This window comes from Papilio machaon, chromosome 6 (assembly GCF_912999745.1).
Source record: "Papilio machaon chromosome 6, ilPapMach1.1, whole genome shotgun sequence".
Taxonomy (NCBI): Eukaryota; Metazoa; Arthropoda; class Insecta; order Lepidoptera; family Papilionidae; genus Papilio; species Papilio machaon.
In genome coordinates, this window is record NC_059991.1 from 5,049,618 (window position 1) to 5,179,806 (window position 130,189).

The 130,189-nt window shown below is 32.2% G+C and overlaps 13 protein-coding genes across 16 annotated transcripts in view; 12 read left to right on the plus strand and 1 right to left on the minus strand.

The window, feature by feature from the left end:
• Window positions 1–5,716: 5,716 nt before the first annotated feature.
• Window positions 5,717–12,581, plus strand: LOC106714828 (origin recognition complex subunit 3). Its single transcript, XM_014507944.2, has 12 exons — window positions 5,717–5,971; window positions 6,044–6,187; window positions 6,511–6,689; window positions 7,417–7,525; window positions 7,681–7,910; window positions 8,092–8,239; window positions 8,421–8,546; window positions 8,892–9,206; window positions 9,356–9,736; window positions 10,111–10,344; window positions 10,964–11,145; window positions 12,479–12,581. The coding sequence occupies exons 1-12, from the start codon at window positions 5,939–5,941 to the stop codon at window positions 12,573–12,575; spliced, it is 2,178 nt and encodes a 725-aa protein (XP_014363430.2). The 5' UTR covers window positions 5,717–5,938; the 3' UTR covers window positions 12,576–12,581.
• Window positions 12,582–24,288: 11,707 nt separating this feature from the next.
• Window positions 24,289–25,838, plus strand: LOC106715067 (larval cuticle protein 1-like). Its single transcript, XM_014508276.2, has 3 exons — window positions 24,289–24,387; window positions 24,466–24,584; window positions 25,385–25,838. The coding sequence occupies exons 1-3, from the start codon at window positions 24,379–24,381 to the stop codon at window positions 25,596–25,598; spliced, it is 342 nt and encodes a 113-aa protein (XP_014363762.1). The 5' UTR covers window positions 24,289–24,378; the 3' UTR covers window positions 25,599–25,838.
• Window positions 25,839–34,226: 8,388 nt separating this feature from the next.
• Window positions 34,227–42,686, plus strand: LOC106714766. Its single transcript, XM_045678413.1, has 8 exons — window positions 34,227–34,289; window positions 34,564–34,802; window positions 35,182–35,272; window positions 35,405–35,480; window positions 35,909–36,156; window positions 40,896–41,059; window positions 41,976–42,096; window positions 42,375–42,686. The coding sequence occupies exons 2-8, from the start codon at window positions 34,564–34,566 to the stop codon at window positions 42,534–42,536; spliced, it is 1,101 nt and encodes a 366-aa protein (XP_045534369.1). The 5' UTR covers window positions 34,227–34,289; the 3' UTR covers window positions 42,537–42,686.
• Window positions 42,687–47,271: 4,585 nt separating this feature from the next.
• Window positions 47,272–48,088, plus strand: LOC106714875 (endocuticle structural glycoprotein ABD-4). Its single transcript, XM_014507994.2, has 2 exons — window positions 47,272–47,370; window positions 47,527–48,088. The coding sequence occupies exons 1-2, from the start codon at window positions 47,287–47,289 to the stop codon at window positions 47,899–47,901; spliced, it is 459 nt and encodes a 152-aa protein (XP_014363480.1). The 5' UTR covers window positions 47,272–47,286; the 3' UTR covers window positions 47,902–48,088.
• Window positions 48,089–53,495: 5,407 nt separating this feature from the next.
• LOC106714877 (endocuticle structural glycoprotein SgAbd-8) lies at window positions 53,496–54,531 on the plus strand. Its single transcript, XM_014507996.2, has 2 exons — window positions 53,496–53,584; window positions 54,079–54,531. The coding sequence occupies exons 1-2, from the start codon at window positions 53,573–53,575 to the stop codon at window positions 54,451–54,453; spliced, it is 387 nt and encodes a 128-aa protein (XP_014363482.1). The 5' UTR covers window positions 53,496–53,572; the 3' UTR covers window positions 54,454–54,531.
• An 8,444-nt stretch (window positions 54,532–62,975) lies between these two features.
• LOC106715073 (larval cuticle protein LCP-30) lies at window positions 62,976–68,554 on the plus strand. Of its 2 annotated transcripts, XM_014508284.2 has the most exons (6): window positions 62,976–63,039; window positions 63,233–63,279; window positions 63,600–63,836; window positions 64,318–64,413; window positions 64,772–64,905; window positions 68,187–68,551. In XM_014508284.2, the coding sequence occupies exons 1-6, from the start codon at window positions 63,025–63,027 to the stop codon at window positions 68,513–68,515; spliced, it is 858 nt and encodes a 285-aa protein (XP_014363770.1). In that variant the 5' UTR covers window positions 62,976–63,024; the 3' UTR covers window positions 68,516–68,551. The 2 variants fall into 2 exon arrangements, with proteins under 2 accessions (XP_014363770.1, XP_045534185.1); XM_045678229.1 differs by lacking the exons at window positions 62,976–63,039; window positions 63,233–63,279; window positions 63,600–63,836; window positions 64,318–64,413; window positions 64,772–64,905 and adding exons at window positions 66,213–66,276; window positions 66,652–66,698; window positions 67,114–67,338; window positions 67,462–67,710 and having other exon boundaries at window positions 68,074–68,554.
• Window positions 68,555–74,406: 5,852 nt separating this feature from the next.
• Window positions 74,407–76,919, plus strand: LOC106714830 (larval cuticle protein LCP-30). Its single transcript, XM_014507946.2, has 5 exons — window positions 74,407–74,491; window positions 74,704–74,756; window positions 74,938–75,159; window positions 75,656–75,754; window positions 76,036–76,919. The coding sequence occupies exons 1-5, from the start codon at window positions 74,477–74,479 to the stop codon at window positions 76,826–76,828; spliced, it is 1,182 nt and encodes a 393-aa protein (XP_014363432.2). The 5' UTR covers window positions 74,407–74,476; the 3' UTR covers window positions 76,829–76,919.
• A 1,274-nt stretch (window positions 76,920–78,193) lies between these two features.
• LOC106714846 lies at window positions 78,194–89,766 on the plus strand. Of its 3 annotated transcripts, none has more exons than XM_014507964.2 (4): window positions 78,194–78,270; window positions 81,174–81,326; window positions 82,052–82,488; window positions 88,900–89,766. In XM_014507964.2, exons 2-4 carry the CDS (start codon window positions 81,306–81,308, stop codon window positions 89,696–89,698), a joined length of 1,257 nt encoding a protein of 418 aa, XP_014363450.2. In that variant the 5' UTR covers window positions 78,194–78,270; window positions 81,174–81,305; the 3' UTR covers window positions 89,699–89,766. The 3 variants fall into 3 exon arrangements, with proteins under 3 accessions (XP_014363450.2, XP_014363448.2, XP_014363451.2); XM_014507962.2 differs by lacking the exon at window positions 78,194–78,270 and adding an exon at window positions 80,314–80,449; XM_014507965.2 differs by lacking the exon at window positions 78,194–78,270 and adding an exon at window positions 80,879–81,043.
• Window positions 89,767–90,507: 741 nt separating this feature from the next.
• LOC106715027 (larval cuticle protein LCP-30) lies at window positions 90,508–91,969 on the plus strand. Its single transcript, XM_014508214.2, has 3 exons — window positions 90,508–90,587; window positions 90,978–91,192; window positions 91,539–91,969. The coding sequence occupies exons 1-3, from the start codon at window positions 90,573–90,575 to the stop codon at window positions 91,915–91,917; spliced, it is 609 nt and encodes a 202-aa protein (XP_014363700.2). The 5' UTR covers window positions 90,508–90,572; the 3' UTR covers window positions 91,918–91,969.
• Window positions 91,970–100,489: 8,520 nt separating this feature from the next.
• Window positions 100,490–101,989, plus strand: LOC106715025 (larval cuticle protein LCP-22). The gene is made up of 4 exons (XM_014508212.2): window positions 100,490–100,588; window positions 100,705–101,174; window positions 101,255–101,426; window positions 101,710–101,989. The coding sequence occupies exons 1-4, from the start codon at window positions 100,577–100,579 to the stop codon at window positions 101,800–101,802; spliced, it is 747 nt and encodes a 248-aa protein (XP_014363698.1). The 5' UTR covers window positions 100,490–100,576; the 3' UTR covers window positions 101,803–101,989.
• A 15,743-nt stretch (window positions 101,990–117,732) lies between these two features.
• On the plus strand, window positions 117,733–123,202 carry LOC106715026 (endocuticle structural glycoprotein ABD-4). Its single transcript, XM_014508213.2, has 4 exons — window positions 117,733–117,843; window positions 120,726–120,847; window positions 122,012–122,186; window positions 122,777–123,202. The coding sequence occupies exons 1-4, from the start codon at window positions 117,841–117,843 to the stop codon at window positions 122,873–122,875; spliced, it is 399 nt and encodes a 132-aa protein (XP_014363699.2). The 5' UTR covers window positions 117,733–117,840; the 3' UTR covers window positions 122,876–123,202.
• Window positions 123,203–125,099: 1,897 nt separating this feature from the next.
• Window positions 125,100–126,563, minus strand: LOC106714870. Its single transcript, XM_014507990.2, has 3 exons — window positions 125,751–126,563; window positions 125,577–125,676; window positions 125,100–125,386 (listed from the first exon to the last, which is right to left on the minus strand). Exons 1-3 carry the CDS (start codon window positions 126,467–126,469, stop codon window positions 125,207–125,209), a joined length of 999 nt encoding a protein of 332 aa, XP_014363476.2. The 5' UTR covers window positions 126,470–126,563; the 3' UTR covers window positions 125,100–125,206.
• Window positions 126,564–127,342: 779 nt separating this feature from the next.
• The window catches only part of LOC106714764 (cell wall protein IFF6), a 2,898-nt gene continuing 51 nt past the window's right edge, over window positions 127,343–130,189 (plus strand). Inside the window, exons 1-3 of the mRNA XM_045678226.1 lie at window positions 127,343–127,559; window positions 128,399–128,590; window positions 128,677–130,189. The exon at window positions 128,677–130,189 is cut by the window's right edge and continues 51 nt beyond it. Coding sequence (XP_045534182.1) covers window positions 127,399–127,559; window positions 128,399–128,590; window positions 128,677–130,111 — 1,788 coding nt within the window. The 5' untranslated portion in view covers window positions 127,343–127,398 and the 3' untranslated portion in view covers window positions 130,112–130,189. The remainder of the gene's footprint in view (window positions 127,560–128,398; window positions 128,591–128,676) is intronic.

Below are 130,189 nucleotides of genomic sequence, written 5' to 3' on the forward strand. Positions count from 1 at the left end.
CATTTAAGTAAACAAGTAAAGATTTTAAAACGGCTGACGAAATTGCAGGCTGGTCCCACAAGGATATCCATGTGCAAATCTGTAAACTGGTTCAAAAGTTTAACTCACATAGACTTGAACCGTTGAGCTTCAGTTCAACGACTAAATTGATAGCTCACAGCTGCCTGATGATTAGCAGACAAAACTGTGCTGAGTTGCGAGCCGGTTTACGGATGTGTTTCAGACATGCGAGTCGTGAGCTGAACTGCACGTCATAAATTTTAGTTGAGTTACCCATGAATTCACAAGGATCTTATGGTTGTTTTTTTATGTAGAGAAGGGGGTGCCTACAAGTTTCAAGGGTTACTAATGAGCAAAAATTTTTTAAGTCGGCCATGTTGCAATTCCAAGCAGTTGATTTGCAACTTACGACCTGAGCTCTCATGGTAATTCCTTACTTTTTAAATTCATACCGTTACCAAACACATTATCAAATTAATCTATATGTCATAAAATCGTGCGTGATGTTTTCTTGGAATTTTGAATGATTTACGAAAAAAATCCACTAAAATGCCTTAAAAACAAAAAAATAATGTTATATAACTTGGATTGCAGTATATTTTAAATATATCCCTTTTCTTAGCTTTCCAAAAATGCATTACAACTAGGAATTAATTTAATAGAAACTGAAAAAATAATGATTACAAGGGAAGCAGGTAGCATTTGTAAAATTATTTTGTGCCAAATATAATTAACTTGGCACAGGTATAAAACATAGTCTCAAATATGTGTTTTATTTCTTTGCGGACAAAGTCGAGGGCGAAAGCTATGTATAATATTTTTAATAATAATACATTAAAAGATGTAATATTTTTAAATATTTATTTATTTAATATTAATTTACAAATCATGACAAGATAGAAAGCTTCGCGCGCTCTCTAAAAGCAACGCTTTTTGTTTGTTTATATATTACTAGCTTTTACCCGCGACTCCGTCCGCGCGGAATAAAAAAAAATAGAAAACGGGGTAAAAATTATCCTATGTCCTATTCCTGGTTCTAAGCTACCTGCCCATCAAATTTCAGTCAAATCGATTCAGCCGTTCTTGAGTTATAAATAGTGTAACTAACACGACTTTCTTTTATATATATAGATTACTAGCTGTCGCCCGCGACTCCGTCCGCGCGCAGTTAAAAAAAAAACTAAATGGGGGGGGGGGGTTATGAAAAATAGATGTTGGCCGATTCTCAGACCTACTGAATATGCTCACAAAATTTCATGAGAATCGGTCAAGCCGTTTCGGAGGAGTTCTAGTTCGAACCCCATGACACGAGAATTTTTTATATTATATTAGAGATTACATATGTTTTTAATGTGTATGTATCAATTGGGTTAAGCATGGTAAGATTCATGTTCGCAAAAATAGTACTTGCAAAACATTTGTCATTGTTAACTCGAGTAATTTAAACAAAATTGTATAAAAAATTGCCAAAATGTATTAGGAGATTTTTCAGTTCACTATTTTTAAACTTATTTTTGTACTTATCTAAATCAGTCATTTGTTCTTGTTTTGTAAAAGGTTTTGCACGCCTGCCTCGTTAACTAATAGGACACCTTTCTTTTGTTCTCGCATAATACACTTTTGTATTCGATATCGCGCTGTTAACGCAACAACATTAACTAACAAAAATATAGTTTTTTCACTTGCACTTGCGCATACAGCGTTCTATTGCTTACCTCTTCGCGCTATTGTTTTTAACTATTAGTTTTTAATTGCCCTCAACCGGACCTTCTACCTTCATTTTATGATGTCTATTAAATATAATAAATAGTGCACGTTAATTTCGAATTGAATTTGTTTACCTTAATCATATCTGTTACATATACAAATGTTGTATAACATAACTTACATTGTTAAATATTATTTTAGTTTAATAGTTGCGGCATTTGTTTGTTCATCTCAGATATAAAATTGCTATAAGTGAAAACTTGTTATTGGCTTTCAGTCATCCATTTTAGAGTTATTTAGATTTATATAGCTGTAAGTTTTCCATATCATAAATAAATAAATAAATAAATAAATCATTATTTCATGAATAAATGAAAATAAACCGTAAAAATAGCTTAATCATCAAAGTTCATTAAATCAGATTTTGCCTATACCCCCCAACTTGATAAGAAAATAATAAATAAATAAAAAGCAAGTTTAACGAAACAACAATGAATTATGTAATTCGGAACGAAAACAAAAATAACACATGCGTATGGAAATTGGTATGAGCCAAAGAGTACAATAATATATGTAGATATGGGCTGAGTTACCTGGCGGTGCTTACCAGACCTGTGGAAGTGAGAGGGGTAAATCATCGATAAACCTGCGCGCGACGCCCGACCCGGCTATTATTGATCTATCCGCTAGGAGGCTGTGTTCTGTACTTATCACTTCTTCGTTTTTGATTTACGTCGTTGTATTCAGCAATTAAGGTGAGTTATAGACTTAATTAATAAAAACCTTAATTAGTAGCCTATATGTTCTTTCAAACTATGTTCTACATCTATGCCAAATTGTATTAAGATCCGTTTAGCCATTCTAGAAATACCTTCAAATAAACATTCATCCATCCAAACATTTGCATTTATTATATTAGTAAGAAGTAAGATAGGCGTCGCCTGCTGATGACCCGGACCAGGTTTGGGCAGCTACCATTAATATGGTCTTATTCGAAGTAGTTTTCACATCTATTTAATTTTTTTCAATTATTTAGGGGGGGGGGGAGAGGTGAGCAGCTGCAATTTCCTACTCTGCTGGCGACGCCCAAGTATAAAATAGTGTATTACATAAAAGGTTTTGCTATGCGAATATTCTGCATGTCTTTTTTTTTTTAATTTCCTTTATTTATTATATGTTAAAATGAACAGAAATAATTAGTGTATTCTGATATATTATTTTGTGGTCATAATGTTTTGAATAGGTTTATTTATTTCTATTTCAGCTGCTGTTGCAAAAGAACTAGTCTGTGCTATTATAACAACTGTTTTTTAAAATGCGTGAAGACAGAAAACAAATACTCGATCATATTGCGCAAATGCTACAACATGCATGTTCTTGCCATAAAATTAATTGCCTAGACGACTGTCGCAAGATTAGAATAATAATAACCCATACAAAACGCTGCAAGAGGCGTGTTATTGGGAACTGCCCCATTTGCAAAGAGTTCATGACTTACTGCTATTATCATGCTACTCAATGTAAAACAAATGATTGCAAGGTGTTTTTTTGTCTTAAAATAAAAGAAAAATTAATTCGAAACCGGGCTGCTGTACAATAAATGTACCATATTTATTACCCATAATTGAAAAAATATATTTGAAAATACGCTCTCATTATGGTTTAAAATTTATTATTAATCATTATATTATTTTGCTCTCTACCTTGTTTCCAGTTACAGAAAAACCTGCAAGAAACTTTACAAATATACAAAAGGATACCATTTATATTTTGATCAAATAAAAAATCAATGTGGAATAACTGCTCTGTGCTCGCTATTTTTTAACTTAAATGCTTTAAAATTTGGGAAACTTATGAATCTCTATCAACAAAAAGGATTTAAAAATTTACTCAAGTTGCGAGGGCTTATTTATGTGTTTCCTGTTGGTTAATCGGTCCACAGTTCAGTCAGCCTAATGGGATTTTTTTCCAATTAGGCATATTAGTCCTATGGATTCAATCAATGTATAATTGACTTGCCTCAAGAGGTCACTCTAAAATGAAAAGTTATGGTGGTACTGGTACTTAATTTGTCAAAGAATACCTGTGCAGAATTCCTTAAAATATATGTTAATAAATATCAAAAATATGTCAGTATGTGCTGAATATCTATAATTAGACAAACCCCTTCGCTTTGTGGTAGTCATTCATCAATGGTTATTGTGAATAAAATGTTAGATTGCTTGTTCTCTGTCACATATTTGGATCTCTGTTTGGTGTAAAGAATTTAAAATCTTATGTCTGTAATGAATAAATACAACTTTGAATTATATTGTAGTCTAGTAAAAAACATTTGAAATGTAATTACAATGTATCAGAAATTTTATGCTATTCAATTAATCATGTAATAAATGTTGTTAAAATAAAAAAAAAATATTTTATTCAAACATTTCGAATTCAAATAAAAGTATTCACCTTGTTTACTATTAAGATAATGAGTTAATGAAATCTGAAATCGCCTTAAAATTAATCCAAAAATAAATAAATATTGTTTTAATAATTATACTTTTGCTTACTAAAAGTAGGTAATTAAAATATACCAAAAATAAAAATAAACATAATGACAGCTGACACTGACAGATATGGTGATGTGACGTATTCACAACATAAGCATTCATAAGTTTAGAAGAATTATAACGAAGTGGGTTGGGGCAATATCGCTTCAAGCACCTTAGTTTAAACTGAATAGTCGAACTGCTCAGTTAAAACTCACGTGTGTAGAAAAATCTGAGAACTACAACCGTGCAATTTGACTGACGATCTAATCAAAATTTCATTAGATCTGAATGATAAAACTAACGTGTAAAGAGAAAAACTGCTCAGTTGCCAGTTTTTTCATTGTTACGGTGAGTTTTCAATAACTATAATTAGACCTTTTTTAACGTGGGCCTTACGCTTACGCATAATGTAAATCCTTATACGTCGGGGTTGCACCGACTAAAATCCCACGGTGGTCGCCCACAGCGCTAACGAGCCCCTCTGTTGGTGCTTAGAGCTCCTACCCTAAGCACCAGAGACCCTAATAGTCAATCATGGTAGCATCACGTCAGCTCGGATCATTTCGACGTCGTCTGTGACGTCCCCGAGCGGGATTTGCCCTCTCTCGAGCTCGTTCAGACGTTTCTTTTATCTGCAAAACGGCCTCGCAAAAGGAAGCCACTCTCCACGCTGCAGTCCTGCTTAGCATTGCTGTAAGAGCAGGCAGAGACAGATCCGACCCAACATGCTCTTCTAAACCCCGCCGTTATAGTTGTCAAGCCAAGCATAGCGCCGGAGTTTGTGACGCAGTCCTCGTTTCCACCACAATGGAAGCGGCAAGCCGATTAATTAAACCTATTGATTAGAACTTTAATTAGATCTATTCATCGACAAGGATATCTGACCCGGTGGGCATATGTTAAACCAAAATTATAACAGCTCACTGGCGCCTTCCTGTAAATGATAAAAAGTGTCACAAGATCATGAAGGTTTTACATATTTTTTTTAATCTTTAATTTAAACTCAATAAACTTTAATATTATGTTGAAACAATTTATTATTTTAGAATAAAATCTCAATCACAGAAAAAAAGATTTAGCCTGCCTTTGATCCCGGTGTGACCATAACCCCCGACGACCGTTAAAAAATTGAAAACTTGTAGTGTCAATGTCAAATAGGAATGATCTGGTTTTGATTTTCATGGAAACGGTTAATTTGTTTTTTTCAACTAGTCAAAAACTAGTTTTGTACCCTTGTTAATCATACATTCAATAAACCCGAACTCTGGCGAAGAAAAGAAAGAAACTAGTGATTTTCATACAAATGAACGTTTAATTCAACTTGTTATTTTTTTTTAAAAAATGAATGGGTGAATGGGTGAAACTTTGAAGGATGATCAACAGCTATTCAACTAGTTGGTGAATCAACGCCCATCCCTATGTTAAATCCATTGCCAATAGAGTATTAAAGTATGAGTGTTGAGTACTAAATAGAGTAAATTCAGAATTCGAACTTTAAAATTGTTTTTGAATTGCCTTAAAACGTTGAAATATAATACAATATTTTTTAACTTCTTTACTTAACGTCGTATGTGAACTCTGAACCATCGGGCTTAAAGATTTTTTTAACGAAATTGTGTACTTATTAAATCTATCTTGACTACATGCGCCAAAAAAATCAATTTTTTGAATTGACCACATAGTTTTATTTAAATATGGATAAAGATGAAACGATATCTGTATCAAAGGTATAACTTTTTATAATGCTGAATAATTTATAAATTTATACAGTTAAGTCTCAAATTTCAAAGCATTTTCAGGGTGTATTTTTATTTAAAAATGGATTCAAGAAAAGTTTAAAAGCTAAACACAAACCTAAAGTGTGGGTTCAATCTCGGTTTAGAAAAGAGCCCTGGTACAACTGTTTCCAACAGACCTGGAATTTGTTCGAAGTTAATATAAAGGTAAAATAATCCATTTTAACACAAAAAAAAAATGATCCAGAATTGATATTGAATGCAAATTAACTCTGCAAGTAATTTGATGTCATTAAATATATTAAAGCAGTTATCGGTTTTTGCAAATATCTTGGTAGCCCAAGGTCATCGGTGCACTGCACAGTTTCATCCCGATACATTGCTACACCTAAAATTGCGTTTTGCAAAGTGAGTTTCACACAGTAATGGATTGCAAGATTTTTGAAAACATTTGTACAGTAGAGTTAATCCTCCATTATTTTTTATATATATTTGTTATTACTTATAAATTTTCATATTCCTTGTTCCAGGAACTGCATCATCAAACCTATAGTACATTACTGAATGATATTGTTGATTACATAGAGTTTCATCATATGAATAATTATTTTGGATCAATAGAAGGAGTTATACCCACTGCAACACTAATAACTGGAGTCAATCAACCAGACCATGTCTCCCAGTTTAATGCTCTCATTAATTTAATAAGGTATTTTTTTAAAGGTTTTTATGTTTATTGCAACCAATTGCAACCATAATTGACTAAGGTTTAGTCACCCTTACCTTAGGGTAGGCTGGAATCCCTAGCTGTGGGTGTATTGAGTAGACAACATACTAGGCTTTCAATGTGGTGTAGGTGGGAAATGTGTAATGACAAGTATCCAATTAAAAACTATAGTGTTTCATGTTATGATCTGAGTCACCATAAAGTTTGTGTGGCACTGCATCCAGTGAGAAATTGCTTGTACTGAATTTATTTGTGTATAACTAATTTACTGAAATAGATAGATAGATAGATAAGCCTTTATTCACTGACCAGAACATTTTTTTTTACTTAAATTATTATCTTATATAAAACTAAAACAAAACAATTATAAGTACATAACAAAATTTTCAGCATCCAGTTTCCTTGTCAGGTTGTCCTTCGTAGGCCTTGCATAGGCCTCCCCGAGATTCTTCCACACTTCCCTGTCCCGGGCTAATCTTCTCCACCCCTTCGGTAGATCATCTTCCCATCTCTTTACTTGACATCCTCTTTGTCTTTTCCCATTTCTGGGGTACCATTCCATTACTTCTCTGGTCCATTTATCTTTATTTGTCCTCATTATGTGTCCTGTCCAATTTCATTTAAGTTTTTTGATTTTTTTAGACATCGCTTACTTTTCTTTTCTTCCTGATTTTTTGAAATTTACTGAAATACTAAATATTAATTTTAGACAAAATGTAACACCACACATTGCTATGACTCATTCACAAGATGGATCAACAACCAAGTTACTTGTGGAAAATGTTGTTTGGCAATTGATAAATGGACAAGGCATGTTGGTTAGTTATAGTATTTATTTACAATGTTTTATTAATTTCATTGCACTTTTAATACTGAATAATAAAAAAAAGAAATATTGTAGAAATTTAACTTGAAGTGTTTGTCAAATGCTTTGAATTTGAAGTATTAAAAGAATATTGGTTTGTGATTTTAGGATCATTCAGAGAATGAGAATATTGACGACAGTATGGAATTTAAATTGCCAAAGTTGAAGAAAAATCAGTGTACAATGAAGTCTTTGCACAATTGGTATCAAAATGCATGTGTTAATAATTCACCAAATAAGAAAAAAAAAGTTAACACAAAAAAGCCCCTTATTATCATTATACCTGACTTTGAGAGTTTTCATTGTAATGTTTTGCAAGATTTTGTTATGATTGTTAGGTAAGTTGATATCTTTATTTGCATTTAGGTTTTTTTTAGCATAGATGGGATGATATGCTTTAGTTGTTGTTTTACTTTTTTTTGTGTAGTTTAACTATTTATTTATCAATTATTTTATTCAACCTTTTGTTGTTTTTTTTAGTAATTTAATTACTTTTAATTTTTTTTTGTTTAATTTTAGTTCGTATATATCTAAACTGCCTATAGTCCTAGTTTTTGGAGTAGCAACATCTGTTTCCGCATTACATAAGTCGTTTCCATACCATGTATCTTCAAAATTACTCATGAAGGTTTTCCACTCTCATTCATCACCAGTTTATATGAATCAAGTAAGTATTTTAGGCAAATTAAAATATTTTTAATAATCTAATCCCCTCTATTGTTAATAATCTTATTTTAATTGATAATTGCTCTTAATTTTTAATAAGTATTCCTCAGCGCAGTACATCTAGTCACTTCATGCAGTATAATTTATGTTTTTGTTGACTTGCTATGTTAAATAATTTTCAGGTATTAGAAAATATCTTCCTAACACACACAAGTCCTTTCCATCTTTCGGGAAAAGCATTTGAATTGTTGACTGATGTGTTTCTATTCTATGATTTCTCAGTTGCTGGACTTTTACAAAGTATAAAGGTTAGTATTTAATTTAATTAATATACAATGTATAGGTTTCGAGTTGGACTGAGTCGACTCACAACTTAACATTTTTTAATTACAGTCAAAATCTGTTATAACGACATCGAAGGGACTACTCATATTGAGTCGTAAAAACCGATAGTTGTAACAACCGGTGACAGGTATTAATAGGAAAGATATGTATATAACATTCAGCCAGGACCTTTTATTTTGGTCAATTTAACCGGTATGTTGTTCTAAACGATGTCGCTATAAACGGTTTTGACTGTATCCATCATATCAAACTTAGTAACTAGAAGTATTTCATAGCCAAAGTATTGAGGTTATTTTCTTATATTTCAGTACTGTATGATGGATCACTTCTATGGAGACAATATTAAGATACTTTGTTGTGCCCGACAAGACATAGATAGCGCTGTTGCGGCTTTGTCTTCGCACGACTTGGAAAGTGTCAGACAATTGTTGTCTTTTAGACCGTATCTAGAGGAACAGAATTGCAAAATAAAAATTAAACTTTTCGAAGATGATAATTTCTTCAGAGAAATATTGTGCAAAAAAATGCACGAACTTCACGACTACTTGTTTAGTTTTTATTCATGTATTAGATTATTGTTTGTCTTTATAAAAGATTTACCAAAGAATATTTTAGGAAAATCGGTAAGTACTTTTCAATTATATTGATTTTAGCATTATGTTTTTCGTAGTGACCTTTTGGCTTTTTAATTCAGTCTTATTAGTAAGGTAACGCCTAATAATAAAACACCGTGATTTTTCAAATCATTTACTTTGCTAATATTTTGTTTCAGGTTCGTGAAATATATTCAAAGTGTGCTGTCGAAAACATAACCGGTACTCAAGCTTTTCGCGAATGTATGCAATTAATAAATTTTCAATCACAATATAAATTAGTAGATACCATAAAAGATGCTTTGAAATCAGTAAATACTTGTTTACAAATTACCTCTCCGATGAAAGCACTTCGTTCTACACCAGTTAAGAACAATCAGAATGATATATCTGTAAATACTATCGGTGAATCATTAATGAAAACAATAAGGATACATTTATTGATGTTTTTAAGACAAATAGAAAGTGCTAACAACCAAGCTACATTGTTAACCGATGGAGATGAAGACACAGAAATTAAAACAGAGGCCGTACCCGGGGATAGATATAAATTAAAGGAGGTATGTAATGTACATTACTGATAAGTAATTTCTGTAGTTAAAAAAGTGAATTTCAATAGCCATTTGATTTAGTATCATGTTTTACTAGCGGTCGCCTGCAATTCGTCAGCGTAGGATAAATAATAAAACTATAATATGCTCGCATGCATCAGCTATTTTCCTTTCAAAATTGGTCCAGCCGTTCCGGAGATTATCCTCAGCAAACGAGACCTTGCGAATAGATATACAAAAATGTTAAAATTTGTTTTTTCGTAATCAGGAACGCAAATACATCACATGTACGAAGCATAACTTTTTTTCTCTATATTACATACAGACACTTCACTTTACTTCTACCTTATAGTAGATTTATGAATTTTCTGATGTTCCTTTAGAAGCTACTTCGGGCAACAAGAGTGGAGCGTGTGCAGTCAGAGTATGAAATGATAAGATCTAGGTTTGTGAGTTACTTGGAGGAGGTGTTCGCTAAAGCCCTGCAGCCGCCGCACGCGCAGACATTCCACGAGGTTTTGTTCTTCAGCGATGTCGCCAATGTTAAAAAGCAGATTGTTGGCTCTCCAAGAGGTGCCATACACACCGCATTAAGCAACCCCGTTTATTATTTACAGGTAAAAAAGAACAATGTTTTTCTTTTACATACCTTATCTTTTATAGTAATAGTTTTTTTTTACGTATATATTGGAATCGAATGAATTTTTTTCTAATTATCATAATCTGTATTGATATTTATTTCTCCATGTACTTAGCGTAGTTTAAATAGGATAGATCCTTAATGTAGGATTTGAATACCAAATCTAACGCCTATCATCTAACGTCTGTGAGTCAGTTAGTTTTTTTTATAACAAGGTGGCAAACAAGCAAGCGCACACATGAATACGCCGTAAATGGACCGGCCGCTCCCCATAGACATCCGCAATTACAGATGCGATGTCTACTTTTAATCGACGGAGGAGAGGACATACAGAAAGAGAATAATTCCCTTTCCTATATGTCCTCTCCTCCGTTAAATCCAGTTCCCCTTTCCAATCTTTCCTTATAAGTGTGGGAAGGGAAAGGAGACTAAAATGAGGCCGGCACCAATACGACACGCATGTTCATCAAACGATATACATAATTGCTTCCACTTGACGCCTGTCTTCTGTGTGGTCTTTGTATTTCACCGGTCATACAACAGATGTTGTCGTAGCTTGCGTCTACCAATGTTAAAAGTGAAAGTTAACATCGTAGTGTAAATGCTGTATCCTGCCGTCACCGGAGAGCGTGTCTGACACGTTACCCGACGTCTCTCTGACGTACAAGCTTCATAGAGAGTGCGGGAAACACATCAACCTGTACGACTGGCTGCAGGCCTTCGCCGCTATAGTTAACCCCACTGAAGATGACCAAGCGCATCAAGACCCTACTGTACAGTGAGTATTTAACAATAGAGACTTTTTAATGTTTGCAGAAGACTGATGTCGGTACTTTGCCTGTACGGTTCCTTATATAAACATAAATAAGTTGGATTTATTGGTAGGGATATAGAGGGGCTGAGATGCCATAGAGATAGAATGAGAAATATAGATAGAGGGGGATAGGGATGATAATCAAATCAAACCTAATAGTATTGTCTAAAATATATAGGTTTCTCTCAAACCTGAGTTTCCGTTTATGGAAGTCGTCTGTCGGGTACGGACAATGACTCACTTATAGTGGTTTCAGCATTATCCAGATTCGATTGTAAAAGTATTTGATACTATTAATCAGAGCAAAATATTCGCTTTTCTTCCGTCACACCAGAAAGGAGAAAGAAAAAAGATGTTGACATCTTTTCTCCTTTCTGGTGTGACGTCATATTACTGTCGTTTACAATTATCGTATCTCCTGTGGAAGTTGCGCTTGAAATTTCCTGCTAGTTCTCTATTGTATAATATTAAGGACTTGTTGTCTATCTTTATTTTCAATAGTCGGTTGAATCTAAAATATGTTTTTATTATTTTGATACCTCAAGTACTTTTTGCATTTCAAAGTGTTATAGGTCGACTGACCGAGAATGTGAAATCGGCCAAGTATTTAGGCTAACAAAAAATTGCAAGCAAATTTCAGAATTGTATTTGTGCTATTTTTTACTGCATTATTTTTTTTAAATGTCCTTGTTCCGGGTTCGAATCTCTGTTGGAAGCAATATTTGATTTGCGACATGAGCGATTGCTAAGTGGACAGCGGCCATGACACTTCGCGCGTCTGCTTTGTGTACTACTTTTTATTTGCTAATTGTTACATGCTTTATTCGCAAGGATAAGTGAATGCAAATTTCTTATAATTTATTTTATAACTAGCCGCTGCCCGCGACTTTATCAGCGTAGAATTAAAAAAAATAGCCCTAAAAAAATTAGTAGTAATATGGCGTCGTGCATCACTTGTCTGGTACAAACACGGTCTGGCGAACATAAAGACAAAAATTTAAAAATTGATATTTCTTATCAGAAACACAAATACATCACGTGCACAAAATATGATTTTTTTTCTCGATATAATAGACGCTCAAATCTTATTAATATGTATTGATTTATAAGAATTCATGATGGATGTAACTACCATTGCCTAACAGACTTCGTATATTTGAAAAGATATCGCTGAAGCTGAATCCCTACTTACAATATACGATATTTTGTAGCCGTCAGTTTCCTCTGCCTAAACACTTTAATGAAGTACATTAAGCAATGACTTATTAAATAGGTTTGTAATTTTTTTTTATTCCAGAGCTCGATTTAGTCGCGCCGTAGCAGAGCTTCAATTCCTAGGATTCATAAAGTCGTCTAAAAGAAAGACTGATCACGTAATGCGTTTGACTTGGTAACTTAGTACAACAAAATTGTTTAAATATGTGTTTATAATGTGTTTAAAATAAATGAATAAATGTATTTGTTTTTTTTTATTGCTTTATACTCTTAATGATAATATTAACCCTATTACTCGTACGATTTGTGTATCAACACAAATAGGTGCAATGGTAAGATTTATTTAAAAGCATAGTTTAAAAATGAACATCTTATTTGGTATGCGGCCAATTTGATTTAGCGTTATTAGGTTTCATTACGCATAATAGATTATGATAATAATGGCAGATAGGCTCGCCCAATATTTAATTTCTGACTGCTTCTACGTTCTAGGGTTGTATCCATTTTTAAGGAATCGTGACATGATTTTTTTTAAATGTAGTAATTTTTTGGTGTTGTTTTATCGACTAGCTGTTGGTGCCAGATGTCGCTTGGTTGCATTTTAAGGAAGCAAGAAATTAAATAGATAATGATAAATCTAGGATTTTCTGTCTTTTATTTTAAAAGAAAAAAAACTTGTAGCCGGCTAATATTTCAAAATCATAGTTTTACATGGTAGGTTCTTACTAGGTAGACAACATCTGGACGTAATGTATATTTAAAAAAAAAAATGGATAAATTCAAGAAGTGTTATTGTTTATCTGGTTAATGGCTCTCTCGTTTAAGCCAACCCATCTGTGGTTTTGCCGATGTTCGTGGGCATCGGTAACTTTTTTCATTAACGGTCCATTGCTTTTTTGCCACCTATTTATATAAAAAGCATTATTTCTTGGTAAAGAATTTACCATAAATTAAAAAAAAACGTATTTGTCTTAGTTGTTGGTACAAATGTTGCGGCCAAGTCAAAACTATGTCCTTGTGTTTCTTGTGATGAAAAAAAAAATATATATCGATACCAGTGTTTGTTTAAGAATTTGCATAATACAACATTACTATTACGAAGAAGGACAAGTGTAAAACTTGTATCCGTATGAAAAATAAACCAAATTAATACCGAGGTAGACGTCGTAATAATAAAAGGTCATATTGACTTCAAATGACCGTTGACCGTTGAAAAAACCAATGAAGGAGAATCGCCGTTTTAGAATAAGAAGTAATACAAGTAATAAAGTGTACATTTTATCGTAAATTAAATTTTTGGATTAAATGAGTTTATTATTATTATTATTAAAATATTGCACTTTTAGTAGGTTTTAAACTAAGTGGGAAAATAACCTGTCTGATTATTATTAAATTAATCCTAAATTCAATATAACTCTTGAAACTTTTAGAGCTTAACACTAGCCGAACAGCCAGCTAGAAAAATATTAAGTACTAATTCGAGTTTGTACAACTCAACTATTATTCTAGACAACTGTCAATATAAGATAATGTAAATTCTCAAAATATAAATAGTAAAGATATATATTTAGAGCACAAATTAGGGATGTTAACATTGAGTTAAAAATCGATTTTTCGAATATCGATTTTTACAGTTGATGATAAAAATCGATTTGTCGATTAATCGATTTTCAAATAAAAAATAATCGATTTTAGTCGATTTTTATAAAAAAAAATTAAAATACAGGGAAAATATAGAAATACAATATATTATTTCCTTGGCACTTATTGCAATAAAAAATTTTATAAAATAAAATAAAAATTAAGTAAATGTAGTAAAACAAAACAACAAACTTATGATTTTAAAAACGAAAATATGAAACAAATAATTTCTTAAACATTCATTTAAACACTAAAAAAAATATTAATAATCACAAATAAGATAAACTAGCTGTGCTAATGACTTCTTCCGCGTGAAATACTTTTTTCGGGTAGCATTTTAATTATTTAGGCTAATTATTTTACTTAACATTAAAAAAAATTACATCAAAACATATTAAACATACAAAACATTCTCATAAACCTTATATTTTTCCATACAAACTTTTAAGTCCTATTCCCTATTGTTATTTTGCTCCCTAGAGGGTAACTTTTACAAATTTAAAATGTCATATTTATTTATATCAAATTAACAGACTAAAAATAAGTTTCAAGCTTCTAATTTTTTCAAAATTAAAAATTCTCTTTCAATCACATGAAAATCCTTTTTTTATTATTTCATTGAATTCTATTCTATTTCTATTTAATAAGTAGCCCATGTCCTTTCTTCAGGCTCTAGATCTAGACTATCTTTGTACCAAATTTAATTTAAATCGGTTCAGTAGTTTTAGCATAAAAGCGAGACAGACAGAGTTGTTTTCTTATTTAATTTAATATTAGAAGGCATAAGTATTAGAATATAAAAATATATTAAACTGACTCGTTCATTTACAACAATTTGCAATGAACTTGTTTATCGTATCATATGTCGCAGGGCGTGAAATATCTCATCGATAGCGCTTTTAGAAAAATCGAATAAATTATATAATCGATTTTTAAAAAATCGATTTTTGTAAAAAAAATAATCGTTCCATAAAAATCGTAAAAAATCTTATAATAATCGATTTTTTCATAATCGATTATTATTTTAACATCCCTAGCACAAATTAATTAGCAAAATAGGTGTATTCCATACCATTTTGTTTCGGTTATACGATATGAAAATAAGTAATTAGTATAAATTCTCGTCCAAGATTAAATGGCGGTGTCGTTTTTCATTTCTCATTACTTTTCCCTTGACCATACACCTGATGATATTTTTATTGATCACAATGATGTTTAAGGTCAGTAAGGTGAACTGGATTTTACAAGTATCGAAGACTTGTAAAAAATTCACGATGATTTTAATGCAAACGAAGGTTTAAGTGAAACATTCGACTAAGGTTATTTAAAGTAGCGTGGATTTTTTTATGTTGATTAACTCTCAAACTCATTGAATATTTTTTTGTATTGACTCATAATATAAACATAGGTGGGCCCATTTAATAAGCCACATTAATTGACGGCTATCAATATTAGCTTCATAGTAAGATGAGCTGCTTAAAACATCGATTACAGTGAATGATTTGATTCGTACTTTAAACATAATATGCTACTTTTTATGCGAAAAAAGGGTTGAAAGGGGGCATGAAAACTTGTATGGAAGTATCGTCATTTTTACAGCTTATTGAAACTTATTTTTAGGCCGTTAATATGACATTTAAAGTTTATCAAAGTTTTCCCTTAAGGGTGTAAACCTACAATAAGAAATAGGTGATGAAAGTTTACATGGAATACGTAAAGTTATTGTGAATGTTTTATAAGTTTAATATGTTTTGGTGTATTATTTTATAAGGTTGAGTAAAATAATTGGCCTGAACAATTAAAATGCTACCCGGAGACAGTCTTTCACGCTACGCGTTATTTATAAATTATTTATTTTAATAGTATTTGCTGTATAAAGGTACCAAATGTGTTATATTGAGTTATTGATCAAACCTTCACGTCTTATTAGTAATGGACCCTCAAATTACACAGGGTGTGGCATAAAGGCGAACCGACCTTGAATTATAATTTCTCGAAATAAAGAATGGGCCGACCTATGGAAAGGTTAAGAGCACATCGCTTTTATTTGCATCTACCGTATCGACGCTAGACAAGTTTTTTCTAACGTCTTTAATTAACATATAGTTGCTTACTGATAATTACCTACATTTTTTCTATAATAGATATTATTTTTACGTATTTGACCTTTGCAAGTTAATTAATTTTTTCATGCTATTTCGGCTGTCATTTTTTTTATTATAGATATCTGTCTTGTGACATTAAATTAGCAATAATTGGAAAACATAGCCATGTATTTATACAACAAAGATACATCAAGTGCTCACCCTAAATGAATGAAATATCTATTCTTACAAAATTGTAAAAAAAAAGAAACTATGTATATTCTATTCCTAAGGTGTATTTAAAACAATCAACTATCGTGACGTGTTTAACAATTGTAATTTAATACACACGTATTTTAATATTAAACTAAAAAAACTCGTTATTTTTATTGCAGCTCATTACTTTTTTATTTTTTTAAATAACTTCACTTACCATCTATTACCTCAGCCTTGAGGTTACTTTAGTAGATATTTTTAAATCTATCGACTCCAAATTTGTCTAGCGTCATTGTAGATATAAAAATTCTTTACCAAATGTACAGATATTAGTTGCTAAATCTGCTCACTCCCATCGGATTTAAAAAAAACTTGAGAGGTGTTAAGGGACACCCGGATGGAACGAAGTTCCTTTCGATTAATTAGCGAAGGAACCAATGTTTATTCTATGAATAAAAAACTTAAGTCTTCACAAGAAGTACATTTTATTTCTATGAATTTTCGTTATATATTGTCACGTCGTTGCCATGGTGAAGTAGCGCTCATTCGTCGTTAACATACTTACTATAGCAAAAAGTGTCGTGACAACTTTTCGTAAGAATTTTTTCCATCTAGCCCCCTTTCACAACGCGCGATAAGGAACTTCGTTCCAATTACAGTCAGGAATGGTTATTTCCTACCCTTACTTAGGTAAAATATCATTTGACGCTCACAAATCTCACAATGCAATTATTATAAAAGCAGCAATTCTCATAGTAATCAATACACATATAGACTGACAAGGCTATATGAACCGGTTTGTTTAACACAAACTAAATTATGACTCCTCACTAGCGTCCCCCTGTCAACCTCTATAAATGTCACAAGATCCTCTTTGTACTCTAGCCGTCATGTAATTTTTTTCTTTCATGTAATTTTCTATGTTTTAACATCAGCTCACTATTCGTCCCCATTGAGGGGCTCGGAGCCTACCCTAAGTTAGGGGTACCTAGGCCCTTCTATGTTTAAGTAGGTTGTATATATATTCTGACAGAATCAACCGTGACAGCAGTGCTTCTATCACCGGTTCAGATATCCTTGCTTGCTAATGCGTGCTAAATTGTAGGTCTTATGGTGACAGTTTTCTGTGCGACATTTGATCCTTGGGAAGTTAATCCTTTGACTGTACCTATATGTATCAAAATTATTCTGAACATGTAATGTATTGAATAATTTTCATATAAATTCACTACGATCAATTATAACATAAAAATATTAATTTTTGTTGTCGCGGCTTGTAAAGTTCATTTTAAATATTTATCCTTTGTCTGAGTTTTGTATACAACGAATCTATTTGTAAGATTCATTAAATTTGTATGCGCTATTTGAAACAATGACAGAAACTTAATGTATTCAAATTTATGTACCTGTTGTAAAGTCAAGCGCATCTGCACATATTTATAAATATTTGTTAGTACTTAATTTAAAATAAGATGAGCATTACGCATTTTAATGCGAGATACAGCATATATTAATACAAAATAGGTTCTTATTGCGTAGAATGGCTACATAGCTAATGGCTTATGGAAAAATATTTTACGAACATGATTCATTAGCGTCGCCTGAAATAAAATTAGATTTTCCTCGTCTGTCTGTCTGTCCACCAGGACGCGTTTGTTGCGGATAATCTCAGGAACAGCCGGGTGATTTTAACAGGGCTTTTACTGGAAGTTACCTTAGGTGTGCGGGAGTAACTTAGGTTACTTTTTTATTATTCTGTGCTGACGAAGTCGTAGGCGACCGCTAGTAATTTAATAAATTCATTAAATTCAATCTTGTTCATAAATGAGTGAAGTGTCTAGTAACGACTTGGTGTTCCGCCATCAAATCTTGTCTTGTAAATCGAATCTATAATCGGTCATTGATTGCTAATCGAGTACGATGACACAGGAGAATAATTCGATAACGTCATATTGGTGTTCTTGAACATGATACAACGTTTACATCGTAATTAGTAAGATCAAGAAAAGTAAATACATGTAATACTTCGACACGTATAAGTGAGCGAGTGCATTACGATGCACGCACGATGATTACGATTCTCGCGCAAGTAGCTTGTTATTGTGTGTGTACAGATGTGTATGTTATATGCAATACAATATTAACACTAAGATGTGGAGCTTGGATAAAAATTTTCTTAGTTATTAACATCTGTAGACATTTTAATTAGCTTCCCCACCTCTTCGAGCAGTGCATGTCGAACCTTGAGATATTTATTATTTTAAGTAAGAGCAATAATCTTCGACCGATCATAAAACGATATAGAAGTTGTTTATCCAATTAAGTATCACTGACGAGGCATTATTATGTCCACTATTGGTATAGTTCATGAGTTTAACAACTATTTAGACGGTTTTTTACTGTTAAATCAACAACAACTTTAATCTCGCTATTGTTAATTCTCCAATGTCTGATCATAAACAAATATACTTTCAAGTAAATAAAAGTAAATAAATTTAAACCACCCAGAAAAGTACGCACAAGCTACGAAGTAATCAACTACGATAAATTATATAAATCGGTAAAATCGGATAGATGCATAGATGCTACTAATAATTACACCATTTTAGAAGAAAAAATAAAGCAATATATTAAGGATAACAAAGAAACTAAAACTAAGGTACTTAATCCACCCCAGAAAGATTGGATAAATAAAAACATTTTGGATGGAATTAAAGAAAGGAACAATTTATGGATAATGCATAAGAAAGACCCTAACAATAAATCTCTAGAAGAAAAGTACAAACTGAAAAAATATACTTTATCAAAAGAAATTAGAGATACGAAAAATTCTTACTATCTAAACCTTTTCAAAAATTGCTTAAAGAAGCCAAAGAAAATGTGGACCCTTATAAATAATGTAACTAATAATAAAATTAAACAAAGTTGTGCTCCTTCGAAACTTCTTCTTGGTTCTGAATTAATTACCAATACAAATGAAATCTGTGAGATCTTTAACCAATACTTTTCTACAATAGGCTCAAAACTAGCACAACAAATACCGGATCATTACCATAACATATCAACACATCTCATAACTAAAACAGACAAACTTATTCCTGAACTATCAAAACTAGAACCATGCAACTCACACGAGGTAAGTAAAATCATTGAAGATTTAGACATAAACTCAAGCACTGGCTTAGATAAAATTAACACCAAAGCTATCAAATGTTTAAAACACATTATAAGTGACCCTTTGGCTAAATGTTTCAATATATTGATGCTCAACGGTGAATTCCCAGACTCGTTGAAAGTTGCTAAGGTGACACCAATTTATAAATCTGGATCCAAAACAGACCCCGGTAACTATCGCCCAGTATCAGTGCTGCCAGTACTCTCTAAAATTTTTGAAAAAATTATCTACACTCGATTGGTTAAATATTTAAATTCTTTTAACTTTATATCAGATAAGCAATATGGCTTTAGAAGTAAGAGCAATACAACTGCTGCTGTAATTGATCTTACATCAAAAATAAAAATCAACATTGATAAAAAGCAAATTGCTCTAGGGGTTTTTATCGACCTTAAAAAAGCATTCGACACAGTAAGTCATAAGATATTATTGCACAAGCTAGAAAATATCGGTATTAAAGGCAACGTACTTAATTTACTTAAATCATATCTAAATAACAGATCACAAGTAGTCAAAATAGAAAATTATGAAAGCAAGGCAGCATCAGTCTCTTTCGGCGTACCACAAGGGTCTGTGTTGGGTCCGCTACTATTTCTTATTTATATTAACAACATTACAGAGATAGGCCTGCATGGTCATTTAACATTATATGCAGACGATACATGTTTATTCTACTTTGGGTCCAATATACATGATATTATCATACAGGCACAGGAAGATCTAGATAAATTATTTGAATGGTTCCAATACAATTTACTTACAATAAATACAACTAAAACATGTTATATAATATTTAAACCTAAAAATAAAGCTATACCAATACACAATTTACTAACAATCAATAACATACCTTTAGAACACAAGACCAACGAAAAGTACCTTGGACTGAGAATGAACAATTATTTGACTTGGAGTGAACAAATAGACTATTTAAAAAATAAGCTTACTTCACTAATTGGTTCACTGCACAACATAAACAGATGTTTACCTCAACAAATACGGTATACGATTTATAATTCTTTAATCAAATCACATCTACTATATCTGATTGAGGTCTGGGGCAGTGCTTCGAAAACTAAACTTAATGAGCTACAGATCAAGCAAAATAAAGTAGTAAAAGCTTTATTCAATTATCCATATTTAACGAGTACTGACAAGATCTACAGTGAAACTAAAATAATGACTATTAATCAACTATATACCTACAGTACATGCATTATAATTAGAAAAATCATCAACAAACAAATCAACACTAACATATCGTTTCTAAAGTTATCACAGATTAATAAGCGTAACACTCGACGAGCAAGTCTACTTGTTCTGCCGAAAGTGCGAACTAACTACGGTGTAAAAAATATAACATACGAAGGAGTACAACTTTATAACTCGTTACCTTCATCAATTAAAAATATAAGTTCATGTAATCAATTTAAATCAAAGCTAACTCAATACATTTTGGATTGTTGTAAAAAGGTAAATTGATAACTAAAACGGCGACCATATTGTAATTATGTATAGTGTACGATATTGTTCTCATGTAAGTGACTTTTGTTTGTCTTTTTGAGAATAAATTCTTTAAACCTAAACCTAAATTATTCTCCTTACTTTTTTTATTCCCCGTCAGTTTCTAATTTATATTACAATACTCATCTAAAAGGCACACTTTGTTATTGTCATACAGGTTACGCTTAAGCATTAATTATTAACTACGTTTAAAATTATTGACAATATTTATTAATTAGAATATGGCCAGTGTTGGTAAAATTTACATAATTTAAATTTTATATCAATAAATTACTTCATATTTTTGAATGATTAAAAAAGTGCAATCATATATTTTATCAAGTTTTGTACTCCGATGGGCTTGATTAATTTATAAAATTTGCATAAACCAGTTTTAGAACACGTGAATTGTTTAAAAACTACGGAGAGGGAATATTTCATTTTATGGGACATTTCGTGTGCTCTTGACATTGAACATTTATTACTCACAGCAATTTACAGGTGGATTTGAGTATGTATCTATATTTATATGTTTTTAACTTATATTCAAACCTTTACAAGTGTAGCAATGGAGGTTTTGTAGTAGGTACAATCTGTGTTGTTGATCTTGATCTTGAGTGTTGATCTTTTTATAAGATAGTACAGGAATTGTGTTAAATTATAAATTATTTTGCCTAAGGTCAAAATCGTGCAAGATATCGTCATTTATTATGAAAAAATATTATTAGTCAATAATTGTCAAGTATGTGGATTATGCGGAACAAGAGATGCGCAATACGCAATGTGGTCTGTATTTGTTATGTGCAGTCAAGTGCGAATATTGAGCATTACATTGAACTTGTTTTTGTTTGACACTTTTCAGTTATGCCGTGTTAGGTCGGGGATATTTATGAGTCATTTTAGAAGATATAAAAAAAAAAAAACAACTCGAAAAACATGTCAATAAAATATAAAACGCTAAGAAAAAGACTAAGCTTGGTAATAAAAAAAAAAACAATCAAATGCATTAGAAAATTTGTAAAATAGTTGATGTTCATGTTTTGGTGCCAACCAAAAGGTCAGATGTATTTAAGTTAAAAGGTAAAATTCACTATTCACATCACAGGCATATTATAAAACTAGAAACAAATCACGTAAAAAGTAAATCTTAATATAGGGATAGGCTAAATTGTGGACCAACGTATCTGAGAAGCATTCAAATACTAGTTTAAATGGGTACGCAAATATTGTTATGATGATATAAGGATACTTAATTTTCAAAATCATCGTCAGGTACCACAAGTCGAGGCCGACCAGATGCCCAGCCAGACGGCTAGCTTGACTGCTTGAACTTTACTCCGACGTAAGGGGTCATTTTTTTATCTAAACCTAGTAATCATAACAAATCGTGTTCGAATGTGTTTTTTCGGTATTAGAAATCTATCAAATCTAAATCTGTGTGTATGTCGTTTGAAATTATCTATTTATCTATACAATGAATATAATCATATAGTTATTGTATGTAATAAAAAATATATTTCGTGTACATTTTATTTGATTTACTTATAAAGAAAACCTTTTTGTCGGTCTGTTCGCAAATCCGCGTTTGTTTCGGGTAATCGCCGGAATTGCTGTACTGTCTTTTACTGTAAGGCAGCTTATGTTGGCAGAAGTTACATAGACTACTTTAAACAAGTATATAAAGTTAAACAAGTCCGACGTAGAGATATTCACTGGACCAGGCCAAGACACACCCGCGGCTGTAGTACCTCTGATGATTATCGTCTAGTTTTATTAATTTATTTACTACTGAAAGCTGGAATAATTCTACTTAAGGAACAATTCTATTAAAATTTAAAAGATAATCTATGACAAATACTGAATAAAGATAATGAATGATGTTACACCTGTGTTACACTCATTCCTGTACCGTGGGGAAAGGCTTAGAGCCTTAGTAATATTCAGTTATGCACCGAAAAACTTATATGACCCGGTGGGCATAAGTGAAACTGAATTACAACAGCTGATTAGCACCCTCTTGTCGGTGTGAAAAAAGTGCCACAACATCCTTGTTGCATTGCACATGCTATGTCTTGTCTTATGTGTCCCTTTATACGCCTAATCAGGCTTTACATATTTTCCAACAGAACTCTCTCACTGGGCCACATAAGTTTACCGCACTATACTGTTGTTGTTGTTCATGGCCGTGGTATGTCAGTCGCATCTTCCTCGTTCATGAACGGACATACATGTTTATTGGTAATGTGTTTGTATCTATCATTGTGTCATCGAGTTGGCACGATAAATTGCCTTGCAATTCTATGACTGACTCTTTACCTAGTCACAAATAGGATCTTTTATATGACAAATAAATAAAAACATAGTAAGATGTTCCCATGATCATACGTCTACGAGAAATCATCACTTTAGTATGTCAGAAATATTTAAAATTATTGGATTTTATGACGTTATAAAATACTTAGTTATGATTGATAAATCTCCAATTAAGCAATCAGTAATAATTCAATAATCAAAACAGATTTACTCAATTACTTTATATAACCTTATATAATAAAATAAAATCTTGTTTTATAAAGCGTAAAATTTACCTTCCGCTTTTAACATGAGGTTTTCAACAAGGCGGGAACGAAAATGTAATAAGTGTGAAAGTCAATGAAAATGTCTCGAACGTACTGCGCTTTTAGATCGCAACCAGAGGGACCGTGAGATTACCTCTCGTTACTTCACATTATCATAAACCAATGTATTCTAGAAACTAGTTCATCTATTCATTTATACACTTATTTGTCTTATACGTACTAAATATGGAAATAATACTAACTTCAGCGCTCTTTGTTCAAAATTTTGGCATGCACTTGCGTAAAAAAAAGTTATATCAAAACTATAATTTGTATGGCTAAATGTCATTTTGTTTTTAATATTTATTTTAAAAATTGTACATACAGATTGACATATGGAAAAGAAATTAACTCACGTTAATTCAAAAGCTACAAATGTTAAAACTATTGCCCATCCAATTTATATTTTTGTGTAACAATGAGCACATTGTGTGGAGAAGTTTTTCATGTTGTGCGACAAATTATTAAGTAAATAGCTAAGAATAAAACCTTCAAATAACTACGAGGCGCACACATCGACGCGTGTGGTCATCACAAAGGTTTACCCGCGAGCACACACGCATACATCGTCTGTGATCACCGATGACCGAATCCGGGGAGCCGGAATATCGACATCGAATGTTTGCCGCCGTTTGACATTACGTTAGATCGCTAGCCGGGAGAAATGTATAAAAGAATAAGCTCCGAACGGTAAGGCATCAGTCGTTCATTTGCTAGCAACGAAACCAAACCAAACTCCTCAACCATGAAAGTGGTACGTTATGGATTCTCATCAACTGAAAGAAAAGCTGTCGCTCTATTGTTCTATAGCTAACTAAGGTTGTATTTACAGATGATTGTATTCGCCCTCGCGCTTGTGGCCCTCGCCGCCGCCGCCCCAGTGGAGCCTGAACCACCAAAGATCGTGCGCTCCGAATTCAACCAGGAACCCGATGGCGCATACAACTTCGGGTAAATTAATGTTTTTTTTTCCTTTATTAACTATTTCCATTTAATTCAATATTTTTTTTTAATTTCATCTTATTTTCAATTTTAATCTTGGAAATAAATAAAGAAATAATAAAATGAACCGTAAAGAGTTTTAAGAGACTCGTATTTTGATCAAGAACCATCCTGTATAAAAATCCATAAATAACACAGGAAACGGCTTATTCGCGTTTTAATTAATCGGTCATGGTTAATTGAGCAGTTACTACAAATACTACAGTAGCACACGGTGTCTATTAAAAATCGATATAAATTATAACTTTTGTAAATTATAGTGAACTCTCATCTTCATCTGTTACTGTAGTTAAAATTAGCTGTTTTGAAAAACTTTGTCAGAATCACTTCCCATTCTGTTGCAAAAATCACCAGAGCTTAGAGCATAAAAGTTATATTTTTATATATCCTTACACCTTCGTAATGAATTACTACCACAATCTCATGCAAACTATATAGTTAGTTTTATATATGAAGTTTCATAATAAAAAGAACTTTTCATAACATTAAAATCTTAAATACTTGATATTAGGCGAATGAAATCAATGGGAAAAGATGATATTTAACTACAGGTCTTCTATAACTATATCTCGGATCTCTTATTATATTCAATGTTCGTAATGATGGTCAGATTACTTCTTAGGTTTTAGAAAAACTAATTTTATTCGGTTTGTTCAATATTCAAATATATTGTATATTAAAATTCATGAAATATAATCCGACCACTTAGTTAACGTTACCAAATAATTGACAACTTTTTAATGGTGTAGTTTCGAGACTGAGAACGGTATCAACCGCCAAGAGAACGGACAACTGAAAGAAGCCCTCGACGAGGAGAACAAGCCGCACACTGTGGTAGTCGTCCGCGGCTCATACTTCTACACTGACAAGGAGGGCAAGGTCGAGACCGTCAACTACTACGCCGACGAGACCGGCTTCCACGCCGAGGGTGACTCCATCCCCAAGGGCCCCGCCAGGAGATAAGCAACAACTCACATATTCCTATGAGTAATCGATTACAACGTTCACTAATCGATTATCCATGGAACCCGCAAAGGGAAATGTAATTCTGCCATAGTGAAGATGTAAGGCGTGGCATCCGTCTCACATCTTTTCCTTGTTTCGTTATTAACCGATGCACACTGCCATATTTTTTTACGTTTTTTATATTGTTTGTTGAGTTGATATGCGATCCGTATAGTGAATAAACTTCATTTGAAACTACTTCGTGTTTTTTTGTTTGATAAATTCCTAACAGACGACCTTGGCACGGAGACGGGCTTTAATGACCAGTATGACATGGCAAAGTTAAAGCAAAGATGGTACCGTTCATGCATCTTCATACGCATTAATATTACTTATGATTCGACGCGCAATAGTTTTTTTTCTGAGTAGTCGATAAGACTGCGTGACACATCATAATATTCGACATTGAAGCATTGAAGAGAGAAAGTTCGTGCGAGTAATCTTCAAGTAATTTGACATTTGGCAGTGACAAATATACATAGATTCACATGTCGAAACCTCGTTCAATACTACTTACATTGTATTTTTATTTCTCAACATTAAGAGATCATAAAAAAAATTAAGAGTTGTTTACATTTGAAATAAGTAAAAAATTTGAGGTCAACCATAAATAAATATTTTAGTTGTTGCCTAATGGCAATAACATGAGATCATTATCCAGTATTCTCATCTAGTGAGTGTCGGATTACAAATTTGTAGTATTATTATATGAATCCATAATAGGATGTGCAATAAGATGTTACAAGAGAAGATTTTGATTTCTCTTAAAACAAAATTAAAAACCTGTTTATTATGATCATATGATAGATCGAAATATCATAGTAATCAGCATGCATCCTGGAATGAAAATCTTTGCCATAAATCAAATTAAAGCAAAAAGATAATGGCCATGCTTAACAACCTTCATTAAAGTTGTCACTTAAAAAATAAAAGTAAATATTAATTTTATACAGTAATAAAATTGTAGCCGTGCACAGCCTAAATTCAGAGGTACTTTACTAGCACATTGTATTTTGTTACTTGAAGCGGCGTCAACCTGCCAAGAACAATTCGACGTAGTGTGGGCAGGCCTCCTGCAAGATTGACCCATGATCTGGTTAAGGTTGCGAGAGTATTGTGGATGCGGGTAGCACAGGACCGATCATCGTGGCGATTTTTGAGGGAGGCCTATTCTCAGCACTGTGCGTCACATAACTGAGAAGAAGCAGTACAAGTGTTTATTAATTAAAAATATATTCAATTCTGGAATGTATATCTAGCATTAAGCTTCAAGATATATTATATGTTTGCATAAACTCAATATAATATTTAACGTACAGCCGTAATAATTAAATGTAGAAGATGAAAGCTCAAGGTGAATTGTAATTACAGGAGGCAGAGCCATAATCAAGAAACTGAACTTGTAATTACAGATTTTCGAGGATGACGTAAAGGTACCATAATTATGTAAAGCGTTCGTAAATGTTTATAAAGTGCCTATGAGTCGTCGTAGTTCGAATTGCTTTAAGCAGCTGTAATCGGTCGGCATGGGGTCGGCGGCATTCTTAGCGCCGATCTGCGATCTGTGTATATTGGGTTCTTACTGTAACGTAGCAAAGTTGTATAAGATAATTTTAGTTTATTTCAATAACACTAGTTCATTTTTTTGGGAATATCATTTAGAATTTAAAATCGGTAAAATAGAATCATTGTAATATACAGTAGTGTGGAAACAATATAATAATTATCAACTAATCGCTGTGGTAAATGACGCTGACAGATTAAAAAAAAACATGGCGTCCTTTTACCTCAATAAAATAATACCTAGACAAAGTTTCAAATTAAAAAACCACATATCTGTAAGAGTTGTTTTGTCTTCTAACAATTCCTCGTACGTAATTTCCAAAAAGTCATCTACGTCTGTCGTTGCCGTACAGCTCATACAACGTGACAGCAATGCTAATTTCGTCGGTTAATAATGATGTCCACGGTTGGACAAATTTTAATGAAACTAAAAGTAGAATATACAGTTGGCTCGGTGCTGTACTTGATGCTAGTACGTTAAATTGGAGATGTGTACTATGCGTATCTTGTACAAGTATGTTATCATTTATCTCATTCCATTTGAAAATGTATGTACATATTTCGGCAGTCTAAGCCAATTGTTACGTATTAACATAAATTACTCCCTTCATTGGAAGGGAGTAATTGTCCAATCCAATTAATTGTAATGATTTTAATAAATCACTTGTACTTTAACCTGCGTATCAATTTTACAATTAATGAATAGAAATAGTCCATTCTAAAAATTTTACAAATGCAAATACATTTTATCCACATTCCTAATAGCTTTTTCCCGCTACTTGGAACGCGGGGAGTTGAAAAAGAACTTTTTAAGTAGACTATGTTGTTCTTCAAGACAGTGTTTTACATCTATACCAAATTTAACCCAGATTCATAAAGCTGTTCAGGAGGTACCTTCTTGCAAACTTCTATCCATCCATCCGTACATCCGTATCTATATACCTATATATAAAAGAAAGTCGTGTTAGTTACACTATTTATAACTCAAGAACGACTGAATCGATTTGACTGAAAATTGGTGGGCAGGTAGCTTAGAACCAGGAAACGGACATAGGATAATTTTTACCCCGTTTTCTATTTTTTATTCCACGCGGACGGAGTCGCGGAATTAAAAAAAATAACAAATAGTCTATGTGTTCTTCCAGACTGTGTTCTACATCTATACTAAATTTCATCGAGAATCAAGCATTTTGCAAGCGTTCTGGAGATACCTTCTAACAAACATCCATCCATTGAAACATCTAAACATTCGCATTTATAGGTATAATATTAGTACCATGATTACTTAGATTTATTATTGGATTGGATAGATTCTTTTAAGGGTTAATAAGACTAAGAATTACTAAGACTAATCGTTGGTTTCTGAGACCCTTCCTTCAATAAAAATATTGTTATCTCAAAGATAATGAGAGGGATGAAGATTTGTTTTAAACAAGGATTTTTGTCTTATGAACCAACGCTAATAATAAATGTAAAAGTAGGAGTTAATTACACATTCTAAAGGTCATTAAAATATCAAAGTTTATTTTACTGCGAGTATTATTTTTTTTCTTTTATTGCGTATTAAAAATTCTTCTGACAATTTGCAACTAATAAAAATATAAACATAAGAAGGTCATATTAAGTTTTAATGAAGAAAATATCTAAATAAGTTTTAAATGACGCTTGATGCGTTACGACTGTAATTATCGCAGCTTGAATATGTTATTAGCCTCCGTGAACTTCGCATAATATTTTCGTGTTAACTATATGATAATATCATTGCCAAACTTGTAAGTTACTTCGAATACCGTAACAGGTACTTGTAAATTCCAAATTTATAACAGGTGAGTGAAAGGTTAAAGGATTCGTATTCTTCCCCGGAATGCATATGGACATTTTTGTAATTAATTGCTAGTCTATTTTGTTCTAGAAAAATTATAAGACATCTATATATATAAAAGAAAGTCGTGTTAGTTACACTATTTATAACTCAAGAACGGCTGAATCGATTTGACTGAAAATTGGTGGGCAGGTAGATTAGAACCAGGAAACGGACATAGGATAATTTTTACCTCGTTTTCTATTTTTTAATCCCCGAGGACGGAGTCGCGGGTAAAAGCTAGTTTAAAATGAAAGACATATATAATAAGCGATATAAATAAATACTTCAACATGTTCCATAAATCTCCGGAATAAGCGTGATTCGTACGTGTTTCCCATACATTGCACTGCATGTCTCAGTGCAGTGCAATGGCGATTTCGATAATTTATCTTGATACGGCGCCCTTCAAACCGGAAAATAGTAAAGTTAGCGCATCATTAAGGCGCCACTATGACATGTAAATAAACAGTTAAATGCAATACTCGTATAAGTTACAGCTGATTTACTACTAGTGTAAATAAATTATATTACAAATTTAAATTAGAATACGTGATGTGACAAGAGTGACGCCGATGATCAACGGGGCTACTAGTAATTATTTTTATGTTTATTAGCATGTGGTCCAATTTTTAAAGAAATACTGACAAGTAGTTTTGAGCTGTCTACGTGGATCTATAGACATCTTACTATTTTGAAGTAGTTTATACATGTACTTTACATTTCTTCGATTCCTAAGTGGAGTTGAGGGGGCACCAATATAATTAGTCCTTAATTCGCGATCTCGTAAAATATAAGCTTCAGCGATGTGTATCAATTCCTTCCATATATTGCTGTATAATATGTAGTACTAAATGATTGCTGCAATTAATATTAGAGGCGTTACGTAAAGATCTTTTAAACTAAAAAACCGGTACAATACAATGAAGGCACAGGACTACTCATCACGAGCAGTTTAATTTTATCGCGCCTGCTACCATGTACATAGCAAACTTCAAAATAGTGTTTAAAACGAAATGTGAAATCGGAATTATTTAGGGACCAAATGTATTTAGCCTGCTAAATTCTTTCTATCTGATTTATGTACCCAAGTTCTTTCGAGATATTATCACTACTTACTGAACATTTGATATACTTAAATATGTTTTCAGATTGTGGAGTGTTTAAAATGGTGTGATAAACAAATGTCAAGTCGTAGAGTTTGTTAAAATTCACCATAAAATATGTATGTCATAACCAAAATGACCATAATTTTTCTTGGAATTTAAAAGAATATTACAATATTATAGATGATCAAGAGGTTTTAAATTTTTGAAGGTCTCTATTAGAAAATCCTCGAAAGAAGTGCATCAATTTGATTCCTTTAATCGTGATGACTTACCACGTTTATGTTGTGAAACACGTAGTTGAACGTTTTTACGTGTAATTTTTGCATTAATGTATGTGTCATTTTCAGTAATTCTGACTATGTGTTTTTAATTATGTCGCATTAAAAATAATATTTTCTTCAAAAGAATAACTTTATAAATTCATAATATTTCAGGGACACCGAGTCTTTGCTCAGTGTCACGTGTGAGCATAAATCAAACGCGCCGGCATGCGTCGGCGATTATCAAGGGACACGACCTGTCGCATCTCTCAAGGTGACAGCTTTTTGTTACAGCGAAATGTGTATGAATAATAACAAAAAAGTAATAAATTTTATTTTTAATATATTCCCTGTTTCATTTAATTTATATTGCTGTGTTCGTTACTTGAAACGACATGGAAGTCCAATAACCACATATTTAGGATTTCTAGTGATCGCTTATTGGTCTTAATTGTGTTTAAACACGTAGTACATAGTTTGGAAGAACACATAGACTATTAATTAAGATTTATTTTTAAGTCCGCGCGGAGGGACTAGCGATAAGTAATACATATAAGAAAAAATATAGCTTTATGCGCTTCTCATTATCTTTGACTGTTTCAAACACGTTCATCCGTTTGCGCAATTTCCTTAATAATAATATTAAAAATAATAATTATTTATTTATTTCAGATAAACATCCATTAATTTTTAGTACAGTATTTAACTTAAAAACTATGATAGTAATAGCTTATATCTAAATTTAAAACAATAACTTATGCATACAATATATTTTATTACAGCACATGGGCATTAACCCAGTGCTTCCACAATGGGCTATCCACGCAACTCGCAAATACCTCCAGGATAATGTTCCGGCTGCCCCGCACCCGCTTCATTAGGGAGGCAATGTGCTTTAAAAAGGAGTATAAAGGTTATGCTTCACGTATTAATTTTATGAATTCGTTGACGTTTATTTATAAATGCATTGTAATATGTTTTTGTAATTGGATAATTTACAATAAATGTCTGGTGACATTTTTTCTTAATCGCGTAAGATGTATTCTTCTTTAGTAGAAAAATATTTTTTTAAGGACATCTACATTAATAAGAATAAGGAAGTGTAGTAACCAAATGTACTTTAATTTGTTCTATGTTCAAGTCAGTGAACATATCTTACTACTATTTAATTAAAAAAAATGTCAAACGTCTTGGAAACTATGGTTTCAGTTATTTGTGTAGTTATAAGTTAAAACTTTGACAACGACAAAGAAAATCACGACAAAAGATAATATTTTCTTATCCAATTGCAAAATCTCGTAATATTACAAGGAGGTGAACAAAGGTAATGTTTATTTTGTGTCCACATCTCTTACGTTGTTCTCCATTTTCCTTATCACCAGATAAGAGTCACGGTTCTCACGTAACTACTTATTGTTATTCGAAAACTGTTTAACAAAATATTTCTGAAATTATTTGACTAATTATTATAAATTTTTTTATAGACATAACCAAGTTTAAAATTTTTCTAATATGTATAAAAAAATTAAGAAATCTTACACTCACTAAGTTGTTTTCAACTACTCGATACATTTATCACAATGTGATATTTAAGCTCACAAAATTGAGCTGCTGTTTAAGTGAAGAATTTCCATAAATATGATTAATTCTCTCACACATGAAAGATAATCCACTGTTAAAAATACCTTGAATTTATTTCGAAATGAACTGCTTCGGGCATGGTGCGTACTAAATAATGAGACACCTTATAATTTAAAATAAATTGACATTAATAGTCGATATATCGACAGATGCGTAAATAATTAATAACCTATAGGTATATTTTAAGTAATATCGAGGTATTTCTGTTGACCATAAACTTTTTGTGCGAAAGCACTAATATCCAACTGTTGACTGCAATTACTGTAAAGCATGGTCGAACAGAAGTTACACAAGTTTTTTATTTAGAGGCATTTTTAATTTAGATTTAAAAAGGTTCATTTTGTTTGATTTTATTAATTTATATCAGATTTATAAAATGTTTTCGTATTGATATAAGTTTCAGCTTTTATTAGTTTAGTGTTAAAATGTTAACACATTAATTCGAAAGTAATAAACCATTCATTCTGTAGTGAATCTGGATTTTAATAAATTTAGCGACACACATGCGTGAAAGTACGGCGCTGATACTTCTGCGACTAATTATTGATCGAAGTACTTGAATGTTAGCATCACAAACCGAATGCGCTAAATAGTTGCGCGTAGAGAGTAGCTTGCTATATAAAATACATTGAATGTTTTTGCTGAAATAATCGTTAATATTATACGTTCCGCAAGCGTGTCGCGACACTAACGACACTTTACTTAAATAATTAAAAACTACCCACATTCATCGTATAATACAGTAACATTTCAACTGAACCGCAGCTAACCTTTGTGAACTTGTGATCTTTTTGTGGCGTACAGTTATTCAAGAAATTATCTTATTTAAAACTTAATTGTGATGGCGATCTTCGGTGTTACTTCACGTTATGTATATTTCTCTATTCCTTTAGTCGGGTTTTTCATTGGCAAGTTCCTGGACGATCAAGAAACTCTTAGAATGAGCAATTTCAGAGACAAATCTTCTCTTTTTGGTGGAGATGTGACAGGTGATACACCATCATGGCCTTAAAACATTTGTGGTTACATACAAATTCATATAACTTTATGAAATGCATATTAAATCTTTTGGCAAGGTAAGCTTATATTACTTGTAATATTAATTATATTGATGAAAGATTCCGCAATGATGGTTAATATTGAGTTAAAACTTAAATTTTTATTATATAGAAACATAAATTAAAAGAACATGTGTAGGAATTAAATGCTCATTATAAAATGTATTTTTATTTTAAGAATCCTTAACATCGCTTTTAATGAGATGGGAGATAATTAAAAAAATAACAATGCTTAGTTGTGTATAATTAAACAATTTGAAGTTATTACAAAGCTTTATTACCAATTAGATTCATATCAGTATTGTTGATTATATGTTTAATAACACATTTTAACCTTCATTTTAACCCGGAAATGTAGTAATTTCATAGATCATCATCATCAGCTCACTATGCGTCCCCGCTGAGGGGCTCGGCGCCTACTCTAAGTTAGGGGGCCAAGTGCGGGTTGGTTAACATCACGCATATCTTTGAATTTCTTCGCAGATATATGCAGGTTGCATCACGATTCTTTTACCGTAAGTTCGTCGGATAAATACACATATTATGTAAATCGAAAATCGAAAAACACATTGGAACATAGTAGGATTTGAACCCATGACCTGTGGATTATAGGCTTGACCTTTAACCTCTGAGCCACGGACGATACATAGATATTTTAGTGTTATATATGGAACTGAAAAATTTTGATTATAATAACATAAAATTATTACGAAGACAAAGCTTTCTTTGTGGAGTAAAAAATGATTTAGTTACAAATAAAGTATTCATATAAAACTAGATGTTGGTGCTAGAGGGTCTGCAATTCTTCTTTGTTCGCAATAAGCAAAAGAAAGAAAAAGCTACAAAGCTACTAAGAAAAAAAAATCTTTTTTGTAATTGAGTTTTGTTGAGACATGTAAAGAGGTCCTGATGGAATTTGTTCAAAGTCCATAAAAGCGTTTTTCTATAATAAGTGTAATTCATAATCATAATAATATTCAAGGCAATTGATGTTTTAAGAAGATAATTTTTTTATTAATGTTTCCATGATGGTTTAACAAAAAATTATAAATTTTACGTAAATCTTGCTATCTATAAATTGAATAATCAGGTACAACACAAATAGTAGTGGAGTTAATTAGAACAAGTTCGTATTGTCGGTGTGAAGCAAAATAAAGGTGCAGTTTATAATTTGTTTTGTATATTTTGTTATAAGAAAACATTTTAAAATTGCTCATAATATTTAGTACCGTGATTAAAAAATATAAATAATAAAGTTTACAACTTTAAATGTTCTGTGTGGCGTTCCTGAACGTTAGTAGGCCTGATATGTGTTTTGTTCTTAAAAATTGGATTTGAAAATATTAATTTTCGATACTATCAGGTGTTAAAAGAGCGGTATTTTAATTTGAACGATTATTACCTATTGTACATTTTTTCACATCTTTTCAGATGATTTTTTTACTTACTTCACTTCTATTTTATACTCCGGCCAATGGTCAGGTTTTACCCAATGGAGCTGTAACTCAAGCACCTGGAGTTGTTAATGTCCTCCCAACATCTGTGTACCCTGGATTTAATAGAAATCCTTGGCAAACTGGATACAACCCATATTACAGTTCACCAGGAGCCGCAGTACCCATCGTGTCTTACACTGATAACCGTGGTATAGATGGGAGTTACTCGTACAGGTATTTTATCTATCTTAATTTTTTAGCTCTTTCTGGCTAATTTATACGATGATTTGGGCACTTATATTCACCATAACTGTTTGTCGTGTATTTTTACGGTCTAAACATCTGTATGAAAACATATTGTTATGTCTTTTTCTTTTAAAAATGAGTGAGAGCGACGAGAATATATTTTCGTACATGGGTTCCGGCTTACTTTAACGCATAGCAAGTTAATATCAAAATATTTCGGCGATTCATAGTTTTATCTTTCGCAACAATTAATAAGCGCATACTGTGGTTTCAAAAGATAAAGGTGGAGTGAAATATGAAAAGGTATAAAAATATTTGTTCAAATTATAGTAAATTGTTATGCTTTAATATTATATAAATGTTTTAGCTACGCATCAGCAGACGGTAAGGAGGTTCAGGAAACTGGTTTTGTAAAAGATGCTTATATTGATAATGCGGGAAATCCACAGGGCACTCAGGTATTTAATTCATGTTTTTTTTTTTAAACTAAAAGTAAAGAATTAAAGTTATTTTAAAATAATAATATTAATTTAATAAAAATATATTCATTTTAATAAGAATAATAACATAACATGAAAATAAAATTGAAGGTCAAAGAAGGTGGTTTTGCGTACACATCGCCCGAAGGGATACCAATAAAAGTAAACTATGTTGCCGATGAGTATGGTAAGTATATTTACCATTATAATTATAATTTTATTGATTGACAACCGTGAAATTTAAATAATTTAAAGCTAGTTTGCCTTTCACGAAGTCGGTCACGATTTTACCTTAATACCGACTAAAGCTAATTTGATGATAATGTGATGCTCATCGTGTGTTTTAAATTGAAACTTCCTGAGATATTATCGAAGTTCGATCAGTTCGATCTTTTAACTTCCTAAAAAAATTCCTCTAAGTCTTAAAAGAGAGCAAGGGTTGACGATAAAATATTTTTTTTTAACGTGGCCTATAAGCTCTTTAAAAGCGCAGCGATTATTGGCCACTCCAGAAATTGCCTTACGCTGTTAAATAAAAATAAATGAATTTAGATAATTTTTAAATGTTTAAACTAATAAAACTAATATTTTAATAATCTATGAATAAATTTGCAGGATTCAGACCGGCAGGAATTAAAATTCCAGCCGATGGAAGCGTTGTACCATCTTTAATTAACGGAACAAAAGATGCCATTCCGTTTTACAACAAATACAGTCCTTTCAACAATAGGTACAACAATAATTATGGACCTTATAACAATTATAGACCTTACGACCCCAGATATCCAAACGCACCTGGAAATTATCCCGTTTACAATCCTTACCGGCAGGTTGGATATCAAAAGAGAACAACCCAAGAAATCGCTTAAAAAGATACAGCGTAGATGTCACATTGCTTATAACTTGTAAATATGCTTATGTTTTTGAAAATATGTTTTGTTTAAATAAATTTATTACACAGCTTTTTTTGTAGATTCCAAATGTATTAACTTCATAAATAAAAAAAAATCTTATCAACCTTAATAATGTTTTATTTCCTTTTGTAAATAAAATGAAATGAAAACCCTGAAAACCCAAAAATGTTATGTTACTCATTATGATTTTCTAATGTGCTATGTTAGTGGGCAAGCTAAATCATTCGACTCAGTTAGTGACAGTGAAAGGGCGAAAAATATTCAGCGGATCTGTATTAGAATTGAAAGGGGGGGGGGGTTAATATATTAGATATTACAACTTGAATGCGGGGAAGTAGATGAAACAGGTTGAGAACAGATCACTAAAAAATTCAAATGCGTATGAAAACTGTTTTCCACCAAACAGTTTTCATTATTGCAACTTTAAAGTGTTTATAATTAACATATGATTAAGCCAAAAAGCCACAAAAGCAAGGATCACCATTAATTGAAGGGCAGATATCAATCATAAGGAATATACAGCAGATTAATGCAGATCGCTATCTTTGTTATCTGCGCAGTCTGTATATGAAACGTGTTCCAAGCTATAAAGCAAAATAACATTGAACATGAAAGATATACTGATGGCATTTTTATTTATATATGCACACCTTTGTTGTTCATCTTAAATATAAAAAATGATTTTTTTCATGGAATTTTAGTCATTTTTTAATTTTAGTTTTCGTTTTGTGGCTTTAGTAATGGTGTCGTATCTAAATAGCTCTTTGTCAAACGCATCTATCTATCAGCAAAAAGTAAATATTGCTTGAATGCTTTTAAGGATTTTTTAAGTCAAACTTCAATACGTTTTAACACGTTAACTGCGGATTGAGGCAGGACAGGCCCAAAGCGTGACTTCTCGCTGGTGCGGCAGTCAAAATCGGGTTGTTTCGCTCTGTGCGGGAGGCTACTAGATCAGTATTTCTATGAGTACGACAGAATCAAATATATAGAAATGTTTCTCTTGCGATATCTAGCCTAATGGCGTAATTAGATAAAAATGAGGTCCCACAGGCCCCAAACGCACTGAAAAGAAATTAATTACGCCTAGTGCGGATTGAGGTCAAATCTATCTCAAAATTTTTAGGCCTCATGGCCGCACTGCACGAAGCGCGGGCGGCGCGGGCGCCGCGCATCCTAGCTTAGTGTTGTGGAAAGTTTCGATAACGTTTCGAGTTTCGAGGACGTTTTGGCAGGATTTGTTAAATATTGAGCGTAGAACTTTATTTTAAAATCCTTAACGTTTTAAACCAATAATGGTACTTCATCTGACTTATTTGAAAATGTTTATTGGAGTTATGAGAAACTATGTTGACCTCGGTAAAAATTTTACTTATACCATACAAAACCTAAATTACTGCAACTTTGAATTTTAAGGGGGTGGCCTGTGTCAATGACGAACCAAAAGTGCATAAATCGGACACAATACTCAATTATCATCATTATTTTGTTTTGCACAGGGGTGTTGCCTTAAAATGTGTGCTCAGTTGCGGATTATTCTTCACTGTTATTTTAAGCAAGTCACAGTTCCATTCGAAGTTTAGTCCATAGTGGCAATTTTTACCATTGTGTGCTGATCATCGTTTTTGTACAGAGAACGTTGAATGTTTTTGCTGATTATTCGCAACAGCTTTTGCTCTCGTCACACCATGACTAAAATCCAATATTTCAATAACAAAAATCCTCTTTGCAATTTTGCCCTTTTTTAAGTGTGGATTGTTTTGCTAATGCTGCAGCATGGAACTTGATGTACCTATTACTCATATATTTTAATGTTATATTTATATTTCTGGTTTACAATTCCAGATTCCTTAATAGTAGGAAGTCTTATCTTCTTTTGGAAAGTTCGAGTTGTTTCTTCGGTGGTCACGGCTGCTATACTGAAATTAGTAAGACTAGGTACATACATACATACACACAAACAGACACACACTCACATATGTACTACGCGGTAACGTAAACGCAAACAAGACATATATTAGTATGTTATGCTACTAGGTAGCAAAGTTGATTATTGCGTGCGAGGTGGCATTGTTCAAAGGCGACCTCTACAAGAAAACCGAGCGACCAACAATCATCATGCTCCCTCATACGATGTTTTTCAACACACTTGTGAGTAAAAAAAAGAAGTAAACGCAAAAACACTTACGAAATCCAAAATAAACAACAAAACTCAAATTCAAAAAAAACGAAATTTCCTTTCCTTTCAGGTATAGTAAAATAACTACGCGCTAGGGCATAATTTGTACCATATATGCCTAAAATCGATGAACGGATAAGTACACGCACAGACAAAGCCACGCACACACACACACACACACACACACACACACACACACACACACACACACACACACACACACACGCACACACACACACGCACGCACACACACACAAGAGATCTAAAATATATATTTTATTTCAAGATTTCCTATCGGCAGATGTGCTGATCATTTGTTCCAAAGAGGTGGTCAAAGAAAGCGCTGCGTAGGTTGCTACGAAAAATTAAGATTGACATTGAATGGCACGCAAGCTGCTAAGAAAACTAAAAAAATTGTGACTTTTTGTGTCCAGTGTGACAAATCTTTTTGTTTACCATGTTTTAATGAAAAACATTTTCAGTGATTAATACTCAATAAACATTTATCGTAACTACAACTCTCTTTTAATCCCATCACTAGTCGAGGCATTAATTGACCTTCCTTTCAGTGCGATTTGAGGCAGAACAGATGACAAATTTTTAATTTTACTTTATTCATTAAGGAAAGGTCCTAACTCCAGGCGAAGCTAGATTCATATTATGCACATATTTAAGTTCATAAGAGTGAAGTTTCAAGCAAATATCGTCTAATTTGGACTTTTTAAAAATGTTTTTCGAAAACATAATTTTGTGAGGCAGGAGAGGCCTCAATAGCACTGGAAAAAAGTTCAACTTTGCCACGAACAGACCTCAAACGCACTGGCTGAAAGTTCCGCCAAAATGGCCTCGCAGTTAACGTGTTAATCAAAGGAAACAAAAGAAAACTTGCAGGCAAAATTACGACAAGCCAATCAGAAATAAATAAAATCAAGACGTCGAAACCGAGTGTATCAAAAAGTACTTAATAATAATTAAAGAGATTTTATGTGATTCGACTATAATATCTTCCCACTAACTACTTGTATTGAGGCAAAAATTTCGATATTTTGCGTTTTGCACAGACTTTTGAACGTGACTGATGTGTCATAATGCCTCAATAAAGTACGTAAGAATGGTATAAAAGTCAACGAAAAATATTTTGGTATTATGTATGACGCCCTGATGTGGCAAGATCAATAAATTTTTCTTGAAAAAAGCCTTGTTGAAGTGTGTCACATACGAATTCCCGCGACTGGTTTGTAGAGATCTGTCCGTGGTGATGCCTTTATATACTACACGAGGCTACCTTTGCAGAATTTTTATTACATAATATTTGACACGACATCTTTAAATTTTAGGATACCGAAAACATCTTCTTGGAAATACTTTAATGATTTTATCTTTCGGTAAATTAAAATAACATTGGCAACATGACGAATAAGATGACGTCGTACTTTCGGACGAATTACCCATCGAATGAAAATTAAGAGATTGGAATTCACCTACTACTACTACTAATTACGTACTAATTTGAAGAACTACGGTCTTGAAGTTATTGTAAGTTAGTTATTAGTTGGGATATTTTTTTTAATTTAGCTAGAAGTTTCTATGTCAAATTGGTTCAATGAAATGTTAATTTGATTTTATAAAAAATTGCCACAAAATTACAGGTATTAGTATGTTTTATTTACATGTTTCTGGTTTTATGAAAATAAGTTAATATTTTTTTTTGAAACTCGAATTAAATAAATATTTAATTAAATCCGATTTTACCTATATTATCGTTTGATTGTTAAATCAGAAAATACTCAGTTCTTTTCGATCAAGATTTCTGGCAATTAACGTCGCGTCATGTTATTGAATTTAATAATTATGCACCATTAAAAGAAAATGCATGTTCATTATTGGTCATAAAATTTAAATTGCCTATTATTGATCGCTCTCGAAGTTGTAATGGTATTCCTGTATCAATTAAAAGCACATTGCATTTTGTTCAAAACATCACCGTGATATCTCTATAAGGGATCGAGAGCTATCCTTTTGTCAAGCCGACGTAAGGAGATGCATCGGATCTGCAACAGTATGTAATTGCTCCAAAGTTTCACGTATAAATACCGGGGGTTCATCCGGACTGCATCATTCTGTCGGCTCTTCGTTTGCATTCAACTTGTTCCTCCAGTGTTGACTCAACATGCATTATTTCGTAAGTATAAAAATCATTTTTCCAATTTAAAGCTCAAGGGATAGTTTACCATATTTGAAACGCTTGGTGTCGTTCGTGACTTGCAACATTTAAAGATATGAATATGGTGGGATCTACTCTATCAGTGAAATTTATTCTATCTTCGATTTTTTGTAAAAGAAATGAAGTTCTTGTACTCAATACTAAAGCACGAATATGTGGGAAACTTATGGGACTTAATAACAGTTGGATAACAACATTACTACGACTACTCCAATTATTTTAAAGGATATGTGAGATATAATTATATTTGAATCAATAACATGTATTGAATGTTTTCATCACTAGGTGGCGTTGCTTGTTATTATGGGCACCGTGTCCGCCGACGTGGGCATCATTCAGCCCTTCCCTCCGCAGCCTGTGTACCAACAGCAACAACTTTATACGACAGAACCCATCCCTATCATAAGACAAGAGCATGTGCAGAATCCAGATGGATCTTACAAATGGAGGTATTATTACGGCACAAGACATTTAAGCAATACTATAATCTTTCAAAATTGTTGACTTATTTTATGAAAAACAGAAATAGGGCGAAAGTTATAAATATATATTGAAAGAGGAGAGATGGTGAGGGAGTAGCTAATGAAAAATCTCCACAAACCTGATGGAGTATCTGATGATAAGATCATGTTGAAGTGACAGTTTATTGACATTAAAAAAAGAAAGGAAAGATATACTTAGCTATGTGAATCATAATTTTTTATATGAGCACCGTATTTTCCTAGGATTTCTACGTGGGAAATTACTACTTTTTATCACAACAATAACAAGGACACGTTTTAGTGCTAGAAATGATAAAATTTCAAGCTGGTATTTTTGTAAAATTGTGTTAGTTCTTGATTCAAGTCGTTATTGTTGAGCAAAAGTTGCTGATATCGGCTTTTATAAAAGTGTTTATAAAAGCTGTTTATTTTACAATATATTTTTAAATACATCATGCAAATTGAAGAGGCCTTATTGTGGCCCTATACTTATTCTTATATAACATGGTCACATTTTAACCAGTAACATTGTATGAAATCGTCTTTTAAACACGAGGGCAAAGGTTATGGTATCTCGTTATTGAAAACGTGAGATTCTATCCGATGCAACTTTCTCTTAGTACAGTTATGGCAATATAGATCCGACTTCATGCAATTTCAGTTCCCATGTTTATTTAAGTTGATTGCAAGACCTCTTACAGTAATCTTAAATCTTACTTCTTACTAGTATTATAAACGCGAAAGTTTGGATATATGCAAGGACAGAACTGGTCTGGACAGAGATAAGTTACACTCTGTAATAGTGTATTAGGCATTAATTTAGATTTTTGTTTTAATTTTGCGCAGACGAAGTTGAGCACATTTGAATAAAATATATTTTCAGCTACGAGACTGGTAACGGAATATCAGCTGAGGAGCTGGGCTATATCAAGAACCTCGGCGTGCCCGAGCAGGAGGCGCAAACCGCGCAGGGACAATACCAGTACACTGCACCTGATGGACAGGTTAGCAAATTACGTAATTGTAAACGAGTTAGGTCTAAGAAGACATCAATGGATAGATTAAAAACTGACTTCATCCCTATCCTAAATGAAAAAGAAATAAGAAAGGAAGGGGATACACAATAATCGAATAAGGTATTTCAACATATCCTACAGAACCGACTATTGGTTTTTACAGATAAAAATACAATATTTTTGAAATGTGAACTCCGTGACTTTAAATCGCTTATTTTATTTATTTTATTACTGTGGCCGTTTCTGAAAATACTTTTCTATTTCAGGTCATACAACTCAAATACATAGCCGACGAAAATGGCTTCCAACCCCAAGGAGCCCATATTCCCACTCCACCGCCAATACCACAAGACATTCAAAAGGCTCTCGATTATCTCGCTACTCTACCCCCACAGAATCCTGATACAAGAAATTTCGGACGCCAATAAACTTAATAAATAATAAAACAAACATTGAGGCTTGATTGTAAACTATTAATTATAAGTTAATATTCATTAGTAACTTTTGTGATATTTAACACAAGATTAATGTGAAATGAAAAAAAAAAAATGTTTTTAATTATTATTTTAGGTGTATCGCAAGCGTGTGTATTTTGTTAAAATAAAATTTATGAGTTATTGATTGGGTGTTTATATTTTGAACTTTTTGTTAAAATTTTAGGTTCTAAACGAGAAGTGTCAGGAGTTGCAAGTTTATTAACACAAGCTATTTGCTATTTATTTTGCCCGAATAAATTTTAATTGTTACTTATGATTAGTGAATCCTTATGCTAAAAGGGTTTTTAAAATTAATTAATCATTTTAATTACAAATTATAAACTTTACTTACCAAATGAGTTATCGTGAAAAAGTCCAAAAAGATCTAAATTTAGAAAAATAGTAAGAAAGTTGCATAGTTTTTGAACTTATCTCAAGTCTTTGACGTCTTTTCATAAGCATGTTTCATATTTTAATGGTATTTTATTATACACTAGCCACCAACCTTGGTTGAGCGGATTTAAAAAAATCTAATAATAAATGTAGTTTATATCACCCGGGGTTAGTTTAGTTTCCCAACTGTGAAATAATTTTTCAAAGCGGTTCAGTAGTCTTGGAGCCTATTCGAAGAAAACAATGTTCTTCCAGACTATGTTCTGCATCTGTGCCAAATTTCATCAAGATCCGTCGAGCCGTCCGGAAATACCTTCAAACAAACATCCATCCATCCATCTAAAATTTATAATATTAGTAAGATACATTTTCCACCTGCATACCTATAATTTAAAGAAGTACTATGCTGGCCTTCCTTTTAATAGGATAGGGTAAAATTGCGGTTTATCAAAGAATGGAACAATGCCGGCCGCATGCAAATTAAACTTAGTCATCTTATGCTATCTTAACTTCCTTAAAAACAATATTGTACCATTTTTTTGTTATATTCATATATACCTATGTTGATTGTACAATATGCTAATTTTAAAGATAATAGTGTTATAATTATGTTATTGTTGAATAGATAATAAATAAATTTATATATAACTTTAAAATGTGTTTGTACACATTCATAATTTAACTAAATTTCAACCCAAAAAAGACACGATCATATAATTAAATAAAAATATCCATACAATTTTACTTATTTTCAAGCAATGGTGCTGTCCACGGTATCTCTATTTTGTAGATTATGTCAGAAATATTGTAAAGAACTGTGCTTTATTTCCAGATAAAGCAATACGAATAGAGATGGATTTGGCGATAAAGGACTTCATTCCTACGAGTAGTTTATATCTTTGATAAGCATAGCTTTTGTAAGTTCAACGACCTGGCGGTTCGGTGCGGCTATAGAAAAAGACGAACTTCTGGGAATCTGAGAGGGGATATGTATTAAGTTGAAAATTGCGTGCCATGAGCTCTAGTGGCATTAGAGCTGAAGTGCATCCTGATAAATTCAATTGTATATCAAAGAGCCAACTACGAAATCTAGCCCGATATGAACAAAAAACTAATCACAATAATGACTGTATTTTAGTATGTTATTTATAATTACTATGTAATGACTGAAAATATTTTACTATGACTAGAAATTAGACATTTACATTCTAGAATTCAAATGTTTAATATTTAAAAAGATATAATTCCTTTTCTTTTACTCAAAAGTTTTTCAAATTTCAGGAGTCAAAGTGATAACCTATTTCATGGTAACTATAATTTCCAAGCTATCAAACGTTTTAAGGAAGGCGTGATAGTGTGAGCGTTAAGATGTCATCTGTCACTGAGCAGTGAGCAGTGAGTTGAGCAGATGTCTCCGGTGTTCGCAGACCAGCCGGCCCCCGCTCACTCGACCGGTCCGTTCACTTTCCCCGCGTGCCATGTCAAGGTCGTAACGACGCATCACCATAAACCACTCGTACTGACACCTTGATGCTTGCATGACGAAAACTCAAGCTTTTGACCACGAGATAATATCAAGGTTATGTTGCACTCAATATTCTGTAAGTTACTGACATTTACTAATGTAACTTGAAGTTACCGAAATTATATATAACCTTTGCCGGAAAATATGACGGGAAAGTGGAGTATATTCTTGCATGATGATATAAATCTATAAATTTTTCGAGAAAAACACGAGGAAAATGTGTGCAATTTTGGATATAGGTTGATAGAATTTAAAACGTCTCATTTTCGGCCATGGAATCCTTAGTTCATTCGCGGTACGTCTTTCCTGGACACCTCTATAGCATATAATGCATTAACTGCTGAAGATTTATTCGGATTACCATCTCAGTCATTGGAAATTAAATAGATTTGAACCACCGATATAGAAAATAAAAAAATGAAGGTAAAAACCATCTAATGTCCATCAATCAATAAAAAACTTAGCAATAAACCATGTCAATAGATTTTTTTTAATAGCGATGATTGCGTACTTGTGTAAATTATTGCCGTTGACTTGTACACATAACTTCTACAAGAGTGATATAGAGTGTAAAATGTCAAATGACTTCACCACATTATCATACCTATACACACAAGTCCCAACAAATACATGTTAATGCAGCAACCAAAATTCGCCCGAAGTCATTCTATTGAATAAAACTGCCTACAATACGATTTACATAACAGACATGAGTGAAATCTTTTGTTGTCTGATCATCTATTCATAAGGATGATTATTATATTGCATAACATCGATGTCGACTGTGTATCATTGTACTATCATATTTTACAGGTTGCAGTCGCGTGAATTAAAACCTCTGTATGGGATTGTCCTTTCTCAATATTATTTCTTGCAAGATCAATATTTCAATATTCACGTTTTCACAACCAAATCACTCACAAAAAGGCATATAGTCATCTCTTTCGTTCATTTTGAAAAAAATAAGATATATATATGTTTTTGAACGGGTGTAATGTGTAGTGGAAACCCACATCAAAAGTTAACAAAAGAAGCATCGAAATTTTCTTGAGGAAGCATCAAGTTATTCTTAATTACTTTGTCTAGTAAATATATACTTATTTTAATAATTACATTGATGGCTCCTACGAATAAGGGCCAATGTGCAAATTGACAATTTTACAGGAGAGGTTCTCAAAGTTTCAATCACAAAGGAAAATAGGTCGCATATGCCCTTTTACTTCAGCAAAAAAATAATATTTACACCTGTAAATGATTGTTTTGTTTAGTGCATGTTGTTAATTGAACTAAAAGTTAGCTTTTAATACAAAGAAGTAAAAATCACCAATTTGTTACTTTGGCCCTGATACATAGCACCCATCGATATATATGCTTTCTAAAATTATATGTAATAAGGAAACATACATAAAATTGAATAATTTTTTGATGCAGGCAGTTGTGTACGGTTGTGGAATTCCAATTCGTAATTATATAGCACATTTTAAAGTTCCATTGTGAACTTTTTATTAATTTGTTTTTTTTCCTATTGGAAATTAGAAAAACGAAGGAGTTTTTAGCCGCATCTCAAAATGATCACATCAACAGTCTCCCTTACTGACAATCTAACTGGATGTAAGTGCCTAACTACAATTTCATCTGATGGTAAGTGAAGTGGTTATGTGTTCATAAGATAGTATGTCGAGAATAAATCGTGACTTTACATTCCGAGGATTTCTCTTTCAGTATCCAAAAATATCACGAAACCAAAAGGCAGTTTTTATAAAAATACTTTTACATAATGCCGCCTGTGCGTTACATTTTATCACTTGTATGCTAATTTATATGCTAGATTATAATTTTCTGTTGGTTGGAATTTTATTCGTTGAAATATAAATCTTGCATAAAAAATCATAATTTAAAAATATGAAGATAGCACAATGTATCTGTACGAGAAAATATATCTATCTAGAAAAGAAGGCTCACTTAAAGTAAGATAATTAAATTTTATTTATACGCTGAAGTTAATATTGTAAAGGGTACAGATTGTGAAATTGTTGAATTGACTTCATACATTATAATGTAAAATATTAAGAAATAACGTGAAGGTTTTTATTTTTAAAATATAGCCGAGAAACGCTGGATTACAACTTAAGCCCGGAAGTAAAAACTCCTGTATATCCTATACTTTTTCACTATTAATTTATATTCAATTCATAATAAATGAATGATATCTCTCTCTTAGATTACAATGAAGTGCACGAGATGAACGCGTGCTGTGGCGGGCGGCGTCTTGGGTGTAAACAAGGGTTGTCAATTGTATGAGCAATTAAAGTACATTTTAGTGATTAAAGATTTAAAAAGTGTAATGTAATTTAGAATTAAGAAGTATTTCTAGTCTTAATGATTCATTTTCTTTCATTGTTGATAAGAAATAGAACGATTTTTTATCTTTAGATTTTACTAAAATATATTTGGAAAGAGGAAATTAAAAATGTATCTGTTAAAAAAATCAATTTTTTTCTACCTAATTCCCTGGCAATAGAGATTTCAAAGTATGTGGCACGGGTGGCAACCCTAGCGTAACACCGGTGCTCGGTGCTTGCGTTAAGGTCAATACTGAACAAATTGAGAATCCGTTAGCTTTGTTGACAACGGTTACGTCGCCGCACCGAGTTGACATATACGAGTCGAGGTAATGCATTTACTATTTACTTATTTCATAGATTTCGAAGTCGCAATGAATTGCGAAATACAAATTGCAGGGAGGTGGGCAAATCGGACCGGTATAAATACGTAATTGTAAGGATGCAGCGTTATCAGTTACTCGATACCACTTCAGCTACTTCAGTTTGTCAACCAACAACAAATCCGACAACGATGAAGTCCATTGTAAGTGCAATAACAGTGATATTTTCATATTAAACAAGTGATGGATGATCAGTGAAACAACCGTGAAAATTACAAATAGTTTTGTGAAAACCAACAAATAAATTGAGTGCATTAAACGGATATTTAAAACTAATTATGTGTTTTATCCTTTTCCAGGCTTTGGTTGCCCTTTTCGTCGCTGTGGCGTTCGCCGCTCCTCAAGCACCAACAGAACCGATCCCGATTCTTCGTCAGGACAGCCAAATAAACGGCGATGGTTCATACCAATACTCCTTCGAAACTGGTAATGGTATCAGTGCGGACCAGAAGGGTGATCTCAAGAAGGTTGGAGATGTCGAAGCTTTGGAGGTGCAAGGACAATTCCAGTACCCGGGAGAGGACGGCCAGAACATCCAGCTGACTTACACCGCTGATGAAAACGGGTTCCAGCCGCAGGGCGCTCACCTGCCCACCGCTCCCCCAGTACCGGAGGCCATCCAGCGCGCCCTTGCACACCTCGCAACCGCCGCGCCACAGGCCCAGGAGCAATGAGAGACTGATCAACAAACCATAATTCATATCCTCAAAATGTAGTTCAATAGTAGTACAATATCTATACTACTTTTAATAGGATATGATTCCATGTTTGTTTATGCGATAAGTATTAATTTTATATATTTGTAACAGTAGTACAACTTAGTACTAGATACAGCTGACCGAGTTTTTTTATTTTTGTAGTGTGAATATATTTTATTATTATTTTATACATTGTTTTTTACTAATATACCATTTCATTTTGTTATTTCTCCTTCTCAATACATTGAAATGTTTTAATATACGCGCAAATATTCCTGGTTACTAAAATGATGCCATTTAGTGATTGTAATAACTTGTAGTTCTGCACAGATGTTATTATTTCAAATATTATTATGTCATCAGAATTTACTACTGAACGCTTCAAACTAACCTAAGTATATCATAAAAACAACGAAGCTACAAATATGCTACTACAAAAGGATAAGATAACACAATTTACTACGACATAATAGGCTTAATAAAAACGAACTATCTACACTGAACCATTTTTGAGCAGTAGACGTATATCATCTTAAATTGAATTTAATGCTAATCTCAGTAGTACAGGTAAACTGAGTTACTCTGTGGTGTATTTTTAATTATTATTAAAACTCCTTAACAGTACTGCTATTGATTTTACCGTAGAATTCCATTGCTGTATTATTACAATTTGCCATCCTTTTAGCTCTCTTTGACAAAACTAGGACAAAACATTAATATATGTCACAGCAGTAAGATTCTATAGTTGCAGTGTTACATCTACCTCTAATAAATAGCGGTGACCGGTACAATTTTATTGTCTATCGACATGGCTATGCGGTTAAAGTAACGATGTTCAAGTGTTACCAATAGCAGATGCATCATTTGATAGCTTTTGCAAAAACTGGGCATTAGAAAATGTATTTGAATATTAAAGAATAAAGAGGTCACAAAGGTCATTGTAAACGATGCGGTGGTTAAAACGTGGATAACGTTGTCTATTTGTTAAGTTGTCTATTTTAATAAAATAATTGTAAATCTTAACAATACAAATTTCAATATTAAAAGCATTGCGTAAGGATTGGTCATTCGTACACGAATTGGTTATAAAGGTTATTTATAGCTAAGTTTATAAATAACATTCGTAATTATCGTTTATCTTTGTCATAAATATATGAATATGATATTTATACTTAGAATTGACTATCTTCTATAGTATGAATAAGCTAGTTTTAAGCTTGAAGTAGTATCACAGATTCATAATTTGTGTTTAGAACATTATAAGTGCTGAGTTTTTTTTAACAGCTCACTATTCGTCCCCACCGAGGGGCTCGGAACCTACCCCAAGTTAGGGGTGATTAGGCCATAGTCAACCACGCTGGCCAGTGCGGGTTGGTTAACTTCACACATATCTTTGAATTTCTTCTCAGATATGTGCAGGTTGCATCACGATGTTTTCCTCCACCGTAAGAACGTCGAATTAATGTACAATATGTAAATCGAAAATCGAAAAAACACATTGGTACATGGCGGGATTCGAACCCAAGACCTGCAGATTGCAAGTCGAGTGCTTAACCCCTGAGCCACCGGCGCTCTCCGAAGATATATAGCCTAAATGTATTTGTACTATAAATATATGTTTAAATTAGCTATGGTCAGTTTCAGTAACTACAATAATTTTGTAATAATTTTATTATAATATTTTTGTGCCACTTGATGAAACCGATCAATTAGACCCACTTTTTCTAGGAACTATCACAGTTAAATTATGAAAGAACAATAGGTTAACTTGGTAAATGGTTATTGTACTCGTAACATTACTTTGTATATAATTAATGCATAAATAGTCTTGTTACATGTCATTTTGAGGACAAGACCAATGTAAGTTGGAACATATATTCGCTTGTAGATCGACTTTCACATAAATCATCATACAATTGGCCCAACCCACCATCTAATGGACACCATCGAAAGAGTTTCGATGATATAGAGATTATAATATTTATGTAAGTACATTTGATTCGCAATGAGGGGTCTAGGCAACATGGAATTGCATTTATACTGGGGTATCGTCCAATATGAGTCTGTGGGACATCAGACTTATTTGTTTACTGCTATAAAGGACTGAACACAATCAAAAACATTAAACCTGTCTTAGACGTTTTCGATTGAAAAGATAGAAACAAAATCCATAAAAGAAGCATTCTGCAATAAAATTAGGAACTTTGAAATGACAACTGCATATCAAAGAGCCGCTATTTCGTCGAATTTAATTCATAAATATTCATTTAAATTAAGCAAACAACGATTTGTTACAGTGGCTTTTAAGCTGTAATAAAAACTATTGATTAAAAGAATCCGAAAATTAAGTCTTTACCAACTTATGTAAGAAGTATAAATTTTACCATATATAGATACATAGTTTAATATTTTAATTTGCAGATTTAAGTTTACATATCTATGGGTTTCGACTGCAGTGACACATATTGTCATGTCTCTTCGACGAAATAGAAATAACAATATGTGTAAACACAAGTGTACCTCAGTCGAAACCCATAGTTAGAAATCCAGTCGAACTTGGACAAGCGAGAATCCAAGGGAACTCAATAATTTTCTTGCTTATAGAGGTTTCTCTCTAATCCAGGGTCGACTATAATTGTATCTTATAATCGAATTATCGACAGTTTCATTTTAACCTCCGTTTTAATGGATCCAAATAAACTTGAATTAATGAAAATGTGTAATCCGAAGATGATTATAGTTTGTTTACTGACAAATTGTAACAAAAACTTAGACACATAAATAACTATAATTAAAAATCAACGTTTAGTTAATTTGTGTGAAGGTTAAATCCCACCGTTACGATTCTATGAACAAATTTATCTTTATTTACTGACTAGCACTCGGCCGCCGGTTAACTGGTTATTGGACGATCGATTTAATGAAGAATAAGTATTTTGCCCTGCCTATCTTAAGATAGGAGCAGTCGTTTTAGTAATCATCTCCACTCATAAATCCACGTTATGGTAAACTATACGTATTTGTAGTATTCTGAAAACATACATTTCTTTGTACGCAAAAGTTCTAAAAATAGAAGCTTATTTAAACGGTTGACTTCTAACACATTGGACATCAAACAATGCGTGTATTGCATAAGTATATGGCAGTTAGTTGGTCCCAGTGCCAACTTCACAAAAAACTTAGAGATTATTGTGCCCAATTATCAAGGTTATATTTGTTATCACAAAACATGTGTGTTTTTGCGTATTAATTTTGTAATCGTGTTTAAAAGGCACTTTCTACAGCCTTCACCGTTCAATTAGCGCCGTGAAATTTCATTAGACGAGCATGTGTGTTTCGTTATTTGCAAATGTTTGCACGGTCACCGTGGTTACATGCAAAAATGTTAACCTTTACTTTGTTATTTTGGTTGAACTTTGACTATATTATAAATGGAATATATGTGTTCTCTAAAAAAAAATCAAATTCAAATTTAGATTTTCCTCTCTGTGTCGTAAAGCTTCCTCTACAATAACTATAAAGTATATTAAATACACACATATTGATTTCCAATAAAAAAACGCGAGCGAAGCTGCAGCAACGTCTTTTGTTCTCTAATAACTAAGTGAACTTATTCTTACTTGAAATTTCCTTAGATTTGTCATTAGTTAAAGATTTGTATTCCGTAATACACAACTTGTTATAACTCTTTTCAAATATCTTGGCGGCCCTAGGTAACACCTAAATTTGTGTTCTACGCAGCTACTCGCGCGAAGTTGAGAGCCGCCAAGATATCTGAAAACATGTATACCACTAGGTATCAAGTCTGGTTTGACGCGCCTCCATGCAAAGTGGAATTTGTTTTCTACGGACATTTACGCTATTGTTGATTATTTCTTCTCTATTATTTAGTTATTTTTCTATCTCTTAGAAAGTAACAGACTTAATTTAAGTAAACGGAATTTTTACACATTATTAATAAATCGCTAAAAAATAAACTCAGTATCGATCAGCTTTACTAGAAAATGCATTGTTAAATGTTGCACAATAATTAAGTCAATATACAAAGATGCATGCGTCATAATAAATGTGATTTTTCCTTATACATGTGTTAGTGTTTCAAAGAACTTTCAGTATGACCTAACCTACTACAAGATTACTTTCTTGAGGTTAGGCAACACAGCAGGGTGGCACTGTTTTTTATATTATACAGGGTCATATAATGTTATGTTGGGCTAAAACAAATTCATTATTTTAAACATTTTTTTATATTAAATGGTGGCAAACGAGCAAGTGGCCATCTGAAGTCACGAAAATGGCAAAGTGACCGCTGTCCATAGACATCCGCAATTGCAGATGCATTGCCTACCTTTCATCGACTGAGGTGGAGATACACAGCAAGACATTATTTACCCATTCTATCCGACCCCTCCGCCATCGAATCAATTTTCTCTTCCTATTTTTTCCTTATAAGAAAAGGGTGGGAAGGGAAAGACGACAAAAGTTAGGCCTCTGGAACGCAGAATGCAAGCCAGGCAGCTGAAATTGTGAATGGTGTTTATAGTCCCCATACTGCAACTGTTGATTACGAGAAATTTTGGTTTCGTTCATTTCATTAATTTTCGATGTGAAAAATTCAGCTCGCGAAGGCTGGGGGATAATCGACACAAACGTCGATAAAATCATCGTGTAATACTATGTGATTTTTTTATTTTAATTAAAACATATTTATTATACAAAACATTTTATATAAAATAAATTATCCTTGTAAATGATTATGACAAATAATCGACATCTAAATCTCCAATAGCTTTGTGTAAAATATCATGAAGATATTTTATCAACTTCATAATCACATAAATATAATAAAACGAGTTACTACAAGGTCTACAATAAAGTCTGCGAAATTTACTAACATAAATATATAATTATCAATTATTTGTTAACGTGGGTACAGGGGGTTATAATCTAATTACGGTTAAGTTAAATTTAATACTAACGATCAAATAACTGTGCTAAACTAAGTTACTAAAAAAGATTTTAAATACAATGGTTAACTATAGCTATCTTCTAAATGCTAATTTTCCCATTAATTTTAACTTAAGCAAAAAACAATCAACAATAATTTAATAAATTCTTGGCGTCGCATCATACGACGCATTTTAGTGCACAATATTTTTGCATTATAAACAAGTACGTCCAAAGGCTTAAGCATAATTTCAAAGTAGAGATTTTGCTTAAACAAGTACCAATGTTTGTTATGATAATTTTAAAAACTTTGCACCAATCAGATAAAAAAATTACCTTGCATATCGTTTATATGGTAAGAGTTGTTATTATTTTTTATGAAAATAAATGTTCCTATTATGTACAAAATAAAGTTGATCTCTAAAAATATATAAATAATACGTAATAATATTAATATAAAAACACTATATAATTTTACACATATTGGTTTTCATCATAGGCTTATAAGCAATAAATATTAAATATGACATAACACTGAATATACGCACGCACATATCTTAGTCGAATGTGTTTTATCTCGTCATGTGGTGCAATACCACCCAGTGGTGGTAGAGGCTCAGTAACCAGCCCGTATATATACACCGATATGGCTCTAAGACCAACATTGTCTAGTGCCTCCACCGACATTCTATAACCAACCATGAAAACCATCGTAAGTGTCTGTGCTTGTGTTTAGTGACTTAAGTAAACATTTGACAAGATTGCATACAAGTGAATTTGTGATTAATAAAAAAGCTTTTCCCTTTAATTTTTACGTACAAATAACGAAACAAAGTTTACGTAATCCTTTTATACGGATAATGAATAAACTTGTGCTTGATCACCTTTTGATGTTAAGTGGCGATGTGTATGAAAGATGCAATGCAAATGATAAGCATTGAATATTTCAATCTTCCCTTAGAGATACATCGTAATCGAAAACCAATACTGACGCCAATTTTGTTCTGGCATATGAACCAGTGTTTGTGCTGATTCCAACATATACAAATCGAACAATTTGGAATATCAAACTCACAACCTAACAACCTAACAATACTCTTAGATCTAAAATGGAAATGCCCTTCTCGTAAAATAAAATAAGTGCAAAGAACGATTTTACAAGTTTGCTTCTTATCATAAATTTTAATTCTAGATATATGTTTACAGATTGCTTTGTCCCTTCTGGCTGTCGCCCTCGCCGCTCCCCAGGCACCAACGGAACCGATCCCAATCGTCCGCCAAGACAGTCAAATCAACCCTGATGGCTCCTACCAATATTCCTATGAAACTGGAAATGGTATTTCAGCCGATGAGAAGGGAGCTTTGAAAAACATCGGTGCTGAAGAGCCTGCGTTGGAAGTACAAGGTCAATTCCAATACCCAAGCGAAGACGGTGGAAACATTCAGTTGACTTACATCGCCAACGAGAACGGATTCCAACCCCAGGGTGCTCATCTTCCAACCCCACACCCCATCCCCCAGGACATCCAGCGAGCGCTCGACTTTCTGGCAACCGCTTCGCCACAACCTGACAGTCAATAAATTTAAGATATTGAATTTTTAATAAGCGGTGTTCACTGTGTGAATTTGAGTTAAAATGAATTTTTATACTTTTTTACCTATTATTTTCATATTGTGTTATTAGGATACAGTTAAATATAAATGTAAATACTTTACCGAAACTATGCCTTTTTTTACATTCATTTTTTTAATTTCTTTTCTTTTCGAAACAAATGCGATTTTTTAAAATTGAACAAACTAAACTAAATACATATTATGCATATTGATAACCATTTCTTCAAATTCTAATTCGGTTTTACTTTTATTAATTTTACTATAATTTATAAACGCTCCATCTATTGATAGCAATTGGATACGTCAAGCAACTGGTGACTAAGTATTACGATCAAGTTTTTAAAATTTAATGCTTGTTTTATCAGATTTTTAATATTTTAAGTCAGATGGTGTTGTCAATAATGAGTTTTACCTTAAAAATAAAGTAAAAAGAAATAATCTGTTTTAATTAGATAAAATTATTATGACAGTATTAGTTGTTTTTACTAATATATAAGTAAGAAGTGTGGGCTAATAAGTATACGAAGTTATTGGATTATGTCACATCGTGACATAACTTGGTTCACTTGTTTGTTTGCAAACTAATCCTTTACCACGCGTGTTAAGTGACATAGTAATCTAAACACGACATGCAATAGCTAACGATTAGTTTCCACTAACGAAACATGTGTACAAAACATAATATTATCCCGTTCATTCTTTTACTACTGGTTTTTTAATCATGCTTGAAATATTTTTTTCTTAAACAAAAAGCTGTACTAACGTCATAAAATATGTTTATAAGTTTTTTTAATATTAAATGATATTTGCAATCACTGTTAAATATTGTAGCAATATCTGTGTTGTACCACTTTATTTTTGGCAGTATTTTTTAATTTGTTAATTCATTTACATTTATTTCGTCGTTTCTATACTATTTTACAATATGGCATCACCGTTATCGCATAACAAAAAAAAAACTAAGACGTAATGGTTTACGAGGCATTCAAGAATCTATGCGAGTTTTAAATAGGGTTCCCAAACGTCATTTTGTTTCATAGCATTTAACAAAATGGAATAACGGTACTAAAATATTACATACATTATTTTTGACGAAATGTCTATAAATATCTATGATATTAGTGTTTATTTAAAATTGACAAATACGGCATAAGATGCAAGGAAACAAAAAAAAAATGCCATTAATTCGAAAAAAAAAATGCGTTAACATTATTTACAAATGGAGATGTAGAAAATAACTGTATGCCAACAAAATAAAGTATTAGAAAATATGATTGGGGAGAGTTTTAATTTTGTGATTGAAGTTAAAGTTTATCGACTAAACTCAGTGTTGACAACCCTATTTATGGCCGCAGATGGTACTCTGACGACCAGTCTGACCTATTAGTGGTGGTGGTAATAATAGACTCTGACATTTAGAATAGCGAAACCTGTTCCAAAGACCTTTAGCTATGACCATCTTTTATAACATTTAATAAACATCAATTATTGTTTTTTTAACACGTCTATTTTATATTTCCGCAAAAGGTAGGAGATGCAACATCAGTGTAGTATAACTTGCTTGCTTGCAGGTTGTGTGTATAATTTTTTTTTTATAAATTTTGTATATTTTAACAAAAGTCAAAATAACACATCACGTTGAAATAAATGATAATGATATAAGAAATATGTTGTTTCTTTTAAACTAAAATACGATAAAATTGCTGCATTTGTGTTTTTTCATCACAGCACTGACGTATCAATTTCCTAGGCTTGAAACCATGATATTATTGAAGTCAAATGTGTATAAACAAATGTATTAGAACAAACGAAGTTAAATGAACTATTTTTTTTATTGTAATATAAATTTATGTCATATGAAATTTTCGCGAATTCGGTTAATGCTGTGTCAGTAACCGTTTTCTAAATCGTCCAAATTAATAGCTGTGATCTCTGCCGCCTTTTGATGTAAGGACTATTTAAGTTTAAGGAAAACGTATATATTTTTAAATACGTATATATGTGACATTTTTAATTAGTGTTAAATATGTCACAAGTTTTAATGGGCTTTATTAAAATATAAATGAACATTTTACAAACTTGTTTGAAGACTAAATGTATAAAATTATTAAACATTTTTTTAAGATCACACTAAATCTGATATGAATTTCAAAGAAACTGAAAAATAAAAATAATTTCTTGCGGTTTGTACCGCGTCTTTTGAAGTAGCTTCTGGATATTTCCGTGATAACAAATAGTATCTCAAATGCAAAAAGAATTTTGCAAAGTGGAATTACGCTTCAACATAATACTCGTACCAGAGAGTAGGGTACAAGTTTATGAAAAACGAAGAATACATTTTTAGTAAGATTTCATTGGCCTAAATGGTCCCGAATACCCGATCACTTTTATCGTAATACAATCAAGTATAGGAATGCACCGAGGACAACTATACATTCATTAACTTTTATTACAAAAACGTAGATAATAACTCCCAACTGCATCTGTCTCAAATATCACAGGTTTCAAGCATCAGGAATCATCTAGCATTCGAAATTCCTTACACCTTTTAGCCCAGTAAAAAGAGAGATCATTGTAAACCCCATGGAAAGAGAGTTTAGTTAAAGATAAATATTTTGATTGTTTTCTAGACCTTAAAATACGAATAGACAATGATAGAAATTGGGGCATTAGTGTCTGTACTATTTATAATTATACGGATTAAAGAGACACTCGTTTCATATAGAGACAATTCATTAGGTGTACCAGTATAGTGCCTTAGTCCAATACTATAAGACACTTCGTTATAAAATTGATCTACATTTATTTTTAAATATGCAAAACATATCCGCTTCCTGACATTTTGTAAAGACGCATCGTTGACCTTGAAATTACATCATTCGTATAAAATGGAAATTATTATGGATCTGTAACTCATTTAACCTGTTTTAAATTAAATATAAAATGTAGCATCAATGACATTACTTTATCAGACGAAGTGATTTACAATCTTAAGTTAGAATTGAAAAAAATGCAGAACGCTTTTTGATATTATATTATGTATCATGTTCAAGAGGTTTTAAAACCAAATTTTACACACAATTTAATGGTTACATTAATGCATTATGCACATTATGGAATTACACCCTGCATTCAACAAATTGCAGTCTATTTATTATTTAATGATAACCACGATAAAAAAAATTGTGGCTGAAAAAGGCTTTTGTAAATATGAAAACGGGACATTAAAAATATATTTAATTTTCTTGGGATTTGTACGTCAGCTTATTAAAAATGCTCGAAAGTGATTTTGTTTATTTGAAAAAGAAAAATTAAATTTAGTGAATGTGTTTATAACATTTTTAGGATGTTGTTTTAGTTATAATACATGTATATAATATAGTAAACTAGCATTAAAATAGGCGATAGTTAATGGGTCATAAAATTATTCATACAAAAGTTCTCATTTACTCGTAGTTTAATCGAGAACATTATCCCAAAAAAACTGAAATATACATTATAAAACACCGAGTTAAATCAGGTTTCCAGTTCTTTTATATCAAACCTTATAGATAAAGGTTCAGTGCTATTGTAAAATAAAAATAGGACCAAGTTCTTTTCTTTAAAAAAATCACTAATATTTTCGAGAAATGTACGTAATACTGCTCTTAATATTTTTATATAACAATAACTGAGAAATTATATTATTTATGGTCTATTTACACATTACGTAATAACAAATCATTATTCGCTTCCAGAAATATTAGTAGATTCAAAACAAGACCAAGTTTGGAACATTATTAATTAGCATTGTAGTTAGATTATGAAGCCAAAATTGGATTTTACTGGCCCTATTCCGGATATAAGTGTATGAAAGTGGCCAAAAGACTTTCCGCGCCTTATAGCAGTCATTTTTAGAGGCCTATCTATACCATGGTCACTCTGAACACTTAGTAGTAACAGGCATGAAGAAAAGCTAATCTATATTTCTGCTTCTCAACCGAAGAATGGATTGTCAGTGATCCAATGCCCTACCACTCTTAACATCGTCCCGTTATCTTTGTTCCTAATTTGAAGGCTGATGACGCACATTAATTTTGACACGTCTGAAATGTCCATCCTGTTCATTAAAAAGTTTCTACGGAATTTTTTATATCATTTATATCTATCCTTGAATAATAATGTTTATTTAAAATTATTAAAATATTTATATTATTTAATTTGTGTGGGTGTTCAAGTATGCAACACGCGTAAATCTCTGTATGATGCACAGCAAATGCAAATTTAGACAATTAAATAAAAAAATAACACATTTAAATAATGGAACAAGATACTATTAGCATTATTTTTGGCTCATTTAACATAATTTATTTAATACAGAATATAAGAAAAGAGCCCAGTTTTACATGGTACAATAAAAAATGTAGGTGAAAATTGTACTGAACTGGAGTTTCTTGCTAGAAATTTAGAAAATAAACATCTGCACACGTTTCATTGATTATTTATAAACATTTACAATGAATCATTTGTTTTTATTATCAAGGACGAATAAAATAATGAGATATATAGTGGAGAAGAAAGATATTAATTACAATGAAACGAATTCGTTGTACAATTGTCAAATATAATAAATAATTCTTAAGAACTGTTAGCTATTCAAAAAAGGTTTGTTTGGACACGTTGGTCGGTTAACGCCAAATTTTTGAGTTTGACCTGTAATTACTATAGAATCTATTCTAGTCTATTAGTTTCCACCTCTATGGACTACAAAGATATATCCCAGTCTTATTGCGAAGGAGTTGGCCCTTTCCTGTGTAACTGGTAATGCTAGTTCATTAGTTCTAATTAATTTAGTAGTAGGAGAAACGCCTGGCACATTTTCGATTTGATGGCGCCTACCTGTTTATTGTTTGCAATTATAAATTTAAATCCACTGCAGTAAAAAATACAGGCGCTTTACTTAGGTTTGCGTTGCTATCACAATTTTCATCTATACTAATTGAATAAAGAGGTAAGATTTATATACATATATATTTATGTAACCAATAAACTCAAAAACTACAGGACCGATTTCAAAAATTGGCTACATTTATTACTTAAAAATATTGAGTTACCCCTGTGTGTCACGTTTTTGAACCAGCTGAGCGTTAGAAAACATGTACTTATGTTTAACAAAATACTATCTAAGACAACCAAAACTGCGTTGCAATGTAAAAGTTGAAATAACTTCTCAAAATATTATATAGGTAAATCAGCTGTAGTAACGTTTTGGAGGAGGTCGACCACATACACCGTGACAAGAGATTTTTATGTTTATGTATATATTATAAAAAACCGAATTCATACAAGTTGTCAAAAGATTCGAGTAATTTCAATAATAATACATTTTTAAAGTTATATTCTTCGCCTTAATTATGTAATATCTGTTGACCATTAAGCGCATTACAAAATACGTGCTATAAAAATCAGATTTCGATTTGTTTATAAATTTGTACAACAAAAGTATACATTTAAGGTATCCTGAATCACGGATCTAGTTGCATACCTTCATAAAATGTAAATTTCTTATGACAGAAGGCTCGAAGATGGCCGCTAACGAGATAATAAAAACAACATTTAATTTGTTTTCTACTGAAAATTTACATTAACGTTATTTAACATGCCAAGTGAATTAATAATTTAACTGTTTTATCTTCGATTTGTAACTAAATGATTATGGTCAAGGTATAATTTTATGTCTCAGTAGCTATATGACTCTTAGAAACATCTTTATCGTATTCAATTCTGTATATTTTTCCCTAGCTTCTTAGTTAAAATAAATACATAAGTTTGTATGTTGTCTCATTTAAAATTATTAAGAGATAACAGACGTATCTTTCTATTTCTGGGTTTATTACATCATCAATATCTCATCACTACGTGTCCTGTCGTCTTACCATTTGTTCCCATATATGTAGAATCTACTACGACTCTATTGCCTAATTATATCTTACTAATATTATAAATGCGAAAGAATAAAGAAAAAGATGGATGGATGTTTGTTAGAAGGTATCTCCAGAAAGGCTAAAGGGATCTCGCTGAAATTTGACGTAGATGTAGAACATAGTCTGGATGAACATATAGACTATTAATTAAGTTTTTTTTAATTCCGCTTGGACGCAGTTGCGGGCGTAAGCTGGTAATTAATATTTTGTCATTTCCTATTTGGACTGCAACTGGCATATTGCACATTAGATGTTATTAAATTATCATGACGAACAAAATGTAACCTTTTCTTACCTTTAAATATATCTATGGGTATGCATATTAGACATCTTGATATTATACCCGGATCGTCCATGACATTATATTAGCTCAGGTTCTTTTCACACCTTCCGATGCAACAAATAACTTGGAAGATAATAATCAGAGCCGCACCTTTTCAGCCTTAAAAGTTATATAACTTTTATTACCATCTTTTATCTTTCGATCGTATGTGTTCTGACGAGAAAATTAAAATGTAGCCTTCCTCATTAAAAATAAACAGGACATAGCTTTTTTCTAGTAATTTTATCCAGGAATGTTAACATGTTACATTAAAATTAATCTTTTCATTCCTTAGTAATTAGTACTTACGAGTAAATAAACGTAGTTGTTCTTCCGTGTAGTGTATATCATATCAATCTACCTGCTTCCAGAATGCAGAACGGCCGTAGAAGATATCCTATGCTATTAATAATTTAGGAAGAAGTAGTATTAAATAAAAAGGAAAATTTTATACGATTCCAGTGCGTACAATTAAAAACTTTTTTTTTATTAAAAATAACTTTATGTACATCTTCTTTTTAATAATAATAATATAATGTTTTTCTTTCACTGTTTAATCTAATGATGAATGAAATTGTATGTATCATTCAAATTATGGCCTGTGATGTTTTTGTAATACATTTTTAATAAATGTTATCTTACCACGAAATTTTAGGAAAATAATAAAAAATACAAACTTTATTTCTTACATTACACACAATTATCTATATATATATATATAAAAGAAAGTCGTGTTAGTTACACAATTTATAACTCGTCGATCTGATTTAGCTGAAAATTGATGGGGGGGTAGCTTAGAACTAGGGGACGGACGTAGGAACCTTTTTATCCTGTGTGCATTTTTTTAATTCCTCGCGGACGGAGTCGCGGGTAAAAGCTAGTTAAGTAACTAATAAGAAGTTCCGGCTGAGAAAACAATAAATTTAAATTTAAATCAATTATAGATCATTTATTACATCACAAATGGAAATTGATACATAATAATCAAAAAGTAAAAATTCACATCTATTTACCTATGTATTGAACAAAACTCACACATACAAACGTTGTGTGAGTTACTCTAACTTATCGCAGACTGTGCATTTAAAGGTGGGTTCCATGGTGCGTTGATTTTCAGACGGACGGAAGATAACCATGAGACTCACGCACCACACGCAGTCATGGCGAGTAAAAGGGTCAGCCTTGAACTTGTTTGCGCAATGTTACCACTGGCAACAGACTTTTTAAGAAACACAATGATATCCCTATAATTCATAAAAAAAAAACAATTTTCATGGCAGTGAAATTTCATTGATTAATGTCGTTTTATTTGCGTTACGTCGATTTGTCTGCGACCGTTTGCAGATTCACGCACGGTGAAAATCCATCTTTAAAAATCGTTCTCATGTGACGTTCAATCTGGTAAGGTTCTCAAACTATTACGAAATAAACTGCTATTTATATTTTTGCTTTGTAGTACCGTAGCGTTTATTTTAAATATTTTAACATTGTAAATAGAAATCAATATTCACATCTTTATTGCGTTGCCAATTACATTGATAATTGATTTTTATGAAACTTTAATAAATACGTGTATTTCATTTTAATAATAGCGTAGTGTAAAATAAATATTTTACACTACGCTTTGATATATGTAGATATTTTTAATTTTGCGTAGCAGAATTCCATTCCGAATTTAAAATTAATAAAGCGCCATCATGGAATTTGACGAAATATGTACCTTTTCCTTCTTAACAAATGTCTTTGACTAGCAGACGTTAATAGTCAGTTCCTCATATACATAACGAATAAAGCGAGATATCAGTCAATCATAATTAATTGATAGTACTCTGCACATGTTGTGTCATTCTTTTCATAGATCTTGGCGACTCAAGGTCATCGGTGTGCTTCGCAGTGGTCATTGTTGCCTCACGGCAGCTCGCGCGTACTTCACGTCGTAGAAGACTTAATATAGGTGAAGTATATACATCGAAAAAATGAAATACGCAGACGATCATAGAAGCTAGAATAAACATCAAAAACTCAAATTATTAATTGGAATGAAGAATTAAACATTCATTACGCACAAAAATGTATAAGCTTCTAGTAGAAGATTGGGAATCTCTGCCAGTGACTAACATTGTTTGTTTATTCAGATTATGAATGAGATGAACAAGACAAGGGAGGAAATATATAGAGTAGATGAAAAAGGTATAAATAGAGTTTGACGTTTCAGAGAACACACTCAAGTTGTAAAGCTCGCACGGAACCGAAATGCGGGGCGTTCTGGTTTGTATAATAATCTTAATGTAAATATTAGATAAAGTGATCTAAATAATATGCAAATGTACCTAGACACCGTTAAAGCGGTATTTTATAGTCCATTATGTTAATTTATAACTTTTTAAACATTTTTATCACAACCTTATTTGGCCTAAAATGTGTAGAGAGTATAAATTTAAATCTATTTTTCTCATTCAAGGTGCTATGTTTGACCGTAGCGGTCGCGTTTGCGGCGGATACTGGAAGGTACGTTTTATTTTCAGAATTGTTGTCTGTTGATCCAAAAAAGGGTAAAATGGAACTTTTCACAATTTAGCATTCTTATATTTAATTTGTGATGATCATCATTTTCTCCCTCCTAGAAAATAGGAGGGTAGTAAAGAAGGCATGTGGTGGGAAACGATGCCTTCTGGTTTCATTATCAATGAAAAGTATAAGTGTGAAACAATCTTCGGTCTATCAGTCTGAATTTCGTCTACGTTCTGAATAAAACAATGGCAAAGGAGTAACAATATGAAATAAGTATAAGAAAATCATGCCAATTTACAATTTTCATTTTATTTCAGTCCCACGCCCTTCCAGTTTGTCACATCAACACCAAGCTATAACCGTTACTTCGGAAGATATTCAACGACTCCCGCTAACCCAGGTCGCTACGACGGCCGTTATGACCCTGGTCGCTATAGTGCCGGTCGCTATGACCCTGGCAAATACGACCCCGGTAAATACGATCCTGGTAAATACAATCCCGGCAAATACGACCAATCTGGACGCTGGATTCCTGACAATTCTGGCAAGTACAAGTAAGTGGAACGTTTATTACATATTAGACTGATATAGTAGGTATACCACTTTAATTTTAGTATTAGTATATTGAAATTCAATGAATTAAAAATGTCTAATTCTTATCATTGAATTTTTAAAATATTTAATATTGTAATATAATCTCAGCAAAAATGGTTTAACCCCTATGACAGCCAGCGATTGCTTTAGTCTTTTAATTTTTTTAGAGTGTGTCGTACGTTGATATTGATTCTAGGTTTATTTAAAAAAATAAAGGTTAGTCGTATTTTGAATTAGTCAAAGTAACGAGGAATACATTTTCTTAACAATTTCACATCTCAACTTTTTGGATCAATGATTCTTGAATACGGAAACAATTACTACAATTGCATGGAAGACGCTTATATTTCAGGATGTAGATAATTCGTTTGATAGAAAAGTATTAATGTTTATTTTAACTTCACATTTTTACTTTTTGACAAATGTCTTAAATCGTGTCAGTGGTGACCGCGGGGATCGTGGCGGCGCTGGTGGCTTCTATGTTCCCGAAAGAAGCGACGGAGGCAAGTACCAGCCCGACAACAATGACTACAACGGGTAAGATTTTATTTTTAACCGACAGACTCCTGAGGGTACTATTTTTCGCTTTTCTAAATACATATGTTTTTATGTATTAAGGTTTGTATGTATTTAAGTTCCACTGTGTCGTGCACTTTAAACGACTGAACCCATTTTGACGGGAGAGGTGTCATTCGTATCGCATTCTTCTCGGGATGCAATAGTCTGCCGTTTTTTTTTTAATTAACTACAATTATTTCTCTTTTTTTTTATAATATACGTGATGATAGAAGAAAAAACTCCCATACAAATGATAAACATAAATAAATTTAGTGCTTTTCGGGATCGTTACTTTATATATATTTGAGTATCGGATAATTATTGGTTTTAATTGCAGTGGTGGTGGCTACACTGGAGCAGTGTACACGACTCCAGCATACGTTTCTACAACTACTGAAGCGCCGAGACCGACAACTACTTTGGCTCCTAATCCCTCTCCTTCTCCCAGCCCTACTCCAAGTCCGAGCCCAGTTCCGGTTTTCGTGCCAACATACAAGCCCACGCAACAACCCTACGTCGCTCCTCCAAACAGAGCTTATGATGAAACCTACTTGAAGAAATACGACATTATTCGTTTGTATCATGATTACCTTCCCCCTGGTGGTTATCATTACCTTCTTGAGACTGAAAACAAAATCCTCGCCGAACAAGACGGCAAGGTCGAGCAAATAGACAACGACAACTATGGCCCCAGAGTTAAAGGATTCTACGAGTACCTCGGTCCCGACGGCGTTACTTACAGAGTCGACTACACCGCTGATGAGTTTGGTTACAAGCCCGTGGGTGTTCATCTACCTTAAATGCTCTAGTCACAAAAATTATGTAATTACATCTATTTTTAAGGTTATTTTAGTGCAGTTTATTCTTCTGAAGCTTTTTGCAAAAGTCTTACATTCCTAGCTTTTTAATGTTCGCAACAGTGTTGGAAATAAAGAAATATTTAATTTATTTATTGTTTAATTAATGTATACCTTTAAATGTCACATGCCATTGAAATAATTAAAATTTCAATATTAAAACATTTTATTGTGCGCCTTCTTTGATATGTATCCATAAACTTAAGAAATACACTGATAAAAATTTAAATTACTATTGATTTTTCCAAACAAGGTCTAGCTAGCTTATCTAAAATATAAATCACGGTATGTTAAGAAAATATGAATTCGTATTTATTTAATGTTAAGACACCCATGCGTATTGATGCCGTTAAAATTTCAACATTTATCGTTAACGGCGCTCGGCGAATAGGCGAATCATTGTCTAGTATGACTATGATTGGTGAATTTTACACAGGAAACGGAACCTACCCAAAAAAATCTCATCACCTCGAATTTACGTTTCGTTTTCCCTTCCTTTTGGTATGTGTAAGAAACCAGTAGCACGTTTGTATTAACTGCCGTTCAGAAACTATGTAAATAACATGTATAATAACTTCTTATAAAGCACATTTAGTACAAGACTTTATTACCAGAAACGGCATATCGGACATTTATTATGTAAAGGCGTATGGAATTAAGGCGAAAACGGTGATTTTGACGTTGTGTATTATAACAAGTATTAATACACAACATTTTATTTGTGCATGTTACTTAGAGAGTAGAAAACCATAACAAATAAGACACCAAAAGAACGTAAATTAATAATTTTACTGCGCAAAGATTGAGAATCGCTGTTAATGAATAACTAATCATATTTTGTTTACTCATTATAAATGAGTGGAACTGGACTTGAGCATAAGTTTATGAAACTGGGTGAAAAAAAATATATAAAAGGATTCAGTCTTTGGTGTAGCACATTCAAGTTGGTAGCGTCCTAGATATTAAGAAAATGAGGGGGATATTGGTACGTTACATTTATAATGCTAAATCACTGAATTATATTATAATTTAACAACCAACCTTGTTATCAAAGTTATTATTATTTATTTTATAGATTATTTCATTTTTAAAGTGCTTTTTACCATTCTAACATTTTATTATTATCATAAATTAGTTTTAAAATCTTGTTAAAGCAGAATGCCATATTGGGAAGTAAATAATAAAAGTAGGTTTGATATCCTTTATTGTCAGTTCAATTCTTTTGATTTAAAAATTTAAATTTTAAATTTTTAATTAAGGTACCTTTTGTATCAAATTCTCATAAATTACACTAACTGTGTTTTAATTTTGTGAACCTCGACAATGAAATACGATTTGAATATAGTTCATATTTTAAAAGGTCCTCTGTGTCACTGTGACGGTGGCTTTGGCGGCTGAAACTGGGAGGTAATTATTACGTTTTTAATATTAATTTTCTTTACAATACTTAATAAAAGATAGCTTTAAGATTAGAATGATTACTTAAATCTTAGAACTACGATAGACTATTGCCACATAGTTTATTTTTGATTGCACTACTTAGATTTAGATAGTAATGAAATTAATATAATAGAACTTTCTTTCAGCATACCTAATAGTGCCGTTTAATTGCCAAGGCTTTAAAATTGACACTAACTGTAATCACCAGGTTTTACATGAGATCTCACAAATTTTGCGGAAGAGGCTGCTTCTCCTTCGCGAGACTCGATTTTATATTTGAAGTTTTTTTCTAGAATATAATAAAACAAACCGAATTTTTTTAAAAAAAATGTCACGTTTCGTTCTTAAAGCTCTAACTAAATATCATTTAATTATTTTCTAGGTACAATCCTCTCCAGTTCTTCACAACGTCGACGCCTAGGTATTTAACGACTAAGTCTGACAGTGTTGGGCGTTACAACCCAGGGAAGTACGACCCTGGCCGCTACGACCCTGGTCGCTATGACCCCGGTCGCTATGACCCCGGACGCTATGACGCCGGGCGTTACAGTGGTGGACGCTACGATAGCTCTGGAAGATACATCCCCGATGGGTCAGGAGCTTACAAGTAAGTACGCAAAATGTTTTATATTCGATCCGTAGCTTTGAAATGTTCTTTATGATAATTGCATGCATGTTTTAACTACTAGGTATTAAACATTTTAATCTTCATATTTAATTACATTCACAGCGGGGACCGCGGCGATCGCGGCGGCGCTGGAGGTTTCTACTCAGGCTCAAGCAGTGCGGGAGGCGCGGGAGGCGCGGGAGGCTTCTACAGTGGGGCGAGCTCCGCGGGTGGCGCGGGGGGTGCTTACACCGGCTCTGGCTCCACAGGGGGTTCGGGGGGTGTATACACCGGTTCGAGCTCCGCTGGTAGCTCAGGCGGATCTAACGAGAGTCAGGGCGATTCGAACAAATCTTCATCTGTTAGCGGAGAGTAAGTCTATTTAAAATATATATATATATATATATATATATATATATATATATTTAGTTTTAACCAGATACAAAGTTAATTTATTTTATTGGTTGAGATATATTTAGATTAACCCAAATTTTTAAGGAACTGAAAATGGCCATCAAAAGTTATTGGGTGTTGATTTCTTGGAACAAGTTACTGAGAGCTACTGCGAAAAATAGGTTCAATGTTTGGCAATGTTTGCCAAAATCGACATGGAAATAAATGTATTTACTTCCATGTTTATTTTCACAAACATCTATACTAAGTTTATGTAGAAAGATTACCAAAGCTAACAAAAAATCGAAATCGAAATATTAAAATCTATTGTTTTGTTTACAGTGAAAGTACTTTCACTGGAGCAGTATCTACCACAACACAATATTTAACTACCACCGAAGCACCAAGACCAACAACAATCGTCGCTCCCAGCCCTACTCCAAGTCCGAGCCCAGTTCCGGTTTTCGTGCCAACATACAAGCCCACGCAACAACCCTACGTCGCTCCTCCAAACAGAGCTTATGATGAAACCTACTTGAAGAAATACGACATTATTCGTTTGTATCATGATTACCTTCCCCCTGGTGGTTATCATTACCTTCTTGAGACTGAAAACAAAATCCTCGCCGAACAAGACGGCAAGGTCGAGCAAATAGACAACGACAACTATGGCCCCAGAGTTAAAGGATTCTACGAGTACCTCGGTCCCGACGGCGTTACTTACAGAGTCGACTACACCGCTGATGAGTTTGGTTACAAGCCCGTGGGTGTTCATCTACCTTAAATGCTCTAGTCACAAAAATTGTGTAAATTTTAAGGGATATTTTAGCATTGTTTTTTTTTTGTTAATAAACATTTTATTTTGTCATTTTTCGTATTCCTGATTAAATAAAATATATTTTAAGTTTGCAAACTTGTTACTATATTAGATTTTATACTTTCCATCAAAAGAAAATAGTACACTTTTAACATCACAATATCACCTAAACTATGCAAAGTTAGATTTTGATCAAACATGACTTTACGAGTACATTTATATAAAATATCTTTATGGCAACCACCACTTCGAGAATAATGTTTTATTATACTGCTATGTCCGAAACAGTATTGATTTGCCTACGCTCCTGAAACTATGGTTTTTATTTATTTTTGTCATCCGTTGGTATGAAGAACAAACTTTAGGTGCATATCTATGACTATAAAAAATCACCGCAGGTCTCCATTAATTAAAAGATAAAACAATACTACAGGCAAAAAACCAAGCCACTCGCTGTTACTGTCCTTGTAAAAGTTAACAGTGTTGCTTAAAACATCGACACAAAAAATTATAAAGCCTTTTTGTATAACCATCTGTATAAATTTTCATAAATTTCACTAGTGATGTTATTATAGCAGGTTAAGGTGCTTGATTTAGAAAATATTTTTGTGTTTTACACAGTACAGTTTTGTTAATCTGTTATCATCATAATCTCCCTGGCCTTATAACGTGGGGTAGGCGCACAATGTTTTATGAACCTTAAAGTTTTGGCTTAATTTTTTACGGCCAGCCGCTTGCTAACCCTACTTGGGAGGAATATCTTAAAATTAAATATATCACAAACTAAATCATTACAGCTAAATAATTCAAAATTACTTCTAAAAATACACCAACAACTTTAATCTCTTGTCCCTAGGTAGTTAGTGATCGGAGTATCGTCATATATCATCATATAATTAGTTTTGTTAATTTGTGTTATGTTAAAAAAACTGCTATCCAGCCTAGATAATACCTAGATAGATAACTGTAGGCTAATAATTATTTTGACAGAGTTATTACGCTGTTTTTTTTCAATATGAGTTTAATATAACATTACAGGGTTAGCTTACTGTTAAAATGACTATACGCGATTTTTTAAGGTCTCTTTTGATACCTTCTCTCTGTCAATCGTATAAGCATGTATGTCTAAAATATTATTTACAACTATTCGCTTTCATAAAAACATCGTTAATCGACACAAAAGTATTTTAGCTATTAGAATTAGACAGGCGCTCAAATAAAAAATATTGGTATTCAATTTTAACGGCCAAGGTAATAAACTAAACCAAAAATATAATAAACCCGCATGAAATAAGACTGTTATAAAGAAACCTTATCAACTTATTAGTGAGTTGTAAAGTTTAGTAATAAGTTTCGAATCTTCTAATTTCGTAAGGCTTAAAGCTACAAGTATCAAACAATGTTGCTTTACTAATACACGTACTAAAGATTTGGTTGCTGGTTGCAATAACTTCTAATTAAACAAGAAGAGTAACTTAAATAAAAAAGGAACACTACTTTGATGTCTTTCATATTGATTTACAAGTACTGGAGATAATTAATTTTTTACTCAATACTTTAGGTCACTGTTTTGTAATTTCTAACTAAAAATTATTGTTAATAACGTAAAAACATCTGCTGTATCTGGCCCCATTAATTTCTTATAACGTTGAAGAATTTATGCTGAAAAATCAATAAGTACTTTCTTTCTTTGCATTAAGTGAACAAAATTAAAAAATATTACTGTAGTTGTTAAAAACATATCGTCGGCAGCTAAGATTCGTTGCTTTTGATTACTAGTCATTATGGCATGAAATAATAAACAAATTCTTTAAAAAATGTTTGTACAAAAAAAAAACTTGTTGCCTTAACCATTAGCTATTCATGATTTTAAAATTATGTTAATAAATCGAAATTTATAAGCTTATTGACTATAGGTATCGTTCAAATGGCCATGCTTCCTGTCGAACCAAATGTCAATCAAAGATGAGTATCATTTGATGGAGCCGACATACTAGCAGTCTGCTTGTTTGCTTATTGTAAGATACAAACTTTACAGTGGCTTGTGATTAATTGCAAGCGTAAGTTTTTGCAGGTGAATGCAAGGTCAACCACTGGGAGAGTTTTGCGCAGCGGCTTCATGAAAATTGCGAGCCGCCTTTAAGTTTGACTGGCACTATACATTGCCTTTTATCGTAAAACGAAAATGTCATATGCCACATAGTCTATGTGGCATGTGACATAGGGATCATCGATATAACGTCCATCGATACGTTCAACTAAACCATGATGCCACAGGGTATATTAATAAAAAATCGCAACAAAAATTATAAAAGAAATACCTGCTATTGATATTATGCTGCCTACAAATTTATCTAATCTATTTTAGATTGAAATGGAGATTTGATTCTTTAATCACATAATATGTTAGATATTGCAGTATTTGTTATAGGTGTAGACATAATATAATTATGTTATTGAATCAGCCATTTTCAATATCTTTTTTGTGCTAGCTAGGGCTAAACATGTCTACGCAGGACACAGATGTTATTCTACGTATTTATTTTTATTCTTATTTCTGTCATGTAGTGATAAGTGTTAACAAGAATGATGAACAAGATGGACATGACATTTAAAATAGCACAAATTGTCTCCTTGATCCCAATTCCATTTAGTATTTTATATGTCTTCGTGTTAATGCATAGTGATCTGAATATGGTAATCAATTTACCTTTCATCTCCTATTTAACAGCTAATGGTATTAAATACAATAAATAAATTATAAAGTTTACGCACATTAGGTATATGAGTCGCTTAACAGATGTCGTTAACATTTGATAAGTTGACTTAACATTTCTTAAAAGAAATGTGGTTTTCGAATTATTTGAAATTATAATTCGTGGTATATCAAATTGAATCTGTTGACTATTCTGACAGTAAACTCGTTATTATTAATTCGTTAATTTATTTTTTATTATGACACTCCAATAACTTATAACTGTTATACTGCTAATATTCACACTATACGAGTATCGTATTCGTCACATGTATAATTTGTGTTTTCATTCGCAAAAAATTCTTTTCAACACACCATTTTATATTATCATCATCAGTCCACTATACGTCCTCACTGGAGGTCGGAGTCTACCCTAAGTAAGGGGTGACTAGGCCATAGTTAAACAAGCTGGCCCAGTACGGGTTGGTTGACTTCACACATATCCTTGAATTTCTTCGCAGACATGTACAGATTGCATCATGATGTTTTCCTTCATCTTAAGAACGTTGGGTAAATGTACAATATCGTCCCTTAGCTTACAACACCGCTCAAGTCGAAAATTGGCGGTTTTCATATTGGGAGCTGGTCATTCCGCGTCTAACCACTGGTAACATGATAATTGAAAGGTAAAGAAGTATAGTAAAAGAGTTGAAGCAGAAAATCGACGATCCATCGATTTTATTAAATACAGTTTTTTTTCGTCTCCAGTAAAGTTAATAAAAATGACTTTTGCTTTGTTGTTCGCTAAGGGACGATATGTAAATCGAAAAACACATCGCTACATGGCGGGATTCGAACCCAGGACCTGCATATTATAGGTCATGTGTTTAACCTCTGAGCCACGGACGCCCATGTTATATCTTGTTATTAAACTTTTGATACATGCGTTTCCGTATAACAAAGTTGAAGATATCACCTGTATTCAATTTAAAAAGACCCTTCTGTTAAATTTATTGTAACTCGTAATATAAATAAAGGATTAACAAGTCAACGACCAGATGCTGTTAACTAATAAAAAAAAATTACATCTTAAAATTTCTTGCCTGCAATCTGCATGCCCGGGAAGGTTGTCAAATTGTTTACAGCCGACCGGTTAAGGTCTGGCTTCATAACTCGCATTATAACCTCAACTTTCTTTGTTTGGACGTTTATTTTAGACTTTGTTTAGTCTTTATTTAGTAGTTTTTATTTAGTCCAAAAAACCGTTTTAGTTAAAAAACTGGTTTATTGTAAATATCACTAATTTCATTGTCATGTCAATCTTCAAATAATGTTAGTTTCTTTGTCTATTGTATAATAATTGAAATTAATGTATTCGATACGATTTACAAAAGTGGATATTTTTAAAGTACGTAAAACAGTAATGGTGAGTTTTCATATATTATTATAGAGGGTTTGGACTGCAGTGACCCCTGTATTAACACATATTATTATCCCTCACATTCTGTTACAAAAAACTGAAACAACAATATATGTCACAAACACTTCGTCATTTTGACAAATTGTTCGTGTTTTGGCAGTGAAAACGTACAGTTAAATGAAACCTATCAGCCTTTTATAATTATTTATTATTTATTTATTTATTTACAATACAATAAAAACCTAAAATAGAACTATAATATATTATACATATCAATAAAATTAGTGTGTCTGTCTGTAACATATTTTATTTTTCATTATTTAATGGCTTGTTTCATTATATTAAAAGTGTTAAAATATCAAAGACTTATTGAATAATTAATAGATAAAAATTTCAAGTTGCATTACATTTGGCGGTCTTATCTAAATGTCATATTATTTTTTACATTTTACAAGTCTTTTGTATCACTTTTTATAACTTTAAATACTGCAAATTGTAAATTTCAACTTATGTAAATTTAATTTGGAAGTTTTCAGTAAACGTAGTAGTAAACCTTCACAACTCTAAGCATTTATTGCGTTTAAATTATACGTTTGCTGTTTGACATCAAAACCGAAAAATGTTTGTCTTAATAACGAATTAAATGTCACAGAGCCATATTTCAATCATATTTGATTCGATCAATTATATAATTAGCAATTCAATCGATCTATTTTTTTATTGACTATCGTAAAATCTTACGTTGCTTAAAGTTTTCGATTAAATAATATATTTAGGTATTTCAGTAAGTGATAAATTTTATGCAAGATATCATTAAATTGTTTAAACTTTCGTGAGACATTATAATAAAATAATTATTAACTTACTATTTCAAAATAAACACTCGGTCTGAAGGTGGAACCCCGACGTGTTCGAAACTAGTCGGTGCCGTAACCAGAAAATCATACGTGAGTTAAGCCGTTCTTAATTAATTTAAGATGTCATTATGCTGTAAGATAGCTGCCGTGCAATTTACTGTTATAAAATTCACAATTTATATAGTACAAATGGTTTATAACGTCATTACTTCATCAATGCAATCAACATTTCGCACCTTGTTTAATTTCAAATGGAAAATGTAAAAGAATATCCAAAATCTTAATTTCTGTTTGTCAAAGCTACATAATGCATTAAAACATGATAGTAATATGATGTTTTTAACTCACTAAAAAGAAGTTGGATTTAAAACAGCATAAGAACTGATTTTGTGTATTAGTTTGCTCCTTGTAAATGAATTATTAAAAAACAAACAACTACTTATACCAAAAGGGTTAATTTTGATAAACACATTAATTAAAATTTTGTTTTTAAATATTCTCATATTTGTTACTTAAAAAAATACATCAAACATTAAGTCATTTAACGTTTGTAAGCTTAGCCATATGACATGCTATAATCATAAATCATTTTTAGTTAAAATAGATGATAAAGGTTACTGTCATTAAAATTTGACTTTATAACAGAATTATTGCCTAAAAAAAGGAAAGAATTTTGCAACGAGGCGTTGAATTCAAGGTACAACGATTTACGTACATATTGTTAGTTTGTACACTGTGACAAAATTCGCGAATTTATGCTAAATTATGTCAAGATACGATTAATTACGAGAAGATTGAGAATCACTGACGATGAATAACTAATTGTTTTAAAAATTATAAATGAGTAAAACTGGACATCAGAATAACTTTAAAAATTAGACGAAATTAAGGTATATATAGGCATGGATCTTTGAGTCGTCACATTTAGGAAGTAAAGCTCGCTAGATAATAACAAAATGCGGAGTATACTGGTACGTATTCAATCATAGAAGACGAATATTATAATATGAATATTAGCTATCAATATATCATACAATTGGACAAAATGTCGCTTTTAAGTAGTCTCGTATGATAATCGTTTGATACAATTACCATCATTACAAGGTGCCTAAATTAAGGACATTAATATAAAGTTTTTAATTATAAAATGTTTCAGCTTAGTGATGTTTAGTTTTTTTTAAAGGTCCTGAGTGCATTGGTGGCGGCTGCCTTCGCAGCAGAAAGTGAAACGGTGCAGTAAGTGAAAAGTGATTTTAGTAGTGTGATAGGGCTGTTGAGATCTACTCCAGCAATCCTAATAGAAAGAAGTTATTTTGGAGGAAAACAAAAATATACTAATGTATTTCTATATGAGTTATCCAAAACTATTTTATTTTTCTAAATAATTAAAGTTAATTAACATACGATATTATTTCAGGCCAACACCGTTCCAATTCGTCACGACGACGCCGCGTTACTACGCGTCATCAACGGCGTCTGTCGGCGCGTATGACCCTAACCGCTTCTACAACGGCAACAACGCTGGCAGATACAACAACTTCGGCAGATACCCTGCCAACAGGTACAACCCCGGAGCGTACAACGCGGGTCGCTATGACAACTCTGGGCGCTACGTCGCTGGAAACACTGGAGCTTACAAGTAAGTAGCTAGAAAGCAAATTTTAGTTCGGTTACATTATTATTACTGATATCTATATATGGACAGGTTATAAGACGTGATATTTTGTGCCCTTTTGATTTTCGCCGTTTTGGCGTCGCGTCGATAACAGCGGCAATTGGTCATGTGGTGAGGATTTGAACTGAAAAATAATAAATATATAGAATCAAACGACAGTGAGGCGCGCACAGGCGCTTTTAAGACAGAACAAAGAAAAAGCTGTCATTTCCAAGTACATATCTACATACGATCAGTGATTATTATGTAATAGAGACCTAGCACATACTAATCTATCGAAATCCATGAATCTATTACAAATTAAATAAATTAAGTCTAATGAATGTTGCTTGCCTCTTATCTATACTCTATATTCGATAAGATCTTATTTGTACAAAAAATTACCCTTTTTTATATTTTAACAGAATGGAAATAGAAAGCTGGATGTTACATTTAAAATATTTTTATGTTATGCTTACAGCACTGGTGGTTACTACAATCCAACAGCGTTTGGCCAAAGCTTCGTAAACAGACCTGACAATAGCGGTAAATACACGCCTGACAACACCGGCTTATACAAGTGAGTCATGATCTCTTTTTTATTAATTTCTAATTTTGTTCAATCTTGATATTTTACAAAAAATTTATTCCTAAAATTAAAAATGGCTGTAAAATATAGTCTCTCTCATCTCAGATACTTAATTTCTTTTCTAGTGGATAGTGATAAGTAGTAACTATAATTTTTATTTTAAATTAATAATCGCCACTCCTAAATTAATTCCTACTTAAAAATAATTTTAAGTGTACAGATGAATTATTATACATAATCTGCTGCGTTAACGCTTGCATTTTTTTTTTCAGTGGGGACCGCGGAACAGCAGGCGGTGCATACATCGCACAAAAGGAGCCAGTGGCAGTAAGCACGGCCACCGCCAGCCCCGTCGTTTCAGTAACCATCCTTCCTGAGTCTAGCCCCGTCCCCAGCGTTGTCCTTGGCGCCTCTCCAAGCAGCGAAACTGCAGCTCCCAGCCAAGCGCCAGTTGCTTCTCCCAGTGAAGCTCCGGTTGTCTCTTCCAGCGAAGCATCCGCTCCAGTACCCAGCGAAGCTTCCGTTCCAAGTGAAGTACCAGTAACTACCGTCGCCGCACTTAACGATGCCGCTGAAGTTTCCCCTAGCGAAGTTCCTGTCGCTAGTCCCAGCGAAACTCCAGTGGTGTCATCTAGCGAAGCCCCAGCTCCGGCCCCTAGCGCAGCCCCGGCTCCCGTGGTTCTTTTCAGTTCTACCGTCCGTCCCACTTCCCCTAGCTTTGCTCCCGTCTTTGTCCCGAGTCCCACACCCACTTACGTATACAAACCTGTCCAACCAGTTGCACCGGTGGTGGCAACTTTAGGCGACGGTCGTTATAACTACAACTTTGGTATTCTCCGTCAAGAGACTGAAGTACTTCCCGACGGTTACCACTACCTCTATGAGACTGATAACAAAATCCTTGCTGAGGAAGTTGGAAAATTGGAAAGGATCGACAACGAGAACAGCGGAATTAGGGCTAAGGGTTTTTACGAATACCTCGGCCCCGATGGTGTTACATACAGAGTAGATTACACCGCTGATGAGAATGGCTTCGTCCCAGTTGGTGCTCATTTACCCCAATAAACTAGTTATCTACCATATAAATATTTAAGATAAAGTAGTTACACATTAAAGCGAGCGTGAATTTATAATGTAAATAAAGTTATGAATTTTATAATAAGTTTCATTTTATATTCCCTTAAAAAAACGTACATGTATAATAATTTCGTTTTGTTTTAATTTTACTAGATGTCTGTCAAACGACGATATGCTGGTATTCACCTATCGTGACATTTATTTTATAGCAAAACCAGTAAAATTGAATTAAAAGTCATCTAGATTTTGTATAAATTGTAATATTAATCAAAGTCATCATTTCCTTATATTGTTGAATTGTGGGAAGCAAATTTACTGCACTAGTAATCTTTTATTAAACTTTTTGTAATGGTTGTTATAACTTTCAAATTGGTTTTGGAAATGGAAGTTTTATATAATTTAATCAAAATACAAAACAAACATTGATGATTGCACCTATTTCTTAAGGTGGTCAAAGAAAAGAACGATTTTCTGTTTCTATAGATGAAATTATCATTAGACTTGCACGACCTAGTTTCAAATAATCACAAAATTATTCATCAGAGGTAGTAGGATCAAATGAATATAGCGAAAAATATTCCATTGCGACCCTTTAAATATTTTAAAGATTCTTCAAATTCTTCTCGAGGTTGTGACTAAACATCTGCTCCAGCCTTGATATTGTGAGGTAATTTTTTTTTCTCACCTTTTCACGTTCGTGTCTATCTTAACCTGAGAACCAGGCTGTTTTTTAACGTCTTTATCGTTAATTTTTCAAATACTAAAAAAACAGCTTACACAAAAAATAAGTGCTAGAGTCACACAGAAGACAGGCGTGAAGTGGAAGCAATTCTTTGTTTCGTCTGATGAGTGTGTGTGTCGGAGGCCTAATTTCCATCCCCTTTCCACTCTTTTCCTATTAGGAAATGATGGGAAGGGGAAGTAGATGTGATGGAAGATTGGACGCATACGATGAATATATCCTTTTTCAGAGCGTTCCCTCCTCCGTCGATTAAAGATAGGCAACGCATCTGCTATTGCGTTTGTCTATGGACAGTGATCGTTTCGCGTTTTCAATATTTTTTGAATATCTTAAGAATCTGACGATCTTATTGATTTTTTTTTTACATATTTCGATTATATTTTGAGACATCATAGAAACGGAATTGAGGCACTGGGGAGATACGTAAATATTAAAAAATGTAATTTTTTTAATACAGTACGATTGCGTGATGATGATAATTATGACTCATCTGCCAATAGTACCGTTAACAGTGAATACCAGATACTTTTTATTTTGCAAATCAAATGATATGGAACTAAGAGGGGGAACATACTGTTAAATTCAAATTTGTATACAACCCGAAACCGCTTAAATTTAAGTCACATTTGTGAAGTCGGTTCGTTACCACGCCTGTTTCCATAAAGAAGTTTCGGAAAGTAACAAAAAGGTAAGCTTTATTATACTTCAGTTTAAAAGGTCAAATATTAAAAGATTCCTTCGTCGAACGTCGTCGTCAAAAGATTTAGTAGATATTTAACCTTAACCGTTAATATTCAAAATATGCCAAGATCCTTGCAAATATATCGCTTCTGACGTTTTTAATTAAAAATGATTACTATACAAACAGTGAATATATATTTTTACTAAAATTAGATAACAAAGCAAACTTCAGATTCCATATATTTTTATATTTATAAGATTCTAGCGCCGGTGTTATATAATTCATTCTATGACTTTTGGTATTAAAGAAAATGGTAACACAAATTACCATTTTCATTTTTATCGAAGGTAACAAGTTTTTATGACATAAATTTTCAATATTAATTAGATCAAAGACGTGGCGAGACACTCGTAAAAGGAACTAGATTTTTTGTCTGCTTTGTTGTGTTTGGATGAACAATTCATTCTATTTAGAATTTATAATTAAATTTTGAATGTCATCTTTTTGTCTTTTGACTAGAAAAAAATACATATAACGTTAATAGCTGTGCCCGCGACTCCGTCCACACGGAATTAAAAAAAAACTTAGTAAATAGGCCAAATTTCAGAGGGATCCGTTGAGCCGTTATACCTACAAACAAACATCCTTTCATCGATCTAAACTTTCGCATTTATAATATTATGACAAAAGATATTAAACTTACAAAACGTTCATATAAACCCATGTATATATTCCCATACTAACTTTCATCCCCTATTCTCTATTGTTGTTTTACACCCTTGAGGGTAAGACTTTTGCAAACATTAAATTTAAATTTCAATCTTCTAGTTGTAAAATGATGATACTGCCATATTCATCCCCCTACTCCCTTACATCCTTTTTTCGCATTAAAAAGTAGCCTATGTCCTATTTCTGGCTCTATACTACCTGACTTCTTTTAAATTGGTTAAGTCGTCCTGGCGTGAAAGCGCGACAGACAGACAGAGTTACTTTCGCATTTGTAATATTATATTAGTAAGGATGTGTAGGTATCATTGTAATATCACACCTAAAACTTTTTTGAACAAGGTGCTTAATGAATAAAAATCAGATTGTCTTTCATAAGTACGATAGGAAATAATTACATATTAAAGTATAATGATTTATCTAATTCCTAAATCTAATAACACTAAATTATCATAATACGTCAGTATACAAAATAACACAATTTTGTTAATTACCAATTTATTCATCAATACTGGATCTAATTCATATATCAAAATACGTTCTTGGCCTCATCTTCCTAAAGTCCAAGGAATTCTATTTTATTTATATCAAATACATAATAGCAACAACAATGATTAATTAAAAAAACTGTTTATTATTATTAATTATCTACAAAGATGTAAAATATTAAAAGTATGCTAAAATAAAGCAATTCTTGATTTCGATACACATATTTTTCATATTATAAAAAAATGTTTTTTATAAAATTTTAAGTTTTATAGTAAATAAACATACATTCTTTCATACGATTCATTTTGGATTCGAAATGCTGACCAATTGAACGTAAGTCGATACCTCGGCTATTGCATATATCTAGTTTCTGTTTTAGTTACAATTTGTTATAAATTGTTTCACATAATTAAAATACTTAAGAACCATTTATGTCTCTTGAAGAAGATATAACTTGATTAATTAATTAAAATTTTTACATGTAACGTGAGATATGTGAAGCATGCGGATCCATTTTGCATCGAACCGGTTGTGGATGTAGAATTGTTATATTTAATTTTGACGTATTACCATGGCTACCGGCATTTAATAAATACATTTATATTTGAGTACGCATTTATATTGAAGTTAGTAACTTGTCTATCATATTGACGCATTCCCAAAACCTTAGTTTCACAAAGAAAATTCCTCATTTCTGTTGAAAATGGACCAAGTCATCGGAAAACCATTAATTATCGATTATAACATCCCTGTCAGACTAGTTTCGGATCTCGCTTTTACTTAACTTCGAGAATATAAATAAGAAATAATGTGATATGATGGCGCTGTGTTCACCTCCGTCTCAAATTCGAGAGGTGTATATCCAAGTAAATAATGATTTGACATTAACTTTGTAGGTTTATATATTTATGTATTTTATTAAATATCAGATATTAAAATGTCTTTGTGATGACACCACACTGAACTATAGGTAAATTTTAAATTTATTTTGGTTTTTCTTTTTAATATACAGCTGATAAACATTCAACGTTACGATTTGTTAAGTCTAAAATTTAATTCTTGCACAGATTCTGTTACTTACTACTATAATACTTTATCGATATTTTCGTTATATTTGCGGTCTTATTTCATATTTTCGTTAAAAGGGATAAACATTTTTAAGCTATTGATTTTCATTTTTTAAATTAATATAAAATGGTACATAATTGAGTTTTTGAATAAGAAAAAAATAATCCTTAAATTATTACTAATTGTTAAAACACCTAATGCAGCCTTCTATTGGTCGTAAATTGGCGCATGCTAATTATGAATATGCAAATATATTTGTGGAACGAAACCTATATTCGAAATTATTAAAATGAAATGTTTGATGTGTTAGTCTGCTTTAAGCGGCTTTAGTAAAAGGAGGTATTTGTAGAAGCATTGGCGGGTGTTCTATAGTGCAGAAATAAACGAGTGGCGTCTTATAAGATCGTCTACGGAAGTGTTTTATTATTATGAGCTATGCTAATGCTTCTGCCTGACCTCGTCACGCCTCGATATTAGGATTCTGATCCACTTTTCGGTATGTCTCGAACAAAATTTATTATACATCTAAATGTTAATGAAGGCAATGAGGAATAAAATATTTTTGACGAATATCGGATGTTATCCGACAAAAATGCTGTTTACTTATGACACATTATCTGATCTAGTTTCAGATCTAAAGCATAACCTGCGGAGTAAACAACGTGGACGATCGTCGTGTGACAAAAAAAATCTATAATTAGTGACTGCGCTTCCGAACACTATAAGATTAATTAGATAATTGTTCTAGTCGTTGCAATATGAAGAGAATACAGCTATTCGTAAGTATTGATTTATTATTATTGCGCTTTAATATTATGCATTTGTTCATTAATCAATTAACTTTATTTGTTTTTGATTGATTTATAATTTAAATATTTAATTTCCATTGGATACTTTGTTGAGCTTTTTGGAAACGTAATTATAGTTTATGACACCAACGTTTTCTTTGCATTGCATTGTATAACATAAACAAATACACTTATCAGGTATGGTTTTGACAGTATTTTATTTTATTTCTAATAGCTATTAATAGGGTTGTAGATAAATTGATAGATTTTAGTATCAGTCAAAAAAAATTTTTAAAGCTATATCGTCATTGCAGTATCAGCATAATTTAAGATATGACTAAAATAATATTCGGCTACGCATAGGTTCTGCTATAATATATTTAGGACGTCAGATATAATAATTTATAGCTTTTAGATTAATGGGTTTTCTTCCAAAATTTTAGTGAGCACTATTCACAGTATTGTAAACTGAACAAAGCAAAAGCGGTGCTTTAGGGATAGTACAGAGATCTATTTGCTCTCCCTCATCATTTTTACAGTTTAAAGATTAATCCTATGAGCATACTTTATGATGAAATATGTCCTTATTAAGTTTACAGTTGTGATTGTGTCAATAAATTATTCTGTTCCTTGATAATAATCGTATAGTTTAATTTATTGTTCTATGTTCACTAATAAAATAAATCATATATTTATTAGTCTTTGTCGTTTTTCAGGGTTTACTGCTATCAATATTAAGCGCGGTGTTATGTTCTCCCTTCGACGATGGAAAGTACAGACCGAAGTCTTGGGGTGAATATGACGATGGCAAATATTACCGGCCACTTGATGAAGGAAAATATATTCCTGGAGACGAAGGTCGATACACTTATATATACCAACAAGGCAATTGGCCTATTGATGGCACATACAAATATGGGGAAGGAGAAGACGACCCTTATATGGGCTATAGAGTGTATGCTAGTCGATACCCTTACGTGCATGGCGTGATTAAAGGCTTAATTAACAAATATGTGTCATCGGATAATCTACAATTTGGTGAAGCGACTGAAGGAAGCACGAATCACTACAGCAAAGTTTACGCGGATAAGGAAGTAGCCGTCAAATGTCATTATCTAATGCCTAACTCCAACGGATCGGAATTTACAACGCAGTAAGTATTCTATTTTAAACATTAACACTTGAAATCTAAATAACTTAAGTGCGATATCCATATCTGGAAGCTCTCTAATCTATTTAGAAAACATTAATATTCAATCCATTTGCTATCATCTCAAATAATTAATTAACTTGTATTAATTTGGCTGAGTTTTAGTGCAATTAGAAAATAATACGTACTTTAGGACTGAAGGCTAACGTAGTCATAACGTTTTCCAATACACGAAAAAACAACGAATTATCATTAAAAATATTGTCTGGCGAGAAAAAAAATGATGAAGAAATATAAAAGTGACCTACGCTATTCGTCTAAAATTTTAAACCCAGTCAAATCGCCTAGAGCTTATAATTGGTAGGAATGTGGGAAGGAATGTTTGAACCGTAATATCTCAGAAATAGTCGTACGTAAAAAAAATTTTTGGACCTTTCTTCATCATCGTCAACACCTCTCTGTCCTTGTCCTCCCATGCCCATAAGGTCGGCGCACCAGGTTTAAGTCCTCTATATCGATCTATCCTCCGTCATCTCAGTCGTTACTCCCTTTTGATAATGTCACCTTTCACGTAATCCATCGTTAACATTAACATTAACATAACATTAACATAACATAACATTAACATAACATTAACTCGTTAATCCGTCAATCGTTAATTAACGAAGTTAACATTTTGCTTAACGGATTAACTTTTAAGTTAACTTCAAAAAGTGTTAACGCTTTTGTTAAGTTCCATTAAACTCAACTTCCGTTAATTTAGTCCGTTAATCGTTACATTAGAAACTTGGAGACGTGCCTTCATTTTGTTTAAATTAAGCGCCACGCCACGCTGGTAAGTTCAGCTCTGTTGGGCGATTGTCGGCAACTTGAATGATGAACAAACGAGTTGATAATTGTTATATGTGAAGTTCGCGTGCAACTGTGATGCGTCAGAGCGTCCGGGAAAGACGTGGCCAACAGGACAAAATCAAAAGAAGGTTCGAAATAGTATATTTCATTACGAATGCGGAAAGCCTGTCCTTGCAAAGAGTTCCGACAAATGTCTACCTGAGCCGAGGCGCAGCCGAAGGTGAGGGTTGACAGTTGGAACAAGTTGTAATGACGGTTCCGCACGTGTACTAAACAACTATTTTTAATACAGTTGCGAAAGAATGAAGCAATTTAATAGAATAATAAAAGCACAATGAACTCAACTAACTAAAATGTTTGGAAAATGGCGCCAACCGTAAAAGAATATTGACAGAGATTTTTTTTTCTTTACCCATTCTGGGCAGGCAAAGGGAACTATGCCCAAACAGTCAAGTCTTCAGCAGATAGATATTTTGATATGAATTGAAAATGAAATTTAATGAGATGAAATTAAATTAAACCTAACCTAACTCATTGAATCAAATCATTAAATCTGATATTGAAACAAATTAGTAGCTTCTTTTTAGAAATATTTGCATGAACCATAAAATTCTTCCATTAATTTTTTTGGAAAACTTCGTGGTTGTTTTTTTCTCTTTAATAGACATTATTTTGACAGTTGGGAAAGAGAACGCACCAGTTCGGAAAAGTTAAAGAAAAAGCACGAGTATGTAATAGCCCACTTCCCGAACGCTATACGTCCCTGCAATAATCCACTTTTTGAGCATCTGTATTAAAAACACTTTTTTACTCGTGCTTTTTCTTTACCTTACCTTTACCGATACTATACTGCATTCATACTTTTATCTAATACTTTAGATACAAATACCACTAACTGACTATAGGTTCAGTAGCAATCAAAATAATCAAGTGTGAAAAGATCGAATTAATGTGTTATAGAATGTATAGTGAAATTACTACTTTAAACAAGTGTCGCCACAATAAGTGTGAAATTAGTATGTATAATTTTGGTATGGTTAACTGTTAACAATTAACTTTAACCTGCGTTAAACTTTCGAGAATTTAACGCTTTAACGATTAACGAAGTTAATTTTTTGATTAACGAATTATTAACGATTCACGATTTTAACTTTTCAATTAACTGTGCCCACCTGTGGGCCTACCTTTACAGGTGTACCCCTCCACACTCATAATTAAAATTCTCCTTGCCACAGCGATTCTTCCTTCCTAACCACGCTAAACTTTTACCAATTGTTCTGTTACTGGTGCTATTTTTTGGACCTTTTACCTTGAATGTTTCTCTCCAAATGCGAGATGCATGTTTCGAATAATTCTAAAAAATCTACGGTCTATGTAAATCTAAGCTTAACCCCTAATGACGCTTAATTTGACTACTCTATTTTAGCATCTTGTAATTATTTAAAAGTCAATCCAAATTAGATTTTTATGGATTTTATTTTAGAGCGATGACGTTAGAAATTCTTCAAAGAATATGTATTAATAATGTATAATGTCAAAGCTACAGACGATGTTCGAAGCGAAACAAAAGCAACAAGTCCTTGGGTTTTGACAGGTGACTTAGTTTCAAGAGTAGATGCGAGATGATGCTAATTAAAACCGGTTGCGTGATTGATGAAGAAGCTAACAGGATGTAGCCGAAGCGAGTTTGACATTTTTTCTACATGACATTGCTTTTGTAATTTGGATCAACTCAATTTTATTAATCCATCGACCCGCAAATTCTTAACAGAATATTTTGACGCTGACTCAGATGTACCTAAAAATATAAATATCGAATTCCTGGACCACCTTGCATAAGGGTTATTGACCTTAGATGCATACCGTGTCTGTCTTTTTCAGAGTGAATCATTTAATTTTGTTGTTACGTTTTGATTTTTGCAATAGCGGTATTGCCTTTTATGGATTATCGTCACGGTTGTTTTGAATTTAGAAGTAATTTGATTGTTGTTCAAGAATCTTTCATTATTTTTGAATTTCACTAATATTTCAAATTCAATACATCTGTTGTTTTTTTTTTGGTAACGGTTAAGTTTTCTTTCTTGTTTCTATTTTTATTATTCATCGTTAATTCGTATTGCTTTTGTTTACCTTCAGACTACATTTCTTAATGATCAATCTTTGGATGAAGGAAAAAAAATCAAGATTATTTTTGTGTAGCATTCAAAAGGAACATATAATTTTGGGAGTGTATTTTCTGTATAAATAGGCAGATATTGATACTTTGAATTAACTCTAGGTAAGCATAGGTAACATTGTTAGTAATTTATTTTTAAATTTGTCAGATTTGTTCCTTCTTTATTTGTTTGGATAGATAGTAAATATAATTAGATTGGACACATCATTGTAATTATCAAGTGCCAAATTGGACGTCACATAATATTTTAAATTTTTTATTTAACAACTTACGTGTTAATTACAGAATTGGAATGTCATAGGGTATACAGTCAATCAGATATATAGTTTTTTTAGTAACGACCAGATATTTACTTTTATTATGACGTCATTAAAATTATTTTCACAGCAAAACTTGTATAAAACTAATCTAACTAATATTATAAATGCGAATGTTTAGGTTGGATGTTTAGGTTGAGTCGTTCTGGAGATACGTTCAAAACGTATCTCCAGAACGACTCAACGGATCTTGATGAAATTTGGCACAGATGTAGAACATAGCCTGGAAGAACACATAGGCTACTCTATGGAACACTAGGAACACATTTTTTAAATGCCGCGCGGACAGAGTCGAGGGCAACAACTAGTCTTTAAATAACTTAAAATACGGAAAGAATTACGTACGACTTTTAGCAAATTTAAGTTTAATTTATTCTGTAGCATATAAATATGTAATATACTTTATTGTTATGGTTAGGTGTTTCCCGCTGCCCAGCGGCCCCGATCGATCTACTGTTCTATTAGCCCAATGGGAATTTTCTTTCCCATTGGACCAATGATCGGCAGTCCGTTTCAAAAACGTTTAGGGTAATACATTTTAACAATTATTAAACGCTTATCTTTGCTTTTAATCTTACTCTAAAGATTTGTATTGAAATTATACATGTAATCATGTAAATTATTGACGTTAGTTTCTACTCATACAAAAACATATCTTTCCATTATATTCAATTCCTTTGATTATCTTGAAACAACAGATATAGCAATATATTTTATACCTATAATAGAATTTAATGGAAATGAGAAGTTATATTAACAACTAGCGGTCGCCCTCGACTCTGTCCGCGCGGTATTTAAAAAAAATTAATAAGTCTATGTGTTTTTCCAGACTATGTTCTACATCTGTGCCAAATTTCATCAAGATCCGTTGAGCCGTTCTGGAGATACCTTCAAACAAACATCTATCCATATAAACTTTCGCATCGCATTTATAATATCAATAAGATTTCACTGGCTGACAATGTCATTAATTGTTTATGGATTTACTAGCTGTCGCCCGCGACTCCGTCCACGCGCAGTTAATTAAAATTGAGATTTAAACTATCCTATCTCTCAAGTTGGATCGAACTGCACATGGTGTGCGAATTTTATTATAATCGGTTAAGTGGTTTAGGAGTCCATTGAGGACAAACATTGTGACACGAGATTTATATATATTAAGATTTTGGAAAATTTCAGTTTTTAAATTGTTGATGCAAACATGTCTATTTTTAATAACTCTGTGATTACAGCCTCGTAAGGGTAAATTTTTTCAGAATTAAGATTGAAAAAAAAGATAACTAAAAGAATGACATTTTAAAGTATCTTTCAAATGCTAAATATGTAAGACTGATATCTATAAGTATAACTGTTGTGTTATGACGTGGACTCATCTAAATTTTACATTGTTGCATATTAAATATTCATTTAAATAAGATCCGGGTCTTAAAATTTAAGCTTTTCTTTAATAATTTGTAGACATGCTATACTTTAAATGCAAAATATGACCTCGAACTAGAATAAACTAAAAAGAATCTTGACCAGCATGTTTCAAGAAATTTTATTACATATTATTCCGACATTTATACATAATAATATTAATTATTATTTTGACAAGAGCAAGCTATTTATACAAACTGAATGCTATTTGTTATAAAGAAGCGTCGGTGGCTCAGGGATTAAACACTTGACTTGCAATCTGCAGGTCCTGGGTTGGAATCCTGCTATGTACCATGGGTGTTTCGATTTTCGATTTACATATGTACATTAATCCGACGTTAACGTCGTAACGTGAAGGAAAACATCGTTATGATACCCGCATATATGTGTGAATTCCCGGGAGAAAAAGACGGCGACGCGGCTCGCCACCCGTCACGCTCCGTCTCCCGAAATGGCGAAAAGTAGAATGCATAGGTTCATTTGGCCACACCAAATGGAGGTGCCGTGATCTCTGCCTACCCCTCTGGGTTACAGGCGTAAGTTGTGACAAAGAAAGATTTGTATTCTTGTATTTAACGATAAAACTTAAAAAGTCTAAAATAAGTCTGTTTCCATTATAAAAGCTACATTAACACTGAGTAATTTATGCTAGATTTTTATTTAATTCCGCGCGGACAAAGTCGCATGAAATAGCTAGTTACTCATAAACGTCTCATTTGTTTTCTTTTTTGTTTCAAGCGGTTATCAATTTAGGTTAGCGTTTAACCGTGGCGTGGGTGTCGGAGACCTAAATCTCTGTATAATACTTATCGTCGTCCATACCATTATCTATATCTACAAAACAGATATAACATTATGTTTTAAACGGGGATTTTGGACACAGAATCCCACGGAAAACGGTATAATGAGGATAAAATAAGATGTATTTCACAATGTTTGGAAAGATCAAGCTATTAATAAAATCAGAATAATTTCTATTAGTTTTTGATCACCCTATACATATTTGACGTCGTAGACAGATAACACACTACATGATGCGAATGCAGCAAAGCAACGCAAGCTAGCATTTTTATTGAATTAAAATTTATTTCTTTTGACATTTAAAGCATTAGTAAATCTGTATTGAAGCAGAAGTCAGTATTTTGTCGACGTTGCTACACTGCACCGTCTATGTGGCATCTCTTTTGGATAAATTATATACGTATAGATATGTCATAACAAGATAAAAAAAGACAAACCGGACACCTTTCGCGCTCAGTATACCGTGTAGGTTGTTACTTATTAGAATAGATAATATTTAGTCTGTCGTTGCGAAGATAAATCCTTAAAATTATTCAATAATTCTAAATAAGGACCTTAAGAAATGTAGTATGTAGTATTGGCGAAGCACTTATTAAGTGAAGTTAGATGGATGTTACACTAAGAGATTACTTATGTTGCGAATGTTTATAAATTTTATCCTTAGTTAGTTTTTGACAATATAATATATTGTTATCGATGTTCAAAAATGTTTAAGTGTTAATATAATGTTACAATTACTATTCATTTGACATAGAATTGTGGCGAGTAGTGACTTGTTAATCATCTGTAATATTTTGAACATGTTTTGTTTTATATTAAATCGTAATTTTTGTTCTTTCTGTTTTCCAGATACCCACCGAATATGAAGGTAAAGAAAGGAGAAAAATTGGGTTCTTTCTATAGTTACAAGGGATCTAAAGTCTTAAGTACCATCTCAAATGCTCTCACAAGCAAAATGAAACTTGAATACGAAGTGTTCGTGAGGGTTGTTGAGGATGTATCATCGCCAACAACCAAAGTTCCTACACCTCTAACAAAAGAAGAAATTAAATCGCCCCTTGTTATACTTAGACCCTCAAGTTACGCCAAAGTTGAACCAACGACTAATAATGTTGTAAAGAATTCCATAAGTGAAATTGTAAAATCTTTGATCGTTGAAGAAGTATTGCCAACGGTGACTGGTATCGAGCCATCGGCTGCTGAAGAGTTAAAGTTGACGATTGGTGATGTACCATTACTACCAAATGATGAAGTTGAAACAAAACCTACATTACCTTATGAGATATTTTCTAACGCTTATATAACAACAACGGATAATACAAACGTTTTGACTCAAGAAGCTGCAACTGCAACAGCGACGGACAGTGGAGATACTTTAACCGAAAAGGATGTAACTACGACAGCGACAGATAGTGGAGACAATTTAACGCAAAAAGGTGGAACTGCTACAGCAAGAAACATTCTTGATATTTTGACCGCTGCTGCTGCAGCTGTTACAGAAACAGACAATACAAGCTTTTTAACTCAAGAAGCAGCAACCATAACAACCACAGACAATGTACGAGAAGTTGCACAAGTGTTAACTGCCAACGATTCAAATGTAACGATAAGTGAGTTACTATCGACGACTGAAGGCGGAGAACGGTAGAATGAGCTTTTTGGTAACAACAGTGATAATTGCAATGTAGGATCTTATTTATAATAAAGAATTTAAAATATGTGTTGTTTCAATGCAAGTAAAACCGTTAAATAAATAAGTAATGTTAGTAAAAAAACTGTTAATTATACCGTATTGGACACCATGGAAGAAATACATTTAAGCACTATCATTTTTACTGGTAAAGATTGAGCTGAAAAATGTTTTAATGCTATGGATTTTGGTAGATATGATCTTAATTTAACTTCAAAATTAGAGGCAGAGTTGTCCGGAAGACTAGTATACGGTGTGCTGAACCTCCGGTAGGGAAAAAACAGGAAAATTATTATATGCTGTGAATCGAAATATCTAAAAATTTCCTAATCCTTAAAGTAACTGAAAGTAATACTGCGAGAAAAATAATCCTAGCTGTATCTATATTCCCAGAGTAAAGGTATTGCCAAATGTGTTTTCTAAATGCTCTCTTTTTTCAGCTATAGTAGGTATTATTGCTCGAATATCTGTCGATATAACTTCAATTCAAACAGTAGCTTGTCAGTCTTATAAAATCAGATATCAACACCATAAACTTTATTTAATGGTTTAAATAAGTTTAATTTTAATCAGAAAAGCCTTTAGTCTAACCATTTTTAACGCGTATGGGCGTAGCAAACTATAAAATATCGGTTTTAGAATGAGGCGTGCAACCATATAAGTTAATCCCAATGTCAACTTGAGAAATAAAATTTACATTTTTGTAGCCCATTCCATCTTATTGTTCAGATAACTACTCCATTTTGGAATTTGACGTTTCTATAAAAACAAAAGTTGGTTTAATAGATTATCATTCAAAGTTTAACCTTTGGTTTAGTCGGTTTGGATTAAAATGAAGATCTTATTGGCAAGTATACGTGTGTCAAACTTTACATACTATTCTTATGTTCTTTAATTATAATTGAAATTTATAAAGGATACAGAAAAAGTCTCATTACTAATACGTGATTAATCAATAAATAATAACATATGTTTTCAGTCATTGAAAGTGAAAATTGAAAAATTGGGTTTATTTCAAAATGATTTTAAAGAAGTATGAGAAATGGATAGCTTGTGTATATATTATCATAGGCCCATAGGCTAATGACATACATTTAAAGGTTTTTAATAGACGGTACTGCATCAATTGTAACAATTTTAAAGTTGACATCAAGACGTTGTTCAATTTTCTTTTCTAATGATCAGATCATAAACTTTACAAAATATGTAAGAAATTAATTTTATTTAAAACTTTCAGTTTTTTTTATTAGCTATCATCAGCACTGTTAGAAGCGAAGATGACGGACGATACCGACCTGATTTCAATTTCGGACGGTACAGTTACACTGGAGATGCACGTTACTATAATCCCTATGGGAGATATAACAACTACTATAGGAACAATGGGAGGTACAACTACAGGCCAAATCAAGAACTGTTGACGCCGTACAGCGTTACGAGCGAAAACTACAGGTACAGTATTAAAGGCACTTTATATTTATAGGAGTTTGATTTTTTATCCTTTTTTTTTTAATAATTCATCTCTGGACACTTCGTTTTTATCGAGAAAATAGTTAAGGCACCTTTTTAAGTCTCATTACTTTATAATTTTGTAAGTACTAAATTTTCTGGTTCAACAATGTTAACGGCATACTGGTAATTTACACGCCGGTCAGAAAAAAGTAAACTGCATATTTATAGGATGTGATTCGTTCAAACCATGTTACTTTTTTGTTGTTTTCTTAGTTTTCAAAATAATAATGATGCCCTTTAGGCTTGTAACAAAAACAAAATAACATTTAACTTTCTTAATTTTCAGAAACATTGTACCTCAAGTTTCTCAGACTTCTAGCCCTACTACCGTCAGACCCACGACCTCCAGTCCAGTATATACATTAGCCAAGGACAGAACTGTTTTACCGACTGCTCTACCAGTATTACAAAGAAGTAATATACCTGAAGGTAACGCTAGAATTGTCAGCCAAGACAGCGATTTCGATGTCAATACTTATCGCTTCAGCTATCTGACTGAAAATGGAATTAGTGCTGGAGAAACTGGCTCAGTGGAACAAACGGAAAACGGTGGTACAAGAGTTACAGGGTTTTACGAATACATCGGCGCTGACGGTCTTAAATACAGAGTAGATTATACAGCTGATGAAAATGGCTTCCATCCAACTGGCGCTCATTTACCTTAATTATTTTCGAAACGAAACGAATAAACGTTGTAAAATGAAAAAAAAAAAAAGCCGCAAATAAATTTTTAAAAATTTATCTTATTTTTTTTAATAACACACTTTAATTTTAACTAGTGGCAATATTTCTCTTGGCTGTATAATTATTCCAATTTTGTTTAATTTATTTCAAAGGTTTTAAGGAACATTTTTTTACTTCCTTATTGAAAATTACAAATATATCAAGTAAATAAATAATGTGAAAGACTTTATAATTTTACTGCATTAAAAAAAAATACATTCATGCACATGATGCAAATGTGATAAAAAGATTGTACTTTGTTAAATAGTACATGTAGGAAATTATTTTATTACTCATAGATACAACAGTGGTATCGCAACGTTCTACAAATAGGCCTGCTCGACCGATGAAATACCGCGACCACACAGAAGACAGGCGTGAGGTAGAAGTATATTCGTGTTTCGACTGATAGTGTGCTTGTTGGAGGCCTTATTTTGGTTCCATTCCCTTTTCCGCCTTTTTCTTGTAAGGAAGAGATGGAAAGGTGAGGTGGATTTCGCTTAGAAGGGGTACGCCTACGCATAGTTAAGGTTGGCAACGCATCTGAAAATGCGGATGTCTATGGGCAGCAGTCCCTTCGTAATTATGGAGAATTTAGGTGACTAAACTGGTTCTTTAATCACCATACATTATATAAAAAGAGAAATTACAGTATGTTTTGATAGTAGTTTTCTGGAAGTGGGAATCCCGCAGTAAATATCGATTTCATGTAAAGACTAAATAGCCTTATTTAGTAAGGTGTAGAATGGGAATTATCAATCAAGAAAACTAATGGAGACATTTTTTAAAACGAAGTTTTAAAGCGATATAACAATCTCGAAGCCCACGTAAAGACTATTTTAGGAACCATGATCTCACAAGGATTTATGGACTTAGAATACTTATTTGATTGTTTATGAAAAGTAACAACAATTTTACAATAATGATATAACCAGCCAGCATTGCTTAAAATTTCAAAACAACGATATGTAATCGAAGATATTAATAGGTCTAAGGGGATAAGGATCTCAGTATTTTTTGTACACATACAATGAAAGACATCAGTAGTATTTAGGCTAGGGTCTATCTAGCCTTAATACTTCTGAATAATAATTCATTCAGTATACTATACATCTACCAACAGCATCAATATTTTATATTTAAAAGTAGAAAAGATCAATATTTTATATTTAAAAGTAAATGCTACAGTGGCTCATATGATGTTAAGGATGTTAGGGATGATACGGAAAATTGGCTAGTCCTTCTGTATCTACAGTCAGTAATAGTGGTATACAAGAGAGAAGAATTTCCGGACGAATAAATACTCGCACATTCGTGTATTGTTTAATTGTTGTAAATAGATGTCATTAATTTATATTAGGAAATTATGGTGTAATTTGTATTTTAAATAAAGCGTTTTTATAAAAATAAACAAATTTACATCGAATATTTTTATTTTGTTTACGTAAGTTGTACATGTTATTCATTTATTTCGTGATAAATAATTTCTGTTCTTGTTAATACTGCTTTTCCTTATTTAATTTTAATAAAAAATATATTACAAAGTTACTCAAAGGAAATGATAACACAAACTAATTATTTATAGTAGGTGCTTAATTATTTTTAATAATACTTGTAAAGTCAATCATGAGTGTGAAATAATGATCATGGGCGTACCTGCAATTTATAGTAGTTTAAACTTTTCAAGTAACTTTAACTGGTTATGAGATAGGCTTCCACTTTAATGATCATTTCATCTCTGTTTTAATTTTAGTAATCGTTAAATTGCTGCTGAAAATTGGCAGGCGTCGGATTTAAAATATTATTAAAAAATGACGTCCATTTATTCGTCTCTATTTGAAGGCAATTAAGATTAAAATGTTTTGCTTCGCTTGTAAATCGACAGCAAGACATAAGATTTAATTAATTGCTTCACCTTATATTCTATTGAGCAACTTTTTACGTTTCTCGTGAATTGGTAGTTGATTAATTTTTATAATTTATATTGCACGTATAAATGCATTTGTACGTTTAAGCTTGTTTTTATTTTTATCAATATAACATTTAAATTTACGTTATAAAAGACTTAAGTGTACTGTAATTGGTATAGCTTTTTCAAACGTTTCAAGCAGGATATCATTAAATCACAATTCAAGTGTAGCATAAAGAAGAAAAAAACAAGATTGGGACGATTTCCTCGATTACATGTTCTTTGACGAAAATTTATGGGCTCATTATTATTTCAAGGTTACAAAAGGTCATGAATACCGAATTCATATTTTAATATTAATTTTTATTGTACGTATATAGAGCACCTTAATAATGTTGTAAAATAGATCGAATTTTATTTTGTAGTAGGCAATCAAATTTAGCTTTACATATTTATAACAAACTAAAGATTTTCGCAACAAAATCGTTAAAAATTCCATCAGAATAATTGGTGATTGAGCAGAGCCATCGCATGCTGTGGCGACGGCATATTTGGAATAAATGTACAATATTAATTTTCTGCTATACTTGAAAAATTTATGGACCCACGATTTTGATTTTATCAGTTTTATGTCATACCGCTTCGGATAGTAGCTATAAGGTGATTTCACACTAGCAACTTTGACGTATCAGTATAGTCAAATTCGTAAGTATCAATATTAAAAAACAGATCACAGTTTAGTCACGAGTTAGATGGAGATATTTATAAAATGAATATGAGCAGTTCTCTTATCTTTCCCAGTGATTCTGATTAATAACTACTATTGTTGTAAATAAATGGTTACAAAGTAACATCGGATGACTTGCATAAAATGAGCTCTTTTAGCTCAGTAGCTCTTTTTTATTGTATATATAAAGTGGCAAAAGACGAAGAAGTTGAGCGGCTGCAAATGCGTAGCCTATAATCGACTCATCCTAAATCGACTACTTTTATCGTATGTAATCTATATATATTCTCAAGGTTAACAATGTGTATTCATAAATAAATAAATAATTCTAAAATATTTTTTTCCGTGTGAATCGTACCTAAAGAATCCTCATCGTTAATTCTCGATATATTTAAATATTCTATTTAGTTCGAACACAAATAATACGGAATAGTTAATGTTCTAAATATCAAAATGGTTCATCGAATAAAATTCACGGTAATTCGGTCGATTATTTAATCATTTTCATTAGTATCAAACCGAGCTTTCATATTGTTGTAAATTATTTTTTTTAAATCATATTGCCACCATATGGAGTGAGCCGCCACTTAAACTCACCGAAATAGCAAAGCGATCGCTTCTTACACACATCCGCAATTGCAGATGCATTCAATTAATCGACTGAGGAGGAGAGGCTTCCTTCCGTCAAAATCCATTCCCATCCTTTCCTTATAATAAAAAGGCGGAAGAGACTCATTAGGCGGAATGCGAATTGCTTCCACTTCACGCCTGTCTCTTGTGTGATCGTGGTATTTCACCGGTCGAGCCAGCCCATTCGTGCATCAGACATTGTTATTACTTAGGAATATTCTAATTTCGGTGTACCAAGACACCTACTTTAGGTAACGTTTTTAAGATAAAATCGTGGATTTGACTGTTCTGGTCTAGTTCTAGTTCTTTCTTTTATTCTGTTCTAGGCAATAGGCATATCTAATTGCAGATAAATAAACGTGGTGTAAAGCATGTGATGTTTCTTGTCTGATGTCTGTGTCAAATAGTTAATTATTAAGAGTAAAATTTACGATTAAATGCATATACTAACGAAATAAGATCTATTTTTTTAAGAATAATAATTAATGTCATAGTTTATAACAGCCATGTGAGTGATGAATCTGTTATTGAAAAATCGTCATTGACATGTAACCTTATTCAGATGATAATTAACAAAGGCAGAACAAGGCCAAATTCTAATTTGGCATAATAGGCTTACATAGTACATTTTACTTAAAAAAAGGATATAACATTGTTATTGTAAAACGTCCGCCATCACTACTTAACAAGAAGGTAAAACGTTTTCTAATTTAAAATGTTTTTAGAAACACTTTACATTCGATTTTTGGATCGAAAATTTTTCCTAAACGGCTCATGTACTAATAGGTATTGGCAATTTTCTTTATTAGATAGACTGACTATTTACTTGACTATTGTAGAATTAGAGACAGTTTCTACTTAGTAAATTAAAGGTGTGACAAAAATTATATGAGTCATATGAAGACATCAATATCAATCAATGGTGTTCACCGTAAATCGAAAATCCCTCCGTCTCAACTCTCTTTACACTTTCTTTTCGGAAGCTTAAAGACATTTTAGACTTATTATGTGTTTTCTCTCTGTGAAGACTGTTGAGCGATGGTATTTGTTATAAAAGCGATAGAATAACACTCTTGTATGTTACTTTTTTGTTTGCTCGTTCCACTAAAATAAAAATCTTTCGCACAGTTGTTCTCTAACATAATAAGATGGTATAAGAATTCAAATCAGTTTTTTAAGGTACAAAAAATGTGTATCATTTATTATAATATCTCAACGAGAAGGCTTATTCCGGTTAAGTGAACCTGTCTGAAGCTTTTGGTATTTATTGTCAATTATGAATGACTCATATATTGTAGACGCGACTGTTTCTAACGAATATTAAATAAAATATTTGAGGATCAAAAGGTCGTAATGATTTTATTATAAGTAATAATAATAACTATATTTATGAATTAAAAACCAAAAACTCGACTAACTGTACCCCTATGACACTAAGGGGAAGAATTCAAAATAGGTTTGGTTCTTTTTATATCAGGTCACAATGGAATTAACATACATATTTAAAAACCCAAGTACATAAATATAATATACATACACGCGGAAAATATCTGATGTACAATTGGTTGCAAAGCTTAATTTTAAACATAAAACGTTGCCATTAAAGAATCAGCAACTATGGCGCGAAACTAACTGTTGTCACGAAGTACGAAGTTGCTCTTACAGATTATTACAAATATATTTAAAGTTTTCAACGCACTTTTGAATGGTACAAATTTTATTTTGCAACAAAAAGTACAAACTTATCCATTGTTCTTAAGGTACTTAAAAACGCCAGCAACAACAACATGAGTTGCACGAATGAGCCGGCTCTCCCGGTGAAATACCACAACCACACAAAAGACAGGCGTAAATTGGAAGAGATTCCGCATTACGTCTGATGACTGCGGCGGCGGTTGCCTAATTTTGGTCCCATTCCCTTTTCCGTCCTTTTCTGTAAAGATGTCGAGGCGACACTTAGTTATGATAGACAACGCATCTGAAAATGCGGATGTCCTCCGCACCCTTTTTTATAAGGAAAGGATCAGAAGAGGCCAAGGATTTCATGGAGGACAGGACGAATAGAAAAGAGAAAATATTCTCTTTGTGTGCGTCCTCTCCTCCGTCGGTTAAAGTTAGAAAACGGATCTTCAATCGCGGATGTCTATGGGCAGCGGTCGCTTCTCTATTTCGGCGAATCAGGTGGCCGCTTGCTCATATACAACGTTATGATATATAAAAAAAAAACTTTATCGCAAATTAGATAGAGGATATAGGAGTGGTACTATAAATCTTATTTTTATTTAATGGTAATCTATAACATCTTGAAACTTTTTGTACTATTTCAACATTCACGATAAAGATAATTTATAAGTAAATAAATGAAAAAAATAAAAAAATGAACAACTAAAATTAAATTATAATTTTAGTTGTTCATTTTTTTTCTATTGTATTATTCACTTGTTCTTGTGATCTTTTTTTACTATAATAGGCACTAACTTCTAATGTCTGAATCACTTTTGCGGACTTTTTTAATCTTTTGTACTAATATATACGCGAAACGAAGTTGTGTATATTTGATTATAATGTATTTTGAAAAACGGTATTTCCTTCTCTAAGTCTTGCTTTAATTACTTTTTCTTTCGTCTATTGCATCATTGTGACAAATTTAATTTTAGGTCTTAGGTAAAGCTTTGCATTAATGAGCTATTTTAAAATATTGAAATGATGAAAAAAAAAACTGAAATCTCGTTTGACTAGGTTACACATGATAGGTATACATGATTTTTGACATTAAGCCTTGATGGTTTGTGGTATACTTTTATTAATTTTTTATAACCAGCGAATTAATACTACTTAGCGACAACATGAAAACTTCTGTGTATTATAAAAACGTGTGTATATAACAAATTTTTTTCCGGCTTTGGGGAGTTCTATGGAGATAAAAACGGTCTAAGTTCACGGCCTCTAACATTACGTAAAATAAGACAAGAATGCGACAGAAAATGTGGTTATTTTTTTCTTAGTTTTGAATTAAATTTGAATAATATTTAGATTACGTTCGAATACAGAATTAGTTCACAAATTTTATATTTTTGATTGTTTAGTTGAAGAATGATTGTAATTTAAGCGCTTTGTTTGCATTTCTTTCATATCAATTCATCCGACATGGTTCGCGCTTTGCGTTCTATTTGAGATGTGACATTATTAAGGAAGTATAGTTGTAACAAAAAGAATTCCTTGCCGTTTTTGCGTTAATTTCATTTATATTAAAATTAAATTAGCTTTTTAGATATATTAAATTAAATTAATTACACCGCACAACAGCATATTTATTTATATTTTTTCCAATATAGCAATCCTTTGATTCGCATAATTAATTCTAAGTAAGCCATACTATCTAGTTATATTTCTTTCATAAATATTCGTTAATTTATGTAACTTAACGAACTACTGTTGTCTTTATTAGTATGAGTAGTATACACTGAGACACTTGTTCTTTGTAATAAAATGTTTTATCGTCACACTACATTTGACCTTTCAAAAGCAAATATTTGTAGATAGATCTTCATTTTGCTTTAACAAAAAAATGAAAAAATACTCAATTATATCGACTAACAATTTTAAAAAGTTCATAAATAGCATTATATAAACTGATATATCTATAAATATATGTGTCAAATGTCAAATAACATTTTTGTCACTTTGATAACGTTAATTGCTTATTGAAAATTGCTTTTAATACATACTCTGTAATATATTTTAAAAGACATCGTTTTAAAAATATAATGTAATAGTTTAAAGATAAAGTTGTTTTGTTCAATGAGGAAGGAAAAAACATTTGTTATACTCTCAATTTTTTTTAAATACTAATTTAACAATTCCTTTAAATACATGCTAAAAAATTTAACTCATTCACCTCATACAATAAATTTATAAACACTCTTCTATAACTTAACACTGCTGTAACGACAGCATAAAAGAGAGCAATTTGACAGCTGTTACAGACTTCTTGACCGTACATGAATACGCGATTCAATATTTACCCATTAATACAACAAATAGTGTAAGAATCCAAGCCTATTTACTAAACAAACAACTAAACACGTGACAGAATGTTTTTGTTACATCCATATATTTTGACTATATTCTACTAGCAACTTCGTTATTCGAATATTACTTTCTTGGGCACAGGGATATTTATTTGGTATGTAAAATAGTACTAGTTTAAAAAAAAAACAGTTTAATATTCTATGGTATTTTGACAGTAGTCCTTATTTTTCTAAGATTTATCTTTCCTTATTCCTTATTATAAAATACCTGATTGCAGGATTGAAACATTAATTATTAGTTTCCATTAGAAATCTAATAAAGAAATATGATTAATGCTGTTTTTTGGTGACAGTGAGGATAAGTTCGAAGATTTTCGGTTTAAATGCCGCCTTAGGCTAGATAAAATGTATTAAAAAAAGTTATAAACAGCTCAGGTTTTTGTACGATTTAAAGTGCCAATTATAACATTTATGCTGTTCTCATTTTGATGAATGAATTTTTTTTCTTTTTCCTCTTTTTGTATAAATAAAAACGTTACGAGTGTTTTTAGTCCAAAAAAGTTTTAAAATCCCCATAATAGCTTCAGGGTCTACATATTTCAGTCAAACAATACATTCCCTTATTGTCTTGCAGTGTATGGCATCAACTAAAATCTGGTATCATTGCTCTTGCTCTCTACATGTTATACGAAAAAATTAAGTAGTTTTACATAGCAAAGATATGTTCAAGTTAACAAAAGGGCTTTATAATTACGTTACATTGAAGAACTCTCAACTTTTTGTAAAGAAAATTGTTTATAAATATAGACGTTTACCACAAACAGACAGAGTTTGCAATTTATTTCTAATTAAACGGAGTACAGTTTTAGTAATCAATCTAACTTAAATTAATATCTATATCTGTCAAAACTACATTTTGTATAAAACATTTTTATTAAGTTTGATTAAAAAATGAATAGGCAATTTATATAATGGTTCTTTAAAATTAAGTAGTAAATGTAGTAACAATGTGTACATTTTATGCTACATGTTTTAATAATTTTATTTTATATTTTAAATCATTTTTACATACTTTTTCTAAAAATATGACTCCATGGATCCACCATAAACTACTATTACTAAAATGGATAGACCAAGTGTTATTTTAAATATAGTTCCTCACTCTAGCGTCAAATTATTTAAATGTTATTGCAATTCGGCGTCTAAAGTGGGTGGATCCATGAATTATATAAAAGCTTGCGCGGATTTTTTACCCGCATTCGAACTAGTTCATCCAAGCTAGACAATCCTAAAACATTAACAAAATGAGAGCCTTCGTAAGTTCAAATTAAAAAAAATGATTATTAAATAATAACAGCTTCTAGTTAATTTGATCAATCAATAAGTGATAATGGATTTAAGTTATTTAAAATGAAATTTGTTTTGTGTACAGGTGGTCGCGATGGCGATGCTGGCCGTGGCCGCCGCCCAAACCCAAACCTCCTCCACCCCTAGATCCACCTTCGACAACTTCGGATTCCCCGTTCAGAACAAATACAACCAGTACAACCGCTACAACCGCTACCAGAACCAGTTCAACCCATACGGCCAATACCAGCAAAACCAGGGACAATACCAAGGACAATACCAGGGACAATACCAGCCCTTCCAATACCAAAACCAGAACCGTTACACAAACCCGACCTACAAACCCTTCGTATTTAGCACCACCGCCGCCCCTGCCGTCTCCTCCGTCGCCCCCGCTGTCACACCCTCCGCCGCTCCCTCCCCAGCCCCCTCTGCGGTCCCTGTGGTCGTAGCTCCATCTCCAGTCATCGCCGCCAAGGTAGTCTCAAGCGACGGAGCCGCTTCCATTGTTAAATTCGACAATGAAATCAACCCTGACGGCGCTTACAGCTACTAGTAAGTGTTCAGCTTATAAATTAACAAGTAATTCATCTATGTGTCGTATTTGGATTTCATAAATAAATCTTTTATTACAGCTACGAAACTGACAACGGTATCTCCGCCCAGGAGCAAGGTGTGCCCCGCAACTTCGGTGGTAACCCACCCGTCTCCCCCGATGTAGTCCAGGGATCTTTCTCATGGACCTCCCCCGAGGGTGAAGTGATCTCAATGACATACGTCGCTGACGAAAACGGCTACCAGCCTCAGGTATGAGTTAAAATTATAAAATAACTAGATAATGTTGATTCTAAGTCTCTCTCTTACCTACTTCACATACGAATTTTATTTGAAATTGAGTGACAAGATTGCATATTAACCAATTTCTATCCATAGCGATACAATAAAGTTTCAAGTCCCATCTATGTGAGATTAAAGCTTTCAAACGTTCACACACGAAACAATTCGTTACGTTTGGAACACGCACACAATTCAATAAATTATCTAAGGTTTTTGGTTTTGTAATGTTTTAATTCGTAAATTTCTTTTTCAGGGTAACGCCATTCCCCAGCCCCCTCCAATCCCTCCACAAATCGCCCGCGCTCTCGAGTACATCGCCAAATACAGCCCAGTCCAAAGGGAGTAAATTGAAGCTTCGTTTATCTGAAGAATCTCACTTTGTGTAAAATAACGTAATCCACCTAATAAATAGAATTAATTTAATACTCTTTGTTTCATAAAGATAAAATAGATTGTGATATGATTGTTATAGATCAACATATAACTCAATGTACCTTTGTAAATGAAATAAAAAAGCTATAGTTAATTATCTACACAATTTTATCATTTTAATCTTATTTTAGACCTTAATTAAATTGATTAGTAAATAAGTAGGTACGATTAAAGAATCCGACGTCTAAGTATGACTAGATGTATGAATGTGGAAGTTGGGAAAGAGGTCTGGACCACGCCACATGGAAATCCGCGGTCTCTGCCTATCCCTCTAGATTAAGGGCATGAGTCGTGTTGTTATTTGTTACGATCAAAAGTACTTTATGATTGCGTTTATAAATATTACTAGCTGTCGCCCGCGACTCCGTCCACGCGAAAAAAAAAACTTAATTAGTAGCCTATGTGTTCTTCCAGACAATGTTCTACATCTATTCTATCTACCTTTGGAAATAATTTTTGATCCTGCAGTTAAATTATTTTAAATAGTTTTGTGGGACGTAGTTGTATTTCCAAGGTTAACACTGTATTACAAATAAATAAACCAACATCCTGGATGGATCTTAACATTTGCATTAATAATAATAATATGAAGAATGCCTTCGATTACTATTGTATTGTAAACTTCTCACAAAGAAAGGCATACAAAGTTACTACAACATTGAACATTTCAGTCTTCGCTTTAATTAGTAAGTATTAAGATTTCATTTTATTTATCAATAAAATAGATTTAACAGATCAACACATTATTCATGTAAATCAAAAGTCAAATTTTTACCTTAATTCTTTTTTTAAATATGTATTTATATTTTAATTTATCACCTTGACACGCTTGTTTTACTAAATGTCACTTAATCTATACTCATTATCATAATAATGTGATGTTCTGGATTATTTGTGATAAGTTTATTTGTATGAGCAACAGTCACTAAAGTATTAATTTTACTTTTTTTGTCATTTATTAATCATTACTTATCGATTTGACTTCTATAATAAAATGTAAAGAAATGACGCGTGAAATTGATGAGTGAAAAAATTTATTAAACTATCAAGTTGTTTTCAAATTTCTTTTTTAAATATCCACGTTGGGTACTCAAAGATTATTAATCATGTCTAAAATTATAATTTCAAAAACTTCAAACAATAACTTCAAAAAACATCTTACAGATGAACTCTGAATCTTTTACATATACACTAAGGGTTTTCCTTAGTGAACGATTAACAAATAAACCAAAAGACAAGTTTTAAACTAGGCTTTCGTGTTTATCTGACTCAAATAACACACATAAAAAAATACAGTCGAATTGATAACCTCCTTCTTTTTGAAGTCGGCTAAAAATCAAATATTTAAGTTACATATTTTTTGACATTCTGTAAGTTTTTTATTTATAAATGCGTATATATTTCCATTGTATTTTAATTGAAACAAGGAATTATTTAGTAAGTATATAATGTATCAATTGTAAGTAATCCTTGTCCTATTGTTTTATCTCAACATTATGCACTTCATGAATTTATCATTCGAGACAATCAGTTTACATTTATTCATTCCAAGTATGTGTTTATTAATAAAACGATCAATTTACTTTATTAATAAATAAATCTTGGTCTAAAATGATCGTCGTTTTCATTTTTTTTATTAGTTTTTTTCTTATTAACTCTTTAAAGTGCCTGACAACCTTCGTAGAGGTTCGTAATACCGCAAGAGAGGTTATATACAACACAAATTTAGGTAAAGGGATGTAGAAATGGAGCACACTCTCATCTGCACATCATAACCTTCTGTAGAGACATGGGCTCGCAGCTAACCACGAGCCGCCATTAAGTTAGAACATTGTAATACTAAGTTTAAAGCTGTTATATTCTTAGAGTATTACTGGAGTAATGGATGAAATTTCTCGCGAATGTTATAAAAAAATGATATCTTGCTAAAATTGAAATACTGAAAATTTTGGACTAAATTGTACCTACCTAATTGTAAGTCCTTTAAAGCACGAACGGGTCGGCGAGCATAAAAAGTCTTTCCTTTTAAATGGTCCAGTGTTGTGGCGTATTTAATATTATATATCTTACTAATGATTAATGCGAAAGTTTAGATGAATGGATGGATGGAAGCTTGAAGGTATTTTCGAAACGGCTAAACGGCTCTTGATGACATTTGACACGGATGAACATAGTCTGCAAGAACACGAAGACTACTTATAAAGTTTTTTTAATCGTTTATGTATTTTTAATGTCGCAGGCGACAGCTATTGTAATATAATTTTTAGAGAATATATTCATAAATACTATTTTATCATATAACAGCTATAATAGTACATAGTAAATACCAAACAGTTTACAACCTCTTTTGATTTACAGTCGATTTTGCCTTGAATATAAATATCAGTTTGTATGAATTAGTTTTATGTGTACGATAATATTAATTAATAGCTGGCATTAAATTGCGAAGTGTCAATCTTACTTAAACGGATTTACGGTTCAACGGATCTTAATGAAATTCGGCACAGATATAGAACATAGTCTGGAAGAATACATAAGCTACTTATTTTGTATTTTTTAATGCCGCACGGACAGAGTCGCGGGCGACAGCTAATGACTAAATAAGAATAGTTAAAAATTTTATATTAAAGGAATTAATGGACTTTTTATGAAAATTATTCTATTCTTATAAAATGGTGAATTATTTGAATAAAAAGTTAGTAGTAAAAGAAAATTTTATTTTTTACGGTTAGGATCTTGGTTTTATCGACCGCTCGTGAGGGATTTCATGAATGCTTTGATTTTTTATAATATACCTATTTTTACATACATAGTATGTGATGATACATAGTAGATGACATTTAAAGCCTTATCGTATGATTTATGATATTTAGATATTTACACTTAAGTGTAAAGATCTTTTTTATTACTGTTGTTTAAAAGTGTAGACTTTAGTTGATTATTACAAGCTTAGTTTAACTTGAATCAAAACATATCAGGTCAAAAAATTATTTAAATTGTTTTAGACAGGTCATTTGACTGTTAATAAGACAATAAATCGAATGAATACTTATCAACCGCAAGCTGAATTGTCCTTGGCTTTTATAGGTGTCATATTTATTTCAAGGCTAAGTTGTTTAAAGCCACGCGTCTGTGTTCTGCTCATCAGTCGGTTACGCAACACAACAGATATTTACAACAGGTTTTCGGTGATAAATCAGTCCGGTCTACCTTAAATGTTTTATTTAAAAATGAAGAACCTTAAAATGCTTTTCCCAATTTGGCGACTTCAATGAACAGCCGACTTCGCAATCCGGTTGGCAATATGAGTATGTTTATAAAATATTTTTACTGAGAATATTAGATGATAAGTATGTACTAAAGTTTAAACTAGTTTACTTTATTAATTTATATCATTATTATTTTCATTTAATAAAACAATATTTATTTGGTATAATTTTGCCATAGTATTTAGCTATTTTACGTGCCAATTTTTTAGTATTTTTAGCATAAAAGACGATAAGTTATCATTTTTGGGATACAAAATAAAGGCCTCTGTCGATGTACCCCTCCACACTTATATTGAAATTTAACAACATAACCAAAAAATACTACAAATATTCCATGCAGTTTATTTAACGACGCTGATATTAATAGCCCGAAAGGACAGAATGATACTAAAATTTGTGGTTAAATATATCGTTGGAAGATAACAGGGCGATTAAAATAGATGACCCCTTAGTACCGTGATCGGGAGCTAAAGAGATGTTGTGCCATCGTGCGGTCGCGACCTTAGCATTTGCACGGAGCCACGCGGTGCACGCATCTTGCCCATTCCCGTCTAGATAATCATCAATTAACCACATGCCTTAACACATCGTTCTACCTGCAACCAACCCTTTGAAAATCTATCCTAATTTAAAGAGATTTACAAACAAATTGCTTCAGAGAACTTTTAGAAATTTATTAAATTATTTTCTTTTCTTTCATTACCTGACTAGCTGTCGCCCACGATTACGTCTGCGCGGAATAAAAAAAATCTTGGTTAGTACCTTATGTGTTCTTCCACTTCTTTTAGCCGTTCAGGAGATACCTTCTAACAAACATCCATCCATCCATCCAACTATCTAAACTTTTTCATTTATAATTTATAATGTTAGTAAGATTATTATCATTGATCTTATTCACGTTCTGTTATTTAAGTATTTAGGACATGATTAAATATTATTTATAAAATATTAGACCTGTCCTGTTGAAAGTGAAGTTTACATCACACATGTTATTCCAATAAAAAAACTCGAAGTTCGTTAATCAGCTGGACCAGGATGTTCTTTTACAATCAAGTTTCTCCGAAAATACTCGACGCGGGGGCAAAGCACTCTTCTTTAAGTATCTTTAATTTTAATTTTATTTGTCGTCAATCATTCATGTAATCAACCATGTTGACGTATTTTTTTTTATTTATAATTCATCAATTTCGCTGTGAATCGTTTGTTTATTGTTCAATGCCATTTAAATTAAAATCACTAAGCATTTTTAACATGATTAATAGTTATCCGTTCTTTATATCTTAAATAAATAAAAGTTCCAACGTTTGTAGAGTTTGTCCATTTTATGATGATTTGTTTGACAACTGACGCCTATGAAGTATTGAATTAATTTTGTATGTAGATTAATATCGTATGTACTTATTGGTCGGATGTCATAATGTCTTATAATAATCGTATAATGAACAAATATAAAATATCGAGAATCGGTTTTGTAATAATATTATTCGAACAAGTAAATACTTAAGGTGTTTATTACTTTTTGTATTTATTAAAGTTATTAAACTGTGAATCACACAATTAACTTATAAAAATACATTAAACAACATACTTTTTGTTTTTTTGTTTGTGAACACCTTGATTTTTAATTGAAAGTTTTATTTCTTTGTTTGGTTTTAAATAGTAAAAGAAAGAATATTTTTTATTTGTGTTTTAAATGCAATAATCACGAAATTATCGAATCTAAGTTCTACCATCAACCATAGTAAATCGAAAACTTTCCTAAAGGATTTTACTCAATCCAACCCTACTGAATAGTAAAACAAATCATCATAAAATGGACAAACTTAAGAAAAAACATATTGCTCCATAATTAAAACAAAAGGCTTACTTTATGACTATGACTCTTCGTTAATGGATTACAAAAATCTACTAGTCTTCTAGTTATTTAAAAAAAAAACAAAAAAATGGGACCCATCTGCAAGCACTTCCTTTCGATTAAAATATTTTTTATCAAAATCGGACCAACAGGGGCGGAGATTCGCGGTAACACACATAAAAAAAAAAAAAAAATTCAGTCGAATTGATAACCTCCTTCTTTTTGAAGTCGGCTAAAAATATTACATAGTAATTAAATTCAAGTAAAACATAACGTAAAAACTATAACATATAGATAAAAAAACAGGATCCTGCGCCACTTAGTTTTGTAATTAATGATGTGTTTGTAAAGTTAACGTCGACAATTCATTATAACATCAAAATGTACGTATTCTTGTACATATGTACAGGTTAGAATTTTCTTCTCTCTTGATTAACACAGTATTTGAAATAAAAAACTGGCATGGCTGTATTCTCTAAAGTCTGTATGCTGGAGTTATGTCAGAGGGTCTATCACGAAAGTTTGAATTATGTGTTTTCGTAATGTTACGACAAAATATGTCCAAATTTGTATGAGATTTGGCGCTTTACAAATCTAATAAAAATTTTGTTGATGACGTTACGAATACTCTCTCGCAAATATTCGTGCTAGAGCCTCTGATAAAAACAGTCTGGTGTTTGGTTTATGATAGCTTGCTAGAGTTTCTAACTAGGCAGTATTATCTTCCAGTGTTTTTTAAAGTTAAATGAATCATATTTAACCATCTATAATTATATAAACAAATTTTATACCATTTAAATATACAAAACACGAACGAAGATAGCTTCGAAGACAAATGTTCTTGTACGTTAACGTTAACTTGACTATCATATAACTAAATACTGTAAATTTAGTTTATACATAAATCAACGGTCAAGTTGTTTCTGGAATTTATTAACATAGTAAAATTAATGTAAATTTATAATGGTTTTGGTTTTAGAGGAAGCTACAAAATATCTATATATGGAAATAATGATCGTCTATGGATATATTCTAAGGCGAACTTGATTTGTCGAAACATAAAAAACACGACTACCAGTAAATAACCTTATTGGTAACTTTTTTTACAATCAATTAAATGATGCCAGTTTATTTTCTAACTGCTAATTAAATAGCTTGTAAATCAAATAGTATGCTAAGTTTCATTGTCGTCCAAATTTCACATATTTTACAAGGTTTTTTTTTAATGACATAGCTCATTTTTATAGATTTTTGTTGACACATGATTTTTGAAAACCGTAAAAATCTTATATAACTGACACTAAAAAATCTAAGTAAGTTCAAGTTATGCATAATACATTTTTTATGTTTTTATGAAATGTTTGAAATACTAGAGAGCCTAGTAATAAGCAATTATAAGTGATAAATAATAATAATACGCCTAATAATAAGTGACTAGTTAAAATTTAAAATCTCTAATGATATGAAATTGATAATACGAACTTACAGTGATTTAAAATATAAGTAGATATTTATTAAAATAAATGCTTTAGCAATATAAAGATGATTTATAAATAAATGATCGCTATGGCCTTGGCATTCATACTTTTAATTTAACCCACAAGAAATGTTAGTGGATAATTTTGCTCAATAATATAAGCATTTACAACATTTAATTTATAGCGCCATCTTACGGTACACTTATGAAATATATTTCTTAATAAGAATTTAGTTATTATACGTAAAATTGATTCTTTAAGAGTGCCAAAGATTAAGATTGGGTCCGAAACTCAATGTATTTCATTCAACTATTATAGATGTATGAAAAAGTTAAGTTTTAATTTTATATACATAAAAATATATAGTGTATGACGAAGAAAAGGTTAATACAACAAAATAAATAATAGCAATGAATTTATTTTGGAAAATGGAAAAAAGTCGTGGTCTCCTATGTATAAATAATACTTATTTGCTCGATTATCAAAGTTTAAAATGATTCTACATTAATATTACATGAATACGAATTCATTGCATCATTCCCCGTTTTATGGCATATGTAAAACTTTTGACCTGTACCTAAATTACTTCATTATAAAATGTTACCAGATTTCTTGCCGTTTTAATGTTGAACAAGAAAATGGGCAAGTATTCGTGATACCATGAGACTAGGTTGTATTAAGCAGGTATGCGCTTATGTCAAAGTTCACCTGATTATTTTCCGCGATTACGATCCGCTGTCTATTTTATTTATTTGTAATGTAATTATTGACTTAAATAAATAACAGTCGGTTAGGGCAAAGGATGAGCGGGCCGACGAGGTCGACTGTACGACTATAATAAGCTTTGTGATGTTCGGATGTAGGTGAAGTTAATGCCACACGGTCGCAGCTCCGAGCAACAGTCCATTGCGAGCCATGAGCATCGTAAATGTCAGCGTTTCTCTAAATATCGTACGTGGAATCTTTAAGAAATCATTTAACATATTCTATTAATTTTACATCCGCAAGGATCTCGTTATGATAATGCTGAATACATTGAGAATTGTATTAATTATTTATACTTTTAATAATAATTGATGCGAATATTTTTTAAATTACGTCAGTGTATACATAAAGATGACAGCAATCAAATTGCCATCTAACAGTCTGAACGGCCAACAGCAAAGCGCATCGTTCGATTTGCAATTATAAATAATGTTTATAACTCGCAAATATGTTTTTGTTGTTGTCATTCATATATTTTATTACTATAATTCTGATTATTTTTTTTCCATCGTACTATTTCAAGTTAGAACATCTAATTAGAGTACATGAATATCGCGGCTATACCTCAGTTCTCAAAACAGATTCAGTTTCATTAAATAGTTTGTAGTAAATGTGACTATACAATGAAATATTGCACAAAAGTAGACAAAAATCTTATACAAGTAAACCTACAGTTGCACCAGTTTCAAAGACAGTTTCGTAAATGTAACGTGAAAATTAGTTGTGGAACGCCAACTTAAAAGGTGGTGTAGAAATATTTTACATATATTGATAATTATAACGAAAGAAATACATTATTTATCCATAATTCGTGAAATATTCAACTGTATTTAGTTGTTAATTTAAGAAAAATAAAAAATTCCGACAGTACCTAGCTGAAATTCAGAAAAGAAACATTCAAGAACTTAACCATAGAACAAAATCAGTAAATTATAAGTTCCTATTTATTAGTAAAGCGGATGTTGTTAATTTTGAAAGTAACTAAATCAAAATATTGTTTTAAATGACTATAATAAAGATAGCATAGCTATTAATGAATATTATAAATTACTGTGTGACTTAATTCTTACCTACACATCTACCTCTATTCGTCAAAGTCATTGACCGCTGATGATCTTTCTTCGCAATTTATTGATTTACATTTGACATATACTCGTAGAAACTTGTTCATTAATAAATTAAATATAAATAATTGTAGTATTTTATGAAATACAATGTTTAACTTTTTAAATAAAAAAAACATCACAAGTTAATCGGAGATTACATTAAAATAATTTCGAACTACATTTTTGTGCTGTTGAGACAAAGTCTATCTATAAATGCACTAAGGTAAAAAATATCTTTGCAAAACATTAAAAAAGATAACATTTGGACTTTATGACATTTGGAATTAAATTATTTGAAATGTAATTTTGTTTCACTTCAAGAAGTTATAAGAGGGCAACTAAAATAGGGACGCCAGTATTTCTACAGCTGTCTCGAGTAAACCTGCGATTACTCTTTAATTTATTAAAGTTTTGATTACTCTCTCTATAACGTTAGGTGAAACAAGCGTGTGTATGAAATGACAACCGCAACTTATTTATTTGTAATCACTTGTACCTGCAGTGCATAAAATTTGCATTGTAATTACAGAACAGTGAGCATCTCACGATAGAGAAGTGGACAACAGATGACGGCCTCAAGGTTTTCTACTATGCAGATACGGGGACAGTAAAAATGCTGATACACTGCATGCCGCGATTCGTCCTAAATATTTAATCACGTTGAAATAAACGTAATTACCTCTGATCCATATAGGTATTGTATATGAGACTATTTATTATTCGGCTTCATGAGAGGGATGAAAATATGTTTTTCTAAGAATTTTTCGACAGTAGAAACTCACAGTTAAAGTGATAGTTAACGTGATAATAAAAATAGGCCACAACTTACTTGACGCTATAGTAACTTCATAGATTGTTTCCATTCATTGTTGGTTGAAAAATAAAGCTAGGCAATGCTAGTGCGTGCTGAAATGAACCGGGTCTTGTGAAAACATGCATCCGTGGGAAATTTCGACATCAATTATTCATATATGTTTAATGGTTAATATAAAATAAAATTCTCAATACGTACGATCTGCGAGGAACGTTAATTAATCGTATGTCGAAACGTGTGAATTGTCGTGATGATTTAAACTTAGAAATATACACGACAGTTGAAATCCGCATATATTTGCGTTTAGCACAATTGCCTTTGTGTTATAAACAATACTTTAATGTTGTTATTGTGTTAGATGTGGACCGATGACCTGTTAAAGCCTGCGCCTGACCCACATTGCGTTAGACAATTGGTACATTAAGAGAGGTGACCGCACACCGACTTATTTCAAGAACGTTCGTAATACGAAGTTTAACGATAGTTCGAACGAATATATTGCTTGAATATATAGAGCTTTACCATAAAAAAACTTTTTGAGCCACGGATTTTTGACAATTCATGGTTAGAAAATATTATGCGTATCTTGCGAAATGCGATGTTGACGTCAATAATACCAATTAGAAGCGGTTAAAGGCTTAAAAGACCTATGTATCTAAACAGTGTCTGATAGTATTTTTTGGCGTAATTAAGTTAGATTTCAGGACACATTTCAATTAAATAATTAAAAGAGGAATTCGTAGAATGAGAAGCAAGACAAATAGATAATAGAGATGTATTTCTTACTTTAATTAATTTTGCGTGTTTGTCGCACAATGACAACTACAAGTCAGTTTACTTGTGAGAAAAGCCCTTGCTTTCCTTTTCTGAATAATAAAATGTAAAGAAAAAGAACTCGGCGAGTTTTATGTAAATTTTATCCATCTCCTTTTATAAAGGTACATCATGTATTGACATTAATGCATTTCCTTATATGAAACTAGCTTTTACCCGCGACTCCGTCCGCGCGGAATAAAAAAAAATGCACATAAAATAAAACAGTTCCTATGTCCGTCTCCTAGTTCTAAGCTACCTCCCCATCAATTTTCAGCTAAATCAGTTCGACCGATCTTGAGTTATAAATAGTGTAACTAACACGACTTTCTTTTATATATATAGATACAAACAAAAGCGGATGTTTACGGCAGTAGCAGTTTAATGAATTATGCGTCACACAATATATGTATCAAAGAACTGTACGATTCATGAACTATAAGAAAATTAATAAATATCGTTTTTAGAATACAAATAGAAAAAAAAAACATAATTGTCATATGTCATTTAGCAGACTAAATAGCACGGACTAATACATTTTATCTATTGGCCACAAGGTCAGGACATGTATCCTATTTCGTGAGACGTGTTGGAATTGACCGCCAGTTCTTTTACATGAAGTTCTGCTCTAAAAGCAAAGCAACTGGTTTTGAAATTCAAGTCCTAGAGCAAAGTTTGTTACGTAAGATATCACTGAGATATCATTACGCTAGTTACCTTAACTCTCGAGCAAAGGACAAATACTTCACTAACAGATTAAAGTGGTGACGACAGAAGTTGCAGATAATTATACTGCTAAATATAGCTAATCATACTCTCTCTCTTTTAATCGCATCGAAATGTACATGTCGACAACAACAGATCTCAAATCGTATAAAGTACAAGAAATCGTATGAAACCAAACCGTACACCTTTATTTACCATTATTGATGATATAATATTTTAATAAATCACCACAATTACTGCGTAACAAAGGAGTAAGCGGCCTGATATCGGTCTAATAGCAGGTGACCGCTTTCAATCGACATCTACAACAAGCTAATAATTTATGGGACATACACGAGCGGAGCGGGAACGAAGAGGGCTAGAATTCTTCACTCATTAGACAATTCGCAGAATATTTTACTTCACGTTCACGTCTGTCATCTCTGACTCTTCACTTCTCTTTACTATTCTTAACAACGCATTATGAGTATGTACATATGTATGCATCGTAAATTTTGTTCGGAAACATGTTTATACTAGGTTTAAGATTAATGTATTTTCTATGCCATTCATTAAACTGTCTAAGCAAAAAACCTACTACGTGTACGTACTCTTTCGAAACGTTCCGTATAAACACATTTGCTGCAGATGATCAGAATTATTTATTTTTCTATCGTTCAATTATAACCGTTAACGGTAATTGCGAAGTTAAATCTTTAAGTATGGCAGATATAACAAATGAAATCTCCATTTATTATTTAAGTTAATACTGGACCTTTAGGTAATATCGGTGCGGAAAAATTTACAAAATAAATGTTTCTATTAAGTCGGTTCTTCTCTGGCATTGGTTTCTTATCTATTAATATTCTAGTAACATTTGCATGTTCTAAAGAGAAGAATCGCAAGGCAATACGCATCTGTATTTATGTGTATTTTACGAGACTTTTAATGTGTTGCCTCATTGCGTGAACCCGCGGATACTATGGCGCAATTCATTTTTAGCCGACTTCAAAAAGAAGGAGGTTATCAATTCGACTGTATTTTTTTTTTTTTTTTATGTGTGTTACCGCGAAACTCCGCCCCTGGTGGTCCGATTTTGATGAAAAATATTTTAATCGAAAGGAAGTGCTTGCAGGTGGGTCCCATTTTTTTGTTTTTTTTTTTAAATAACTAGAAGACTAGTAGATTTTGAATATAGCTTCAAAATTTGTTGCGAAAATTAGGGACATTTTTGCTTTCAGCGCTTACGTAGGCTAAACTATAGGACCTACATAAAAATGATGTATGGCGAATTGTAGCTCTTTAAATGTGCTAAATAAAAGTCAGCGATAGCATATATCTATCTTTTATAGTTTTCTCACAATAACCATTTTTTTCTTCAGAAACATCAATTAAATTCATGCCCTATTTCCGACGCTATTATTCGAGTTCAGTATTAACCCTTATGTAAATAAATATGTTCATTATCAAGAGAATTTAATGTAGATTATATTTGCAATTGAAACTATATCATTCTGTCTAATAGTTTAGGAGATATCGTAAGAATAAAATTACGCGGAAACGAAAAATGCTACACGAAAAGCACAATTTTGCTTTCTGGACTTACGTAGGTCAAACTATATGACTTACATAAAAATGATGTATGGAGTAATTATAGATCCTTAAATTTGCTAAATAACAGTCTTCGGTGGCATATATCTATCATCTATGGATGTCTCACAAAAACCATGTTATTGTGAACAAACTTCGATTAAAATGCACACGAAAAACAGCGTCGTAAGCTTACGGCGCTATTATATTATATTCGATATGAATCCTTATCCAAATAAATATGTTTGATGGCTAGAGTATTAAATGCAGATTACATTAGCCTTTAAACTATGTAATTCTGATCAATAGTTTGGGAGATATTAAATAATTAAAAACTACGCGCATTCGAAAAATGCTAGTGCGGCGCGCGGCTGGACCAAATTAAAGGTACGCTACGATGTATTAGTTCGTTAATTTTCAATTTGTATACCGATTTTGATAATTATTTCATTGTTTAAAGGATAAGTGGTTATCTGGTGTATTCTAAATTAGTTTTTGAATTGAAGTACACACATGTTAAATAGGAAAGTCCTTTTCTTTATTTGTCTTATTTATGTCCTTATACGTATTAAGGAAATTTGTAATTAAACTTCAAATTCACTAAAAATTGAGAAATAAAACAAACATTTTAAGAAAAAAAAATAGCCGACTTCAAAACAAAAAAAACTATCTCAAACAAAATGCGCTCAAAAGTAACTTAAAAAAAACAATTTCAAACAAAATGCACTCAAAAGTAACGTAAAAAAACAATTTCAAACAAAATTCACTCAAAAGTAACATAAAAAAACAATTTCAAACAAAATGCATTCAAAAGTACCATAAAAAACAATCTCAAACAAAATACACTAAAAAGAAACAAAATAATGTCATGAAAACTTCTTTCTTTCTTTCTTCTCTCTTTCAAAAACCCTCTAAACTCTAAAGAAAGTTCTCTTCTTTCTTGTAACATGTCTATATTGTATAATTATTGTTATTTCGCAGTCGGTGTCGGCCGAAGTAAATAGGTGACATTTTATTTAGATTATATAGACTTACGTTTATGTCCCTACTTAGGCCGAAACCGACTCCAAAATAACAATAATTATACAATATAGACATGTTACAAGAAAGAAGAGAACTTTCTTTAGAGTTTAGAGGGTTTTTGAAAGAGAGAAGAAAGAAAGAAAGAAGTTTTCATGACATTATTTTGTTTCTTTTTAGTGTATTTTGTTTGAGATTGTTTTTTATGGTACTTTTGAATGCATTTTGTTTGAAATTGTTTTTTTATGTTACTTTTGAGTGAATTTTGTTTGAAATTGTTTTTTTACGTTACTTTTGAGTGCATTTTGTTTGAAATTGTTTTTTTTAAGTTACTTTTGAGCGCATTTTGTTTGAGATAGTTTTTTTTGTTTTGAAGTCGGCTATTTTTTTTTCTTAAAATGTTTGTTTTATTAAACACACACATTGTGTAGGCTTGATAACTTAGAGAATTTACAATTATTTACATATTGTTTATAGTTAAAAAAAAGTTGAGCATAAGTGTCGATATTACAATATCAGTACATGCTTAGAACTAAGTAAATATCTCCGCATTTCCAGTTTTAGTCTGAGCAAATTTTGAGCTACATTAAGACTTAATATAATAAAGTTTTAATATATACCAGTTGTTTGATTAGCAACAAAAAATAACTACAGAGCAACTATTAAGCTACGGACCAACAACAACAAATAAATTCATACATTCACATGTAATTATTATACTTTGCAAGATATAAATTATAAAAGTTACAAGAAGGAATGAACTTATTTATGCTAATATTTATAAGAAGTCACCACTCAGCACAGGTGTGGTGGTAATCATGAAACATCTTTATTTTTTTAAACCATTCCATTAATAAATAATGTTAGTACGTAATCCTGCAGAAATGTATTAATTACTATAACAAGTCATGATGACAACACCAACTAAATCATAAGTTATTAATATATGCACATATAATTGAAACCAGTCATGCATTGACACATGGTTTAAATAAAGTAATATTTGTATTAAGATAATATTAATTTAATATAAAAGTTACATAATATGGCACCAAAAATAAAAATAAATTTTAATATATCACGTAATAAATTAAAATTATACAAAATTATTGTTCAGGACAGTTGGCAGATTAATTTAAATGTACTATTTTAACATTCCTATATTATATCAGTGAAGTAATTTCTTAATTTGGTATTTATGTGGATTTTATAACACTAAATTCCTGACAAATATACCTAAATAAATTTACATATTTTACAAATAAAGAGGAAATGTCAGAGGAGTAAGAAAATTTGTATGGAAAATCAAGGTAAGTACACTTATATTGCTGAAGATTCGAATAAAGGTGTAATAGTAGCCAGTAGTTCAAGGTATCGGCCACTCAGGCACGCATTCTTACTTGTATATTAATATAACGCACAAATACATAAATATGGAATATTCTACGTAATTAAATATCAGTTAATTGAACATAGGACAGTAACTAATTGCTACATTGCTAAAACTAAACTACAAACCTTTGTGTACTACGAAACCTCATTTTATTATTGGTATTTCATTAATCATCATCAGATCACTATACGTGTCCACAGGGGGGCTTGAAGCCTACCCTAAGTCTGGGGTGACTGAGCCATAGTCAATCAAGCTGGTCTAGTGCTTGGGATGTGTGAAGTCAAACATACATATCATTGAATTTCTTCGGAGATATGTGCAGGTTGCATTACGATGTTTTCCTTCAGCGTAAAAACGTCGGATAAATGTACATACACAATTCAAAAGTCGAAAAACACATTAGTGCATAGCGGGATTAGAACCCAGGACCTGCAGATCACAAGGCAAGTGCTAAACCCCTGAGCCACTAGCCGACACTCTTCTATTAATTACTCCAATTCATTACTTTAATCCAAATAATAATTAATATCGTCCAGATAATGAGAACTTTTGGTAGCGATATTTTGCTGGTTTACATGTACATTTAATTTATTATTGTAATCCTAATAATCAAGTTAAATATGCCGTAATATTTCCTATTCATAGATGTATAGGAAGCATATACCGACCTTGATCTTCGGCCCATCAAATCTGGATTGGCAATCATGGAATCAGGAAATAAAATAACAGTAACCTAAAGCTGATTTATCACATAATTGCGTTCAAAACGCGTTAACCTTAAGAAATCTTCACTCCCACACTGCTTACTATATATCAATGATAAATATATGGTGACATTACTTGAATAACATAAAAAATAAATGTGTCCAATTTTTAAATTTATTGTAATGTAATTTAATTATTGTACTGGCTGATTTTTTTTTTTAATAAAAAATGTTCCAAGTCCGGCCCTGTGCTCTTCTGTTGTTGCAGGCTCCCCCTGCAGTATGCAATGCCTAGACAAAACTGCGTCTCTATAAAAGGGACAGATGATTAGATGGCTAAGTACAATCCGGCGCACACGCCGCCGACAAACGCCACATGGGATATCACATCTCTACAGTAACTGCAGTCATTTAAGTGCCAGTTTTCACAGATAATTATAATGGTAAGTTTACACTTTGCTTTACTAACATTCTTAACACGTCAATTACCCGTAACCTACAATTTTTGAAACAAGAATTTTGTTAATTTAAGTAAAAGTATTTATATTTTAACAATTATATAAAATTATTAGAAAATTGTCTACCCAAATAAAAGTAATTTAAAAGTTTCAGCAATTGTGTAATCATATAATCAAGAAACATAGAAATTTAAAATTAGAAAGCTAAATTTTTTGAACTGAAATAAAAAAGAGTTCAGTGCGCTAACAAGAATTAAACCACGTCGTCTGCATTTGTGCAGAAAACAAAAGGTAAAAGCTATTGCATAAGACATATCAAATCAAATTAACACTGCCATGCAGTCTTCACTGTCTGGTACTAATCGACTCTCTTAGCTCATTATAGAATCTATATGTTTTGCACGTTTACCGCCTATTGTAGTAATAACTGTTACACTTAAAATAGTTTAATGGTCACTAAGTAAGACCTTCATTTTAGATTTAGTATAAGAAGTCTACAGCGGGGGTCTTAAGTAACCATTAACTCTGTAAGCGGCAGTTAGACTTATTAACCATAAATTATTCATTCCCAAATTATAATTTGAATAATTTTCTCTTGAAGATGCGCAATGACAGTGCAAAGGGCACGCGGACAGTTCAGCGGAAAATTATGCAATGCGCGGTGCATTTAATGCCTACGATACTTAACCTTTGCAGGCAACCGCGCTATTTGCCGTAGTGACAAGCGGCGCATCGTTTTAGCGCATACTTTATCGTTTGAGGACGCAGTGAATCCACGACCACACAGTACCTAATGTTGCCTCATTATCCACCTAAGGCACACTAACCTTTGCATTTTTGCCGAGAATATGTTATTCGGTAGCATTTTAATAATTGCTGTACTTTATGAAATTCTTGTAATTTTTTAATATTACGTTTAATTATTTTGCCCATATTTTTGTAAACACGACATTTGGAATATGGTTTATCTATCTGAAAAATTACATATTTACTACATTTATTAGACTCTTGTAAAAAATAGTAATGTAACCAGATATAACTAAATACTACTAAATATATTATTAACCAGAAATTCCGTGAATAAAATACCCGCGCTTTGTCATATAGTCCGTCCCTGTATTTCGCTAGAGGCGTGCGAGCGCTTAATTAGGCGCACACCTTTTGTCTTTGCGCGTCGAAGTTGGACATTGTGTTTTGGAGGCGACTCACAAAATTCTGTGCCATGTTCTCACCACTCAATGCGCTTACAAAACAAACGCCAAGACAAACAAATGCCAACTAGCGTTTTGCAAAGGACACTTATGAAACGACCATTCTAATAAAAGTAATTAGATTCTATTAAAAATATTGCATTCTTAATCTTTGGGTGTCATCGTTATCATACAAAAAAAATATTAACTATATATAGTTCTAATCTAAGATTTAACCATAATTTTAACTGATTTGCGAAGAACAACACAAGAATTGATTAATAATCAAGCGTGATCCTAAACACTAAAAAGTACACCGCCTTTACCACTGTAAACAGCCTATTATGACTTCAACACGAATTAACTTTTCTCCTTTATTTATTATTACAAAAATAACTTTAATAACCTTTAAGACATTATTACATTAAATTACATTAAGTATTCATACTTATATGTATACTTCTAAGACTATTGTGATATATAATATTCTTTAACAATTTTTAAGGCCTTCTTATTATGTTATTGGAGAAATACAAACCATTGGAAATATAGCTTGGGCTATTGTATCTTTTTGCTACCAATCATAGAACGATTTAGATTTATAGGTATCTTATCAGCTTAACATTTAAACGTTTTTGGGAAGGGAAATAATTAATAAGCATAAAATAATAAAAACGTATTTGGCATGGCTCTTAAGCAGTCATCCAGGATATAAGCAGTAAACATATACTGCTGCTGTATTCTATCTACCAAGATACAGATGTTCAATCTGGTGTTATTATCTTAATTGATAGGATATCGAACAAAAATAGTTTTATCAAAAATTGGTTCCGTATACAAATTTGAAATATCTAAATCCAGTATGCTTTGCAATGGCAGAATAAACAAACTAAATTAAATGATCTAAATATTTTAGTTTATTCGTATAGTATTTAATATACCTTCATTGTTTTAGTATATTAAAGTTAAAATGTTAAGTCGCAATGGTTTATTCTTAAGTTTCGAGAACCTAAAAATAACTTTTAATTCGTCTCAGGCGTCATAATTATTCGTCTTATATATCCGGTCTTATTTATAAAGATGATTCTATGGTTTTATGACACTACGTATAGATGGTTCTCTTGAAATGTGTGTATAACTGAAAATTTTTGTTGGTAAATAAACGTATGTTTTTTTTCACAAGAAACGTAAGGTTCTAAATTGTTATCTCTGTTTTGACAATTAAAAAAATATAAAAGACAGTACATGAAATACCCTTAATTTTAGTACCATACGCGCCCTTAATATAACACTAAACTTAAATTGAAACGACATCCTGAAGTCTACTTTCTCTCTTTGTGTAGATACTATTTTACTTTCTAGCAAAAAGTTATCTCCTGAATATCATATATTAAATCATAAACATGTTGTTCTAAGAATATCTCTTTGTTTTTCTATTCATAACAAACATTTTAATGTGTAAATTGAATTCCGATTAGATAGGATTGTAGCGTTTTATTTGTTGAGGTAATAAAATTCAATTTACATCCACTACATTCAAAATATACTAACATGCCTGAATTTTTACAAACACTGAATTTTATGTTCGTTATTTTTGCTCATAAAATCTTACAGGCGTCAATTCTTGTTTTTTTTTTGGGGGTGAAGCTAATTATTTTTCCTTTCTATTTTTTACAGAGGGTGTTATTGATTTGCGCTTTTCTCGCTTTGGCCGCAGCCGCGCCTCAGCAGCCTGAAAAGGTCATAGCAATTTTAAAGCAAGACTTCGATCAGCAACCCGATGGGTCTTATGTGTACAAGTAAGATTTTATTATGAAAATACTATTAGTTGGTAATTGTAACTGGTAGAATTATTTAATCTTTCCAGTTGGTGGCTCCCATACGATGGACAGTCAAAAAGGTTAGGGTGCAAACTAACACAACTGTACTTCTGTTCAAAGGCAATTATGGTAAATTTTGAATGTAGAAAACTTAACCAAACAGATGTTTATAAATTTATAAGAAACTTTAAAATAATATTCAGAATCAATTAAAAACTATTTGGCAAGAATTCCTTGAATTGGAACATTTGCTGTCGCTGCGTATACTTTGGGATCTTCTCAAGACATGCAGCACTCAACGATATCATACGCCGGTCTCTTGCCACCGTCAACGTACCAAGTCTACTAGAACCAACTGGTATTGCAAGAGACGATGGCAAGAGGCCGGACGGTATGAGTTTGATTCCATGGAAGATGGGTCGGGTGCTGGTATGGGATGCTACCTGTTCAGACACGCTGGCCCCATCCCATCTTCATGGAACCAACAACAGAGCTGGTGCGGCTTGTGAAGCGGCTGAAAAGGCTAAGGCTAACAAATACAGGGGTCTCGGCTCCGAATATGAATTTGTCCCATTCGGTGTCGAAACCCTTGGTCCGTGGGGTCCTAGCGCTAAAAGTCTTTTTAAGGAAACAGCAAAAAGGTTAGTCGACATCACAGGAGACCGAAGAGCTGGCAGCTACCTCGGACAAAGAATAAGTCTTGCCATTCAAAGGGGGAACGCTGCCAGTATCTTCGGAACCTTGCCTAAAGGGACACCTTTTAATGATATATTTTAGTTTTTATGTATTATATTTAATCTAATATTTTAATTTATTGTATATAAATTTTTAATTTTAGTTAATTATATTGTTAATTCTTTAAAAAAAATATATATATAATTTAATAAATAATTATCTGTATCCGAATAAAGTAAATAATATATGTTATTATGTATATAATATTCTATAAAATAAAAACACATCGTTACATTTCCTCGTGGTTCAAACTAAACTGTACTTCCTTTGGGATCTAGTCCAATGGTTTTTGTTAATCATACATAATTTTTAATTACTGTGATTTTGTCTTTAAAAATTTAAGTTTCATAGTTCACACCATAGACGAAATTGGCGCTTATTTGATGTATTTCTGATACATATTTCCAGCTATGAAACCGAGAACGGAATTAAAGCGGAGGAGACAGGAACGTTGAAGAAAGCGAGTGGTCCCGACAGCAACGACGTGATCGTAGCGCAGGGAGGTTTCAGCTACACAGCGCCCGACGGCACAGTCATCAACCTTAACTACATCGCTGATGATGAAAACGGCTTCAAACCTGAGGTATGCTATTTACAATATTATATAAAGTACTAAAGTCTAATTAGAGATACGAAAGTTAGTTACTTCTGAATAATTTTTATAATAGTCAAGTAATTGTCGCAGTTCTTTTAATATTTAGATTAACAGTTCATCGACTATGAGAAAATCTCTTTACAATATTAAATTAAAAGGTAATGAATTATGCAATAAATTCATGTAAGTTTTGGTAGCGTATGATATTTCATATTTTAAAGTTGAGACTCGCGGTAATCATTCTTTAAGGAATTATAAATTTATCTAAGCGGCTTTAAATATATTTATTCGAAACGAGGAATTTTGATGTCAAGTATTTAAACTAACAAGCATTCGATTAAACGTCTACTGTTTTCTAATAAACTACTTCGTCGTTAACATCAAAAAATATCCGTATGCTAATGCACGTGTACTCAGTGGGCACAAAATTTGTAAAACATTTGCTTAGACGTACGAAGAAAATATTTGTTGAGCATCAATAATGATTGAAAACACTAATAGCTAGCCTTGACTAATCCTTACACGTTCTTTGTATTTCTACGTTGGTCGATTGTTTAACGTTTTTTTTAATGTTACAGGGTGAACATTTGCCGACACCACCCCCGATACCGCCGGCAATTCAGAAGGCATTAGACTACTTGGCAACCCTTCCACCGCCGCCCCCATCCAGAGCTTGATCACCGCGACTTTACATTTATACTCAAATACTTATGATACTCGTTTTATGTCTGCTCGTTAGTATCCGTACTGCTTTGTAAACATGAGAATTGATACATTTCCGTTTGTAGGTATGTGATCCAAATTCTCAGTATCACTGTTAGTGTTTACCAAGTTGCATGTGATACGTTTTTTTATAAGTAAAGCAATAAAAAACAAATAAAAACACGACCGATGAACTGTGATAAAGATTATATCGGCACAAATATGATATGAATTGTATTATTTATTCAATAAATGCAAAATCAGTGCCAAAGATGCATTGTAAATGAACATTGGACGTTTTATTACGACTCTAGGAATCCGGGCTGTTGATTACACAATATATTTATTAGCATTACAATTGTCCATCGAATCGGTTGAAGGTGTTAACCGCTGAGGTCATTTCCTATAAAGCCTATAATTTGTCTCGAAAACACATATAACACGTAAACATTCGGTTGTTTAAAACAAAGGTTTAATTACGTCATTCATTTTAAACAATTTTTTTTATTCTTGCAATTCGATCCATAGGAAATAATTGACAGCGGGTCCTATGGAAAACAAAATTACTACTCGTATAGGTAAGCTAAGCGAACGATTCACATAAATAATTCTGACTTACAATTTATAAAATTTTATATATAACATTTCACACCTATGTGAGGCGACAGCTTCTAAAAAATTTACATAACATAATATTGTTTGATAAATCAAAGATTTGTACAACATCGACGACAAATAATATAAGTCGTTATTAATTTCAATGTCTCACAAAAAGTAAGCAATGCATATATATACATAGATCAATCTAATATTAACATTATATTGAAAGTAGATCATCACTCTGAGAGTCAGTTAGTAGGCATCAGCTCACTATTCTAGAGTGAGATGATGTCGAACGAAATCCTAAAAAAATCAACGTCAAGAGCTGGAAACAAAAAGTCCAAAGTACATATATGGAAGTGGAGGGATTTTCTGAACCAAGATCATTTTACTGTGTCACTATTATAATATTTAATTCATGGATAATACCAATTCGAGGAATGTTAAAAATGTCGCATGTCATACTTCAGAAGAAACGTGACTTAGCTTTTTGTTACCAAACTAGTGAAAAATCGACCTTAAATATTTTTAACATCCGGTGCATGAACGATAAAGCGTTTTTTTAAATGTGGTACGTCATATCAGTAATAAAACATCATAAGTTATTTGTAGACATTTCATCATCTAATCGCCAATACTTCGAACAAGAAAGGTCACTTGTACAATCTGTTATTTACTTATCTACGTGGTTTACGTTTTCTATATTTTATTTTTTATATTTATATTTATTTACGACTACCGGTCGCCCGCAACATGTACCACCTAGCAGTATAAGTACTACCGTTTCGGAGATTACCGGAACAAATGGGGATTAGCAGACAGACAGTTTTTTGATATTATTTACAGACATTACAAATATCACTTATGTGTACTTTTAAAATAATTTTAATTTATAAAATTAAAGCTATTCGGTTCCACAAGCTTAAAAACCTGTTTATCAATTTTAAAATATGCAGATATAAATCGTCTTTAACAGAAAAACTTATGGGTAGCAATTGAAATCCTGTTTAACTAGAAAGACTGCAAGGTCAATGATGAGACCCGAGGTGCTTGACTATTTTAAATGCCAAAAAATGAAAGTTTATTAAAATATAATCTTATATTGAAATTTTATTTTATATTTCATTATATTTATTTTATTTCACCAATAGATTTAAAACTTTACTAAACTTTCTAAGTCAAGGTATATCGTCAGTTACAAAGAACACAGAAATTTAACATAGAATAAGACCCGTGGCGATTAAAGATATACTTAATACAATCAAAGTTACACAAAGTAAAGAAACTCAATAATGAATTGAATAAATTCCGATAACTTAACACTTCAGTACAATGAACATTGTATAGAATTATTGATACAATAATTACAAACGCATTATCAATGAGTTTACAGACGTCTAACATTTGGAATGTTTGAGAAGATATCAAATATTGACAAATTTGCTTCGGTTGAATGTGTAAAAATTATAATTTATACAATACACTATCAGACAGCAATATTGGCCAATCCTGTTACAAGAAAAGCAACTTAATTATCTTAACCTAACAGAGAAATGATTATTAACAATGTATTTATATCATTGTTTAGACATTTAACATAACATAAAATATATTTAAACCGGCTAAGGGAAAAGAATATACGTTAGAAAAAAAGATTTTGATTACTAACACCTACTTTAATAATTTAGAACAAGTAACATTTTAGACTAGTCGAATTTTCTTGTACGTTCTGTAATGGGTTGTGGGGTCGATTTTGTAGCTAAATAGGCTAAGGCGCGTGCGATCTCTGGTGGAATTGGTGGAGGCGTAGGCAGGTGGGCACCAATTGGTCTGTAGCCGTTTTCATCTGCGGTGTATGATAAACTGATATCGTTGCCGTCTTTATCCTAAAATAAATTTCAAAACATTAGTCTGTGTATGTATTTTATGGTTTAATTCAAGCGTAACACAACATAACGAATCAGTTATGACCTTTTCTTGCTTTTCGGATAGATGTATTTTTCCAACATCTATTAAACTTACATGTACTCGTAGCTATGGTTTATTCTCTCTAAGATAAGCTAATAATATACGTACTTGGTATGAGAAACCACCAGACACAACCTCACCAGTCTCGTCATTTATTGATTTTAGTGAGCCGTCCTCAAATACTTTCGTGCCATCACCGCCTTCGAAGCTGTAAAATAAAATATTTAATGAATAATTAAATTTTTTTTAAAACTATTTTTATAAACTGTTTGTCACAGTTACCTATAATGAAAGTTACCGCTATGTGCATACACGACGTTCCTTTCAGTTACAATTGGTACTACAGGGTCTCGAGTCCGTTTTCGTTTTACTATTTTTACTTGGCTTTGATCTTTAACAGCCGTATTCTTATAATTTTCTGTAGTAGGTGTTGGAATCGTCGATATACCGAAATTATTGACAATGTTTTTCTCTTCACTTTGTTTATTTTTATCAGTTACAATGTTGTCTTGAGGTTTTCTATATACATCTGATTTTGATAGACGTCTTCCGGTTGGTCTTCTTCTTACAATCGAGGCGCCGGTACTTTGAACATTCTCCTTCTTGCTAGGTTCTGATTCATATACAACACTAACTGGTATCTGTAGACTTCTTTCGTTGTCTGTTGTTAAAGATTTGCTTTGACTTTTTTTCTGCTCAACTCTCTCTACTTGTTTTGGTACATCGGCATTGATTTCCGGTGTCTTAACCGCATTCTGTTTTATATTCTTGGGAGTGATAGGATCATCTCTTGATGTTTGGAAGTTTGCCGAAAGTTTTATGGATTTGTCTTCACGAAAATCTTCACTATCATAAATTACAGCCACTGGTACATTCTCAGTTGATTCTATTGATGGTGGATGGTTATACCTGTAACGTCCACGCTTCGCTTGTGCATATTCACATAGCAAACTAATTGTAATTACAGTAAAAATTAACACTAAATTACTTCGTAAAAGCATTCTAATTTGTTTTTAAAATTGTTAAACAACTCCAAAACAAGACAGGCGCGCTTGTAGCCGTATTGTAGATGAGTCACTAGCATGGGTCAAATCTGTCTTATACCTGTAGATAACCGAATTACTTGTCTGACAAGAATAAAAAAACACTTAATACGTATAATAGGTAACTATATTTTGTTACAGTATGACATCAACGTTTGCATAGTTTTAAATAATGCGGAAGACAACATCAAATAGTTGTAAACAAAAACATAATGAATTTAATATAATCAAAAAAAATCACGTGTTTGTACTACTGAAATAAACAAAGATGCTGTAATCATTATATACTTTCAACCTCCTAAATAGGACAAAAATTACGGATTATTACAAATTAGGCCTACTTTATGTGAATGTACTAAACATAAAAAATAGGAAAAAAAACAACAAAATAAGGTGTTTGTAAAAGCATGTTTTTCGAACAAAAATTCTTTACGTAGAAAATTCAACAACCCGCAAAGTAACTTTTAGCTTGTCTAATCTAATATATCGAACAAATTATTTACATATACATTAATACGATAAAAAATTTAAATTATCAATAAAAAAAATTCTTCATACAATACAATATTATATGAATCCAGCTTAACATTTTAAGTAATGCTACATTGTGAAAAGTTAGATCGATTAAATAGATGGAACAAAAAAATATATTTGAATCGCGACCGATCGTCACCCTTCGTGTCATGTTATTGACACCTTGACGATTGTGCAATTTTCTGAAGAACACATCAGGCTACTGCTAAGGTTGAAGTATTTAGCGTCCGCTGAGGCTCGTACCACCGGTGCGCGGGGGGAGGATAGTGTAAATAGATGAATCTTACATATATGTGCTTACGAAGTCTGGAGTACCATTCATCAGTAAATTTCGGGGGTGATTAGGTACTTAGATGAAAATGATTTTTAAAATAGTTTTACTAAGTCTCGTAGCGGCGAGTTACGTCTTGGCAGCTCCTACGGCCGTCGTGCCATTGGAAAAGCAACAGCCAACCGTAATACCGATCATCTCACAATCTGAAGAATTGGATCCAAACGGAACTTACAAGTTCAGGTAACATCATTGATTGTATTTGGATTATAAAAAAAAAGTATGCAAGGTATGCAAATTAACGGAGAGCCAATAAATAGTTTACTTATTATTTTTACCCCTATCAATCGATAGCCAATTTATTTTCTTTTCTACAATCTTACTTCTTACATAAATAATTTTTAAATTCTAAGTTTTATTAAATACAATGAACACTTTTAAATGGTCATTGTAGATCGAATGTTAATAATTAAAAATATGATTACCAGTCTTATTAAAAAAAACGTTAACAATATAAACAGATTCCGTGATGTTTGTTATCTAACTCTATTGGTATTTCTATTGCTATTACCGAAGAATTTATTTTTAACATTTGTATAACTAGAGCGACAAACCTAGATGGTATTTTAATTAAGCACAAATAGTCTGCGAAGGATGGATGGATTACCAGTTTAGAAGGTTTATGTTTTTATTCTTAAAAATAAAATAACACATTTTTATTTGCTACGCACATGTACACTTGTGACTGCTATTAGCATCAACTACTGCAATTCACACTTCTATACTGCTAACTAATAAATCCAAGAAAAAAAATATTTTCGCTTGACGTAAACGAGCATTATTCCTTACCGTTTATTTCAATAGTATGAACTTTACAATCTTTTCAAATTTTAATTAATTTATAAAATTGTGAGGTTTGGCACTACTTATAAGGCTATAGTTTCCGTGGAAAATGCAATGCTGCTTGGCTTATTAAATAGCATTAGACTAAAGACAATAAAAAAGACATATGCTTTCTTTGCTAATGTTTAAGTATTTACAAGATAGTTGCATCGATGAGTAACTTTTTTATTTTGTTTTAGTTATGAAACTGGTAACGGAATAAAGAGAGAAGAAGTATCTTACGACAAAATTATACCAAAGGCTGCTGGACGTAAAGCCAGTAGCAGCGAAGAAGGTGGAGAAAGTGACGAAAATGGTGATAGTGACGAGATTCACGTACAACGAGGTTCATACTCATATACTGCTCCAGACGGTACCATTATCACTTTAAGGTGAATATGATTTTTTTATAGATCTTGTAAAAAGTAATTTATTCTTTATTTTTGAATTTATAAATACATTTTTTATAAATTTACAGTTACATTGCTGATGAAAATGGCTTCCAACCTATTGGAAGTCATTTGCCGAGAGCGCCTACACCAGTACCAATTTCTTCTGCTTCAAACGAAAAGACTGGACGCGCTTTAAAGACACCAGACAACTCTGAATCGGCATCAGTGCAATCACGAAGTGGAAAGGCATCGGAAGATAAACTAAATTCCCCTGAGAGCGTGTCCACTGCTTCTTCACCTCAACAACAAAAACAACCAAAAGATTCTGAAAAATCTGGAGACAATCCAGTTGTAAGTGATTCGGCTTCTTTAGCGACTCGACAATTAGAATTACAGCCGAAGCCAGCTGAAACTACAGTTTCGAGTGAGCCTGAACAAAAAATTGAAACCACTGAGAACGCAGCAGCTCCTCAAGTCGAAACGAAGTCGGGATCAAACGAGGCTTCAACACCTTCACAATCAAACGATAAAGCAACAGCTACCGAAACTAGATCACAACCCGTATCCGAGCCAATGTCCGAGAAATCAGACGAAAATCTAAAAACCGGTGCTTCAACTGGTCAAAGCGATTCACTAGAAACAGTTGAAACTACACCTGAGGCAGTAGCTCCTAAATCTGATATGACTGAAAATCAAGCAACAACGGCAGCCCAATCTAATGAAAAGTCTAGCGTTACTGAAGCTATTTCAGAAACAACGCCTGAGGCCATCTCAACACAATCAGAGGAGCAGCTCGCTGTTTCAACTACTGTTCTTAACGAACCTGAAAATAACGATGCAACTACTGAAACCACAGTTAGTGAATCTGGAAGTGAATCCGAGACAATTGATGCTACAGATTCTCCTCAGTCCAGTGAAAAATCAGATGTCACTGAAGCTGCACCAGTAACAGCTACCGCCGTAGCAGAATCAGCACAAACTGACTCACAACCACTAGAAGCTTCAACTACAAGTCAAAGTAACACTGAAGGAATAGCTGCAAGTACAGAAACATCAACAGGGTCTAAAGCTGAATTAACATCGGGAACGACTGAAGCTTCGGATCAAACTGTTCCTCAAGCAGATGTTACTGAGGATGGCTCAGGAGCTGAACCTAAGACCAATGAATATAATTCACAAACGGAGGAGACGTTATTAGAATCCTCGACACAGGCATCTTCTAATGAACAAACAACTGTATCATCTGAATCTGTAGAGACGACGTCAGGTTCTTCAGATGAAAAAACTACAGAACCTTCTAGTGGAAAAACTACGATAGCAGTTGCAGTAGCTAGTGATACCACGGTAAAGGCTGAGAGTTCAGTAGCACCTACTAAAGTTACAGCAGTAGATGAAGCGACAACTGCGAACGCCGACGTAACAACAATAGCGGCGGCAGATACTGCACAAGTGGTCTCGGAGCCTGCTGCTAGTGCGGCGCCGACATCTCAGGAAGTAAGCGCTTCTGCCTCTTCAGCTTAATTATGTTGGATAGCAGCTTATTTCTGGCAAAATTGTAAATTAACTTTCTTTCCAGCATTTGACAATCAATAACGGATA

Excerpts from the sequence above, each read along its gene's own strand:
- LOC106714828 (XM_014507944.2), top strand. The coding sequence starts at position 5,939 with ATGGATAAAGATGAAACGATATCTGTATCAAAG. Across the intron at positions 7,911-8,091 it reads GATTTTGTTATGATTGTTAG|TTCGTATATATCTAAACTGC; the intron begins GTAAGTTGATAT and ends GTTTAATTTTAG. Across the intron at positions 9,737-10,110 it reads ATAGATATAAATTAAAGGAG|AAGCTACTTCGGGCAACAAG; the intron begins GTATGTAATGTA and ends ATGTTCCTTTAG.
- LOC106715067 (XM_014508276.2), top strand. Across the intron at positions 24,585-25,384 it reads GATGGCGCATACAACTTCGG|TTTCGAGACTGAGAACGGTA; the intron begins GTAAATTAATGT and ends TTAATGGTGTAG.
- LOC106714766 (XM_045678413.1), top strand. The coding sequence starts at position 34,564 with ATGATTTTTTTACTTACTTCACTTCTATTTTATACTCCGGCCAATGGT. Across the intron at positions 34,803-35,181 it reads GATGGGAGTTACTCGTACAG|CTACGCATCAGCAGACGGTA; the intron begins GTATTTTATCTA and ends TAAATGTTTTAG. Across the intron at positions 35,481-35,908 it reads CTATGTTGCCGATGAGTATG|GATTCAGACCGGCAGGAATT; the intron begins GTAAGTATATTT and ends ATAAATTTGCAG.
- LOC106714875 (XM_014507994.2), top strand. The coding sequence starts at position 47,287 with ATGCAGCGTTATCAGTTACTCGATACCACTTCAGCTACTTCAGTTTGT. Across the intron at positions 47,371-47,526 it reads CGACAACGATGAAGTCCATT|GCTTTGGTTGCCCTTTTCGT; the intron begins GTAAGTGCAATA and ends ATCCTTTTCCAG.
- LOC106715073 (XM_045678229.1), top strand. Across the intron at positions 66,699-67,113 it reads TTGGCGGCTGAAACTGGGAG|GTACAATCCTCTCCAGTTCT; the intron begins GTAATTATTACG and ends ATTATTTTCTAG. Across the intron at positions 67,339-67,461 it reads GATGGGTCAGGAGCTTACAA|CGGGGACCGCGGCGATCGCG; the intron begins GTAAGTACGCAA and ends TTACATTCACAG.
- LOC106714830 (XM_014507946.2), top strand. Across the intron at positions 74,757-74,937 it reads GCAGAAAGTGAAACGGTGCA|GCCAACACCGTTCCAATTCG; the intron begins GTAAGTGAAAAG and ends ATATTATTTCAG. Across the intron at positions 75,755-76,035 it reads GACAACACCGGCTTATACAA|TGGGGACCGCGGAACAGCAG; the intron begins GTGAGTCATGAT and ends TTTTTTTTTCAG.
- LOC106714846 (XM_014507964.2), top strand. The coding sequence starts at position 81,306 with ATGAAGAGAATACAGCTATTC. Across the intron at positions 81,327-82,051 it reads TGAAGAGAATACAGCTATTC|GGTTTACTGCTATCAATATT; the intron begins GTAAGTATTGAT and ends GTCGTTTTTCAG. Across the intron at positions 82,489-88,899 it reads GGATCGGAATTTACAACGCA|ATACCCACCGAATATGAAGG; the intron begins GTAAGTATTCTA and ends TCTGTTTTCCAG.
- LOC106715027 (XM_014508214.2), top strand. Across the intron at positions 91,193-91,538 it reads GTTACGAGCGAAAACTACAG|AAACATTGTACCTCAAGTTT; the intron begins GTACAGTATTAA and ends CTTAATTTTCAG.
- LOC106715025 (XM_014508212.2), top strand. Across the intron at positions 101,175-101,254 it reads GACGGCGCTTACAGCTACTA|CTACGAAACTGACAACGGTA; the intron begins GTAAGTGTTCAG and ends CTTTTATTACAG. Across the intron at positions 101,427-101,709 it reads AAAACGGCTACCAGCCTCAG|GGTAACGCCATTCCCCAGCC; the intron begins GTATGAGTTAAA and ends TTTCTTTTTCAG.
- LOC106715026 (XM_014508213.2), top strand. Across the intron at positions 120,848-122,011 it reads GATGGGTCTTATGTGTACAA|CTATGAAACCGAGAACGGAA; the intron begins GTAAGATTTTAT and ends ACATATTTCCAG. Across the intron at positions 122,187-122,776 it reads AAAACGGCTTCAAACCTGAG|GGTGAACATTTGCCGACACC; the intron begins GTATGCTATTTA and ends TTAATGTTACAG.
- LOC106714870 (XM_014507990.2), bottom strand. The coding sequence starts at position 126,469 with ATGCTTTTACGAAGTAATTTAGTGTTAATTTTTACTGTAATTACAATT. Across the intron at positions 125,677-125,750 it reads AGCGGTAACTTTCATTATAG|CTTCGAAGGCGGTGATGGCA; the intron begins GTAACTGTGACA and ends TTTATTTTACAG. Across the intron at positions 125,387-125,576 it reads CTGGTGGTTTCTCATACCAA|GATAAAGACGGCAACGATAT; the intron begins GTACGTATATTA and ends AATTTATTTTAG.